The 144,179-nt window shown below is 42.1% G+C and overlaps 2 protein-coding genes across 19 annotated transcripts; one reads left to right on the forward strand and one right to left on the reverse strand.

Moving 5' to 3' along the window:
• Positions 1–10,127: 10,127 nt before the first annotated feature.
• On the forward strand, positions 10,128–82,964 carry LOC106577027 (transcription factor COE3). 13 transcript variants are annotated; one of them, XM_014154675.2, is made up of 16 exons: positions 10,128–10,826; positions 11,082–11,238; positions 11,514–11,577; positions 11,845–11,900; positions 13,586–13,659; positions 15,327–15,395; positions 52,848–52,929; positions 54,897–55,041; positions 59,790–59,923; positions 60,125–60,251; positions 73,726–73,814; positions 78,684–78,749; positions 78,862–79,033; positions 79,157–79,342; positions 79,597–79,764; positions 81,224–82,964. In XM_014154675.2, the coding sequence occupies exons 1-16, from the start codon at positions 10,696–10,698 to the stop codon at positions 81,253–81,255; spliced, it is 1,752 nt and encodes a 583-aa protein (XP_014010150.1). In that variant the 5' UTR covers positions 10,128–10,695; the 3' UTR covers positions 81,256–82,964. The 13 variants fall into 13 exon arrangements, with proteins under 13 accessions (XP_014010150.1, XP_014010157.1, XP_014010152.1 ...); XM_014154682.2 differs by having other exon boundaries at positions 79,597–79,686; XM_014154677.2 differs by having other exon boundaries at positions 59,793–59,923.
• mgmt (O-6-methylguanine-DNA methyltransferase) lies at positions 80,971–117,522 on the reverse strand. Of its 6 annotated transcripts, none has more exons than XM_014154463.2 (7): positions 117,404–117,421; positions 117,116–117,249; positions 115,304–115,443; positions 107,593–107,759; positions 102,304–102,443; positions 99,854–100,001; positions 80,971–80,988 (listed from the first exon to the last, which is right to left on the reverse strand). In XM_014154463.2, the coding sequence occupies exons 2-6, from the start codon at positions 117,122–117,124 to the stop codon at positions 99,873–99,875; spliced, it is 585 nt and encodes a 194-aa protein (XP_014009938.2). In that variant the 5' UTR covers positions 117,125–117,249; positions 117,404–117,421; the 3' UTR covers positions 80,971–80,988; positions 99,854–99,872.
• Between the last annotated feature and the right edge of the window lie 26,657 nt (positions 117,523–144,179).

The following is a 144,179-nucleotide window of genomic DNA, read 5'->3' on the forward strand; positions in this document are numbered from 1 at the left end:
GCTAGACAATCTGGCCCCTTTCTTTCTAAAATTATCTGCCGAAATTGTTGCAACCCCTATTACTAGCCTGTTCAACCTCTCTTTCGTGTCGTCTGAGATTCCCAAAGATTGGAAAGCAGCTGCGGTCATCCCCCTCTTCCAAGGGGGGGACACTCTTTACCCAAACTGCTACAGACCTACCCTGCCTTTCTAAAGTCTTCGAAAGCCAAGTCAACAAACAGATTACCGACCATTTCGAATCCCACCGCACCTTCTCCGCTATGCAATCTGGTTTCAGAGCTGGTCATGGGTGCACCTCAGCCACGCTCAAGGTCCTAAACGATATCTTAACCGCCATCGATAAGAAACAATACTGTGCAGCCGTATTCATTCACCTGGCCAAGGCTTTCGACTCTGTCAATCACCACATCCTCATCGGCAGACTCAATAGCCTTGGTTTCTCAAATGATTGCCTCGCCTGGTTCACCAACTACTTCTCTGATAGAGTCAAGTGTGTCAAATCGGAGGGCCTGTTGTCCGGGCCTCTGGCAGTCTCTATGGGGGTGCCACAGGGTTCAATTCTTGGGCCGACTCTTTTCTCTGTATACATCAATGATGTCGCTCTTGCTGCTGGTGAGTCTCTGATCCACCTCTATGCAGACGACACCATTCTGTATACTTCTGGCCCTTCTTTGGACACTGTGTTAACTACCCTCCAGACGAGCTTCAATGCCATACAACTCTCCTTCCGTGGCCTCCAACTGCTCCTAAATACAAGTAAAACTAAATGCATGCTCTTCAACCGATCACTGCCTGCACCTGCCCGCCCGTCCAGCATCACTACTCTGGAAGGTTCTGACTTAGAATATGTGGACAACTACAAATACCTAGGTGTCTGGTTAGACTGTAAACTCTCCTTCCAGACTCACATCAAAGATCTCCAATCCAAAGTTAAATCTAGAATCGGCTTCCTATTTCGCAACAAAGCATCTTTCACTCATGCTGCCAAACATACCCTCGTAAAACTGACCATCCTACCGATCCTCGACTTCGGCGATGTCATTTACAAAATAGCCTCCAATAGCCTACTCAATAAATTGGATGCAGTCCATCACAGTGCCATCCGTTTTGTCACCAAAGCCCAATATACTACCCACCACTGCGACCTGTACGCTCTCGTTGGCTGACCCTCGCTTCATACTCGTCGCCAAACCCACTGGCTCCAGGTCATCTACAAGACCCTGCTAGGTAAAGTTCCCCCTTATCTCAGCTCGCTGATCACCATAGCAGCACCCACCTGTAGCACGCGCTCCAGCAGGCATATCTCTCACCCCCAAAGCCAATTCCTCCTTTGGCCGCCTCTCCTTCCAGTTCTCTGCTGCCAATGACTGGAACAAACTACACAAATTTCTAAAACTGGAAACACTTATCTCCCTCACTAGCTTTAAGCACCAGATGTCAGAGCAGCTCACAGATTACTGCACCTGTACATAGCCCATCTATAATTTAGCCCAAACAACTACCTCTTCCCCTACTGTATTTATTTATTTTGCTCCTTTGCACCCCATTATTTCTATTTCTACTTTACACTTTCTTCCACTGCAAATCTACCATTCCAGTGTTTTACTTGCTATATTGTATTTACTTCGCCACCATAGCCTTTTTGCCTTTACCTCCCTTATCTCACCTCATTTGCTCACTTTGTATATAGACTTATTTTTCTACTATATTATTGACTGTATGTTTGTTTTACTCCATGTGTAACTCTGTGTTGTTGTATGTGTCAAACTGCTTGCTTTATCTTGGCCAGGTCGCAATTGTAAATGACAACTTGTTCTCAACTTGCCTACCTGGTTAAATAAAGGTGAAATAAATAAATAAAATAAAACTGGTTCTTAAAAAGCTTTGCACATCTATGAGTGATCCAGACCACTTGTAGAGCAGACAAAGTGTGTAGTTAGCTGCTTTTTTGCCCTTCCGAGTCACTTTATTCACAGAAGATATCGCTAAACATAGAATCAATATATTGATTCTATCTGTCTGACTGACTGCCAAAAACTTCAGGAAGAAGTTGACTACAAATATAAAGTTGCCAAAGTATTTGCAATTGTTACAAACAAGTGAAGGAAAAATTATGCTTCAAATGAAAACTGAGATGACTGCATTAAAAGATACATGCATACATATTGAATACAATTTCATGTTAATTGAATTGCGTTCTATTTTATGACTAGGCTGCCAGTGGCTTAATTAGGCCTGGTCTTCCGGGGCCACAGTCCAGAATTGTTTTGGTTCAGCCTTGAACCTTTTGATGGTCGAATTTTGAAATTGCATGCTGTATATGATATGATAATATAAACAGAAAAGATCTTGCCAATGTATTGTAAGATGACAAGTATCTGCAACTAGTCAGACTCAACAACCTTTATATTTTTCTTGAAGGTGGGGTGACTTCGAGAAACGAATTGTCATAGAATGAACATTTTCAAACCCCCTGCACTTGAGAAGAATACAGGATGGCTGCATGATTTTCTTCAAGCTGTAACGGCTGTCGTGAGAGAGAGTGGACCAAAACGCAGCGGAGTTAGTGTTCATCATATTTAATTATTAAACGGAACACTATACAACTACAAAAATAAGAAACGGACAGCCAAACAGTCCTGTCAGGTGAAACACAATGACAGAAACAATTACCCACAAAACCCCAACGGAAAAACATGCACTTATGTGTGACTCCCAATCAACAACAACGAACTTCAGCTGTGCCTGATTGGGAGCCACACACACGGCCCAAAACAAAGAAATACAAAAACATAGAAACAGAACATAGAACGCCCACCCAATGTAACACCCTGGCGAACAAAAATAAAGAACAAAAACCCCTCTCTATGGCCAGGGCGTTACACAAGCCTTGTTTTAAAAGGATAGTTCACCCACATGAATCAAGGAATTTTTTAATTTTACAAAATTCTTAGATCTAATCTCTGTTTTCATCATGAAGTGCACCAGATTGATGTACTTAGCTGTTGAAATTAAAATTGTATTTTTACGGGAGAGGATCCCCCCACACACACACAATGATGTTCCCCATCTGTGAGTTAGTGCATTATTGGGTAAGTATAATAAGCTGACTCAATAGCCCATTTGCAGCCATAGGTGGCAATATCTCTCTAGGAGCTGATTCATTGTCAGTATTGTGGAATAATTATAATGTTAAGGTAAGATTTGAATGGAGCAAGCTGATCCGAGAGCAGCACTGCTTTTCTTTCTTCTTATCAGTATCGACATGACCCTGGGCCTTGTTTCCCACAGCCATCGTAACGTTAAGATCACTAGAACAATTTTAAGATGCATCTTTAGTATCTGATCTGTTTCCCAGAGCCTTAGTAACTTTGCTCTTAAAAACCTTTGCACATTTGAGTGATCCAGGGTCTCGTTTCCCAATTGCAATTTAACTTAAGCATTACGATGATTGTACCAGTTGCATCTTTATTTATATGCTAACGTTTTAACCCCTTTAAACTAACTCCTAACCTTAACACTAAACCCTAGCCTAGCTAAAGTTAGCCACCTAGATAACACTAGCTGCAACACATGAGTTCATAACTTGTTTTGCAAATTTGGAACATATTTTGTACGAATTGCAATTCGTAACATATCATACGAAATGGATGATGGAATCCACAAATTAATACATACCATACTAACTGGAGTGTCCCGGATTTACGTTAACTATGTTACCTCTACCCCTGAGTCCAGGATGCTATTCATGCTTGTTTGGGAAACACTCTTAAGGTTAGCTAACATGCTAAGTAGTTGCAAAGTAGTAAGTAGTTGCAAAGCTGTTAATTAGCTTAAATGTTAAAGTTGTCCATAATGAGATTTGAACAGCAACCTTTGGGTTGCTAGATGTTTGCAGGATACACCCACCCCAAAATTGTTTTGCCTTAAGTAACCTATTTTATGTGACATATACTAATTTGAGTGTCCCTGTCACGATCTTGGAAATGAGCGCACCAAGGCGCAGCATGAATTGAGTTCCACATCTTTAATTACAAAGTGAAACTAGAAACAAAATAACAAAACTTACAAAGACCGTGACGACGTAGTGCTCAAACACACTAACAAACAATATCCCACAAAACACAGGTGGGGAAAAAGGCTACCTAAATATGATCCCCAATTAGAGGCAACGATTACCAGCTGCCTCTAATTGGGAACCATACAACACACCAACATAGACATACAATGACTAGAACACCCCTAGTCACGCTCTGACCTAAACAGGGCGTGACAGTCCCAGATTTACTTTAAGATACTATGTTAAGTCTAGTCTATAGGGTATGGTTCCCCAAAAGCATCTTAAGGCTAAATGAATCCTTAAAATCTTCATAGGAGCATCTTTAAATCTCTGAGCTGTTTCCCAAAACCCTTGAATTTAACGTTGCTCTTGAAAACGCTCCTAACGCCTGCCTCATACCACTTGTAGAACAACTAAGGGCGTTGTTAGACGCTTCTTACCCTCCCGCGTCACTTTATACACAGAAACACAGTTTATCCATCTCAATGTAACTGCTGATAACTTCAGAACAAAGTTGACTACAAATATACAAAGTTGTCGATGTCTTTGCAAATAAAACAAACAAGCGACGTGTAAAAATAAAAACCGAGATGGCTGCATTAAAATATAAACAGCAGGCCTCGGCTATTGGCCAATTTCAATCATATTGAAATATTTCTCTTGTTCAATCAATTGAGTTCTATTTTGCTTCTTGTAGGCTACTGTCTGTAATTTGTCTCAATATAGGTAATGATGTGTAGCCTAACGTGCTCAATGATGTGCCAAATCGGTGATTTAGTGCATTCATTGGGTACGCGTTATAATAATATCTCCAGCCATATGTGGTAATATCTCTCTAGGAGCTGACCCATCGTCAGTATTGTGAAATAATTATGATGTTAAGGTAAGATTTGAGTGGAGAGGCTGATCCGAGAGCAACGTTGGTTTTCTTTCGATCCTATCAGTACATGGTCGAACAACGCACATAGCGAAAGTTTGGGAAACACTTAAAAAGTTGTCTCGTAAATAACGATGCAACTAGTACAAGCATCGTAATGTTTAAGTTACATCGCAACTAGGAAAGGAGGCCCTGGTCTGGTGATTAAGAGAGTACCCGTATAGACTCCTATTATGAGCGTTCATAGAGTGCCGTAAGAATCTTCCCTGAAAACTCTCAATTCCTTCCTAAAATCCTTGACAATTTCGCTGACTCCTGTAGGTGGGGCAATATCACCGTAGAACAGCTAGTCAATCAAGTGGCTCAATGAGCGAAACAAAGATCTCTAGATTCAAAGAGGGAACACTATCAATACATGGCAGCATCTCTTTGGCGTGAGGGCTGTAATTTTTTTGCTGGCATGCATTTTTTTCCGTGTTCTCGATTGGCAATGGCAGTTACTATTGCCATGTAAAATGGTTAAGTCTGAGTTTTTCATTGTTTATTGCAGATGATTAAAAACATATTTGAAGGAGGCTGGTACCTATAACATATTCATTACTCTTTATAAAGAAATCGAAATAACTGAAAGGACAACTTTGTTGTGTGACAATTTCAGATGTAGGGCCTAGGCATATACTTCTAGTGATGGGAATTTTACAAGACATTTTAGAACGGTGTAAATGGGGAATGGTCATGCTGGGGTTTTTTGCCTCAATTTCCAGGGGATATTTTAGATGTTAATAGCCCTGAAGTGGTCTCGGTTTCTTATTTAATTTATCTCGCCGTTTTAAAATGTGAATTGTCCGCAGACTGCGCCGCGAGGCTCTAACCGCAGCAACTCTCATCATTTCCAGCAGAATGGAAATGCAAATTGTGTGCGCGGCCAATGCCCTTGACAGAACTCACCATTGCATACAATTAACAAGACAACTCTCACTCAAGTTGGTGACGAAAATGTGAAGTCGCTGTATGCTATGTAATAATGCTATATAATAATAATAACAATAATAATAATAATAATTCATTTTACACTTAAATCGTCTCAATAAATTGCTCACATGTTAGATTCAATCAAAATCGCAGTGCACTTTTACGCTCATGAATAAAGCCCATGTTTTCGCGTTGTAAAATAAATTGTCAAATATTTTGGGGTGTTGAAATAAACTCCCCTTATAGATGCCTCCATTTTCAGTAGTAAACAGGTACGGGCAATAGTTTGTAGACTACTCAAAGAAAGACTATTAGGCCTACAAATAATGTAATCGAATCCATCTTCTTTTGCATACAATTGCCCGGGACCATTGGTTCAAACTCTTCATTCTGTTGGCGTGAAAAAAAATGAATATTCGATTAATTTCATCACTGAGGAGAACAGATGCCCCCAATCGACAGAATGTCTCTATTTTAACCAACGAGGGGCGCTGTCTATCAACTCCTTTTGCGTCTCCACATGTGACTTCAGATACACTGAGTACAAAACATTAGGAACATGACAATGACTGACCAGGTGAATCCAGGTGAAAGCTATGATCATTTATTGAGGTCACTTGTTAAATCCACTTCATTCAGTGTATATGAAGCAGAGGAAACGGATTAAATAAGGTTTTTTTAAGCTTTGAGAAATTTGAGACATTGATTGTGTGTGCCATTCAGAGGGCCGATGAGCAAGACAAAAGATTGAAGTGCCTTTAAACGGGTATGGTAGTGGGATTTGATTTGATTTGATTCAGAGGTGTCAGGCGCACTGGTTTGAGTGTGTCAAGAACTGCAACGCTGCTGGGGTTTTCACGCTCAACAGTTTCCCGTGTGTATCAACAATAGTCCAGCACCCAAAGGACATCCAGCAAACTTGAGAAAACTGTGGGAAGCATTGGAGTCAACATGGGCCAGCATCCCTGTGGAACGCTTTCGACACCTTGTGGAGTCCATGCACCGACGAATTGAGGCTGTTCTTAGGGCAAAATTGGGTGCAACTCAATATTAGGAAGATGTTCCTAATTTGTTGTACACTCAGTCTATGTTCCTCTAATTTCTCTGTAAAATGCTGCATAGCCAATACTTGTTGTTGTTATGCTAAACTAATTATTTAAAACATTTGGGGAAACGGCTCAGAATGTGGTTTTCAAATGTCTGAAATGTATGCCTAGATGTAGACCCAATGCGTTTTTCGTTATGCCATTGAGTGTATTTTGTTATGAGTACATTTTTCCTTGTCTTTCATAATATTGTACTTATGTTTTTATTATGATATCTGCCTATGTTACTCATTTGTGTCATATCAGATTGACTTTTAAACAGATGCTCTATAGGCTACATGAAGTCTACACAATCTAAGGCAAATAATTATGTTACAAGTGACATTTATATAAAGAGTTTGATTCTTATGACCTATTTAGCCAATACAGCAATAAAGAACAGGCCGATGTGTGAACTCCTTGCAACTCTGAAACGAATGTTCTATTTCACATTCAGAAACCAGTTGATAAAGACACCATTTTTTTGTAAAATTAATGCGTATTATTCATAGACTATATTTATCTTTCGAATCAAATTCATACGTGGGTTGTTTACTATATTTGACACTAGGCTTTTTGATCACAAAATAATGCATGGCTTTTGTAAATGTGCATTAGGCCTATATTCATTTTTTATAATAAAAACGCTGAAAGTTCACAAAAGTGGCTTATCCGTGAATCAATAAAGTTAAAACATGATGGCTAATCAATGAATGTGATTATAATAGTTTTCCTAAAGTCCATAGTCTTCAGGACAGCTGGGCAGCGGGCGTCTGATTGACTTTGCCTTGACATCTGGGAGGCCCTCTGGCCTGTGGCATGCGCATCGGCTGATGTCGCCATTTACATGCAAATTTACGGAGATCATGAGGGCCTGGCCCCGTATATTCGTACAAAAAAGAAGACGTCACCATCAATACTGTGGAGACTCTTTCCTTCGAGACGGGAGGTCTTAGTAACAAGGCACAAAAGAGCCACGCGCCAATGATCTGAAGAAATTCAGCCTCATCACCATGTTAGCTTTTGGTAATCTAATAATATATATTTCTTTAAATGATCATTTCAATATGATCAAAAATATAGGTCATGATGAAGATGCTTGGAGCAAACAACTTCCAGGAATCTTGTTTTCACTTACGTTCAATGTGGTAGGCCCATATATGCTACAATTAACTTTTTTCGATGCAGAAAATAGTTGTAGCCTATGTGGCAAGTTGATTAAGACCAATTGATTTGATATAAATAATAGATCAACAATACATATCAGATTCTTCATCCGTAAACGTGCAGTGTTATCAAATGGGAGATCAACAAACAACAATTTTATTTGGAACGTGTGATTGTAATATTCTCCTAATGATGGCGAGCGCATTTTCCACGCTGTATGCCCACCATGCAGATGATCCCGGAGAATGAGCCGAGACGGATTCAGGCTCCTCGCCTGTGTGTGGAGCAGCTGACTGCCTCTCGCCACGTCCAGATGGCTTCTGAACACAGATTTGCATTCATTTTCCTCTAATATCTTCTGAAATAGCGGGGCAGCTGCATTTGTTGTCAAATACGGTTTAAAGCCCCCTTTCAGGACAGCATCGTTACCTACGTGACGGGTGTGGAGATCCATTTTCCCTCTCAAGTCAACAGTATCAGATCTAAGAGGATTTGTCTCAAAGTCTCCTAATTTGATAATCAGATTTAAATCGAATTGGTGCGTGTAATTAGGGGTTAAGTTCTAATAAACGACTGAAGCCATGTTAAAAAAAACAGTATGGCTAGGCCAAAGTTCTGTAAAGAAAGATGGGTTGGCAATCTCAAATGAACAGACAAATTTGCTCCGTTCTGCTCCCCAGCCTGTTTTATATTTGTGTACATAGAAGAATGACAGTAAAAAATATATAAAAAATGTACTGCTAAATGGGCATTTACTTGCTTGTCTGATCAAAATATGTACTGTCCATACATTTTAAAACATTTCATTTTAACGCATGTATAAGGATATATATCTTCTTTTGCGGAGTGGCAATAAGGCAATAGATCTTGAAAGAGGTGAAAGCAACAGCTTATTATTCACTTATCTTTGGCAGCAGCTATTAACCCTCAACACCAGATAGATTGCTGAGGATACATCTCTTCCTCTCTCCTCCCCCATTCCCTCCCCCCTCCTTCACATATTCACCCTCAATAAGGTGAAGGGGTTTCTGAAGCCATGGCTCGGACATTGGCTCTCCCCCAATTAATCAAAACATTATACTTCTTATGACGCCTGTCACGAGATGAAAATAAGACACGATACCTTATTGTCCCCGATAGTGTTTAATACAAGGCAATCCGGATCTTGTTTACATTAGAGGTCAGGGAATATAAATGGAATGAAATTGCACTCATTATGTTTTCCTGATTCATAATATAATTTGGAACATACCCTAAATGAGTGCTGGTAATTTCCAAAACTCATTATCCACTTTCATTATTCTTGTCATTTTGTTTGATAAAAACTTTTAATATCTGCGTCGCAGTAGATTAATTAAAACACAGTCAGTTTACCTACTCGGCCTTATTCGAGATTCTTAGTCGATGTCGTTTTCGATTAAATATAGGCTACATTTGAGATTAAACAAAGATATGACACGAATTTCAATATTTTAATCTAAAACATGACTTATGTAGGCCTAACATATGGGCCTATTAAATATTTTCGTTAGCTTAGCACACATTAGTGAATTCACTGCCGGCCATGTCAATCGTATGTGTCATAATACTCCCAATTAAATAACCTAATTAAAACATGAAAATGCTTAATTACAAATCTTCTGAAAAATATAATGTACCATAATTTAAGCAAGCGTTCACAATAGACAAATGACCATTACAGGAATAGCTTTTTAATATAGTGAATGGATGTTGTGTGACGGTCACACCTCGTTGGATTCATATCATTGGAAAAAAAAATCAACTCACCACATTGCAAGAGGAAAGTAGAGCGAGTGTTCTCAGGTTGCTTCTAGGCTATACTCGTATAGTATAGCGCCAAAGCATGACAGGAACCGTCAGAGCTCCATATATGGTAAAAGCTACGCCCCATGAGCGTCATATTCTGACTGAGCCTCTCCCGTGGGTTTAGAGTTTTGGCTCCCGGGAAAGATTTCAGTCCTCGGGGAAAGAGGGCTTAGTTTTGCATGTTCCCATCCATCCTGCACGACGCGAAAGGCCCCTTATCCACCTCTCCTGCGTACCGGGAACACCTCCACGGTGATCAGCTTCTGCGTGTGTTTGTCTTTTGGTGAAGCAGCACCTTTCCATTTCAGGAGTGGTTTATTCAAGTGTCCTGAAGGTTTTGGATGTGGTGCTTCAGGGATGTCGCTACTTTGAGAGCATCATCCACACACAAACAACAACTATCGATTTTTTTGTCAATAAGCATAACAAAAAGAAGGAACAATAGCCTAAAAAAATCATAGTCTGTTGAACAAGTCACTTTTCCGGTCTGTGGATACCACACCAACTAAGTAGAGTACTTTGAGAATTGTTCACATCGCTGCAACCCAGGACGGACTGAAGAGGGAGGCGAGACCTGAGGACCGGGTTTTTTCACCTTGCAAGGCTGATACCGCACTTACGACATCCCGTAAACCCTCAAGGATAACACTTTTGGACGTTTATTTACCCAATTTCACAGGAGGCTCATTGCACGTAAATTGTTCTAAATGTTCGGGATTCAGGAAACTATATCGCGGGGTGGGACAACGATGAAGGAGGAACCGCTGGGTGGGCTGAATTCAGTCCGCTCATGGATGCACACAGCTGGGGTGGTTGATGCGAACACAGCCGCCCAAAGGTACGCATGCCAAATCATCTGATTTTCTCACGCATTTTTCATATCGACCCTCACTACCCTGTATCAATTACGGTCTCCCAATGCCCCCCTTCGACTCTCCTCTCTTTCATTACATCATATTACCCTTATTGTAACAAATCAAGAAATCTCTCGTACTCTAACGTGCTTCTACGTATTCACTGTTTTCATCAGCTCCATCATCTATCCCCCGTGTGTGATACTTAACCGATATGGTCTCTTGTTTTCTCCCCGCAGCGGTGTTGGCTTGGCGCGGGCACACTATGAAAAGCAGCCGCCTTCCAACCTCAGAAAATCCAATTTTTTCCATTTCGTCCTGGCACTGTACGACAGACAGGGTCAACCCGTTGAGATTGAAAGGACAGCTTATGTGGACTTTGTGGAGAAAGATAAAGTAAGCGCTTCATGAGAATATAATTTATTGAATTTCATAATCTGTACTTTGAAATTAACTTGATGTATTTAGAGATGTGTGTGGGTCAGTAAGGCAGGTCACGTGCAATATCGACGTTTTTAACCCCATTCGTCGATGACAGAAGAGTGGTTGTCAGAGCTAAATCTTGTTTTTGACAAATTATACATTTTAAATGATGAAATATCAGACAGTTAGATATATAGATAGATGCTTTATTTTCAACTCACCATCATCTCATTGTTGATTGTTTTCAGGAACCAAACGGTGAAAAAACGAACAATGGGATCATTTACAAAGTACAGTTGTTGTACAGCAATGGTGAGTGAAACAATTATTTTCATCAATTCAGTATCACCCAAAAGATCAAGGCTATAAATAATAACAATAAGCATAATAATAATTTACAATTAATGTATTTGCTAAATAATTATTTATATTTACAGTAAAATTATATATTATGAAAATTATAGTTTTAGAAATTGTCTCGGTTAAAAACAAACAAATATTTTTTTTGGTCATCAAATGTACATCTCATAGCCTATACAGCCCTACCTCTGTCTTAACTTGGTATATTTGTTCCCCCAGGCGTCAGAACAGAACAGGATATTTTCATACGGTTAATCGATTCCATGACGAAGCAGGTATAAGCTACTGTTACTCATATATTCATACAGCTTGCTTACGCTAGAGACATTGCTTCTAAACTTCACCTGCATTCTTCACGCATGCATACTATAGGCTAGGCCTATTCACGAGAGCGTTTTCTTTATGCAATCATGCATTGACTGAAATTGCATTATAGACAGCGTGTAGACATATAGCATGTTTTTGCGCAACTCTTAAGTAAGAATTAATCAAGCACTAAGTTACCATAAGCTTAGCCTACAATTGTGTGCCTATACAATATAAATTGATGGTTTGTAATGCAGGTGCTTTCTGCCTATACGGATAAAGTGTATCAATTGAATAATACATAAACGTTTTATGTTTACATATGAGATATCATAGGCTATTGTGTAATAAAGTAGGCTATTTTATTGTTTTGGAGTTACAAGTAGTGCCCAAGTCATGTTTACTTGTTGAGTCCCTTATTCTAATCTGTGACCTTTAGGCATGTTGCTAGGCTTGACCCATATTAGGCTAAACATAACTAGGCCTAATGTTTGGAAAGAGATTCTGAAATAGCTCGTATAGCTAAAGCATTTCCATTCTTATAAGAATTCTCGAAATTACACCCCTAATCTCCTTACATTAAGGTAACTACACATCTGTAAGAGGCCTTATCTGATATTTTTCAACCATGATGGTTGTTATTACTACTAATTTACCGAGGGTTACAGCAGATCATCTGAATAGAGCCGTTAAAGCTTCCACCACTCAGAGGGAAAATTCCTCTGCGAATGATCCGAATCAATGACGCCGAACAAGCAGTTTATGGATTTCTCTGTTTCTGCAGCTGCAAATAGCGACATAAATCAAATCAATATAGATAATCGCACAGTGCTCAACAAATAAAAACAGAGCCATCAAAAAAGTAAAGTGGGGTTCAATCCCAGTAAGAATATGACGTTAACATTTCAGAGTGTAATTGTGTATTTTTTTCCTCCTAATCATATAGGCCCCACTTTTAATTAAAAATGTCTTCATTTAATAAGTAAGTGCTATACTGAAAATATGGCAAGTTACAGTGCCGTATAATATGCCAGGTAGCCTAGTTCACTAAAGGGGAGCAAAGTGCCTCTCTTCAGAATAGAGGGAGGGAGGAACCGAGGGAGGAAGCGAGGGAGCGAGAGCGGCTCAACTGATAGCTGCACACCATCTGTTTCAGCCAATGCTTAAAAATTACTCAACCGCACCGCCAGACACCGCTTTTTATCCACGGAAAGATCATTGTTAGCAGCTCAAAATAAACAACAGATTGCCCATTAACACTTTCCCCCAAATATCCACAGATTATAACCATATTGATGACACTTCATTGAAACTTCCCATAAAAAGCTTATTCACATAGGCTAATGTGTTATTAGAAAAATATAATAATATAATACTTACAATAATAATACGTATTATTATCTGCTATTATCATTTGACAGACATTGTAACATGTTATCATTTTCGTGCCTTTGCAACATTACACTTGTTTTTTTTCCCACCAATAACAATATAGCCTAGTTGTTTTTTGGACTCCATTTTTTATTATTATTCCGTTTTATTAAACATAATGCCGTTTATATTTAGGCTACTGTAAAGTTGATTATATACAGTGGCTCATGTATTCAGATATTTAATGTAGACTACACATTTGTGTCTTAATTTTTTTCCAAAGGCGATTATATATGAGGGTCAAGACAAAAACCCTGAAATGTGCAGATGTCTTCTTACACACGAAATTATGTGCAGGTAAGTGTTGCTTTTGTTCTCCACAAACAGTTATACATTTATATATTTTATTCCCATACTTGTTTATTGTATTGGCATATGACACGGAGTAGGCCTACAAGGAGTGGAATACAAACAGACTGGTACCCGGCTAGTTGTAGCCTACAGGGCCTCTTAGTGAATCTATTAGTCTGATGCCAGTGAGTCTGCGCCTCAAAACATGGAGTCAAATCTTGGTTGATCCCACCTATCATCAGTGACCAGCGAGCTTTTTAGCGTCATTTAACCACGCAAATCTCAAGGTCTCACGTGTCATGTTCCTCTGCTATTCAACGGTGTCATTGATACTAAAAGGAAAAACGTATTTTGTTGTTATTGTTGAGCTCAGCGTGAGCTTTGTGAGAAGTTACTGAATTCGGATACTCTCGGTTAACCTTTCTTTTGTTGCACCGGCGCATTGTTAAATTTTTTTGACAGCAAGTGCACGGACCGAGAACTGAGAATGGTTATCCTTAAAACATTTTACTTTTTTAAACTCGTCACTCATACAACATTTTATACACGCATCTATCACTTATTTGTGACGCGTGGTGCGCTCTAGATATCATTTTACTGTCAGTGTCAAAGAGAAAGTGCATTCTGTAGTGGGACGCAGGTAGCCCACAGCGTTGAGCCAATAACCGAAAGGTCGCTGGTTCAAATCCCGGAGACGACTAGGTGAAACATCTGTGGATGTGCCCTTGAGCAAGGCACTTAACCCTAATTGCTCCTGTAATTCGCTGTGCATAAGTGTGTCTGTAAAACGTAATAAGACTTACTGAAGGCTATCATCATTAAAGAGGCCATGAGGTTATAAGTAGCCTATAGGCCTGCTCCATGAGACTATTCTTCTGATCTTTTTTGCTCTGGTAAAACATTAAGTAGATTGTTGCACTAATATGCAGTATTAGAGTGAAATACACTCAACCCATCCCTGTCTGCATGTTGTGGAAAATACACATCATGTGATTTGAATGATAGAATGGACTCAATGGACTCACAGTAGCTTTTAAAATGCATTATCTTTCTTCCCTTGCCATATGGTGTTAATCAATCTCATTTAGACCTGTGGCCATTATGCAAGTATACATTTTCATTTCAAATGGTAAGCAGCAGTATATTTGTGTTTGATTTCAGGTTTAATTAAATCTCCAATCAAAGAACTGGAGGTATACTATAGGTTTAGAGAAAAGATGGTGGAAACATGTGGTGGAGGATAGATTAGTGCTTTTGAGTCCATAATTGATAAATGCCCCGCAGAAATATTGGTTGAGGGTGGCATCTTGCATCTCCCCCAGAAATAGCAGCTTGGCAATTAGAGGTAAACAAAAGCTGAAGCTGTGAAAAGTGACTCCCCTGCCTCCTGGCCCAATCCCCCTTCTACTTTCCTTTCCCTCTTTTCCAGCGCTAAGTCAAACGCTGTACCACAAAATGTGTTTTTTTGCCATTTTAATTATCCATCAGAATCCATGACAGGATAGATTTAGTGTACTCTACTCCTCTATTCTTTTTTTTGTGTTTGAATTTAACACAATGACGTTTTGCCTCAGAAGGCGGCATACATTTTGAAGGATCTAATATTTACTCTATGGTCTTATAAACAGTAACAACCACTGTGGTGATCTCAAACACACTCTTTCTTCCCCTAGTCGGTGTTGTGATAAGAAGAGCTGTGGCAACAGGAACGAGACTCCGTCAGACCCTGTGATCATCGACAGGTAGGCCCTGCTCCATGTCTCCTTCATACTGCTGTGATTGTGATCTGTGTTAGATTCAGCTCTGTTGGGAAGTGAGTGAGAACTCCCCAGTGTTTGGGTGCCCAGGTGGGTTGACTCTAACCTTCTGGTCAACTCTACGGGAACTGTGGCTGATTGCTCTGTGAGTAGGTGAGGGAGGTCTTTCCTTTGCGTTCAGAGGGGCGGTCACCACCTGGAGAGGGGCGTTCAATCACAGGTGCATCACGCCTGGTATTCGTCTAATTAGCGAGGGGTTTATCATAATTTTTGAATCTCATCCATTTTCTTGTCTATTGAAGTGGCCATTATCCAGTGCTACAGTTGTGAGTAAAGGTGGTTATGGCTCTGTTGTGATATAATAGGAGTTTGTGGCAGTGATTTTTATCGTAACCTTTAGGTTTACAGTATGTCAAAATATATTACCGATTTTGGATATTCAGATAACATATTCAGTGAACATAAACTGCATGTTGGCTACTTACATTCCTTCCATCAAGTATTTCTGTTATTCAGACTCCTCTATCTCACGGCTGAAAAAGGAATATGCGTGCGTATGTGCGTGCCCCGGTGTCTTTAGGAGGGAATGTCCTCAGCATTGAGCCCGTGTAACTCTCACCATGGAGTGCGGAGAGACAGCAATGCTAATGTTTGACTAGCCGGAATCACTGTTTGTTTAGCGGAGAATGCCTGGTATCTGACAGAGGGGACAACTCTCTTATTAGTAATCAAATAGGGCTGAGCAGCTGTTGCCGCCACTCCAGAAGCTTCTCATGTATCAGGAAGTAGGGGCTGCCCAGGATGCCTGCCTGGCTGGATTACCACAGCTACTGCTTCTCTAGACACCTCTCTCTCTCTACTAGGAGAGCTGGTGTTCCTCTATTATGTAGGACTGGATGTAACATTACGTTGCGGCCATTATGTATGTGATTTATATCGAGCAGCTCAAGGCAACACTTATAATTCAAATAAATATATAAAGGGCTCTCATCATGTCCTTTATGAAGCTGATTGTGTAATCTATTAGTATTTATTGGATGAAATATTCACACAAAAACCTAAAGTATGACAGATAAACATCTCACTTATTTCCACTTCTTTTAAGTTTGCTTTGTAGTACTGCCTCGCCGCCAGGGTTGGCGAGTAACTGATTAGATGAAACCAGTTACATGTAGTCTGATTACAATTTCTTTGTTGACTGTAATCAGTTACGTTACCATCAAAAATATTGTAATCAGATTACAGATACTTTTGAAAAACTAGATGATTACTTCTAGGATTCATTTTAAATTCAGAAAGGATGTTTGCTGAACAAAATACATTAAAACAACTTTTTGTTTTTTTAACGACATTCAATTTAGCACTGAAACAAGGTACAAGTTTAAGTTTATTCTCCCTGATTGAGTCTGACCACAAGTCAGAGACCACTATGATGACACACCAAATGCGTCTGATGGATCCTTTTTGTCTTCTTCTAATGCCTCTTAAGGAGAATGTAATCCAAAAGTAACTGAAAGTAATCAGATTACGTTACTGAGTTTGGCTAATCCAAAAGTTATGTTACGCATGAAAATTTTGGACAAGTAACTAGTACCTGTAACGGATTACATTTCGAAAGAAACCTTTCCAACCCTGCTCGCCACTTTCATTGCGTTGAGTTTCACACTCTATTATTCTTAATTCTGTGCAATAAAACATGTAACATAAGTACAATAGCCAAAATGAAAGCATGGAGAATTACCGTCAAAGAGGAAAAAAGGAGAAGCGGATGGATATTGTAAACTCAACCAGCTCAGAAAAAAGGCTCAGATTTTCATTGTGGCAGGAGTGAATGGGACTAGAGTATCCTTTTCCTCACACAATGAGCCGGTCTGTTGAATCACAAAAGCATATGTTCCTCATTAGACCCTCCCATTGTCTCCATTCCATAACTATGAGCAGATCAGTTCACCCTCCCGGACCCACACTACTTCCCATTGACTTCACACTGACTAAAGGGGGGAGGCAGAAAGGCTAGTTCTGGAGTTTTGGATGTTTACACAAAATTACTGAAGTGTACTGTGCTGCATGCACGTCACCCAGTTTACCATCCTGACATAGTAATTTTCAGTGAACATATAAGTGAGATTTTATGACGCCTCATTGTGTTAAACTCTCTTGTTACATCTCTTAGTTTCTCATGCAAATTGTGAGTAGCACCTGTGCTGCAGTTGCTTCTGGCTAAAAGTGATTACTTTCAATTGAAGAGACCTGAGAGTTTAGTGTGTGAAAATCAGGAGAGAGGTCTGATTGTTAAATCAGTCATGTCTTAGGTGTCTGCCTACGTTACAGTATAAAACGTCTAGTTCAGCTCAGACACATTTCCTAGAGAAACAGTAGCATTGCCCAACCGTTAAGAAACAGATTTGGAGTGAATCATGGACGGTGTTGCCTTGCTGTTACATTTTCCCAGATGGTAAGAGGGGAAAGCATACACAGCTAGCTGGCATGTAGCAAGATATTAACTGGCGTTCCCATGGATCTGGCATATCCGACTGAGTTTGGGAAACTTATCATTCCAAATGTGTCCTATTTTCCTGTGGTCAAGCCAGACATCTGTTTACCCCATTTTCTCTCCCAGTTCGATGCAGATTTTCAGTAATTTTTTTGAAAGGAAAGAATTCTTTAAAAAAAGTTTGTTAGATTTAAGCCTAACAGCTGTCACAGAGTTTCAATGCTGGTGGATCTTTAAAGCTGCAATATGTAACTTTTTGGGCGACCTGACCAAATTCACATAGAAATGTGTGGTATAGATCTGTCATTTTCATTGAAAGCAAGTCTAAGAAGCAGTAGATCGGTTCTATGTGCGCTGTTTCAATGCATCCCGTTTTTTTTGTTTCGGTTTTGTACACCAGCTTCAAACAGCTGAAAATACAATATTTTTGGTTTTGGAAAATATATTTCAAGTGACTTTTGATGTCATTGCATTATTCATATTTGTTTTATGGGGAAAGAAAGTAACTATTGTGTGTGTGTGAAGGGAAACTCTAAACTGCTGGGTAAAGGCTGGCCGTTTTCTGCTCAGACTGTACATTCAAAGTCTATTGTGTTCTGTGTGTCTTTGCATACATAATTTTTTTCTCTTCTAATCAGGAAATGAGAATGTTGCAAACTATGTTGGCCCTTGCAGAAAGAAAAAGACGCTGACTGAATTTGGTCAATAATTGTATCACTATTGCTATGACTACAGTACTTCGCAGTTGGTGATAATCCATATCTTCCCGTTAGGAAGTCAGTGGTGGAACGGATGTCACATCTATAAGCTAGTGGCGCCTTAAAGTGAGTGAGGGGGTGGGCTCATCCAGGCAGTAATTTGAGTATCGAGAGTTATAGTGATGAGGTGCCCAATATCTGATTAGCTGGTTTCCCCATTTAAAGTATGTGTAGAGCTGCGTGTGCCAAACATAACTCAATTTGTGATGACTCTCCTGCCCTGGTATCGGTCTTCACTCTCCTGCATATTGACTTTGTCTTCTCCTGTGTGAAAGATTATGTACATGGTCCAGGCTTACGCACGGATTTTGTAATAAGAAAGAGGAACATGCTGTTGGAAAAAAAGAGAGAAAATGACTCATTCTCTCTGTCAAAGTTCAAAGGTTGTGTGTATCACAGAGGAGATGCAGCAGATTAGGTGAGGATAGCAGAGGAGGGAGTGTGTTTTCAGAGCTCTGGCTGCCCATACATGAATTTTGAATCTAATGTATGTTCACACAGCTTAACATCCGTGTCAATTTACGCTCCCATCCAGAAAGGAGGACTGTGGACCAGACCAAATCATGTCAGCTCCGCTTATTCCAGCTTCAACCGCACTCCCTTTCACTTCCTGTCACAAAGGTCAAAGAGCGCTGACCTCTGGAGGCCGCTCAGCCACTGAATAATTCATGACATTGACTTATTATTTTTATTTTTTCAGTCATCAGCACACATGGTTGTGCTGTGGAAGGGTTTTATTAATTTAGCTCATTTATAAAGGCCTCCACACCTGTTCACATGTTAATGCAATTACTTTTTTGGCCTAATGCAAATTTTGCACTATGTCGCTCATTAGTGCGCTGTATTTTCTAAATTACTGTGCGTTATTGTTCATTTGTGGAACACCTACGAGGTCATATCCCAGAGTGCAGTGCACTTTTGTGGAGTTGTTTGTCAGCAACAAAAGACTCCCGGGTCGGACCATCTCATATGTGGTTTCTCTTCTCTCTACCAACAAATACGAAAATTGGTGTGGTGGTGTGTTCCCATCTGGGTTTTGCAAAACCGTGATTAACTCCCAAGCTGAACAAATGCCAGTATTTATAAGGTCAGCTTTTTGCGTTGGAAATGCTATGTAAATGAGAATCAGCGAAAGGGGACATTAAGCAAAATTAAATTCATTGTCTCCTTTAATGTCATTTAAATTTTTGGCTAAGCCCTGGACTGTCAAAGAGGATTTCAGAGACCATTTTAATTACACATGAAAAAAAGGGGGGTGTTCTCATAGAGGCAGTGTTTTGATAACCTGTAAAGAGAGGTCTGTTTATGATTGATTGATTGATTGATGAACCACCTACAGTAAATTACGTCTTCACTGCATCTGCCAAAGTTTATTGCACCATAAACTGTATGTAGTGTTAATTCACCATCCATCCACAAGTGAGAATTATGCAATGCAGAGGTGCAGAGCAATGCACAGGTTGTGTTGTTGTGTTCAATACTGGAGGTGTTTCTCATGGACTCTTTGTATAATTCAGTAGAGGAATTGGATTTGATTCGGGGATGGTGAACATACAGTTTAGACTTACTAAACAGTGCAGTCGATTAAAGTAGCTGCCTTTGGGGAAACACACACACGCACGCACGCACGCACGCACGCACGCACGCACGCACGCACGCACGCACACACACACACACACACACACACACACACACACACACACACACACACACACACACACACAAACTTTTCATGTTCATGCCTCAACAATATTTCCATCTCCATGTTTTATTTACGGCTGTTTTCAGTTTAATTTATTTGACAGATGTGAGTTTTTTCACACCCTGTGAGAAAGGAGAGAAGAAACTGGCCACTGCACCCTGGACTGGAGTGATGCTTGAGTGAAAGTGTCTCCTCTTGAGCCAGATTAGGAAATGCAGGAAGTGTTGAGAGTGAAACCTGTACTTGGCAGCTCTCTGTTGGCTTGCACTTGCCGAAAAATGAAACCCAGACCCTCTTTGCTGCCTTGGAGCCAGAAACTCCTTCCCACTGTTCCAACATCCAGGATTGGGTAATACTGTTCACTAAGCAAAACATGACCTCAAATTATTCTGTTCTGTTTTTTATTCCCTCCTCCCTCATGTCGGTTTTATCACAGTTTGTAAATGTCAAGACATGTACAAAGACGCACAGTATAAATTATATTTTCCAAATGACGCTCTCATGTTTGGGTTCACATGAGTGGCGTCTGAAGGTAACATGGTGCCTGGTGTACACGGGGGAGACCCACCTCACTTGTGTAGGATTCCCCAGGGGCATCAGCTAATGGCAAGACTTGACATCAGCACAGAAGATGGGGGTGTTGTGTTTTACTAGTGCTGAGCAGGGGTGATGACTTTAACATGTGTGCAGAGAGAGCAGGAGATGTGTGTGTTTGTTAAAGAGAGAGCGAGAGAGAGAGAGAGAGAGAGAGAGAGAGGTGTGTGCTATACAAGAAATAAGTCTGGACCAACAAAATGAGGGATTCGGCTCCAGCTTGACTGCACTGAAAGACGAAACATGGTTCCACATGTGTTGAGAAAGAGCAGTCCATCTGTCCATGGAGACAAGCCCTCTCCCCCTCTCCTTCTCTCCCCCTCTCTTCCCCCATTTTACTCCCTTGGTTCACTGCGTTGACAGAAAAAAAGGCCAGAGCTGGGACGATGGGATGAAGACATGGGCAAAGAGCAACACTGGACCTCACTCACACACACACATGCATGTGTACATATGCACCCCTGTGCACGCACACACATATTTTTGATTTATAAAATGAGTGATATGTTTTGTAACAATTTTGATAGTTTATATTTTCCAGCTTCGGTCAAGTTTCATTATCTCCTATTACATCCAATAACTCTGTGTATCGTGGTAACACTGCACATTAAATTGCCCTAAAAGACGATTACAATCAAGCATAATATTTGGAAATGACTAAATATTGTGATGCTGTAGAAATATAATTTCTAAGTGTAATACAGTACACAATGAAAATTGTACTTTATTGAAAATGAAATCAAACCTAAATAAAATGTCGCTCTAGCTCCAATATGTAACAGCCGTCCTTTATAATTAGACTCTGTAGCTGTTTAGTATTTGTTTGGTTTCTTAATGCGTTAATGCTTTTTCAAATATCCTCGGATCCTATGAATCAAATTTAGGTCACCCGTCGCTCTGTTTTTACATGCTTTTTTCCCTTTTGAAAAAATATTTCCTTTCTTTCTTTTGGCATGTTCTCACTCCCATTAAATCCTTATTAGGTTCCCCCTAATTGTCAAACTAACTGTTGGGTCAACCTCAGTCGTATCTGGCTGTAAAACAGCACATTAGGCCCTGGTGAGGGATATATGTGGTATTTCATCGGAGACGGAGTAATGCTGGGGTTTTATGGTTAAGTACCAGTTCACGCCCACGCCATTTGTTCCGCATTAGGCTGGAGGTTTTGTAAATCAGATCAATATGTTTGCCGTGATGTGATTCCTCGCCGGGATCTCCCGAGTCGTTCTTTCCTCCACTACTTTTCTTATGGGACCGGTTGTCGATGCACACTCATTCCACCCACCCCTCCCATCCATCTCTCTCTCTCTCTCTCTCCATCCCTCCCTCCATCTCCACCTCAATCTATTTCCATTTTCTGAATGTAGCAATTTTGTAGTGTGACATGGCTGAGATTAGGATGGGATGCAGTCAGAGGAGGATTGCATTGGACATGGTCCTGCTCCCATGGCGTGGGGTCACATGACAAAGATGGGGAATTGTGGGATGGGGTCATCAGTTACCTCGAGGAAACGAGCGGGTCTTCTGGTCGCTCCGATGGCCCCCAGGGGTGCCTGGGATGGATCCGAGGGAAAGCCCCAGAGAAAGTCCTGAACCAGTGTCATTTATTAAAAGTGACAAGTTATTTCTAAGTATGGCTCTTTTTCTTTTGCCCTCTGTCCACAAATCACGTAGATATGATAAATGTAAGGATGACCCCCTCTTTTTACATATACACATCTTCCATTCAGTCTGGGAACATTTGTATTCTGTTTAAGGAGCTAGTTCTTATTGTTTGAAAGGAAACAATCCAGGAATGATTTGACCACAGCTATGAAAACATTTCAATGTGCGTTCAAAAGTTTGTTGTAAAACGTTTGTCTTTGTAAATGTAAACCATCTTGTTGCGTTTAAAACAATCCACTTCCACATCTATTTTGGTGGCGTCGTCAGATTCTCATCATTCTTATATTACTGTAAAGCGTAACATTAGATTTTCTTAAACGATATTATTGTATGCTACAATGAGCCTCCTTTCCTCTGTGGAGTGGTGTGGTCCTTTTGACCCCCTCCCCGTCCCCCATTACAGCCGGCCCCAACTGCGTTAATGATATATGACAGAAATTTCCTTGTGCTGGTTCAGTGGCAAGAAAGGTCCTGGCTAGTCTATATCAATCCATCTGTCTTATGTCCCCATGTCTTGAATTACCGCTTGATGGAAACCTGCTGCTGGCTCCTCTTGCCAATTGAAATCAGATCTCCTCTACAGCCCGGTGTAATATTGATCCATATTCAACACCCAAGCTGCCGATCAATCACTATTGATTTACAATAAAAAACACTCCTATGCTTGTTCAGCACCACATTCGATGCGGTGGAAGAAAAAACAGCATTGTGCCTTTACCATGCAGGGACCAGAGCAATATAAATATGTGAGGAAAATGTATTCTTGGTTTGAAACCATGACAACATGGTTAGTGTACACCATCAAGTGCTACAACAGAAACAATGTTTCACTCCAGTCATGTGAAACGACAATCCATTCCAGTCATGTGAAACGACGATCCACTCTAGTCATGTGAAACAAACCAATAACAATTGTTTAATGGGACAACACTTCTATTAGGAGTCATGTATTGAAGAAGTCCTGCCCTGTTTCTGAATTAGCATACATCTCTATTGCAGTGGGGAAGTATAACTGTCATGTCAAATCTGTGTGAAATTGAAATGGAAGGCTTTAAACGTGGGTTCAGCCATGTGCACTTCAGATTGATTTCTACATGTTAATACAATGACAAGACTTCCTGTGGCTTGATATGAATTGGCCTCTCGTTATCCCACCCTCACACACAGACATGCTCCCTCCCACACCCTCACTATTAGAGCCCAGTGTTGAGTATAGAGCAGCCTCAGTAGCTCCTGATCATGTCTTAGTCCTCCCCCCGACCCTCGACCCTCGACCCTCTGTAAAATAACTGTTCCCATCCAGCGGCTCCGCGTCCCGGCGCAGGCCCATGGACATCTGAAATAAATTATCCCCAATCTCTGACATCCAGGAGTTTACAGTTTTATAATGACGGGGAAAACCACATGTCCCTGGAGGGAACGCACATTTTTGGGATACCTCCCCATCTGTTTGGGTCTAAACTCAGGCCGGACCAACAGGACAGCATGGCACATTTTACCAGCCCTGGTCCAGCCAGTCTGGAACTCATTACATTGTGTGATAAAGCAAATTCAATAGAGTTCCCTCCTCAGTGATTGTGGCACCGTCTCTCGTCTGGTTGTCCCTGTGTATGTGCTGGTTGTTTGTTTGTCCTGGAGAGGCTGCCTGAGGGTTAATGCAGGGACCGGGCCAGCCAGGTTGGAGGCGACGCTAAACCCGAGCTGCTTGGCATTGCTCGGCTCCCTCACCGCTGGCCTTGTTTGGACTGCAGCTCCGGTTTGCTTTCTTAGAGGGAAGCTGAGCCCTCATAATCACTGGCCCTTCCTTTGGATGGGGAGCGTTGCACAGACCGGAGGGAGTGATGACATAGTCCAAGAGGCATTGCCAGTCCACCGTCGTGCTCTTAGCATATTTATTTTCTCTGCTCATTGTATGGTTTAAGTCACATCGTATTATGTTCGGCCCTTATGCACGTGCAGATCACTCTGATGGGATGAGGTATATGCTATAGACCTGTGGGCTTTGTCTTCACAAATCATTGTGGGGATTACTGACTGGCTGACCTGAGTGTAATCTTTATCAGTCTAAATGACCATTTCCTCCGCTTTTGGCGCCTTCATACGTGAACTGATAGACCCTGACAGACAGAGGAAACCTGACCATTTTCAGATGATACTTGTAAGATCTAAACCTATTCAATATAAGAACAAGTGTTCTTGAGACCTCCCTATTGTTTTAGACTACCGAGCGGGGCCGCCGGAAAACGTGTGGTGAGACGGCATTTGCCACAGCACTTTTCAACCAGGTGTGGCAGTGCCACACCACTTTTGATTTAGTTTAATAACATATATCTACATAAAATAAAATATATTGAGACAAAGCATTAAAAAGAGGGGCAAAGTGCTGTTTCTTAGACCAATTGGCCTCATGATTTGTCAACTCACACACACGTTCTCTGTCCTTCACATCGGAGTGCTGCTGCAGGCTCTTTGCATGTCTTGACCAATCAGATTAATGGAAATCACAGATCGTGCATGCCGGGCACCCCGCTCTCCACTTTCCTCCAGTATTTATTTAGCAAGCGTGATAACACATCACTCCCGACAGACACAAGCAAGAACTCTTCCATAAATGTAGCAGCCTATACATCTAAACACTAGAGATCTGACATGCTGTATTGCATGGAAATGAGACAAATATTTAATTCTGATCATCTGTAGGCTGCTATCAACAGCAGCTGCATAGTCTAGCCTACTATGCGCCCTGTCCCTCTGGCCAGGGTAAACGAAGCGGTAACGCTGTGTATTTATAGTCCATTTGATTGTGAGAAAATGTGAATGGGATCACATTTGGTTTAAATTCAAACTTGGGCTGACTAGGCAACTTAGACTTTTTCAATCCAAAATGATTAACTGGAATTAATCAATAAACACAATAGCTGACAGACTGTGAGGAAATGTTTTATTAGACCTACAGTTGCATAGGGAAGGACTACACAATGTAAACCTGGATAAAGCAAGCTCAGCCCAGTGAGTTTCATTGTCCAATCATGTTGCTTTCTCTGTGTCTGTGTATAGGAACCCCCCTAGTCCTTCTTTATTAAAATAGAATTCATATGAACAAGTACAAGGTTGCTGCAGTTTGACAGGCTTTTCATCCCAAGTTCAGGAGTTTTTCCAATATTTGTTTTTAAAGGATGTGACCATGATTAGAAAAACTCTGGTCCCATCACAGCCTATGTTATAACTTTTTTTTACAACAGATGAACCACGTAATACTCTATTAGGTACAAAGTTTTACCTGGTTAGGTTACCAGATCAGGAAAAACTATGGGACTCCGAATTGTTTTCCCGCCACACCACTCTGAGACCTGTTGTGCCACGTCTGCTACCGAGAATGTTTTATTCAAATGCCACTGTTGTGTTTTGTTATTGAAATGGCTTGCCGATTCGAATAGGGTCAACCTGGCCTGACAATACAATCTCATTGTATCCAGTGGAGAGTGAAAGACATAGCAGTAGTGTAGTTTCACCAGAACACACAGTGAGATTGAAGGAGGGGGGCAGAGTGAATGGCTCCTCCAGATGGAGATCCAGGATAACAACCCTTTTCCAGAGATTCCATAATAGGAATCTACCCAGGCTCGCCTATTCAGTTGTGCAAACAACGTGGAATGAGCAGAGAGAGAGAGAGAGAGAGAGAGAGAGAGAGATAGGGGTAGAGGAGATTATGTGGAGTGAAATGGACAATCCACATGGCTTCACCTCTCTTGTGCAAGTGCCAAATAGACACTGTCGGGAAAGTCTCAGGTCACGTGGTCTACAATAGTCAAAGAACAGCATTGCAAAAAGGGCTCTTTTTTTCAGTCACAGAGGTGCATGACAAGATTTGTTTTTGTTTTCTGTTGGGAAAGGGGAAAGTATGACATGCAGTTCAGGAAGGTCAGTGTTGGGGTTAAGAGGTCGCAACCTCTTTGGTACCTGAGCAACCTCATATGGCTTAGCCTTTTCTCAGGCTCCTCTAAAACGGGGTTGAAAGATGTGTGTGGGTGTGTGTTTGTGTGTGTGTGTGTTTGGTTGAAGGGTAGGTTCCGCAGTGATCTATCATCAGCAGCAGAAACACAGATAGGATGGCAGCTACTGCAGCTAATCAGCGTAAGACAGATTGACAGGACTTTCTCAGTTAAGATGCATAACACCAGGAGTAGAAGGAGTCAGAAAGACTGAGTACAGTGGTTGTTGAACTTTGACCTCTCATACAAATAAAGAGTATGTAGAACAACTGTATAATCATCCAATGAAAATGCTTTTTTCTAACCAAAGTGTTTTCTTCTTGTCATACATAACAATTGGCTATTATTTTTCTTGTGTCAGTTCTACCAAACATAACGTAGTCCCCCAATGTCTCTAAAGCTGCATTTTTTCTCAAAGATAGTCTATTTGTGTACAGATTGGCCTGTCACTTTGTGAAACAACATTCCTGATGTTTTATTGTTGCTCTGCCATCACCCTCTCTTCCTGTTTACAAAGTGGCTTTTTGTCGTTTGAGGGAAGTAAACTTCATCAGGTCGACATTGAGGTGTGCTTCTCATGTCACTCAGTGGAGCTTTCCCCTAATGAAATGCTGCATACAGATTTTTGCCTGCGGGCTCAGGGGGATAAGACCGTGGAAACAGAATGAAAAGAGCCCCTTTCCACATTCTCACTCACTCACTCACTCACACACACACACACACACACACACACACACACACACACACACACACACACACACACACACACACACACACACACACACACACACACACACACACACACACACACACACACACACACACACACACACTTGCTTGAGTGCATCCATGTGAAGAGATCCAAATCTGCAATTTATTCAAATATTGATATTTCTACTTGTCAGGAGAAAGGTGCCTTGAAATTTCCTCTGAGTACTCCTGTCAGAAAAATTGCAAAAAATATGTCAGATCATTCATAAATGGAGTTCAGCACTCTGAAGTCAGTAGGGAACAGCAAAATATATATATATGTGCGTCAATGAAGAATAGGAGCAATATTAAAGAGACTAACGCTTCCTCTTCCATCATGTCAAGCAATCAGCCATTGCAGGCCCATAGTGTAAACTTGTGTAGCGGTGTGTGTTTGTGTGTGTATGTGCATAATGTATTTGAATGTGTACAAATGTATGTATATTTATCTTCATGTGAATGAGTGTGTGCAGGCCATGTTGTGACTCCTGCTTAGATCTGTTTGTTGTCTCCTCTATCGAGACACACCATTTCCCATCCTGCATCAGCCTATGGGAGCGTGGCCCTCCTGCAGAGGTCCGTAACCGGACGCTGCCCTCCATGTGGTTTGAATTAGGGCCCCTGAAGCTGTGAAGGACGCCTCGAATGACGTGAGGCACTCACACACAAATTCCAATCTGCTGAACGGTGGAGGAAAATAGCTTTTTCGGGAAACCTCCACGATTTTTTGGCTCGGGCCCGGAGCGATTAAAACAGGGTGGAAACCAATAACTCAATGAATCATGACCATTTGTCCCATGAAGTCTGCCTCACTCAGTCACACCCACATGCACGTCCAAATCAGCTCTCTCAGATTAGAGCTTTTCAAACTAAACCAGAGAAAAGCCTTGTTCAGTATTCCCTTGGCTGAATGGAACTCTCAACACTGGGAGCAGATTAGGCAGACAAGGTTCAGATGATGCATGGGGCAGCGAGGCTCCATTGTGCCAAGGCGATACAGAAAAGGACCCAGTATCTCTCTCCGTTGGTCATGTGACACTATAGTTCATAGCTGTTGACGAGGAGCGGTTTGGCACAGCTTGGGACCCATCTGGGTGGTGCAGATACCCAGACAGAGGAGCTATTTTACAGCTAGGCATCTGTGTGGCTGAAGAGATATTTAGCATATGCTGCTATACCGGAGAATGTGCTTCCACATTGCCAGTCATAGATTAGTGCTTATTTCCTAAAGCCCCATGGAAACTCTGATAGATGCAGTACAATCCAAAGTTGGCTACGTGAATAACAATTTTTGTATCTTTGTTGCTTTAGAAGAAAACACATCCTATTCGACTTTGTAATAACTCCATAGATTTTTTTAAATATATATATAAAAATAAATTAAACAATACAATTTTTATTATTTATTTCACTGTACCCTGCAATCACTCCTGCAACCCTGTACATGTGACTAATCAACACTGAATCTGAATCTCTGGATCTGAATCTGAATGGCTAATGTTAAGGCTAGGACCATGGCTGGCAGGTTGAGACAATGCCTGTCCATCTACCTGCATGCCACCTTTCATACAGTGTGTCCACAGTGGGGGGACATGCTCAGTCGTCTGGGCTGCAACACGGACCAGTGCTCTGCTGACAGGGAGAGGGTAAACGTTTACCGCCTCAATCCTCCGTTAACTCCGTGAAGGCGCTTGGAAATAATGATATGGATTGGGTTGGTTTTGGCAATGGCTTCCACAAAGGAAGGATTACTTGTTGATACAGTAATAATATAGTTAGGGGCTATCGGAGTATGTGTGCGTTTCCGAGTAGTCAAACTGGTCTGTATAGAAGAACTTTATCTGTCCATATATGTGTACGTGAAATGTATGGGTCTCATGAGATTACACACCTCTTCCCACAATCAAACAGCGACATCTTCCTCAAACTATTCAGATGAAGGCATACAAAACTGGTGGTAACAACATTGTCTGATAACGACGGCCTTATAGATCCTTTTGGCTTCCATATCTCTTTCTCTCCCTTTCCTCTCTCCACAAGGCTGTCACACATTCACCCCCTCACAGAGCGCTCTTCCTCAGCGGTGCTTTGTCACGTAGCAGAGTTGCGTGGAACTCACCCAGAGCTGTTGAACAAACACCAGCCCAGCCTGTCAATAGCACCTCCGCAAACTAATTGCCTGTTAAATTAACCATGCCCAAAGCTGCCCACACACACTTTGACTCTAAGCGCACCTTGTTAGAGGACAAGAGATACTCTTCTGTTTGACACCTTGTTTTTATTTTCACCATTTTTGTAGCTGTGCACAGTCCAGTGACCGTGAGATGGCTTTTTTGTAATTCATAAAGAAAACGTAGTGTACAATTAGGTTGGTGTGATTTTACTTCACAAAGCAAGGGTTACAGTATGTATCATTTTATTGTTCTTGTTTCACTCATTGCATGGTCATAGACAGTTCACCTTGGACCATCTGTTATTGTTGTGTTTTTTTCTGTAGTCATTAGACGGTAGTAGTGTAGTAGCCGTTGGTTTGTCTGTAAGCCTGTATTAACAGTGCAGTGGGATTGACACAGCTGGGGAGAGCAGCTTGAGGCTCTACGCACAGGTATACACAGCGGGGTTCAAAGCTTCTTCCTGAATCCTGATCAGAGCGCTACCATGGCCAACCGATGGCCTATTAAATATACATGGGCAGGGGTCAGATCTGCAGGTCCCCGCTTCCTCCCAGTCATGTGCACTTAAGCGGAAGGGCTGGGCAACAATAAAAACCTCCTCTTGCTCCAGTGAGCTCTCCCCTGACACCTCCACCTCCAGTGTGTACGTCAAGGACAGCGCTCACCTAGCGCTGCATTACAACGCTGCCTTTATGAATAGGCCAAATGGTGGATTTTCTTTACACTTGTCATGATATATTTATATTCAGTAACACCCAAGACCACTCTGTCTCTCCTTCCTCTAGACATTGATACAAAGAGAAAGCATTTTAACTGTAGTTTTACTGTAGTTTTACTGTGGTGTAATGGTTGGACGTGTGATAAAGTAGGCTAGGAAGCAGAAACAGCGAGGAATGCTGCAGTGGTCCTTCATGCCCAGGCGTGATTAACATATTCAGAGTGACAGTCACTCTGTGTTGTTCGTTAAGCCTGCTCTGTCGGCCTAATGAAGTGGAGCAGCAGTTTATCAATTCACCCAGAGGTGAGCCGCTTGTGTCGGGGGGGGGGGAACCCTTTTACCAGGCGTCACAGTGATCAGGATGGTGCCCCTTTCACCTCCAGCGAGTGTCCAACGAGACAGCGACTTTGACAACGACAGCGGGACACACAAGCTTCCAACGGGAGATCCACTAAACAGGATCGGTGGGCATTGTTGTAATCCTATAAAAGAAGCAGATAGAAGAGGAAGGACGTTGACTGAATTGGAAAGAGGATCATGAAAGGAGATGAAAAAAACTGCCTATGTGGTTGTTCATCTATAGAATCAGCACACATGCACAGTGTACATCATAACACACAACTTAGGGGTGCCCCCCCCCACCCCCCCACCCGCAACTACGTCCCATCCCCCCCACTGTTACTTCCTCCATTCCACATTGCTTGTGTTCATTTAGACAGCAGTGACCTGCCTTATACACACATCAGCCCTTTCTCTCATGAGTAATTGCGATGGTCTACTGGAGGATAATGTGGTTTAAACTCCACGTCGCCTGTCTATTAGGAGAGACATGATGGCAACCACAAATAATAAAATACATATTTATTCCTCTATATGTGACGCTAACTAGGCAACATATCAAGCGGCTGCTGCTGCTAATGGTCTCTCTCTGTCTGATATGGTACCCTCTATTCCATTTCCCAAGGGCCTCGCCTCCACATATCTTCTTCATTTTCCACGGGAGCCCGGTCGTAAATGCACATACACCTCATATATATTTGATAGTTAATATTTATCCTCGCTAGGGAAGTGCACTTTACATGTGGTAACATACGATTACCTGTGATTCGTATGGCAAAGAAACAAAAAAAATCGATGTGGATATATAATTCATGACAGAGGGGCTATCAGTTTTTATGGCTCTCTATCCAGGCTCATTAAATTTTTATCGTAATTGACTGGAAGCAGGAGTTTATAAAGCATGTTTCATTCCCTCACTTTCTACCTTTAATAATTAAGTCAAGTTTAATTGGTTGTATTTTGAAGCACCTAGATGATAGCACTTTCCATATTCAGAATCATTAATTATAGATGATGATATGTTATGCATTAGTGTGTGAATTTATTTATTCAGTAAGGCAGAGAAGGTATGTCATTGCCTAAAAATCATAAGAAAAAAAACAACTATTATCTCACCCGCTTCAAACACCCCTTTTGGCTGTTTAATGCTATGATATGGCGCTGTCTCTCAAAACTCCCTCAAGAACTATGAACCCTGAATCGACTCCACTGATTGGTGGTCAAGTTGCTCTCTTGACGGTAGATTGACAGAAGAAAAATTGCTCTTTCAAATTTCACCCTTCATTCGCTGCAGTTGTTCTTCCACACATCAACTCTCTCCTCCGTGTCTGAGACAGACAGAGGCTTTATCCATTAGATGGTAGCAGGGCGGACGACTGGACAGATTGAGGTGGGATGGAGGACACAGGGCTGGAAGACAATCCTACATTTGAGCACTCTGAAGGAAAATCAATCATGTCATCATAAGTGAGAAGTATGGATGAATTTCATCAGCTGGTTTCTGTCCCGTTCACGCCACTGGCTCCCTGACTGGTCTGTCCTGCTGACTGGCTGCCTCAGTGACCCCTGGATTTAAGAAGGGGAGGATTCTGAGATCTGTTGTAATAAGAGAGATGGGTCGGTAGTCTCAGTGCAATTCTCTAGTAGTGTGTTAAGTGCGCTACTGCTGGGAACCTCTGGTGGTTTCCCCTGACAATGTGGTAATGGTTTAACCATCTGATTTTAAACTAAACATATTGAATGATTTCGTAAGAGGATGTTTCGCAAAAATCTCCAGATATGAGGAAGTGTTTTAAAGGGCACCAGGACTCTGCCTCTTGACATCTTTACCCAATTGTTTCATGAGGTCACATATGAGCACTAAAAGCACTATGGGTATAAGATGTGAAACGATCCAAAATGGATGAAAGTGATGACATGGAAAGCAGCGAGGAGAAATCGACAGCTAGTTTACAGCCTTGTTGTTGATTCGAGCGACAGAGAGAGAGAGAGAGAGAGAGAGAGAGAGAGAGAGAGTGAGAGAGAGAGTGAGAGAGAGAGTGGGAGAGAGAGCGAGAGAGAGAGAGAGAGAGAGCTTGAGAGAGAGAGAGAGAGCGCGAGAGAGAGAGAGAGAGAGAGAGAGAGAAGGGGTGGGTTAAAGTGGTGATAAATTTAATGGAAAAATCAAATACAAAACAAATTCATTCCTCTCCACTTGATGCTTGAGTCGTTCCTTTCTTGGCCTGTCTTAAGCCTTTAAAATAAACTGTCACTCCTTATCGATTGCATCTGAATTGTTACTGAGATTTCTGAAAAGTAGTCTTGACACACACCGTGCAAATGGTAATCTTGGGAGATGAGAACATGCAGACTGAACAGCTAACACTTCAGCCTTCAAATAAAAGGGCTTTTCTTCTCGCCTTTCAAATCTAACTTAATGCACTTTGTAGGATTGCACATTTCATTGATTAATGTGTTGTACTACAGGATATACATATAAAGTATATCAACAGCACTGCTAATAAGGTGTCAAGTTTAACCCTTGCTTGCTGTTAGACAGAAGGAAGCCATGCCCTCCATCATTGGAATTGTTCATACGCAACAACAATACCAACAACAACAGAACATGAAACGGTTGTGTCACAGTTTGTTTACCATTTGCGTCATATCAGTGATGGAGATGCCATGATCAAATTCAACTGATATCATATTAAATGTTCAATGGCCAGATAAATTAACATTGTAAGTGACAGATAGTGAAATCAGCATGCCATGGTATGGTTCATTTTACAGTATGTGTAGAGTACGGTGTGTTAATTGAAGATAGAGAGGTTTGTGTTCAGCAGTGTAGCTGTGTGCCAGGCAGAGCTGGGAGAGACAGAGCTCTGCTTGTATCAACTCATCCTCTAGCTGACAGGCCTGCAGCAGGAGAAAAGGATTTCTCCAGATTGAGTGCCATTTTCTCTTCTTTAACAAGGAACTTAGTGTGTAAAGGAGATCTGTCAGGATGAAGTGCAGCTTGACTGCTGCCACCCTCCCTCTCTGTCTCTCTTCCACCCCTCCTCCACTCTGTCTCGCTCCCTCTCTCCGCCCGTACCTCTCTCCCACTCCCTCACTATCTCTCTCTTTCTTGCTCTCTCGCTCTCTCTCTCCACTCAATGGTTCCCTCAGGGGATCTTCCTTGAGCATTAGCAGAACACATCCAATGTCCCAGCTACATGATTTCATGATATGATTTGTACCGGGGATTGACAATAATCCCCAAATAAAGTTGAAAGTGAAAGACTCTCAATAAGAGACACAGACAAGCAAAACCAAACCTTTTAGAGATTTTCGTTGTCTTCCAGAGCATGGAAAAGGAATTGGCTTTGCATTAGATAATGGCATTTTAGCAACAAATCCAGCATGATGTTTTGTCTTTTATGCTCATAATTAATTCCTACACAGGAACCTCATTGATATACATAATGCATCACACGCTCATTTAAATGTTCAGTTCCTCTGTTTTTGTAGTAGTTTCTCATTACTCTTTACCTCTGCGTGTTTGGAAGAGTATGTTACTCACTTGGAGACAAAGATATCTGCTGGAGTTGCAGGATGTCATAAATTGACAATGCAGTTATAGTTACTTCTTACCCCTCTCTCCACTTTCACCGTCCTTATGTTAATCCTTTTGGCTGAGCATTAGTAACTTTTTAGCATTACTAACTTTTTACCTCAAGTGGACAGGGATGAGATTCACCCGCATGTTTTAATCAGTCTGCTAGCTTCAGAAGTTTGGGTTAAGAAGAAAAACACATCCAGGGCTAATTTAAAATGTACTCTTGCATCCGTGATTGAAAACAGCCTCACAGGTGAGCAAGAGAAAGACAATTAGTGCATTTCCGCCAGAGAAGGAGCTGCATACTAAAACACACTGAGTACTATTTCTCCATCTGGCCCCTAGTGTGCAGGGAGCAGCAGCTGAGGTCTGGTTTCAGCCGTCAATCACCGCAGCCTCGCTGTGGGGTGTGTATCCTGGTGAGATAGCCTAGCGCCAGTCATTAGCCAGCGCTGCCAAACTGTACTGGGAACTGCCCTGCCCCACTCTTCACGGCGGTTTAAATATCCCCAGCACTGTGACAGGATCAGTTTAGCGATGTGTTGGATTGATCTCCTCTTTAAAGTTTGGCCTGAGGCGACTCTAATTGGGAACGAGGCAGGCTCCCACTTCCCTCTCTCCCTCAACTGTCAGTCAGTGCTTTGTTTACTGAGGACATGCCCAGACCTATTTACTGAATAAAGAGGAGACGTGGTGAGGATGCTGCTGATCACACCGAGGCCCACAGCGGGATCTCACCACTCTGGGGAGGGAACTCCGTTTTGGACTTTTTGGGCTACTGACAGTTAGCTTCTACAGTAACCATCACATGGAAGAGAGGTTTGTTTTTTCTCTGTTTATCCTATGTACCCTACAAGGCATTGAGTGCAGACAAGGTGCTTGTATACCTCAGGGGAATTATTCTGACACCTTCCAACAGTATGCAACATATGAAGGGATGTTTACAAGGAAAAACAGAGGAGGAAATGTGTTTCACTTCCACCATCTTACATATGCTGCTTGTGGAAAATGAAAACCCAATTTGACAATCCTCCTGAGATATCTGGAGATTTCCTGATACACAGCAGCTTATTGTATTTGTTCAGCTTGCTGTAGGGCAGAAATCCTGAAATCTATAAGCCCCTAAAACCTTATAACCAAACCATCTGCAGGTGTCTTGGCTACTGCCTTCCAGTGGACCATTCTGGAGGAGAGTGCTTTCGACCAATAGACCACTTCCTAGTCCCTTTGAATGAATGCCTCCTCAGATTAACATTCTCGTTTAGGATGTTTTCAGTGGCGGTGAATGACAGAGCCTTTGGTTGCGCTGGAGAGGCAGGTCCATTGATGCCCATAGGGATTTATGAATGATGAAGTGCAGGGCCAGCCACTATCAGAGGAACACAACACTGCTCTTAATAGAAAAGCATTTAACAGGGAGAGGGGAGGGGGGCTGGGGGGGGGGCTTTCTGACACTCTGCTGATAAGAGGCAGCTCTTCAGAGGTGATGGCGGTTACAATGAAAGACGATGGGGTGATGGGAATACAATGACACACATGTTGCGTCTGACAGCCGGTGATTTAGACGTGGGGGAATAGCTGGGCCGGGAACACAGTTTCTCTACGAGCCCCCATTTAGCGCAATAGCATAGCATCGCCATAGTATCAACGAAGCTACGTGTATATGTAGATTCTACAGATATATATTTGGGCATTAAACTCTGGGCTCAAACAAAAAAATGCTTGTCATATGTACCTACTGTGCTGTACAATGTAGTATAAGCAAGATGAGGAGGAGACGAAGAGGGATAGAGAGGACTGAGAGCAGTGTCTCAGAGAGAGAGAGAGAGAGAGAGAGAGAGAGAGAGAGAGAAAGAGAGAGAGAGAAAGAGAGAGCTGTCAGTTTGAGGAATGAGTAGGATAAGAGGAAGGGAACGACTTGGCAGATGGGCAGAAGAAACCGGGAGCACACTTATCAATTAAACATGTAAACAGCGAAAGCAGGCAGAGACAGAGACAGTTAAATAAACATTACACCACACTGGAATTACGGTACACTCTGAAAACGCCACCATTTTAAACTGTCTCCTCTCTCTATGCCTTCAAGATGAAGCCATTGGACTTGGCCTAAAGGCTTGTTTAGTTAACCCAGCCTTAGTTATCCATCCTTAACCCAGCCCTAGTTATCCATCCTTAACCCAGCCTTAGTTATCCATCCTTAACCCAGCCTTAGTTATCCATCCTTAACCCAGCCTTAGTTATCCATCCTTAACCCAGCCTTAGTTCCCCATCCTTAACCCAGCCTTAGTTATCCATCCTTAACCCAGCCTTAGTTATCCATCCTTAACCCAGCCTTAGTTATCCATCCTTAACCCAGCCTTAGTTATCCATCCTTAACCCAGCCTTAGTTATCCATCCTTAACCCAGCCTTAGTTATCCATCCTTAACCCAGCCTTAGTTACCCATCCTTAACCCAGCCTTAGTTATCCATCCTTAACCCAGCCTTAGTTATCCATCCTTAACCCAGCCTTAGTTATCCATCCTTAACCCAGCCTTAGTTCCCCATCCTTAACCCAGCCTTAGTTATCCATCCTTAACCCAGCCTTAGTTATCCATCCTTAACCCAGCCTTAGTTCCCCATCCTTAACCCAGCCTTAGTTCCCCATCCTTAACCCAGCCTTAGTTCCCCATCCTTAACCCAGCCTTAGTTCCCATCCTTAACCCAGACTTAGTTCCCCATCCTTAACCCAGCCTTAGTTCCCCATCCTTAAGGTAATGAAACAGATTATTGTTTCAGGGCAGAACTAACAGTCTCCTACTGGAACAGACCTCCCTCGATGAAAAACTTTAAATCATGAATGAGAATCACAATCCTGTTGACATTGTCATCTTTTTGTTGTTGTTGTTAGGTCTTTGAAACATGATTGGTTAATTATGGACTCCTACTGTGGCAGGGTTGATGCACGCAGAGTTGGAGCTCACCAGGAGATCTGAGATGTATCTGTAGGAGAAGAAATGAGTAAAGGGAAATTGAATTAACATTCTGTCTCTTTTTCTTTCTGTCTTATCTCTCTCTACGTTGAGTGCATTTGTGGTAAAATGGGGGGCGAATATCCCCACTTTGACATTCAGCGCAGATGCTATCACGTAGCTTTAGTATTTAAGAACACAGAGAAGGCAGACAGACATCTGTCACTTGTTGTGTTTGAAGTGAATGTGAGTCGGCCGCTGAAAAACACACTGGACACCAGCCCATTCAGTCCACGACGTCTCAGGTGTTTACAAACGGAAGAGAGAGTGACAGCAGAAACCAGAGATGAATGGATGACTGGGGTTGATCTCCAGTCCTCATCCTGTGTGTTAAGTTATTCCTTAGCTGCTCCCCCAGTGGGGTGCAGGGGATCAGGAAGTGCTATCCAGGCAGCAGACAGACAGCCCCTGATAGACTCCATATGAACACTATAGTATGCACAGAGAATTTGGGCTTGTCCCCGCCTATACATAACTTCTGCCTGTATGTAGCAGCGTGAAGTAATATCATGCAAATGAGTGGATGACAACATTAACAGTGATTGCCAGTAATTATGATTCTCTGTAGTTGTTTAGTAGTATAGCAGTGGCAGCAATAGTAAGGATAGGAGTTACACTGTAGCGGTGGTTGTTTAACAGTGTATTTTGATATCATTGTCAGAGGAGTGGCCATAGTCATGTATCTTCTGTCAGCGCTCCTCAGACCTGTATCTATTTCAGACCTGTATCTATTTCAGACCTGTATCTCTTTCAGATCTGTATCTCTTTCAGACCTGTATCTCTTTCAGACCTGTATCTCTTTCAGATCTGTATCTATTTCAGATCTGTATCTCTTTCAGACCTGTATCTCTTTCAGATCTGTATCTCTTTCAGACCTGTATCTCTTTCAGATCTGTATCTATTTCAGATCTGTATCTCTTTCAGACCTGTATCTCTTTCAGATCTGTATCTCTTTCAGACCTGTATCTCTTTCAGATCTGTATCTCTTTCAGACCTGTATCTCTTTCAGATCTGTATCTATTTCAGATCTGTATCTCTTTCAGATCTGTATCTCTTTCAGACCTGTATCTCTTTCATATCTGTATCTCTTTCAGACCTGTATCTCTTTCAGATCTGTATCTCTTTCAGATCTGTATCTATTTCAGATCTGTATCTCTTTCAGACCTGTATCTCTTTCAGATCTGTATCTCTTTCAGACCTGTATCTCTTTCAGATCTGTATCTATTTCAGACCTGTATCTCTTTCAGACCTGTATCTCTTTCAGATCTGTATCTCTTTCAGATCTGTATCTCTTTCAGATCTGTATCTCTTTCAGACCTGTATCTCTTTCAGATCTGTATCTCTTTCAGACCTGTATCTCTTTCAGACCTGTATCTATTTCAGACGTGTATCTATTTCATACCTGTATCTCTTTCAGACGTGTATCTATTTCAGACCTGTATCTATTTCAGACCTGTATTTATTTCAGACGTGTATCTATTTCAGACCTGTATCTATTTCAGACGTGTATCTATTTCAGACGTGTATCTATTTCAGACCTGTATTTATTTCAGGTGGCGTGTCAAGTGAGAGCAGCTATATCTGGCTGGCAATTAAGCTGGCCCTGCCTCCCCTTGATGCTTGATTAGTCCGATTGATGGAGGAGGCCATATGTGGTAGAGTCAAAACTTGGCAGCCAGGCTCCATCCTCCCAAATGAGAGGCTGGCAATAAAGAGGCAGGCTGCCCAGGGATGCTGCACGTATGTGGGCCGACAGCGCCGTGATGTGGGCCCCCTCTCTGGGGCCTTTCTCTGGAGGCCTAATGGCCGCTGTACTGTCCGGCCAAGTTCCAGTAAGGGCCAGAGGTGGAAACTGGTTGGGGGTGTCACTGTCACTGGACGACCCCTCTGGTGTGCGAGCTGCAGGCTAGAGGGGGGAGTGGGGTTGGTGGTGGAGAAGTGGAGAGAGCCGAAAGCCATGGCCTCCTTCCCAGTCTGGCTCGGAGACAACAAAAAGAGAATGCTTGAGAAGGGGGAAGCAGCGGGAGGAGAGCACAAAGACAAAGGCGCAGGCAAGGTCAGCCCAGCTAATGGGCCTGAGCTGTAGGCTGCCTGGGGCGAGGCACACTTCTGTTCTCTCTCCCACACCACATCAGGCCTTCAAACACCCCCAAGTCTACTCCTCTCCTCTCCTCTCCTCTCCTCTCCTCTCCTCTCCTCTCCTCTCCTCTCCTCTCCTCTCCTCTCCTCTCCTCTCCTCTCCTCTCCTCTCCTCTCCTCTCCTCTCCTCTCCTCTCCTCTCCTCAGGTGATGCACCCCAAAGATCCCATGTTGGTTCCTTGAACACACACCTATTTTAAAATACCCACAAACACCTACATGGTATTGCCACGATGATGTGTGGGGGTATTGACGAGCACTGCTCTCCTTTCCACAACCCCCAACCCCCATAACATAACCTAGTCCCCCCCCCCCCATATAATTCTGTCAATCACCAAGGAGCTGAACTCTTCAGCTTGGTCTGCTATCCCCTATAGGGCATATTCTCAGTGAGCGCAGGCAGGCAGAGAGGCAGGCAGGCTGGCAGGGGGTGGACTTGTTCAAGGAGGCACAGTGTTGTCAGGTTGGCTGCCGCTGCTTGGCTCCACTCACAGACTACTTTAATGTGCAGCGGAGTAGAATAAGTGAGTGGTTGTGGGCACCAGCTGAGCTCAGCCTCGTCTCTGCCTGGTCGCAGTGGGGCGAACTGCTGCCACCTGACACTGGGCACCCCGCTCAGGGCTCCTCTTGGCAACGTGGCACAGCACACATGTCCCCTCATTTGGATGAAGATTCAGACGCACAGCACACAAAAGCTTTGCTCCATCCCCCCCTTGCCCCCTGCACCCCTCACTCCCTGTCTCCCTCAGTTTCTTTTTCTCTTTCAGTTTTGACAGCATCATAATAATCTGGGTATCTTCTTGATCATGCCCGGTATTTTTTATTCTTTTATCCCCCCATCTTCTTGGAGATGAGTTGGAAATTGCCTGCGTCAGGACTTTGCTAATTAAAGTCATACTTTCAAAAATGCCATAATAACTGTTAATTAGCTTGATGCTATTTTCAGCATAATTTGCTAATTAGTGGAAAACCTGTACAGCGTTTCTCTCTAATTACAGTATGGCTCCGCACGGCACATCTGTGCCTTGACTCCAAATGATACCATTACAAAGTCCCATATTACGCATTCTCTCAAAACAGATAATTGCCTCCACAGATACTGAGAAACTTCAGTCAGCTGATTTGATGGTAATAAATGGACAGACACAGACACAAGCCTCCCCTAGTTCATGTTTACTCAATATGGAAAGGAAAACATCTTCTGGAAGAGATGCAGTGATTTGGGAATATAATCTAACTGGTAGAGTGATTTGGGTTGGGTGGGTAAAGCACATTTTACAGGAAACTGCCAAAATCAGATAATAGTTTCAACATGAAAACAATAGAGAAACAAATTGCCTACCGATCAACCACCTGCCTAGTATAATCTAGCAAGTAGAGAATCACATAGAATCTCTACATGACCGAAGAATGACCCTAGAACATGTGTATACCGGAGACAAATTAGGACTCGTTAAGTGTGGGGACGAGCATGATTGGCATGACCTTTGACCCCTCTCAGCTGTGTCCATCCTCCTCCGTGCCCTGTGTCTGACAGCCACCAGCAGCCTGACAGTGGTAGCATCGGCATTAGCTAATTAATGCACCACTCCAGAGCCCCTTTCATTTATGGCTTCTGAAAGGCATTATTAAATTAATTAAAGTACCAAGAGTTAGTCATTATGAAATCAGGAGGTTTACATGGATGATAGCGTTTATGAATTAAACATCCCAAAGTTCCTCGCTGGAGATACCCGGGGATGAGTGTGGGTACCTAGTGCGACAGATGTTTGCCCCCCCCCCCCCCAAGCTAACCTGTATCACAAGCAATTTAGGTCTCGTTTGGGGGTTTCAAAACTGAGAAGGGGAGAAGGGAAGGTTCAGGGTAGCTAATGAGCAGAGAAAGAGAGGGGAAAAGGAGGTCACAGGCTCTGTTCATCTGTAGATTGTACAGATGGTACTTTTTCATACAATGCAACAATGAAATATATTAATTCTAAATATATTTTCAACACTGACACAAACAACAGTGGTTTCTTGAACCTGATCAGTTGAAAGAGGTACAGCTAGATTGTTGTTAGATCATTATGGCCATGTGATCTTAAAGCTACAAACGCTTTGAGAAATAAGGTCCTTAAACTCTGGCTTAGTTGAAGTGCACAGAGCAGAGTTGAGTGGCTCACTCAAGAGCTTGGACGATACACTTCTTTTCATCTGTCGACTGGAATTCACAGAGAATCTCAAGAGGCTCTCTATCTCTGTCCTCTCTCTCTCCTTTTCTCTTCCCTCCCTCTCTCACCCCTCTCTATCTCTGTCGTCTCTCTCTCCTTTTCTCTTCCCTCTCTTTCTCACCCCTCTATTCAGGAAGTTTGCCAGCAAGTGTCTTTGTTTACAATGCCAAGGGAAAATGTCAGAGATGTTGAAAAAATATTCTTAGACTCTTTTCTTTTTTCCTTTTTCATCTTCCTAATCTAACAGTTTACTGAATTTGATAAGTGTCCTGTCAACATGCTAATCAAATTACTTCGGAACCAAAATTGACAGTTTTCATTAATTATACAAGATTATTCTAATTGCAATTCAAATTTATTCATTCCGAACAGAAGGTATTCAGTAATATTTTACAAAATTTGCATATTAAATGGAGGGAGTAGTGCATTATGTATGGTAATGTATGCACAGTTTCTTATTTTTAACTTCACGGCCATATGTGGTGTCGTTGTAGGAGCAGGTGAAAAGTCTAAGTGTGTTTAATTTGCTTGACAAACATTGGGCTGGAGCTTGTCAAGGGGATTATTGTGAATGCCAATCTTTATTCCCTCTTTATTGATTACCCCAAACTCTAAACATCTGGATGTAAATGGCACTGAGAGAGATTAATTGAATCTTGGGATTAGTCAACAGCTGTATCACTATAAATTAATCTAATAGCATAATTGAAGTGTGCTGTATAAATAAATAATCTTACCTGGTTTCATCTGGGCTTATTGGCACATTTAAAATGGTTTGTAGAATTAAAGCATGGGGATTATAAGTAATGCAACCTACCATGTAACCTTCATTTAAATAATATACCACTATCTCAAAGTTTCTTCCTTTTGTCCATTATTTACAGCTTTAGTTGAAATGCTCAAAGCGTGAGAAGCATTATGTTTGAAAAAAGAATGGGGTCCTGGTGTAAAACAGCCATATTTACGCAAAACCTTCCAATTTGCTCCTTGTTTTTATTTCCTAGAGTGGCCACTGAAGTGCAAACAGCTTACTGGGACGCTGTCTGCTATGTAAGGCGGTGTGTGTGTGTGTCAGCTCCGCGGGCAGAGACTTGTACTGTAATGTAGGCGTAATAATTATCAAACAGCATCGGGGGCTCAGAGTATGGGCTTAACAGTGGGAAAGCATGTTTGATGTGTAGAGGCAGCCCATTGTGCATCCATACAGGGTGACTAAATCTCACGGTTCAGGGAGCACATTAGTATGGCGCTACAGTACATCCACCCGCGTTCTAAAGGTGATTTCCATTTAGACGCACATTTCCTCATGAAGATAAATATGACTTGAATTGTAATTTCCCTGAAGTAAATATAATACAAATACAACATAACACAGAGTCAGATCAAGCATCCTAATAGATTACTGGCATTTTCCATTTGCATGGTAAGTGGTGAACCTTGTGGTGGTCTAGCAAGTAACAAATTGAATGTTTAATCCATCTCAGGGCAGATTGAGGATCTCAACAGACTGGTGCGTAGCTGCTGTGAGTTTTCCAGTGACTGCTGGTACATTAGATATTTTTTTTTGACATTTCAGCTCTTTAGGGGCTTTTGGAATGTCTTGGCATAGCTAGAAGTGCCATGTGGCAGATAAGTGTAATTTCTTATCGTTTCTAAGGGTGTCTGTTATTTCTCAAATAGGCATTTGGACTTGACATCATTTCTAGTCATGCATGACTCTCTCTCTAAATGCTACTAAACAGCTTCTAAATACATATTTAGTTTTAGTTTATTCAATACTTGCCCTGGCACTCGGTGTAAGCAAGATTAACTCAAACTCTCTCAACATCTCTTCTAAAGTGTGACAAATTGATATTTTTATATGGCTTAATCTGTTAACTATGATGTTTATATGATACATTATTACAAACTAATTAAAGAAATCACTTCGATATAATTAGTCAGGTTTCAGGAAGCTCATTAGTAGTAATTTGCATGAGAAATAAGCGCTGTATTGGTGCTTCTAGACGGAGGCCAGAACAGTGTTTTAGTTCCACATCAACCCCCATTGTTGGTTGTCTCGGCTGTCTGAAGCGCCCTGAGATGTTTTCAGTCATTGCCCCTAGAAGCAGCAGGGTGTCTTTCAACCGATTCCTCCCCTTAAGCAAGTCAACCTGTATAGGGAAGCAGACTAGTACACAAGCCAGGAAGAGTGAGAGGCAAAACATGATCTGTTTATCTGTCAGTGTTCCTGACAAAGAACTGAGCTGACAAGTCAGGGTTTCCCTCTGTGGAGAAGGTGGGAGGGGGGCTTCTGCACACTTACATGCCCACTCTATGCCCAGCTTCATGTTATTTGCAAATCACACTCTTTTGAAACTCACACAAACGGGTTAGACGTGGAACGCTAGGAGTTTGTCAGCTGCCTTCACAACAGCTAGTGATCGCTAACAGTGTGCGGTTCAGTAGGAAGCAGCTTTCTCTTAGCATTTGCCTCGCTGTCACTTTCCCAACACACACGATGCGTCTTGTTCATGCTGGGCTCAGCTAGCCTACTACTCTGGGAGGCATCTCTCCTCCCTCAGAGACTTCTCATCCCCCTTTGGACTGAAGGAATCAGAATCTTACAACGACATAAACTCCCCCAAGAAATCATACTCCAAATGGGAGCTAAATTAATAATGTAGAAACATCCATAAAAGGAATCCAGATTTTATGATTAGCCCTCTCACCATGCACTGAGGACAAATGGATGTAAAAAAGAAAATAAATGAAAAAGGTTTGTTTATCCTCTATACTATTTTCCCACCACGGACAAAATCCTCTCCTAAACATCCCGACAGAGAAGCACTTGTGTAGCACTGATGTCGCAGAGCTAGCTGGCCTCTCTCTCACAAAGGTTAAGGTATCATTAGCTTGCTCCATACAATGGCCATTCAAGCAGCTCACTGCACTCCTCAGGACCCCTGAACAATGTTATTATTTGTCTCAGAATTATAAAGACAGGGTTTTGCAGGAAACCCGACAGGCAAAACCCTTTAGAGGTAAATGCTTCGGGCGGCTTGTGGGGTTTAATCTCGTTCCATTAGTATTAGCTTCTTTCTCTTGGACACAAAGACCATAATACATGTTCAAAAGTAAAGACTTTGGTTCAAAGTAAAGACTTTGTGTCTCAGGAGCCATTGACTATGTGAATTGGTATAGAGGCTAATTATTTTATTTCCCATAGTTGACTCCTCAATATCCAGATTTGATACTATGAAATGTACACTGGGAGATGTGAAAAGAGGACAATCACAAACGCCTACAGATCTTTTAATGTTGTTCTATAGAAGCTTCTATTGTGCAGAATGGTAGAAAATGAACATATTTCAAGCATGACCTGAAACACCCTTAAATATGGAGTACGCGGTGGGGGGAACAGCGCCACTGGCCGCCCCACCACCGTTGATATTGCTTTTGTTGTTGAGATGATGAGCTGCATGGTCAAAAAAATTGCAGTACATATTGTGCTCTTCTATTGCGTGTGCCATGATGTCTGAGGGGAAAAACCGGGTTGGTTGTTTTCAGTGACTGCTTTGTTGTTGTAATATCGCAAACGGACGTGGCTGTTTCACCATTAAGGATTCCAGATTTAACCAAAGAATATTATAAATCACACATGTAAGTAGGAGCAAATATTTTCCCTTTATTATTTTCTGGGTTTATAGTCATATTGTCAACAGTACAACAGCTGTGTGAAGTGTTCTTATGTACTAACTGTGTGTGTGTGACTCCATGTGTGTGATTCATTCCAGGGCGGTTTTAGTCCTTATAAAATATTCATTTTGGTTGTGCAGGGCCCTGTAATTGCCATCTCTCACCCTGAATTATTTATACCTCGCACAGACTGACAAAGCTTTGCCATACGGCCCCAGATGAATCAGAAAGCAGTCATCTCTGCTGCCAACAGCACTAGGCTTGCACACAAATATGGCAGCTACGTCTCTCAGCCTGGCCCGTCTTAATTTGACATTTTCTTTCCCCCCTGCTTTTTTCCTCGGAGCACAGAAAGGTTACCTGTTAACTTTAAGCACACCAACCTGCTCCCTCTCTTCCTCCATCTCTCTCTCTCTCTCTCTCTCTCTCTCTCTCTCTCTCTCTCTCTCTCTCTCTCTCTCTCTCTCTCTCTCTCTCTCTCTCTCTCTCTGTGCCTTGCCTACATGACAGTCCACTGTGGCTGTGTTTTGAGACAGACTTAATGTGGCAGCAGTAGCAGAGTGTCTGCCTCATGCTTTATGATGACTGACCAGTCCTGACAGTCACTTTAGATACATGTATTATACATTAGTAATAATACCATGTAGAAGTATACACACAGAAATATGCATACGAACAGAACAAAGGCAATGCGTGCACGAAGACACACACACACACACACACACACACACACACACACACACACACACACACACACACACACACACACACACACACACACACACACACGGTCAAAGCTGCCCACGCTTGGCCCCTCTGTACAGCTTCTGGGTTCTACTGCGTCTTTCTGCAGCCTGATCACTCCAAGGTGCCTGTGGAGGAGAGGGCAGGGGGAGCCTTCCAGGCCCTTCCAGGCACCCCAACAGTACGTCCAACACCCTAAATACTGCTATTCACTCCAGCATCTGCTTATCTTCCATCTCGCCAGTGCAGGGAGGTGTTGACTGGTATTTCCTCAGGCCCCAAGCCCTGAATGCTAAGCAGTAATCAAAGCACAATATTCCCCCTAGAAATACCCCTTTTCACGCTGCTAGACCAGCTGGCTAGCAGTTTACACATTTAGGATAAATAGAAACTCTATTGTTGATGTGCGTGATTATTTTATAATGTCAGCACCATCCTCACCTCTATTGTGGAAAAGGTGTAAGTAACAGTAATCTATTCATAATAGTTATACATATAGATCAATAGAACTGGAATGTATCGAAATCCCAGTAAGTGTAGAAATAGTACTGGTTGTATCACTCAAACTTGCTGTTGATTCATTTTAAAAGTAAAGCCACACTTGACAGAAATGATTATTATTTGTACTTTTTCTTTTATCCGTTTATACAGATTTCCCAGATTCACTGTAAAACAAAGAGTAGCAGACCCACTATACAGCTTCAATAGCTTGTTGTGTGGTGACGGCAGAGAGCTTTGGGCTAATCATGTAGTGTTTGCTGAGTTAGACCTAAAGAATAGCCCTAGTCCACCGATACCCAGTGATGGATAGTTAGCAGGGCCACTGAATCTCTATCTAACTTGTTACAGTAGACCCGGGACTGGAACCTGAAGGGAATCAGCTGAAGATGGTTAGGGGTGTGTTTGATGTGAACCATTTGTGAGACAAGCATTTCTCTTGCTTGAACAAGAAACTGACAGAGTTCAGAGAGGGATAGACGGAGAGGTAGGAAAGAAGAGGGAGAGCGAGAGAAAGAGAAAGAGTTCTCTTCTGTAATGAGTCCTGCAGCCATGAACTAAATGAAGAGGGATTGACAGATCTGGGGATCCTCAAGTAAAATATTGTCAATGCCACTCTGGCCATTAGAGAACAGGGGGATGGTGGAGGAAATGGTCTAGTTGATAAAGGGATGAATGGGGTGGTTTTATTGTTTGTATGTCTCAACAGCCCACCTCCCCAGTTATGGGGAATTGTATATGTTGAACAGGAAAACAATGATTGTGAAATGTTGCAGCAATAGCAGTCTCGGAGGAACAGCCCCGAGAGTGGAAAGGGTTAATTTTCGCCAACCCCATAACATTAGATCGTAAGGAACTTGTTCCATGATAAAGAAGTGATAGGATATGTGGAGCTGGTCCCTGGGCACTTATTGTTGTACAGGGGTAGGGCAAATATTGTTCATGTGGGGAAGGGGAGGATAAACAGCTGTAGCTGATGAGAGAAGACAGCAAGCAACCAGCGTACGACAGCAATGTACAGATTACTCAAAATCACTCTGGAATTTTAGAGTCTCTCTCATCAGCAGGGTAAATGAAGATGTGTCAGTACAGAACAACCCACAGGTAGACCAAAAAGCTTTCTCCCTTTTTATACAGGAATATTTGTATAATAACAAGCCAGTGTAATGGAGCCTGGCCTGTCCGAACAGGGACTTGAGTGAGTACACTTCATAGTAGAGTGCCTTACATACTGGAGCTGGAAGGGATGCAGAAGGCTTGACATTAAGAGCCTGGCGTTTTGGAAAGCCAATACGTTATTGACCTGTGTACTACCATCTCAGTGAGGAGCAGCTGTCAGCAGATCGTTGTGGGGCATTGTGAGATGCTGGTTCCAGGTCTCCTCCGTCCTCACTGAGGCCCATCGCGAGGCTCATACTGGGGTCTGATTGGCTGTGGCTGGGTGGTGGTCGATACGCACCTCCCTGCAACAATGACTTCACTGTCATGGCCGCCGGCCGTGGACACTCCTTGGTAGTCATTATTGCTGGGGCGCCAATCGGGATCTACGGACTGTCAATACCTGACACACATGGATGTTTCAGTCTATCTCTCAGTGGTGAATTTCTGAAATAGGTGGTGTATAAAACACTGTGAAATAAATACTGTATGATACCCTGTTAATATTGTAAAAGTGCTGTAATAATACAATGGAGTCAATACTTCCCATTTGTCCCTGAATCAAAGGCAGAGATGTCAAGGAGTGGGTGACATCTCCCCCCTCCCAATAAGCTTAGCTCCTTAAATCAGGAAGCCTCTCCTCACTTCGTCTGCTTGTTTTCTCCATTTCTCCTCTATTTGATGGTGGGAGAGGGGCGAGCTAGAATTAGGCCGAATTAGGTCTCCCTTTGAGTGTCATCCTAAAATGATCACAGTCAAAGTACCAAAGTCTGCCTTTTTCTCTTCAATTACCAGGCATGTGAAGCACACAGAGTGGAAACCTGCCGAGCCCGCTGCATTACTAAAGAGACAATCTATTTCCTATTTGACCAGAGGGAGAGAAGCCATTATGGCATGATTAGTAGCTAGCCTCGGCAGTGTGGCGAGCATGGAGGTACAGGCTACAGAAGAATCCTATTAATTGCCCTAGTCTCTGTTAGAAGGGGATTGTTTTAACGTTGATTTGTGGGCTCCAACTCGGGGTGTCGGAAGATTAAAGCTGATGTCAGGTCGTGGTTATACTGGCAGAAATCAGACAGGGAGAGGGTTGTGTCAAAATGAGCATTTCTCTCCAGTCTATCTCTTTAGGCTTTCTTCCCACTTCATAGTTTTCTCCTCCCTTCCTCTCTCCTACTCTTTTCTCTCCCTCTCCCACCACCACTCTCTCTCTTTTCTCTCTCTCCCGTTCTCTGATGAACTACAGCCCCTTTCTCTCCCTCTCCCACCACCACTCTCTCTCTTTTCTCTCTCTCCCTCTCTCTGATGAACTACAGCCCCTTTCTCTCCCTCTCCCACCGCCACTCTCTCTCTTTTCTCTCTCTCCCTTTCTCTGATGAACTACAGCCCCTTTCTCTCCCTCTCCCACCACCACTCTCTCTCTTTTCTCTCTCTCCCTCTCTCTGATGAACTACAGCCCCTTTCTCTCCCTCTCCCACCACCACTCTCTCTCTTTTCTCTCCCTCTCCCACCGCCACTCTCTCTCTTTTCTCTCTCTCCTTTTCTCTGATGAACTACAGCCCATTTCTCTCCCTCTCCCTCCTCCACTCTCTCTCTTTTCTCTCCCTCTCCCACTGCCACTCTCTCTCTTTTCTCTCCCTCTCCCACCACCACTCTCTCTCTTTTCTCCCTCTCCCACCACCACTCTCTCTCTTTTCTCTCTCTCCCACCACCACTCTCTCTCTTTTCTCTCTCTCCCACCACCACTCTCTCTCTTTTCTCTCCCTCTCCCACCACCACTCTCTCTCTTTTCTCCCTCTCCCACCACCACTCTCTCTCTTTTCTCTCTCTCCCACCACCACTCTCTCTCTTTTCTCTCCCTCTCCCACCACCACTTTCTCTCTTTTCTCTCCCTCTCCCACCACCACTCTCTCTCTTTTCTCTCCCTCTCCCACCACCACTCTCTCTCTTTTCTCTCTCTCTCCCTCCTCCAACTGATAGCTGGCTGGGCCAATGATTTCCTCCATGGCGGTCCGCTGAGAGCCTCGCTCGTCTCTCGGCTTTGGAGGAGTTGCTTTAATTAGCCACGTTAATATCCCCTTCATTGGCCTTAATATCACTCTACACCTTCCTCCATCTCCACGGCCACCAGGGTCCTCCTGTCCTGTCTCTAGCTCTGATTATTGAGAAGGATAGCTTTAATCAAACCTAATTGCAGTTCATTCTTTCTCTCGATCCCCCCTTTGCCCTCCGTTGCCAACATCTAATGGCGTCGTCGCCTTGATTTCCCATTAAAAAACAATTAAACAACCTCGTTTTGGTCTCTGAGCGTGCCAAAACACCAGCACAAAGTTCTGTAGATATTTAAGAAGTAAAAGAGAGAGGCTGGTCTTAATTGCTTGCCTTTTCACCAAGGACCAATTTACAGTGTGCTCATGTAGAATGTTAACCAACTCTAATGTAATGATGCTATACTGTTGCCACTAACATGGACTACTGTTAAAATGAAGCTTATCTGTTAGCTGGGAAATTGTGGTTAATCGTCTTCATAACAGTAAACATAGGTAGTTCACGATAGTACGGCTGATATCTATTCCCAAGTACCCTTTTCTGTTTATTGCTTACTTTTTGTTTTACTGCAGTTTTACAGTTTGTAATTGTACTACAACACAACAGAAGAAAGTACAGGAAAGCCCCCATGTTAAAAATAACATGTGGCTTCAATAACTTCTACGTTTTGGGCAAGAAAATGTATATTTATATATTTATTTTTTTTCGCACAAGGTGCTAAACATTCAGAGCACATCAATCTTGGACACACACACACACACACACACACACACACACACACACACACACACACACACACACACACACACACACACACACACACACACACACACACACACACACACACACACACAGGCGCTTACCCACATACACACTCACACACTCACTAGTCTAACCCAATCTATATGAGAGGCGACAGACAAATAAAAGTCGTATTTCAGGTCTGCTTTCCGCAGATGTCTACTGCTCTACATTACGACTCTTTGGGGAAATAAAAACAGGGTCAGGGAATTAGAGTAGATAATGGTCATTTTGATGATTGGCCAACAGATGCAACCAAAAACACACTGAACACAATCAGGCAAAATGCACTAACGACAAGTCAGGTTTTTAATGGTCTCGCCGCACACCAACAGGCAATCAGCATTTTGGCGTGGCTTAAAACGTTTTGTTTATTGATGTCGGGGCCAAAGCTCCTTGGATGGTGAGTGAAAATATTTTCTCACCTCTCATGTTCTTTGGGGCTGGCAGTGGTGCTGAGGGTTATTGGAGTCTATTGGAGAACGCTTCTAAATGACCAGTGCATGTATTAATGTGGCCAGGGTTAGGGGGGGCGTTTCAAGCCACTGATTTATTGCATTGGCCCAGATCCCACTGTGGAGTGAGAAGGAGGAGGCTAAGTGTTGAGAAAGGACCCTCTTAAGCAGCAAGCTCTACACGAAGCATTCAATACATGGTAATAAAATAACTGGCAAAAGTGCCAATTTTGCTTTTCAATGGAAACCATGAAGTTGTACATAAAACCAATGAATGGTGGTGACATATTAGCATTACTGTTAACATCAAACTTGGCGGGAGCCCAGTAGCAGGAATCTGTATGATTATGTATATACTGTACATGATAAGGAAGTCAATTAAGGTGTGTTGCAGTACATTCTGCTGATATAATCATTGATCCCACTGTCAGGTTTAGGACATGTTGTTGTCATCACTTGCAGTGGTAATAGGGAAGACATTTGTAGTAGGAGACAGTAAACCAAGTCAGGGACCGTTAAGCGTCCTCCACCTGTCTCCTTTGTCATGTTATCTACTGGAACACGGAAAGGTTATGTTTAAAAGGAGAGCTCACGATAGGAGGCTTTTTCAATAAAATCACAGGGACCTGACGTTCATTTGACGTTCACAGGCAAACACTTGGCAGCTGAAGCGCAGCGAGAGAGAGAGAGAGAGAGAGAGAGAGAGAGCGAGAGAGAGAGAGACAGACAGAGAAAGAGAGAGAGAGACAGAGACTCAAAGACTGAACAACCCTAGATCTCTCTCTCACACATGACATTTGTTCGGAGACAATTAGCCAGGTTGTAATTTGTGGCATAATTGCCTCACCCACCCATGAATGTGTGTGTGCATGTGTGCATGCGCGTGTGTGTGCTTGTGTGTGTGGCGTGAAGCGAAGGTCCCAGGAGTGGCCGCCTAATTGTCTGACAGGACTATAAGTTTTGTGGCACGCTCTCACCTTGTTAGGTCCTTTATCCCTGATGCTCATCAAACAAGACCTGGTCACAGGTGGGCCTCATTTGCCTCCCTATTGAACAGCACAACTTTAATTGCACAGGGGGTGTTCTGGGATTAAATAGGTGGGTGGAATATCAAGTGACTTCCTGTATTCTAGTAGCAGATGGGAGTAGGAACAGGCTGTGAACTCAGGTGAGAGGATGGTATGTTGCTAAGGGATAAGGGATATTAGAAGCAACAGAAGATATCTACATTATTTGAAACAGATGAGTAATATCTATTGGTTTGATACTGGTGTAATAGAGTTGTAGTTAACAGGTTGAATGGCATGGACCTGTATTGGCTTTTTTGGAATTACATTCCATATGAATTCTTGAATGGCACTATGCTTCAAGTATTATTATTTGTTTTACTATTTTGTAAAACATAAAATCACACCTTTCTACCTCCGCTTGCCATTTCTCGTCACATCTCTCCTGCTCACTTCCTCTAAATCTTCCTTTCTCTTTCCTCCTTTTCTGTCTATGGTGTTGAATGTACTGTACTGACTGACTGACTGACTGTACTGACTGACTGACTGTACTGACTGACTGACTGACTGACTGTACTGACTACACTGACTGACTACACTGACTGACTGACTGTACTGACTGACTGACTGACTGACTGACTGTAGTGACTGACTGACTGTACTGACTGACTGTAGTGACTGACTGACTGTACTGACTGACTGTAGTGACTGACTGGCTGTAGTGACTGACTGACTGTACTGACTGACTGACTGACTGACTGACTGACTGACTACACTGACTGACTGACTTTACTTACCGACTGATTGTACTGTCCCCCATGCAAGACTGGCAATACTTCTGTTCCGTTCTAGTCTATTTAATTCTATTCCGTTCCATTCTAGTACTGTGTACTTAAATTCAATTTTTATTTTGTGCTCTTTTTCAGATTTTTCCTGAAGTTTTTCTTGAAGTGCAATCAGAACTGCCTGAAGAATGCAGGGAATCCAAGAGACATGCGCAGGTTCCAGGTAACTGAAATTTACACAAAATGACACACACGCGCACACACACGCACACACACACACTCCCAGGTTTCATGCACATTTACACGCACATACCCTTGCAGAGGGTGTCAGTGTGCTGCTGAACACATGTAAGGAATATTTATTGGAGAACACCATCTGATACAAATAAGGATATGGGATTTCAGACCTGACAGCTTTCTGAACCACAGCACAGAAGGGAGGATGATCCCACCACATGTAACAACACTGTTAACTCAGGGTTAGCCCACACACACACATGCACACACACACACACACACACACACACACACACACACACACACACACACACACACACACACACACACACACACACACACACACACACACACACACACACACACACACACACACACACACTAGGGTTGTCACGATACCACGATTATTCACTGTGCAGCCAACAAGAACCAGCTGAGAGGTGTTTTCCATTACACTGCGGCCAGTATGAGCAAAGAAACGTCTATCTGGAGGTCTGGAATACTCCCATGTCTAAGAGGCTACTAAAGCTAAAATACATGCTCTATTAAATGTGGAGGAGTGCCATTGAAGTTAGTGATCGACATATCCACCAACCACAGACCCATATACCTCAGGAAGGAGGTCAGGCCTGAATAAAGTGGAGGTATCCTATCTGCCTTGCCACAAACTCCAGGGGCCATCAGTCACTGCCAATCATGGGCCATGACAGACACACCAACCTAGCTTCCTCCAGCAACCCTCAGACATGAAACAGACAGACTGTTTCTGATGTCACCACTAGACCTCCCTGTTCTCCTTTTCCCTCAGGGGGGTAACTGGACTTAACAGAGTCAATGTCTTCACAAACAGCTCAGGTGTTCACTCTACCATTGCATTACTCCTAGATTCACAAGAGACTGGGACATACTGCCCCAGCTATGACAGCTACTGAGCTATCTTTAAAAACCATCTCCCCCAGGCATATGTAACAGGAGGTGTATGAGTTAGTGTTATATAAAACTTCTACCCCATTTGTATCTTTAAACAAATCTAGATTCACTGTATTTATAGGGAATCAACTGGCAATTATTGTTGGAGTATTTTGGGATGGGAAATGGGTATTGTAGGCCAAGGCTTACAATATTTTGGCTATCTTTTCTGGTCTCCGTTCTGGTGGCCAAAATGCCGTTTTTCCCAGATAGATTTACCAGATGCTCCACTGTAGGTGTTTCTCCAGCCAAGGTTGTGTATTCTGCCTTTCACTCTTATTACCCCGCCCCCCCTCCCAAAACCAGCTTGAGGCCAGAGAGGGCCACATCCATCATGTGCAGCTTGGCCCAGCTCTGAACCTGTGAGCAAGAATGGAGCTCTTTCACCTCCCTACTCTGCCCCCCTACCTCTTTCCCAACTCCCCCTCTTTCCCCCCAAAACGAACCAAAAAAGCACCCCCCAAATTCCACAGCTACACCGAGGTCACTCACCGGCAAAGAGAACCTGAGAGGGGCTCTCTATTTCCTGCTCGGAAACACTTTCTCCATTCATGGCCTAGTCCACTGTTTGGAGATGTGGCCAAGAGAAAGCAGAACAACAAAAACAAGCTCTATGATATATTGAGGCTTTAAGAGCCGCAATGCCTTCAACCCACAATCGGATTGAATCTCGGCCTGAGTTAGACTTTGATCCAGGGGAAATGTTTGTTGAACAAAGAAGAGGTTCGTTCCAGTTGTTTGTGAGTTCGTCTAGTTTGTCCACCATGCGGAACTAGATAGATGAGTCGATCAATGTGTTCTGTGAATCGATGAAGTCAAGACAACAATCGTCAGAGTGGAGTCAACAAAAGTGATTACAGAGAGAGCTAAATGTTGATGTGGAAATCTGAAAATAGCCAAGTGTGATTACGCTGATGTTTTGTACGTGATTGTGCCCCTTTCTTACAGATTGCTAAATGACACGCTCTACCTTCACTCTTGTTGCAGGTTGTTGTCTCGACGACCGTCAATGTGGATGGCCATGTCTTGGCTGTCTCAGACAACATGTTTGTCCACAACAACTCCAAGCATGGGCGAAGGGCTCGCAGACTCGACCCTTCAGAAGGTACGCCTCCTTATCTGGAGAATGGTAGGCACATTTTACATCCTGTTCTTTGTCATTCCTTCCATTTGCCCTCTGTTCATACACTCTTCTAAGTCTGTGCTGTAAGTCACTATTTGCCTCTCTCATGCATACTATTTGAAGTGGATTGGAAATAGTATACAATAATCATTCTAAGAATGCTAGTAATTCTGGTAATTTGAATGATTTTAAAACGATATACTATTTCCAATCTTGTCCAAGTGTTTAATTGCACATAAAAGTTTTTAACCTATGCGAAACAGGATCAAATTGGCAAATAAGTCACAGTGAGGTCGATTTCCTGTTGCTGGGCACTACAGTTTCAGCTGAGAGGAGAAATGAGGGGATGAAGAAGAGGGCAGGAGGAGGGAGGGGGGGGGAACTAGGAGAAAAAAGGAACTTACTGTTTTTCTTCCAACTGATTCCATATGATAGACTGATTGCCTGCTCGGCCAAAAGAGAGGCAAGCAGGACCTCCAAACCATGGGAAATCCAAAAAGTAAAATGCACTGAACATAACCTTCTGACCCCTCCTGGCCTCCTCTCGCAGATGAGAGCACACACAGCTCAGAGATTATGGAAAAAACAGAGCAGACCAATTGTGCAAATTGCTTATCTTCAGATTTCAAGAGGCAATTATGGCTAGGCAAACAGTCTATATACACACACCACTGCCTGAAACGGCCTTCTCTCCACTTTAATAACCATTAATGGTCCTATCACCAAAAGCAAATGTAACGTTTAACACAACAACAGTTCTAAAAAAAAAACTGACAAGACAATTAATATATCTTATGTAGTCCAGTCCTAGTGGGGGATAAGCTAATCTATTTGTTTTAGTCTTTATTAATGACTCCTCTACTAGAGGACAAAATCAAATAATTAAAGTCCTGCCTCAAGCATCGAAGTCATTATGCTCAGTGACGTTCTGTTGTGTTGGTGTCTGTGTCTCACGTTTATGACACGGTAGGTGTGGATCGCCTAGCAACCTGCGTCTTAATGAGGCGAGCAATTAAAGAGGTTGAGCCCTCTCCTCCATGTTCCCCCCATCCCACGGGATAGTGTGTGTGTGTGTGTGTGTGTGTGTGTGTGTGTGTGTGTGTGTGTGTGTGTGTGTGTGTGTGTGTGTGTGTGTGTGTGTATGTGCGTGTGTTATGAGGGTTCCACACAGATTTCCCCTGCCCACCCCTTTCTTCTCCTACTCATTCTTCAAAGCGCAAGAGCAGTAGGCTTGCCTCGCATAGCCATCTTCTTTCAATAACACAATCTATCTTAGTATCTTTTGAGTGCCCAAATCACCAGATAACTTCTAATTATGGAGTTTGAGGAAATGGCACCTAACTATAATACACCAAATTTCACTTTCCAATATATCTCAATCTATTTTTCATCCCAACCTATTGTACTTGAGTGTAGAAAACAAACACTTTGTGTGTATTAGCAATGTACCGTAGCTCTTTAGCTAAAATGTTGCTTGTTTGCCTTCCCCACCCCCGACACTCATACACGTGACACATGAGAACAGGATACTTGGTCGTAAAACGTATTCGCATCCATGTCTTCCATAGAGTTCTGACACCAGGCAGGCAGACTGACAGCACGCTTTAAATTAGAAACACATTCTTCAATAGGTGTTCACTGGGTGAGAGCCTCAGACATGGCTTGACTGTCTGTCTGTGTCTGCGAAAGCAAGGCATACGCTCAGTTCATTGTCTCAACGCTGGGGTGACAGTGTCAGGCTGCTCAACAGGTGCTGCCCCCTATTGGTGCTGAATGGGAATTTATTTTACTGACACAACTGAACTGTGCATGTTTGAACAGTCAAACAAGCATATGCATTTAGACATGAATATAAAGAAAATCCTTCACTAATACACACACACTTTCAGACTCACACACACTCCCCCATACACACTCACTCCATCTGTTCCTTAGCCATGTTCCACCTCCACCATAGAGACTTGGAGAATATGGAAGACTCAACATAGAGCCTGCAACGCCCCAGTCATTTGCATGCTGTACGTGGCTGTAATGCTGTTATGGTTTATGCAATAAAGACAAGTGAATCCAGTCTGCTCCATCTGAAAGATTGAGTGGGAGAGAGTGTGAGAGAGTGTGAGAGAGAGAGAGAGAGAGAGAGAGAGAGAGAGAGAGAGAGAGAGAGAGAGAGAGAGAGAGAGAGAGAGAGATGGAGAGAGATGGAGAGAGATGGAGGGAGAGAGAGAAAGAGGGAGAGGGAGAGAGAGAAAGAGGGAGAGAGATGGAGGGAGAGGGAGAGAGAGAGAGATGGAGGGAGAGGGAGAGAGAGAAAGAGGGAGAGAGAGAGAGAGAGAGGGGTAACAGATGGCCCAGGGAGAGTTAAAAGGTATAATCCCATCAGCTGCACTATCATCCGACCATCTGGACATCCCACAGCACAATTACAACGCATTTCAGCAGGCAGAACAAAGGACGCAACATCGACGGACACATCAGACCTGTTTGAGTGGCTCAGTAGGCCTACTAGAGCTTCAGACGGAAGTTGGCTTTTAGCTCAGATCTAAGATCAGTTTTCTGTACTCCAGTGCTAACTTGAACCATTAGGAAGTAAAGGAACCGAAATGTATGTTGAATCTGCACTTAAAGCCATTTGACAACAGTAACATTATTTAAAAGAATGCTCACAGATAAACCAATATTGTTTTAAACTACTTAAAGATGCATTATGTAGAAATCGCTCTGCCATTTCCTGATTGCTAAAGTTCTAACAGTTCGCCTAATTTCAGTTTATGTGACAAAACAAGAAAGTATAGTGTAGAGAATTATTGTACCATATAAAAACCGCTGTGAAAAATATTTTCCATAACCAAAAATATTGTATTTTTAGCTGTTTGAAGCTGGTGTAATAAACCAAAAGTAAAATAAGCAAAAATTTGACTAAAGAACGGGAAGTATCGAAATAGTGCACATAGAACAGATCTACCGCTTCTTAGACTTGCTTTCAATGACAATGACAGATCTATAACACACATTTCTATGTGAATGTGGTCAGGTCACCCAAAAAGTTACATATTGCAGCTTTAAAAGTACAAAGTTTAGTGATGCACAGACAGGCCTTGTTTTAGCCATCCTCATTCCCTCCCTGCAATGTCTATCATCTGCTGCGGGGAATTGTGAGTGTCTATCATCAGATCGCCTGCGCTGCCTGTGTAATCCACTTGGCCACGGTTCCCATTCAGCACATGCTCCCCTCTCTGTCTGTGCATTGAGACATATGCAAATTTTCAGGCAGAAGGGTGGACGGCTTAGGGCCCCGGTCGCTCCCTCTCCATGGGTCCTTTCTGTGTGTGGGAGGGGGGCGTTGGGATTTCCGAGGTGGTGTGTGTGTGTGTGTGTAGGTTTCTGGCTGCAGCTGCCCCCCAACAACCACCATAAACAATCCCCCTCTCTCTCTCTCTCTCTCTCTCTCTCTCTCTCTCTCTCTCTCTCTCTCGCCCTCTCCCTCTCTCCCAGGTCCAAAGTCAATTTGTGTACAGTCATTTTGAAGGGGGAATTATTTGCCGTAATCGGCACTGATGAAGGTCACCTCCTTTGAGGGGACACGGCGATCCCACAGAGAGATGGTCTTCTTTCAGATGCTCTGCTTAGCAATTAAGCAAAGCAAATGTCACTCGTCCAGACCTCAGAGATGAAATTCTGTAAGGGGTGATTAGCATGAAGTCAACAGCGCCTGTTAAAGTCCGATTTCCCGTAGTGTTTGTGTGTGTGTGTGTGTGCGCGCTTATGCGTGTGTGCATGTGCGCTTCATGGGGAGAAAGCAAACATAACCTGCACAGCCCCAACAGCAAAGCAAACAAAGGGAGATGTCTTGTCTGTAGTGATCCATACAACAAAGGCAGATGGGGATTTACTTACTGAACTGGAGTGATAATAGAAGTTCAGCAATGTGCTCATATAAATAGTTGAACACGTTAAAAGAACAAGAATGTGTGCAGGTCACATTGTATTCTCAAAATATAGATGTAAAAAGATTGCATGTAATATTGCTGTTTTATGGTTAGCTTTCATGCTATGCCTGATGTAAACGTGGTGTCAGAGGGAGCACCATATTAAGGTAATGCATCAAATGACAGGAAGAGTTTGATTAGATTATAATAACTCACAGCCCTCTGATGAATGGCAAAGCTATGTAGCAAAAGTCATGGCAGATGAAAAGCATTGTAATAAACAATGTGAAATGGATTGAATCGATCACAAAAAGCAAAACTGAGCCTGAATAATTCATGAATTTATTCATGTTGTGAAACTGCATTCTGAACAACATGCCAGAACGCAGGGAACAAAGACAATGGAATGACATGAAACCAACAACATAGCTTTGGCTTGTCATTTACATTCTACAGCTTTATTCTGGACTCATATGTTGTTGGTTTCATGTCTCATATGTGTTTAACTTTCAAATTCTACTGTACATGCAGGGCTACGCCTAATCAATTTTGATAGCTACATATGCAGTGACACATAATTTGCAACACCAAATCATTTCCCCTCACGAGCCCAGCGCTTAGCCTTTGTGAAGCGGACCATTTGAAGGGTCTGCTTACATCACTCCAACATGCTGATGAATGATTTTTATTCTCGTGCCTAAAAGGACAAATCCATCATTCTTTCTCTCTCCAGGCTTATTTCCATGATATGTCTTTCTATTGGGATAAAGACATCAGGCTATGTCGAAGTGTAGGTACTGAATAGGCTCTTCTTTCCTCTATGTTAAGCAGCCACCCCTTGCATCAAGGCCATCAGCCCCAGTGAGGGATGGACCACAGGAGGGGCCACTGTCATCATCATTGGGGACAACTTCTTTGACGGCCTGCAGGTCGTCTTCGGGACCATGCTTGTCTGGAGTGAGGTACAGTATTTTTTGTCACACCATTGATTTGATTGAATTCCAGCCTAGGTTTAAGTATCTTACCGTTTTTACTAAACATATCCTATTAGAAACTGAAGCCTTTACTATAAAAACTAGTAACGATAGCCATTCTTTTGTATGTTTGTACGAGACCTTAGTAGGTATGGTCAGACTCAATGGTTCCTGTGCCCTGTCATCCAGCTCATCACCCCCCACGCCATCCGCGTCCAGACCCCTCCCAGGCACATTCCTGGTGTGGTGGAGGTCACGCTGTCCTACAAGTCCAAGCAGTTCTGCAAAGGGGCTCCTGGAAGATTTGTCTACACCGGTGAGTCAGGATGCTTAATGCTTCTTTCAGTCTCACATCCCTGGGTTTAGTGCCCTGACTATGCATCCTCTCTGGATGAAACACAAACTCTGTTCAAAATCGTGCACACTTACTTCCTCACTCCCTTAAAGTAGTCACTGATCTGATACATTTGGATAAAAAAAACAAGGGTTCCCTGACATACATAACTTTTACCCCTCCAGTCATTTTGCATCTATGGTTAGACTGGAAGTGAGGATGCATTTTCACAGTATTGGAACAGGGTCCCAGTATCAAGGCAGTAATGATGGACTAACCAGACCCCTGCTTTCTGGGTCTGGAATGTTCAATGTGTGAGAACTGCACCGCTAGCTAAAGGTGTTTGGTGGAAGGACTTCTATGAGTGCAACCTGATCTCTCCCTGAACTGCCATTAGAAGTCGGCGCTGCCAAGCTCTGTTAAATTCAATCTGTCAGGATAATTCACTCTGCCAATTATATTTCTCTCCTCGCTTGTCAGATATGCATCTAATAATTTGCAGATTTTTTCAATATATTGTAATTTTAATGAAAGTAGTGACTGAACTAGAGAGAAATAGAAGGATGCAGTTAAGGGTATTTGTGAGCGTATGTGTGTGTGTGTGTGTGTGTGTGTGTGTGTGTGTGTGTGTGTGTGTGTGTGAGTCTTGTGTGAGTGTCACACCATAAGTATAGGTGGATTATCTTGGCTAACAGAGGGATGTGGTGGTCTTATCTGTCATCATTGGTGAGGAGGCAGAGGTCATGAGGGTCAGGGGCTGTCTGACCTGGAAGCCTCCGTCTGTTCTAACACCGATGGCTAGAATGAGACGAGGCGCGTCAAAGCACTCTCCCTCAAAAAAGTGGAGGGTGTGGGTGAAGGGGGGGGGGTGGACCCCCTTAACCCCCCCCCCCTACCCAGACCCCTTCCATCCTGGGCAGCTGTTTCTCATCAAGCCCCCCCCAAGCCACCCGTTCCCTTCCCCTCCAACCGTGCAGTCTGGCCTAGCACTCCTGCGTTTAACCTCCCTAGCAGAAGCAGAGCAGAGGCCAACAAGGCACTGGGATAATGAAACAAAAGTGCAGTGTGCTGAGTGTGTGAGCGTATGTGCATATGTGTGAAGCCTGGGAAGGTGTATAAGTTAAGAGACATTATTGGCTTCTATAGCACCCCGGTAAATGTGCCAGGTCTCTTAAGAACAGACCCCATTAGTCACACGGACTAAGCGGATTGGGATGATTACCATCAGGTTTTACTGGGGGAACCTGTCCCCTTCTCGATCTATGTTGATTTCGTTCCTTTTTCCTTCTCTGGTTCCTGCTCTGTTCCAGTTAGTAGAAAGATACAATTAACCTGGGAGGCAACGGCAGTACAATTGATTAGTGTGGTGAATTAAAAGAGAGGGCCCACCAATAAGACAAGTCTAGCTCCTCAGACTACTGCTATTCCCAGATTGGATCACCCTGATTGTACCAGGGTCGACATGAAACTGTTAACGAGCTCCGGGAACTTAACGACAGAATTAACACGGACTCCAGATGTACAGTAATTGTGAGTTGATAGGGGGACATTACCTCTCGGACAGTTAAGTACAACGTGGACTGGCAACAAAAAGAGGACATTCTCTTGTCATTTCAGTGGCCAGGCAACGTGTGCATATCAAAGGTCCATTTATCAAAGCTACCCTTCAAGCGTGACTTTGCATCATGTCGTTGAGAGAAGCGCTTTTAGACCTTTTCATGTTGACTCTTCTCGCCCGACAGGCCCTAATTGTGGAGATTTAGCTCGCTCAATTTAATAAATGATCACAAATTACCAAGAGTCAACATAGAGTAGACTGCAGTCAATTCTAACGGCAGAGAGTGGTGTCTTGTTGGATTAGTATTCTGGACCACCTCCAAAACTAACAATTCAGTCAGAGGATGTGAGCACCCTGTAATGTACATCAATAATCCTGTATGCATTGAGTATGTTCAATCATGGAAACACCAGCTACAGAGACACATAATTCTGCAAAATTTGAGAGTGTGCTTTATTAAGCTATGTACTCTAGTTAGCAATGTATATTTCACTGTGGCCACAGGCTTATTATCAGTAATACAACAATTGCTTCATAATCCACACATGCTTAATTATTGTATCAATGTTTACCGAATTGTTCTACTTTAGGAAAAGTACATAGTGTACCCCAAAAACGGGTTTAATCAATGTTGTTTCCACAAAATTTCAACCCCAAAAATCTATGTGATGAGGATGAATCAACGCGGAAAACTGATTGGATTTGCAAAAAGTCATCAACATAATGGCATTTCGGGTTTTTTTGTTGCACCCAACCTTTAACTGAACTCGAATGACACGGTGACAGTTTTTGTTGATTTCACGTTGAATTCACATTAGTTGACAACTGAACCAAATGTAAATCAAAACTAGACGTTGAAGTGCCATCTGTTCCCAGTGGGTTGTTGTGGTTTGTCCTGTATCTGATCCATGTATTGGTTATCAATTGATCAGGGTGACTGGAGGATCAAACTAGGTTAGCAAGGTTAGCAAAAAGGGACAGGTCCAGCTGTCCTCTAGTCAATACTTCACACTTTATTAACTACTGCATAGAGGATCTGTGTTTGTTCTTAAAGGGCTTTTATAAAGGGCCATATGTGACTTCAATTGGGTAAAACTTATGTGATTGCTTTTTACCATAAAGTTACTATAGGCCGACACCAGTGCAAAAGAGTAAACTATCAGTAAAAACATTGACTTTGAAACCCTAATTGCATGAGAGCTTTTGGTTTCTAGCTAGACTTGATTTCTATAAGAGCTACCCTCCCAGGACCACTCCCTATGGAGACCCTTAGTAATATGAAGTGCTGGCACTGCTGCTAACACACTCAGCTACTATTTATCCTAATCAGTGACATCCCTATACCCGGGAATTGTGTTCAAATGAACCCCTAGCTCGCCCCAGAAATAGCACATTAACCGAGACCCCATTTGTCATGGGTAAATTGAGGGTCAGTAAACGTCGCCTGTATATTCTATTGGGGATCCGGGACATGCATCATAACGTTAGGAGAGAATGATAGATGAAGGGTAGCTGTCATACATTTGTCAGCGGGAAAGGAACATTATTTGCTAATTTCCCAAGCTGGGATATGACAGAGTGCTTCGTTTTCAGACCTTTGGTGAGCAGTTTGGTTTCTGTGTTATTAGTACAAGTCAAGTGTTTTATTTTTTTCTCCCTATAAGGCTGACTGTAACGAGTGCCATTTATCTGATCTCACAGAAGGCTGCTATGCAACACACTGGGTCTGGGTGAAGGGTTTTGGATGATGCTGATGATGCCCCATACAGTGAGCATCTCTTGCCAGGTATGAGTTGAGGCTAGACAGCCTTGAAGGCTGATGAATCACAAAGTTTTCTTGTCAAGGTGACAGTATCGACTCCACTGCACCAGAATCTGACAAAATGGCTATACGGCAGTCATTCATCAACATAAGGACAAAGGGGTCATGGGTGATTCACTGAATACTGTTGGAGATCAAGACATGTCAGTCTGGTAGGGGATGGAAAATAAAGGCGTTAATACTGTATGTACCTTCAAAAAGTATTCATACCCCTTGACTTTTTCCACATTTTGTTGTGTTATAGCCTGAACACAAAATTAATAAAAACATATATAATTCTCACCAACTACACATACAGTGGGAAGAAAAAGTATGTGAACCCTTTAGAATTACCTAGATTTCTGCATAACTTGGTCATAAAATGTTATCTGATCTTAATCTCAGTCACAACAATAGACAAACACTGCCTGCTTAAACTAATAACACACAAACAATTATAATTGTTCATGTCTTTATTGAACACACCATGTAAACATTCACAGTGCAGGTTGGAAAAAGTATGTGTACCCTTGTATTTAATAACTGGTTGACCCTCCTTTGGCAGCAATAACCTCAACCAAACGTTTTCTGTAGTTGCGGATCAGACCTGCACAACGGTCAGGAGGAATTTTGGACCATTCCTCTATACAAAACAGTTTCAGTTCCACAGTATTCTTGTGATGTCTGGTGTGAACCGCTCTCTTGAGATCATGCCACAGCATCTCAATCATGTTGAGGTCAGGACTGACTGGGCCACTCCAGAAGGCATATTTTCTTCTGTTAAAGTCATTCTGTTGTTGATTTACTTCTGTCTTTTGGGTTGTTGTCCTGTTGCATCACCTAACTTCTGTTGAGCTTCAATTGGAGGACAGATAGCCCTACATTCTCCAGCAAAATGTCTTGATAAACTTGGGAATTAATTTTTCCGGCGATGATAGCAAGCTGTCCAGGCCCTGAGGCAACAAAGCAGCCCCAAACCATGATGCTCCCTCCACCATAGTTTACAGTTGGGATGAGGTTTTGATGTTGGTGTGCTGTGCCTTTTTTTCTCCACACATAGTGTTGTATGTTCCTTCCAAACAACACAACTTAAGTTTAATCTGTCCACAGAATATTTTGCCAGAAGCGCTGTGGAACATCCAGGTGCTTTTTAAGGGAACTCCAGATGTGCAGGAATGTTTTTTTGGACAGCATTGGCTTCTTCAATGGTGTCCTCCCATGAACACCATTCTTGTTTAGTGTTTTACGTATTGTAGACTCGTCGACAGAGATGTTAGCATCTTTAGCTGACAGAGGTTTCTTCTTAACCTCATTGAGCATTCTGTGCTGTGCTCTTGCAGTCATCTTTGCAGAATGGCCACTCCTAGGGAGAGTAGCAACAGTGCTGAAATGTCTACATTTATAGACAAATTGTCTTACCAAGAAAGGACTTTTAGAGATACTTTTGTAACCCTTTCCAGCTTTATGCAAGGCAACAACTCTTAATCTTAGGTCTTTCTGAGATCTCTTTTGTTCAAGGCATGGTTCACATCAGGCAATGCTTCTTGTGAATAGCAAACTCAAATTTTGTGAGTTTTTTTATGGGGCAGGACAGCTCTAACCCAAATCTCCAATCTCGTCTCATTGATTCGACTCCAGGTTAGTTGACTCCTGACTCTAATTAGCTTTTGGAGAAGTCATCAGCCTAGGGGTTCACATACTTTTTCCAACCTACACTGTGAATGTTTAAATGATGTATTCAATATAGACAAGAAAAATACAATAATTTATGTTATTAGTTTATGCACATTGTGTTTGTTTATTGTTGTGACTTAGATGAAGATCAGATCAAATATTATGTCAAATGTATGCAGAAATCCAGGTAATTCCAAAGGGTTCACATACTTGTTCTTGCCACTGTAATACCCCATCATGACAATGTGAAAACATGTTTTTAGACATTTCTGCTAATTTATTGAAAATGAAATACAGAAATATCTAATTTACATAAGTATTCACACTCCTGAGTCAATACTTTGCAGAAGCACCTTTGGCAGCAATTACAGCTGTGAGTCTTTCTGGGTACGTCTCTAAGAGCTTTCCACATCTGGATTGTGCAACATTTGCCCTTTATTCTTTTCAAAATTCTTCAAGCTCTGTTAAATTGGTTGATTGGTTGAGCATTGCTAGACAACCATTTTCAGGTCTTGCAATAGATTTCCAAGTAGATCTGTAACTCAGCCACTCAGGAACATTCACTGTTTTCTTGGTGACCAACTCCAGTGTAGGGTCTTGTGTTTTAGGTTATTGTCCTGCTGAAAGGTGAATTCATCTCCCAGTGTCTAGTGGAAAGCAGACTGAACCAGGTTTTCTTCTAGAATTTTGCCTATGCTTAGCTCCATTCCGTTTATTTTTTTATCCTGAAAAACTCCCCAGTCCTTAATGATTTCAAGCATACCCATAACATGATGCAGCCACCACTATGCTTGAAAATATGGAGAATGGTACTCAGTAATGTGTTGTATTGGATTTGTCCCAAACATAACACTTTGTATTCAAGACAAAAAGTTAATTGCTTTGCCACATTTTTTGCAGTATTACTTTAGTGCCTTGTTGCAGGATGCATGTGTTGGAATATTGTTATTCTGTAAAGGCTTCTTTCTTTTCACTCTGTCAATTAGGTTTTGTGGAGTAACCACAGTGTTGTTGCTCCAGCCTCAGTTTTCTCCTATCACAGCCATTAAACTTTGTAACTGTTTTAAAGTCACCATTGGCCTCATGGTTAAATCCCTGAGCAGTTTCCTTCCACTTCGGCAACTGAGTTAGGAAGGACGCCTGTATCTTTGTAGTGACTGGGTGTATTGATACACCATCCAAAGTGTAATTAATAACTTCACCATGCTCAAAGGGATATGGTCTTTGTGGTTGAATCTGTGTTTACTTTACAGATAATTGTATGTGTGGGGTACAAAGATGTGGTAGTCATAGAAAAATGACGTTAAACACTATTATTGCGCACAGAGTGAGTCCATGAAACTTATTATGTTACTTGTTAAACAAGTTTTACTCCTGAACTTATTTAGGCTTGCCATTAAAATGGGGTTGAATACTTATTGACTCAACCTTTCAGCTTTTCATTTTTTATTAATTTGTAAAAATGTCTAAAAACGTAATTCCACTTTGACATTATGGGGTATTGTGTGTAGGCAACTGACCAAAATAATTTATGTAATCCATGTTAAATCCAGGCTGTAACACAACTATATGTGGAAAAAATCAAGGGGTGTGAATACTTTCTGAAGGCACTGTATATTGTTAAAAGTAATGCTATCCTACACCGCAAAACTCACAATTATGAACATTTATGTTGTGTTCATATTTACTGTACTGCTCGTCAATCAATCAAATGTATTTATAAAGCCCTTTTTACATCAGCCGATGTCACAAAGTGCTGTACAGAAACCCAGCCTAAAACCCCACACAGAAAGCAATGCAGATCAAGATGCTATGCATTGCACATGTAATGCAATGAATATTGATGTGTACCTTGACTGACCTCTTTATCCTCACTCAGTTGGACAGAGATCCAAAGTGATATAGTCTTCAAATCTAAAATTAAGCCCTTTGCCGCACTCCAAGCAGAAATGGTTGGCTCTTGACAAAAAAACTGCAGTTCAGTAAACATGGACTCCTTTATCAAAGCACATCAGTCCGGGCCTTGTGCTGTTCAGTCTGTGTATCGGGTCTAACCCTACAGCTCCCCTCCGCCCTTCAGCCCAGACTCTCTTTGAAGTCCCGGATTTGGAGCAGATCAGATACAGAGCCTCCTCACGGTTTCCTCCCCTGCAGGGCAGGGTTTGGTAGCAGCTAGTCAGGGATGGGGTGTGGCCTAGACACACTGTAAGATACACTGTAATCAAAGGCATTCACAGAGGTATGTAAACAATGTAAACAGATCTGTGTAAGAGGGGCTTTCAATGGCATCTCTTTTAACCTACGAGTGTAGTGTAGTAATATGAGCAATGTATAGATAGCTGATGTTGCCATCACTGTTACTCAGTTTCCCTGTCTGTCTCATTACAAGCCTGGTATTTAGCTGTAGCTCCTCGTGAGTGACTGAGACACTCGTCACCTAGTTACACAGTCTCAGCCAGAGAGCCTTTGTGAACGTGTGCAATGTTTCAGGAGAGGAAGGTCCTTTCGTCCAATTAGAGGGCTGACTTGACACATACTCTCCCACTCCTTCGTTTTCAAGCAGTTTGTCAGGTAGACTTTGAGGAGCACACTGTGACATTATTTCACACAGTGGAATCATTAACAGTCCTGGGAAATCCTGCGCTGGAAAATGTATCGAAATAAGTGGCGGCAGATGAGCATGTCTTTTACCGCATTGCATCCCTCTGTAGAGTGTATTGCAAGGAGTGGCTTTACAGTTTAAAGGATAGTATCGGTACAGGGGTGTTTCTCTATAAGGATGATAGGCCTATTCATTGATTTGGATTTAATTGGCACCTCTATAAATTGTACTGCATTGTTAGATACAAGGTTGGCAGGTAGATTAGCGGTCAGAGAGGCGAGCCAGTAACTGGAGGGTTACCAGTTCCAATCCTGGGTCTGACGGGAAAAATCTGGTGGGAAGTGAGCTGGTATCAAATCCTAGATGCCATTGCGTGTCCTTGAGCAAGGCACTTTACTCTACAGAACAACTACTCCACGCGTGCCCAGTGTGGCAACCCTCTGCTCCAGCCTGTATATGTAGAGGGGGTTGGAATAAAAGCAGAAGTCAAACACCAGTTGGACCTTGTGTACAATTGATGAATAAAGTGATGTTAATCTTAGATGATGTCTGTTTGGTAACTGTTCTCCATTTTGATATTCCTCAATGCACAGTATTAGTCCTGTGCAGCAAGATAGATGAGGTTTCTCTCCTCTCTCCCCTCTGTGTCCATTTTCACTATGTTCCACACCCAACGGGCTTTAAAAGAACTCCATCCCCATCCCCCTATTCCCCATCCCCCCCACACCCACCTCCACCACTGCCTTTGATTGAAATTCATCTCAAGTTTATTGAGAAATGAATGAGAGATGCTGCACGGTATTGACTTTGAGAGGAAAACACAACTCATCTTGAATGAGGGGGAAAACGCAGCGGTAATTTAGCCGTCATCGATTTGGCCCCGTCCATGTATTGATCTTCATTTTACAATATTAATTTGCGGCTGCAATCAGCTGTGAAGGGAGGCCATTTGATTTCTGTTGGACGGGAATGTGTGAAAGTCCCCCTCTATGTCCTTTGAGGAGGGTACCACTCACTTTAGATGTCATCGAAGGGGAGCCATCAGGTGTCTCCACTAATTTCCAATACAGAGATTAAGGGAATTTTGAGAGTATGGAATTGTGAACTGATACAGTACATCCCCTCCATTTAACCTGTGTTAATTACATTTGATCTGTTGCAGAAGCAATATCTGGTGGAATTGTAACTGTCGTTTTATCTCGCTGTATGTATCAGCTCAAAGTTCATGAAATTTCAATGAACATTGATTTCTCTCTATTGATTCATCTTACCGGCAGATCTTTGAAATGTTAATTTCCTGCTCAACCTGAGACTCCTGGAGATGGAATAACTCCCTGTTAGCTTGGCTTGGATGGAGAGCATAATGGTCAGTGTTAAATGCACTGGTTTGGTTTGCTTGGGTTTGCCATGAGTTAAGATTGGTTGGTTTGGTTTGAAGTTGGGTTCTGACTGTATGCTTCTTTTAGATCTCTCTCCACAGTGGAAATCTACAGTATAATTCTGAACAGCATGACCTCTAAATGTCTCATGTTATCCCTGCAGCTGTATCACCTGTTTAAGTTCACCTATTTACCTTCAATAACACTGAGTGATATTGGCCTTTTTCATCCCTGTTTGATCCTATTCATGTCAGTAAAATTAGGTAATTTCCTGTTGTGATTGTGATACTATCTGTGACCCATATCTGTGTTGCAGCTTTAAGATGATCTCAGGTGCCCATGAGGCTTCAGGTGGACACTATCACAAGTTACAAACTCACTAACACTTCGTTCACCTCGTTCTGTTTATCTGCTCCCCTTCCAACTCTCTCTCCACCTCAGTATAATCTGTGATAGAGGGAAAGAAAATAAAGACGTGTAGGACGAGTGGAGATAGGCTCCAAGCAGTTAAGTATAATTAGTAATAGCTGGCAAATGGCAACAAGGCTAGTATTTATCTCCGGGAAAGATAGAGTTGTCGTAATAACCAATAATGGCTGGCAAGAATGCTAGCGCTCTTTGCAAACTTCCATTCCAAGAGCACAGACTTAACAAGGAACCATTTCCATTAAATGTACTGCTTTGCTCAAACATTTTCCCCTGTTACTGACTGTTACTGCAAGCCAATACAGTACATGACTTCAGTACACTGCCACATACTGAGAGCATGCAGGCGTATTGCCATATAAGCATTTTCATCTGCCAACGACGGCCATGTTACATTGCTCCTCTAGAGCGGTTACTCATGTCCTATTTCTAGAGTACATGGAGAAGGAGCAGTAGACCGTGCTCAGACGCATGTTTGGCCATCCACTCTGCATTTTAAGCAAAGACACTGGGCTCGGAGCCTTCTGGAGTGAATGTGTTAGGAGCATGAACGGATGACAGAGTAGATTAAGGGCATTAGATCAAAATAAGATCGGGAAGTACACATGCCAGGGAGAGGAATTCCATTGAAATCCTGCCATAGATTGTGTATGTGTGTGTGTGTGTAGTGCTTGAAATTAGATTTGATATGGTCACAGCTGCACACCAACTCATGCATTCCATTTTTTTCATTCTGAAACATGACCATTCACTCACTAGAGTGAGGAAATGACTGAAATATTCATAAAGTTTCCACTCAGCTTTCGCATCCAAAGAATGAACTCTGCTGGGCATTTCTCTTTTTAATCATGTGCATCCTATTCAAAAGTGACAGTAATTTTGCTTCTTCAGCTGTAATCAAATAAAACGCTAAAATGATTGGCATGACTTTATTGTTAAGTGCTAAACATTTTATTATGAACACAAAACAATTATAGCTTCTCATAAGTGATGAGGAAAAGATTAAGTTGAACTAAACAAGGTGTTTCAAGCTGAATTGCTAGTACAGAAGACGAGAACATTTTATCAGTCTATTTCATTCACTCTTTTTTTCACACTCTTTCTTTATTCTCGCTCTTTATAACTGGCAAAGTATTGAAATGCAGCCCTTGCCTTACCTCGCTGTGTCTCTTTCTCTCTAATTATCCGTGAGGTCAGTAGGCAAAATGGGGAAGAAGCCAGGAGATCAATACAAATTATCCCTGAGCAAACCAGTGCTGACAGTTTGAATTGCAGCATATGTTTACCCAAAATCAGGCAATTTATCTTAATATCAGCCGAGTAATGCAGCAGGGGTGAGAGGTCAGACAATCTCTCCACCTCATAATTACCCGCCTCTAAAACAGGAAAGTGGTATTGATTGGCCGCGGGCCGGGAAGCGGTCGTGACTGGAACGTGCCAGCCCCCCCACCCCCACCACCACCACACACTCCCCAGCCAGACTTCCACCCAGAGCAGGATTTATGGGATGTGTGTGGAGGGTTTCATGTTTCCTCACCATGGCTGAGAACCCTCGCAGGGGGGCCTGCTCCCCTCCCTAGTCTACTCCAGCGCTCTTCGCCTCCTTAGCTTACCTCTCACAACACTGCACTGGGCTGGTAGAATGATGGAGATGAAGCTCATGCTGGCATGCATGCTGGCGGTCCAAGGGCATCCTAGAGTTCAGAGCTACAATATACAAAAGGGTTAGAAGAAGGTGGTAGGAAGTAGGTAAGTTGGGGGTGTTTGAGAGAGTATAGTGGTGTATGTATAGTAAAATGGAACTCAAGTTTGATTGTTAAGAAATCAACCTAAATTAGATGGAATTTATTCAGCTCAAATATGATACATACTATAATACAATATATTTAATGTACAGAATGAATACAAGTGCTCAGTATATGTCGTCATCAGTCCTTATAGGATTATTGACAGTTTTTGTCTCTGTGTGTACACGGTCGACTACAGAACTGTCAACTCATCAACTGACAGCACCGTTTAGCGCTAATGCAAGTCTCCATCAGCTGTCAACGTCATTTGCATGAAATCGATAGCAGATGGGGGTCTGTGTCACCAATTTCATTACGCGGGGTTGTTACAAAGATCATCTCCATGATAGATGAGATTGCGACACGTCGACATGCGCTGCTCATGGCCCAGAGTTGCACCCCAATCACAGAACCTTGAGACATGCTTTAATCCATATCTTAAAGAGCAAGAGAGAAGAGACATCTTGTTTACTATCTGTGGTACGTGATGCTCATGTTCTAGGCCCCCTTTCCCCCTAGACGCCATAGTAGTTCAAGTAATTTAGTGTTTTCAAACAGAAATGATAGAGAATTAAACGTTAACTATGTTTAAATGTGTATGACATATCAAGATGTTCAAAAAGGTTTTTCAAACTACATCAGGCTGCATTACTTCAGGATTACTGTAATTGTAAATACTTCCAAAATACGCATACTTCTCCTTTATTACCCAGGTCTTGTGGTGTAGCTAGCTACTGTATCTGTACCCAGCATGCCCGGCTGCAGTGTTGAGTGTAGTGTGTTGTGCAGTGTAGGCCCCAGCTGAGGCAGAGGACAGGAGAGCATGATGCATCACCCAGCGAGAGCCTACTGACAGCCGGGGATGATTGATGGCCTGATTATGGAGTGTTTTTTACAGATACACAATTTACATCACACTGGGCAGCGGGGTCTGGCAGGGCTACAACACACACACACACACACACACATGCATGCGCCTTGCGGTGTGTAGAAAAATAACAAAAGAAAGAGGGCAAAATCCCAGCTAGGGCCTTGTCATGTGAGATCAATACCACGGATCAATCCTTTATCAGGGAGAAAATGGCGTTCCCTCACGTTCTAAAGCGGACCTTTGTTGTTCATCTGCATGATGAGATGTCAAATCAGATTTCCAGGAGTGTATGTTGTGACGTGCGGTGTGTGGTGCGTTTGGTTGTTGGGAGCTCACTTTATGTGGTGAACAGCCCTGTACCTGTCTAGCAACGATTTGGTAGGTTGTGTGTGCGTGTGTGTGTGTGGCTCCCTGGTCTGTGTGTCAGTGGCCCTGGCTGTACGCTTGGCGTTTGCGTTTATGTTCTCTCGTGTTCAGCAGGTTCTGCGAGCATTATTCCGTTAATGCTGAAATTACATGCTGAGTAATGAGTGATGGGCCAAATTACAGGCTGAACAATGAATAGAGGCAGGCAGCTCTTATTAGTCTCCACAGAAAGCCATTGATTTATGATGCACCGCCGCACTCGTCTGAGTTACTCTGCCGAAAATTATATCTACATTGAGAAGTGATGTTCTCTATTAAGTTGTTCCTTCCCCCGTTACCCCTCCTCCCCCTTCCCTCTCTCCCTCCTCTCTCCTTCCTCCCCCCTGGCCTACGGGTGTACATGATTGTTTAGAATCAGCGAGCGCTGTAAGGAAGCCTTAAATTTCCCATTATGACTGTCAGACATAAAACGCCTTAGTCTTACCAAAGTCTGGCTTATGATTCATTTACTTTGTGCCTCTGATTCATAGCCCAATACGGCTCGCTGCTCCAGATTACTATTTGAGAGGTGGGTGAGATTGATCGCTCTGTGTGATCTGCTGTAGTATTTCAGTAGAGCAGCGGGGTGGTACAGTAGGTGCAGCGTTGGAGTGACAGCAACTCACGCTAGATCAATTTGTGGACATGCCTTTCACAGATTATTAAAGCTTGGTTTGATTAACACACCCCACTATGTCGTTTGCACTCAATATTCCCTAGAAGATAAAAAGAAGAGCGCCCTGTGAGAGATATGAGACCTGCTCTAGACTGATGTACTGCATCATGTCATCATGGCTATTTTGCTAAATTAAAATGTAACTGGATGCAGGGGATTTGTGACACTTGTGACAGAGTATTCCTACTAGTTGCTGTGCATTGCAGACATTGGTTTACAGAGTAGTTATTTACTTCACTACACATTGTCTAACCATTGGATGTAATTTTTTTTTTAGCCCTCAATGAGCCAACCATCGACTATGGATTCCAGAGGCTGCAGAAGGTCATCCCCAGGCACCCGGGTGACCCTGAGAGGTTACCAAAGGTCAGTGTTACATCTCATCTTCACAAAAAACAGACAAAACAACACCACAGACACAACAAACCACACCATACACACACCAAAGCTGCTAACCCAACAACATCATCAAAGACCAAGAAACAAAACAACATCAAAAGAAGTTCAAACCTTTTAACCAAATAGAAATACAATACACAAACACTCTGGTGCCTCCATCTAGCATTGATTTGGGATCGTATTGGTTTAGTGAGAAGCGAGAGAGGGAGGCATGCGTGTGGTAAAATAGCTCAATCAGACATCTTTCCTCTCCAGTAGTCTGTGGAGATGATAATCAACTGGTCGTCTGGGCCATCATTACCCCACTCATGTTTTCCTTTCATTCTACACAGCTCCATTTGGTTTAATCTGTTGTTTACATGACTACGCTCGTAAACCCCCCCCCCCCCCGTCCCCCGTCCCGTCCCCCGTCCCCGTCTTAGTGTGGCTAATAAGGCCAGGGACACATTATAATGCGTTAGGTCTCACTGCTTTCTTTAGAACTCAGTAAAGGTGTTGAAAGACTCTTTATTTCCAAACGCTCGTGACACTTTTTGGCATATTTCAAAATGAAAACAAAACTACATATTTCAGACATTCTTTGATTCCTTAGCATTTCGATTTACTCTGATAAATCTATTACTGGGCTCATCTGATTGTGACCCTTCTAATTCCCATTGGGTATAACTGGCATTCCAGTTGCGTCAAGTGTAATATTATGACTGATTAGTTTGCACAGACTCCCTTGGCATGTAGTAAAGTGGTGACCACCTCAGAGTTTTAATATTACCATAAAGCCTTTTAAGACCTTATCTATTAAAGCCCAGCATGCAACACTGCAATATCATTAACGTCCAACAGACAATTTAATAAAGACCAGGCTGTGTGGTGTAGTATGGACACTGGGCTAAGTCAATGGGAAGATATACGACATCGCAGCCAGCAGTCTCTGGTGCACAATATGAAGTGTTTCAATTAGACTTTGGTCCCCGTGGAAAAACAACACCTGGACATGAAATGCAACTCTAATTTCAACAGAACATTTGTAAGACCAAAGGAAAGGTTCACTTAGTTTTTATGGCTGTGAGTTTCTCTCCAAGTCTCCCTGCCCTGGGTATCTGTCTGCACACTCAATTTAGTCAGTACATTTCTGTATAATCTACAATTTGAATATAACAAGGAATACAGTGATGTATACTTGTTTTACAGCATCCATTTTTTCTTCTTGGAGAACAAAATGCCTTTTGGCGATAAAACAATCTTTCACTCTGAATCTGAGATGAGTTTCCTCAGTGTGCTTACTTACTTAATATAGCAGGGTCTCCCCCCAGCCCTCACATGGCCCAAGCTCAGAGTGAAATGAAACCCTGCACTTCTAATAAACAATATACATATTTGATTTGCTCTCTAATGGACCCAAGTATGGGGTTCAGGGGGCCAAGTAAATGATCCTACAGAGTGATTCATCATTGTTAAGCTTGCCATCTGAGGGTCGCCTCTCGGGTTCAACAGCAAATTCTCAATATAAGAGCCTCAGGCTAGCTAGCATGTACATTGTGAACGAGAAGAGATACGGCATGAAGAGAACAGCCATTATGGGCTGCAGGTGAAGCGAAGAGACTCTATAAAAAGGAGATAAAGCTGGAGGAGGTGAAGTATGCATTAGCAGAAAGGCAAATCGACACCGGCCCCCCTCCCTCAATGACTTCACCCTCCAGTTGATAATATTATGGCGCTATTGATTTCCACCAGCCTTTTCCCCAGGACCAGTAAGACACGTGGTAATTGTGAGGAGACAGAAAGCCAATATGGGAGTGCTCATGGATTGCAAGGGATGCACGCTAATATTGTTGCTACACCGAGAAAAAAGGGGGGAAGTGTGCTCTGATTGAAGTTTACCTTGTAATTTTAAGACAACATTGCAGATGACAGACTGACCCTAAGGGACAAGCAGCGATATAAAAATCCAATGCAGAGTCCAGAGTGAATATGAAAGTAACAAGTGTGAACAGTCAAGCGATGTGAAAGGAGATTAGTTTGTGGGCATGGCGTTAAGTGAACAGCGACTTAGGAATTCACCCTCCTTTTTAAGATCTTGTTATAAAACAATTTTAGATTCCTCCCATAAAAAAATACAATTTATAATACCATTTTGTGCCCTGTGGCAGTAATGGACAAATAGACTGGATATCGCATTATAACACACTCAATTTCTCCTTTCTTCTGTAACAAATTAGATTCATTACAAAATTAAAAGCAGAAACCCAATATTGTTTTATTATTACATTGATTGCATTCGCTTCTCTCTTTTTTTCCCAAAATGAACACAAACCTATTCTTTTCCAATTCTTTGTGAAATCCACAAGGAGAAAATAAATATTACAAATGTGTTCATGTCAAGCAATTATCCATGTATTTAAATGAATGTCTATTCTTGTGCTCTTTGAAGTACCTACATCTAATGGCCCTATCCTTCTGAATGTATTCATTACCTCAGGCTAGAGCTAACACAGTAATTGCCTTACAGTTTTATAATGGCATTACCACTCCAAGCTACATAACCTGGGCCCCCTTTTATTAACTGTGATAACATAAATACACAATCCTAGCTAATCTACCATGTGGAGAATCACATTTAGACGGGTTTTAGGCTACCGTGTAAAACATGCAATACCTCAACATTTCTCAAGCCTTTGTCAGTTAACAACAGAGTTCATTTGGTGGTTTTAATGGTGTCTAGTTCTTGGCTGATCTGTGATCAGTTGTTGAGCATGTGTAAAACGTGTAGAACAAGGAATACCAGAAAAGCTGTCATGCCTTTGTCACAAAACAAGAGATCATCTACGGCTTTAATTGTTTTCAATTTAACATGGTGTTCTGATATGTCTGTCTCCATGACAAGAAAGCCAATTACATTTTATGCTGAAGCAGTATCCAGATTTACATGGAAATGCCCTCAGAACGCCATTCGGTGCTAATCGTATTCACAGCGTGAGCCGATACGCGTGAAAGTGTCTCGTCGGAAACAAAACAAACTCCTTGGTTGATTGGGTATCACACTTCCCATCATCCTCGGATATGACTAGGCTACCACTTAAGCATAGCCCTGCGAGTGAGCTTGGTTAGTTAAGACGCCACGCGGTAAACGACAGATTAAGGATGAGAGGCAATATCGTTTTCTCTCTTTTTTCCAAGCTGTCCTTATGTTGCTGCTGCAAAGTACCATATGGACAAGGATGGAGAGGAGGTTTTCAGAGAATGAAACATGGCTTGCGAACGTGACAGTCTTAATTGCTATAATTGTTGTTTGAAATTGAGAGGCATGTAGAAGATCTTCAAATATGATAGAATAGATTATTGGTAATTATTAACTGCAGGAAAAAGGAAAGAAAAAACACTTTGTCTCACTCATCGAGCAAGAGAGGAATCTGTTCTGCCTGATGAGAACACAGCAAGACAGCTGGTCCTCTCATTTAGTGAACCTGCTTCATGACAACCATAATTCTTTATTTGTATGCAAACTAGATGCATGCAACGTTGAGCATACACACCAATTTCAGAGGTAAATGCTCATTTTAAAGAGAGCCACCCATCCGGTAACTTGGTGGATTAAGCTCTATGTTTCTATAAGAGCATGGCACATGCTAAAAGTGGCTTCTACAGCATTTCATCTTGATAAATCAAGGAATTTAGGAAGATATGGCTCTTCAGGATGAAAGGAGGCCCATACACACTCCATACACGCTCCATACGCGCTTCCTTGGAAACGCAGGCCAAGTCTTGGAGGCCGCTGTTTGAAGGCGCGATGGCTGTGTTTACATTCATTTATGGCAGCTGCCGTCTTAATCCCAGATTTCTATTGCCAAGTGATGGAACACTTCACACAAATTACTGAGGCCCGTGAAGGAAAACACGCAATGTGGGAAGAAAACAAGCGCCATCTGAGATGTTTCTAGTGACAGATTTGCATCGCTTTTAACCGGGGTTCTGACGGAAAGTCAACACACTGCTGCAATACAGCAGGTGACAGTAAAGAAGCATTCAAATAAAACACCACAGCAATAGCTCAAGCGTGTCTTTGTGAGAATAAATGCTCCTAAGTGGAGGAGATGCTTTTCCTAACATATTGCTTGGAGCATCACACTAAACAAAGCAGTGCCGTGCTCCATGAATGATTTCATTAAGTGCTCAATTCAAAGAGCAGATAAAAGCACACTAACACGCTCTATTCTGAAGTAGAGCAGGGAACAGGATCCAGGGCCAACTCCTTCTCAGTGTTAAGACCCAAAGCAACATGGCTAATCCTTATTGGTGAAGCAGGGACAAGCATGCAGACATGGATAAGAATACATCCCATGCATCCATGTCCCCGAGGCACAAGCACCCAGACTCTCGCTGGATGGGAAGTCATTTGTGAAGTCCTTTACAACAGCCAGTCAAAGAGGTTAATTGAAAAATGTCTTAATGTCATTACGGCAGAACTAGATTAACCCAAGCTAATTCACTTTATTGTTCTGAAGAAAGGAGACTCCAGTGCTGAACTCTTGTGCAAACGCGAGCCCAGAATTTGAGGGTGAGGTGTTGTTTTTAAGGCCTACGCTGGTTTAATTAAGAGATGGGACATTATTCATTGTTCCCAGTGGTTCTATGAAGAGTTGGTGGCCTAATGCAGTGTTGGTGCCTCTCAATACAGGGTCACTTTTATTTACCCACCTAACAAATACCTCCTATTGTATGTGTAAAAAAAATGACTCTTATTGTTACATTCCATGTCATGGTGTTTGTTGAACAGTGCCATTGAACATAGTCTGCCATCAGCATTTCAATAATATCTGTCTTTCCTATTTTTTTAATCAGGAGGTATTGCTGAAGAGAGCAGCTGACCTTGTTGAAGCATTGTATGGGATGCCCCACAATAACCAGGTATGCAGACTGACAGAGACACACACGTCTTACAAACAAACAAAGCTACCATAATGGATGACTGAGGGAGAGCAGCTCAATAACTCTTAACTTCTCCCTCCATGTTTCACAGGAGATCATTCTGAAGAGGGCAGCAGACATAGCGGAGGCCCTGTACAGCGTTCCCCGTAACCACAACCAGATCCCCTCCCTCGCCAACACAGCCTCCCACGGCATGATGGGAGTCAACTCCTTCAGCAGCCAGCTAGCCGTCAACGTGTCCGAGTCCCAGGGAAACGACCAGGGTAAGTGGAACTTATGCTTAGTGGTCAAGAATCCTTCACAGTCAGCGAAGTAAGTAATGAATTAAAGAATAAATGAATCCTATAGACCTCGAACCACCCCATCCTCCTCTTCTTCGTCGGTAGGCTACAGCCGGAACACTAGCAGTGTGTCTCCACGAGGGTACATCACCAGCAGCACCCCACAGCAGTCCAGCTACAACACCGTCAGTAACAGTATGAATGGCTACGGGAACTCTGGCATGTCCAACCTGGGAGTTTCCAGCTCCCCTGGGTTCCTCAACGGATCCTCTGCCAACTCTCCATATGGAAGTGAGTAGAGCTGCCATCTCAGACCTGTTCAGGAGGGAGCAAAGTTACACAATGTTCAGATGGAAATGTATTGTGTAGGGCAGTTATACTTGTCTGTCAGGTAGCGAATCAGAATCATGTTAGACTCTATTGTTTACATTTCTATAGGCAATGTTCTGAACGTTTCACCTCACTGAATACAGCCCAGTTTAGTCCGATAGCATGTTCTTACCCCCCCCCCTCCCCACACCCCGCCCCCCATATCTTGTGTGCAGTTAAACAAAAGAGCGCCTTCGCCCCTGTGGTCCGACCCCAGGCCTCCCCACCCCCTTCCTGCACCAGCGCAAATGGCAACGGACTGCAAGGTGAGCCCCCCTCACCCCCTCATCCCTTCCCTTCGGACTACTGGGCAGATACCGCGGCTCATGCCTCTGTCCGGTTTGGTGAGGGACTAATCATTACAAATATGCATTTTAACAGGCTACAATTTATTATTTACACCTTTGAGGTTACATTCAAATACACAAGCAAGCATGAGGGCACACACACACACACACGCACATAAGCAGACATGCAAACACACCACACACACAACCCATCCAGTATAGCAAATTATATATTCCAAGGTCTAAGGACAACACCTTCCCAGAATTGTTTTAGTAATTATGTTTATTAGGTTTTGTGTGTGTCATGACCAACATGATTGCTTTGAAAACAAGCTTAGCCGTAGTGTGCGCCCCAAGATGAATAACATTGAGCTTAATGAAGTGGGAAATTAAAGTTCATCTTGCTACACGATCATACTTATTAATACATGTTGTGCAGAAATTAATGAGCAATGCCTTGCCATCATCTGTGCTGGCAAACTTAAAAGCATTCCAACCATGACACTACAAATACTCAATGATTTTTCATCCTGGCACTTTACTAGCCCCCTAATTGTTCAAAATGTGTGAAATACTGAGTATATTAACTCTCTGTATAAGCTAGAGTTGCTAATGATATCCTAGCAGATGGTCTGGGTAAAATAATGGAAACTACCTTTGATCTCTGTCTAAGCTTGTGGATAATGATTTTGAAATAGGAGTAGTGTAGAGACTGTGGAAATAGGAGTGTAATGCAGTGGCTCCATCTTCAGTATGGAGAATGGTTGAGTCTGAGGGGAGTCAGATCAGTCTTAGGGGAGTCAGATCAGTCTGAGGGGAGTCAGCTGAGTCTGAGGGGAGTCAGTTGAATCTGAGGGGAGTCAGCTGAGTCTGAGGGGAGTCAGATCAGTCTGAGGGGAGTCAGCTGAATTTGAGCGGAGTCAGCTGAGTCTGAGGGGAGAGATCAGTCTGAGGGGAGTCACCTGAGTCAGATCAGTCTGAGGGGAGTCAGCTGAGTCTGAGGGGAGTCAGCTGAGTCTGAGGGGAGTCAGATCTGTCTGAGGGGAGTCAGCTGAATTTGAGGGGAGTCAGCTGAGTCTGAGGGGAGTCAGATCAGCCTGAGGGGAGTCAGTTGAGTCCTTAAGTGACGAGGGTGGGGGTTGTAGCACAGCATTGTGGGTAGTGGCCGTGTTGTTATTCCATGGTCGGCAGGGCCGTCTCTCCTAGGAGTCTGGTTCACTGTTTGCCATTACCTCAACACCAGGAGGAATATCACACGTAGCCACGCTGCCCTGCTGGGGCCTGAAATGTCAGAGCAAGAGGGAGGCTTTTAAAACTGTCCTGTTAGAGAGGTGTGCACTCAGACATATGCACGCATCACACAGGCACACATACACACAGTCTCACTTACAACATCATAAATTAACATCTGTTTTAAAGTTCCAAGATGTAAATAGCTAAATGTTTTGCTTATCCAATTGAATACATTGGAAAGGGTGAATTTGCTAAATACAATTTCTCTCTCTCTCTTTTCCAGCTATGTCCGGTCTGGTTGTACCTCCAATGTAAATGCACTTTCATCGTCTCAAACACCAATCTTCTCACCACGATACAGGACACACCTTTATCACACAGCAAAGACACTGGCGTAATCTAAAATACTGAGGATATAGTCAACATCTTATTCTGTTTTTAATGAAGATAAAAACAGGATTTTCTTTTAAAAGACTATTTCAAGAGTTAAGATTTGGACATTTGGACAAAGCATTTCATTAGGAACTCAACAATTGTAGCTTTTTTTTTGCTCATTTCTTTTCCATTTGATCAACCTGGAAGAAGACGAAGGACGATGGAGTGTACGTTTTGCATACCTATCGCGTTGAACTTGGGCTTTGTCCAGTGAACCATATACTGGAAGAAACTCTGTGGACTCATCATTTGGTTTTAATGTAAACACTGATGTACATTTACCTATGAACTTGTTTGCCTCAGAAAATGTTTTTTTGTTTTAACTCTCTTTCAATAGATTCACAATTGTGTGTCTTTATAATGTGACTTTTTTGTATTTTTATGTGTGAAAAAATACAGTGGGGCCAAGAAGGTTTAAGATTTTCAACTGGAAAATATATGAGATATATAATGTAGAAATCAATCATAAAATACAGCAAATGCAAGTAAATGGGTGGGGCTGGGTGGGTGGGTAAGATTGTGTCATGTTTCATTCATACATCTTAAATTAAATGAGTAATTTATTGTAGCTAGAAATTCATCTTCGAAAGTGAAAATGATCTTGGATTCAACAAGTACACTGGCGTACGTAGAACGCCTGGCTAGAGCTTCCTTTTAAGCAAGTGTGTTTTGCCACGTTTATTTTGACTTTTTGCTAGCACTGTATATTAATGCATTCCTAGGCTACTGTGAAGTCTGTTTCTTGTTGAAGAGGGCCATCCTCTTCCTTCTAGCTCCAAATCCCCTTATGTGTTTTATATGTGGTTATAAACTTGTAGACTATTGTGATATTGCCAAAATTGTGCTAAATATTTATGCATCTGTCTTTTTTTCCATGTTATTTTAGATCAACAACATTTAAAGCAACATTAAACTCCATCTAAAATGGAAAGTAGTTCATTGTCATATTTCCGTTCCAATACACACTTGCGCTCACTTGAGGGAAATTTTGTAACATATCAACTATAAATATTGTATTTATCTCTGATATTTTGTATATTGCTTTTCATTATGTATGTATTAATTGTCATGCCCTTAATAGTGATGCAGCACAGAATTTCAGCCAAGAACTGTTGCCTTCATGTTTTTTTTGTATTTGATAAAATGCAATGTCCATATATTTCACATGTATCTTCAAAGTTTTGTTACTCTGTCAAGACTCTCTGTCCATTTTTTAAAAGGGAAGTCAAACTTCATTGTTTATTTTTATATTGATTTTAAATTATCTATACAGACCATTTTTGGAGAAAACTTTGTTGGTTGTATTGTCAAATAAATAGTTTGTGACCCATATGATAGTTGTTAAGATACAATAGAAACAATGTGCATGAGGGACAACCTTGGAGGAAGGGACTCCATTTGTGGTAGTATTTTCTTTCTGTTTTGTAGAATGTATACAAGTCACTTTTACTCACCACTTATGACTCTGCCACATAGCTTAAATGTGTTTACAGGGAACAAAAATTCAAAATGTCAAAATTTGGAATGGAAACAGAAATGAACAAGTCATGTTTTATTAAAATTTTCAGTAAAAAAAAAAAAATTGCTAATGCCTGTGGATTTCTTCAGTTGTTATCTTTACCTGAAATACGACAGCAAAAGACAATGATAAAATAATACAGAACACTTTTGTACATGAAAGCTTGGATTGCCCCTGTAAGAACCAGGGATGTCCACTCTCTCCATGGTAGTTTCTAGCCTTTTAGATTCAGAAACAGGTTGTAACAGGAAGCTGGGCCAATAGAACAGAACTGCACACAGATTTGTTTTGACCATTTTTGGGAAAGATTAGAAATACGTTTTATAAGAAACTTAAAACGTATTTCTAATCTTCCCTAAATAGTCAACAACAAATCTCTGTGCAGTTCTGTTTTATTCTATTGACACAGCAATTTGACTTTGAGGCACATTCATATTGATCTTTATATCGGCATCGCTCTCTACTGCCATGCTTTAAAATAGCCTGTTAAATGCATTGTAGCCTTTCATAAATGGCGTGAGCTTTTTTATTCAAAGCACCCTAAAGAGCTCCATTAAAATCCCTCATTTCATTGCATTAGGCCGCCTAGTTAATAAAGAATCAATACATTGAAAGAGCAAGGTTATCCTTTGTCTATAAGGGGTTGGTATTGTTTTGAAACTCATAGTTTGAACGCTGAAAGGGGGCCCTGTGAAATCTATACTCATCAAGTGGGTCAAACAGAGATAGAGAAGCGACGGGGAAGAATAGCGCCTCTCCTGTAAAACAACTAAACATCTTATCTGGTTTTCTGAGTGGTCCTGGAGACCAGGTCACAAAATGTCAATTTCTCATCAAGGCAACAGTGTCCATGACCATCTCACCCTATAATCACGTTTAAGTGAATGCAAGTTGAGCAGGAATCAGCGAATCACAGCTTATTATGCCAGCGGAAATGCATAGATGTCATGGCACATAAGATAATGCAGGTGATGCTGATAGTATGAGGTCAGATACGCCAGAGAATGATACAATTTTCAACTGCAATCGCTGTGTGCGTCAAAAGATTCCCTTGTTAATCTGACGTGTCTGATAACAATAGTCACATACCTGCTTCCTGATGTAGTATTATCTGTTTCTGGCCTTTTTTTTCCCTTCAAAAATGTAAAAACCTAGTTAAAGGAAAAACTGAATCCATCTATTCCATATAAACATTTGCTTTCATTTCTAGTCTTAGCATACATTAAGTGTTATATTTACAGTATGTCTGGGATGGGCAACTTTGATGGGGGTGGGGCCTCAAAAAAACGGAACTCATCATAGGGGCCGCAGTAGCTCATGGGTCAAAATTGCACCTTGTGTATTCTATTATTCTAAGTCTCAACAGTAAGTTGAGACCCCGACTGGCCTACAAAAGGGGGGCCGCGGGCTGCCAGTTGCCCATCCCTTACCTATGTCTATCAATGAACATTGATTTAATGTGCATCTGAGACCTTTAATAGTAGGATAACAAACATAGTAAGCAAGCATTTTGGTGCATGCCCAGTAATGCCAAGCAGGAATATACTAATGCTTGGAAATTAAACCAGGCTCTCTCTGTACCAAAAGCCAGTCCATAGCCACAACACTCAATCATAGTGAGAGCCTTTTTATTGGAGAACTCTAATGGCCTGGCCGCCCTCCACCATGCTCTTAATGTGTGCATTCAATATTTATAAATCCTGAGTCAATAACGCCCTATAACCAGGGCCTGACAGACACCCACACTCTCCAACACAGGCTGGGGTCAAGAGGTCATGCAATCAAAGGAGGCCAAGGCTCACCACATCCATACAGTATGTTGCTACTCTTATCAAGACTTTCCTCAGTAGTGGTTATCTGTCAAAGGAGAGAAATCTTAACAGCTCACATATTGTTACCTTTTAAAATACCCCCTCTTCATTACACAAATAAGAAGGTAACGTTGAATATATCTATCCAATGTTTATGAACTGACTATTTTATTTGCTACTACTGACACAGCTCCTGTTGTTCAAGATATTTTGTCTCTACCATTCCTCTCAGATGCGGTTGCCTCAGATGCTATACCTGGCCATATCACTGCAATGTTCCTATAGTGTTCAGGTGAAAGATTGCACTCCAGTGATAGTGCCACACAAAAGCCTGCCTGGACAATGAGCCAGTCAATGGAGAGATCCAGTTGAAAGAGTCACAATGGCTGTGCATGCTGGGAATTGGGCTGGACGATATAAAGGAATGAAACCTTCATTGAGGCCATGGAGGACAAGCATTCAGAAAAGGGGTTTTGTTCGGTCTTTATCAATCCACAGTTTCCCATGAGGAAAAACAATTCAAACTGACCTTAAAAGAGAATATTACCTTACACATATTCAGGTGCTTATATGTTCACTTTCAGGGGTACTGATGTAATGGCTTTGTAGCCTCATGTGTACAATATCAAGATGTTCATTTATACAGTAATTATTATTCAACCTGGGATTTGAACTCACAACCTCTTGGTTCATGGAATTCCAGCATTCTTCCTGCTACGCCACCATGTATATGTCAATGACTGATTTCACCTGTATTCCTACACTTTGATTTCAAACTAAATCTCAGTTTTGTAAAAAAAATACACTCAAGAAAAACTAGTATTTATCATTGTGATTCAGAAGTAAAATTAAAAGGTCCAATGCAGCTGTTTTTATCTTACTGTGATTGTTTTCAATTAATATGGTCAAAAAGAAACAAAAACAGCTTCTTAGCAAAGATACATTTCTCAAGCAAGAATTTTCCTGGGAGTGGTTGGAGTTGGGCGGGGAAAACTGTTATTGGTCTATTCATTAATTTACCACCTGGTGATGTCACCAGGCAGGCCAAAAAACTCCATCATACCAAAACAGGCTGAAATTTCAGGCGGCCTTTTCAAACAGCTCTTACACTAAAAGGGCATTATCATCATTTTCACAAGTTCACAGTATTATTCTATCAATCAATCAATTAAATTGTATTTGTCACATGCTTCGTAAACAACAGGTGTAGACTAACAGTGAAATGCTTACTTACAGGCTCTTCCCAAAAACGCAGAGAACAATTGAAAAATTCTTGAAAGATAATAACATGAGGAATAAATACACAATGAGTAACAGTACCTTGGCTATATACACAGGGTACCAGTACCGAGTCCATGTGCAGGGGTACTAGGTAATTGAGGTAGATATGTACATTTAGGTCGGGGTAAAGTGACTAGGCAACATGATAGATAATAAACAGCAGCAGCGTATGTAATGAGCAAAAAGGGTCAATGCAGATAGTCTGGGTAGCTATTTGGTTAACTATTTAGCAGTTTATGGCTTGAGGGTAGAAGCTGTTAAAGGTCCTGTTGGTTCCAGACTTGGTGCATCGGTACTGCTTGCCATTCAACAGCAGAGAGAACAGTCTATGACTTGGGTGGCTGGAGTCTTTAGACAATTTTTCTTTTACACCGCCTGGTATAGAGGTCTTGGATGGCAGGGAGCTCGGCCCCAGTGATGTACCGGGCCATACGCACTACCCTCTGTAGCGTCTTGTGGTCAGATGCCAAGCAGTTGCCATACCAACCATTGATGCAGCCAGTCAAGATGCTCTCAATGGTGCAGCCAAATATTTTCAGCCTCCTAAGGCATTGTCGTACCTTTTTCATGACTGTGTTGGTGTGTGTGGACTGGTACTCTATACCCTATGTCAGTGGTATTCAAAGGAGCTGATTGTGGACTACAGGAAACAGAGTGTGGCGAGCACGCCTCCCATCCACGTCGATGGGGCCACAGCGGAGCGGATTGAGAGCTTCAAGTTCGTCGGTGTCCACATCACTAAGGGATTAACATGGCCCACACATACAGTTGTGAAGAGGGCACATCAGTGCCTCTTCCCCCTCAGGAGGCTGAAAAGATTTGGCATTGGCCCTCAGAGCCTCAAAAAGTTGTACAGCTGCACCATTGAGAGCATATTGACTGGTTGCATCACCACTTGGTACAGCAACTGCAAAGCATGCGACTGCAAGGTGTTACAGAGGGCGGTGAGTACGGCCCAGTACATCACTGGAGCCAAGCTCCCTGCCATCCAAGACCTCTATACCAGGCGGTGTCAGACGATATTGTCAAAGACTCCAGCTACCCAAGCCATAGACTATTCTCTCTGCTACCGCAAGGCAAGCGGTACCAGTGCACCAAGTCTGGAACCAACAGAACCCTGAACAGCTTCTACCCTCAAGCCATGACTACTAAACAAGACTGCTAAATAGCTAATCAAATTACTACCTGAGTTGACCCTTTTTTGCATTAAGTCTCTTCCACTGACCCTGCATACACACATGCAGTACTTTCACTGACATCCCAACACACACCTACGCACACACCACAATGCCACATAGGCTGCTGCTTCTGTCTATTATCGATTCTGTTGTCTAGTCACTGTCGGAAGACCTGCTGTAACAGTGCCTCAGCGACCTGGAGAACGGTAGGGAGACCAGAGAGGGGGATAAAATTCGGAAAATCTGTCCACAACAACCATAACAGTGGTGAAACCATCAGACAGGGGAAGATCAGTAACAAAATCTATGGACAGATGGGACCGAGGCTGCTGAGGCACGGGAAGGAGTTTCCCTGCTGGAGCATGCCGGGGAGATTTTGATTAGGTACATATGGAGCATGAGTTGACATAGTGGGCGACGTGCTGCGCCAAGCTGGGCCACCAGTAATTCTTGGAGAGGGATTGGATGGTGCGGGTGATACCTGGGTGTCCAGCGGCAAGGGATGTATGTGCCCAGGTCAACAGCCGATCTCTCACCCCCGTGGGGACGTAGATGCGTTCTGGAGGGCAGGTGGCAGGAGCGGGTTCAATCTCCAGAGCCTGGTGGATGTCCATATCTATGTCCCAAAACACGGGGCCAACGATACGGGAGGACCGATTGATGGGCTGGTGGGCACTTACAGGACTCTCAACCGGCGTGGAACCACAGGGTATGGGGAAGCAGGTCCTCCGAAAGCCCGGTTCCAGGTGGTGATTTTCATGCTCGACCATGATATGGTGGCGTTGTGACGCTGGAGCCATGGAAGTTGGAGGATTACCTTGTGTACGGGTATGGTGGTGATGAAGGGGAGGCTTTCCTGGTGTATGGGTCCCACAGTGAGGGTGAGTGGTGCGGTGATGCTCGTAATTGTGCCAATGGTCGCATATCTAAGTCATGGACAGGAAAAGGAGAGAAGAGCAGGGTATGAAGTTAAGTTCAAGGAGGAGGCGAGGGCCTGGTCGATTAAGTTCCCAGCGGCACCAGAGTCCACTAGAGCTGTAGAGACCACACTTGAGGGACAGCCAGCCAGTGAAATAGGAACCATAAAGGGTTTGGCGGAAAACGATGATAATGGAATACTCACGCCTACCCTTGGAGATGTAAGGTCACTGGGCTGTCCCTCTGCTCTAGTGGACCCTGGGTTAGGGCGCACCGGACACCGCTGAAGCTGGTGCTCCTCCTGGCCGCAATAGAGACAGAGCCCCAGCTGTCTCTGGCGACGTTGCTCTGTCACGGAGAGGTGTGTGGCCCCTACCTCCATGGGTTCAGGCTCTGCCTCGGGACAGCCAAAGGAGGGAGGCGAGTGGCGAGGTGGACACCGGCGCTCCCAAAGAAGGTTATCCAGATGGATGGTCATCGAGATGAGAGCCTCCAAGGATACGTTGTCATCCCGTCATGCCAACTCCATCTGGACCTCCTCGCGCACACCACTGTGGAATAGAGTACAGAGCGCCGGCTCAATCCATCCACCTCAGGCTGCCAGTGTGAAAGGTGAGGGCGCACTGAGCAGCAGTTTGGCCATCCTGCCGGAGCTGGAAAAGTAGCTCTCCTCCCTTTCTACCCTCTGGAGGATGATCGAAGACTGTCCTGAACAATGCCAGGAACCTCTCATACAAACCCAGCTCCTCTTCTCTTCTCTCCCAGGTGGTTGTACCCCACTCCGATGCCCGTCCGGTCAGCAGGGAAATGACCGTGGCAACCTTGGAGCTCTCTGTGAAGTTTGCCAGGTATGCGTAATGATGGGTTGCCAGGACCGGTGGTTAGTAGACCGGCGATGTCGAGAGCCGGAGAGCGGGAGTGGGAGTAGACGTGACAGGTCCCCGCTGAAAAAGTTTGAATACCACTGCTCATCAAGTGTCTTTGAGCACTGTTAGTTTTACGTTGGTGTTACGCTGGTGGTGATAATTGTACAATTATTTACTTGATTCTGGGCAGCTTTCAGCATAGTGCAGAAATGCATTCTTGCCAATAACTCTGTGGCCATATCTCTTTTACAATCTGTTACTATAGCAGGGAATTTCAGGTTGATAAGAGGTTGTGAGTTCAAATCCCAGGTAAGGCTGAGTCCCAAGTGTGGTCACAGCGCAACATTTTAGAAGATTGTACAGTAATTGAAATCAGAATACAGCAGCATACTGTCATTCTATAAAAATAACACCTTCAAGTTATCGTATATATTTACTTTATTTTTACTGTAGCTTTCGGGCAAAGTGCAGAAACATATTCTTGGCAATAAATGTACAGACATGGGGGCGCAGGAGGAACTTCAGGTAGCTAACAACCAAGAGATTGTGAGTTAAAATCCTAAGTGAGGCTGAGTCGCGACTAATCAACATACAGCAGCATACTCTCCTTTAACATTAACACCTTCATTTAGGTGTTAAAACACAGTAACTGGTTGTAGATTTATTGTATTTTCACCGCAACTAGACACAAACCTCCAGTGTACCATGGCACAACATTCTGAGAAACGTTGAAATGTTGCATCCCCATGGTGTAAAAAAATTCACAAGATCATGTTTTCACATGTTGTTTTTACATGTTGCTTCACATGTTGTCATGTTATCACATTAACTTTACATAAAATCATGTGTTCACATGGGTGACCATTGGTCTGTCTATCTGCAATCCAGTCTACTTGAAAAAATAGATAAAGTTAGGTCAGCAGAAATATATCTACTTCATTCAGTGTGGAATAGCAAAGTATCCTAATGGTAAAAAATCCATTAAACTTGTATTTGGGTGTCATTTGATACTATATTAATGATCTAGTGTATTACAGACCCACATATGCAGGATTTACTATATTTGTCTTCCATAAAGCACACTCAACCAAGAACAGTCATAGTACAGAAACCCAGGTCAGAAAGTGAGAGACGACAGTGATAAAATAATATCACTTCAACTGCATTTTTATGCCATACTCTGACACATAGAACTCCCTTCATAGTACCCCTCAGTAGTGCTTTGTCCACTAGTTCTGGATATGATATCATCTATTAATAATGTATTGGCAATGGATTACATAAAAAGAGACCAGAAATAACATCCAATATTCATGCCCCCTGAGCTTGACTGTGTCCATTCCTTTTGGCCCATAAAACCTTACCCCCATTTCCATATCCGCTGAGGGTCGCGACAGGTTTGCCACACAAAGACTCACAGAACAGCTCAACTCAGGAAAAGAGCTGTAAAAATTGGGTGGATTTCTGAACCCTTATGAAACAGCACTCATAGAAAAAAAAACCCACATTTCAGCGCCTGTGAAAAACCTGGTACAGTATTTCTCCCTTTAATTGTGCCACTTCAGAAATTGACGTGCCTCTGAAACATTGTATGAATCACACAGTTCTTGTAGTCCCCTTGTCTGGGAATGTTGTTACAACATCTGCATATTATAGAAAGTAATGGAAGTAGCAGAACTGGCAGCTGCAAAGCAACAGGAAGCGTGCCATTTTCAGTCAGAACCGCTGTACAAACCACTAACTGTCTGCCAGCCATGGTCTTACAGTCGACACTGAGTGGGAGACACTGTGATAAACAGGCAGGGTCTGAGAGCTGTACATCCTAGGGGGGTGACAGCACCAGTTTGACTGTCAATGAGGATCATTAACAGTGTGTTTTAAAGAAACCTGAACAGTGATTAGGAAGCTTGAGACAGGGTCCTCTATCAACCGATATGAAGTTCCAAAATTGTTAAAATACTCTTACCCTATATCCCTGAACTCCCCAGAGGATGTGCCTGGACCCTTACCTGTATCGTACTGTTCAGCCTTAAAACCTTTCTCAGCACCCAGTATGTAATCCCCCCCCCCATTCACCCAAGAAAACTAGGGCACTGTAAAAACATTATAATTTACATCCTCTAAAAGAACATGTCTCATAAATTGTCTACACGCTACAGAAAAAACGATCCTTCATGGCCTTATGAAGACGTCTCCCTCTAGCCTCCACCTAACGGAGCGATGGCCAACAAAAGCCTGCGTTGTAAGGGCCTTTCCTGAAGAGTCCTTGTCACATGCAGGTTAGCGTTTTTCATCATGAATCTTGTTCTGGAGGCTTTCGTGGTCACCAGCTAGCGTAAAATCTGATTTTAAACCTAACCTGAAAAAAGCAGCAACAAAAAAAATCCATACATTTTTACACTATAGCCAATTTTCCCTTCGCAGCTGGCCTATCTAAGGAGAAATTCCTCAGTTTTGCCTCCAGGACAAGATTCATGACAATAAACGTCAACACCGCGCCAAACCTCTGTGATTATCGTTGCTTTTTAGCAGAGTGTCCAGGCCTGCCAATACTGCTGTTCCATAAATGAATTTGGCCCTTCGTCAACAAATGACCTAACACGCAGAGCTGTGTATGTGTCAGATCCAATTCCAACCCACAGGCTTTTGTAGTGCCATGGCAGGTTGACTTAATTATAAATCATCAATCATAATAAAATAATCACATCTATATTATTTTAAATAAAATATCTCAAACATTTTCAAGATACTGAGTTGTCACATGCTGTCATGTTTGATTGGGCCCGGTGTATTTCTTATCAATGGATAATAATTAATCATGACTAGTCAGTGAAAGCTTTCCTGGAAGAGGAAACACCAGCTCCACCAATCAAACACATATAACTGATCAACAATTATCTCTGGATGAGTCCAGAGCTTGAGACATACAGTAGACCTGCATGAGTATTTGTATGAACATGGAATCCAATTTGTAACACACTTTACAACACAGTATAAATACTGTATACACTAATGTTATTGACTACCTCTACATTCAGACAGACGTGTATACTACATCCAGACGCCATAGATACCCCCACTCCAATTTAAAATATAATTAAACTGATAGAATTACAGAAAAACAAGACACTAGACATTGGTCAATATCTACAGTGCATCTTCTTGAGTCATACAGAACTTCTAATAGGTAAAGTGTATTTCTCACAAGACTGCAGACAGTATTTGGCACCAAGGCTCTTATTTTCCCTCCCCCTGATCCAGTCCACTCCTGTCCCAGACTCGTCATATAGATCGAAAGTCTGCGGGGGCCAGAGGTGCTGACGGAGCCCAGATGCTCCCAGTCTGTCTGGGGGACTGGGGAGACTGGTGCCAGGGGGTCCTGGAGCCTCTGAAGTGCGCCCCTTCGTCAACAGAACAAGGCTAGACCTGCACTTTCTAAGACACTCTGGTTCCCACTCTCTAAAAACTAGGCTGTAGTCATAGGTTAATAATACGTGAAGGAATACACACACTCAGTCACACTCAGCCCATGTCTCTCCCTGCAGTGCATACAGCACCACACACGTTCACAAGTTCACACGGACACTCACACACAAACACAAGTCTGAGTGTTCTGGACTATATGCTACCTTTTGGAGATTCCCTTATGGACATTTTTTTGTGATCTTATGTGAAGTTAATGATAACATGAAACTACACGTGAAAACATTTGAGCCCATGTGACAACATGATCTCCTGTGAAATAAATGTGACAACATGGGGATGCAACATTTCAGCATGTGATACACTATATATACAAAAGTATGTGGACACCCCTTCAAATTAGTGGATTTGGCTATTTCAGCCACACCCGTTGCTGGCAGCACACAGCCATGTAATCTCCATAGACATACATTGGCAGTAGAATAGCCTTATTGAAGAAGTCAGTGATTTTCAACGTGGCACCGTCATTGGATGCCACCTTTCCAACAACTCAGTTCGTAAAATTCTGGCCCTGCTAGAGCTGCCCCGGTCAACTGTAAGTGCTGTTATTGTGAAGTGGCAAAAGTTTAGGAGCAACAACGGCTCAGCCGCGAAGTGGTAGGTCACGCAAGCTCACAGATCGGAACAACCGAGTGCTGAAGCGCGTAAAAATTGTCTGTCCTCGGTCGCAATACTCATTACCGAGTTCCAAACTGCCTCTGCAAGCAACGTCCGCACAAGAACTGTTTGTCGGGAGTGTCATTAAATGGGTTTCAATGGCCGAGATCAGTGTGGAAGAACTTGACTGGCCTGCACAGAGCCCTGACCTCAACCCCATCGAACACCTTTGGGATGAATTGGAACTAGGTCTGCTGCGTATTACCACCACACCGGTGGTTACGAGTCATGAAGGCAGTCAAATTCCACGTGACCGTTTAGTCATGTAATTACGCTTCTCCAAGTTCTGATGATGCAGATGGTCATTAGTGGCCTACCAAACTTGCTAACTGCCTGGTACTCAGCACTCTATTGTCCCTCTAATCACTCTGACATCAATGCAAATGTTTCGAATATCTAATCAAACACTTCATGAGTGCCCAGGAGCTCATGTTGCGCAACATTTCTATAGGCTATGGAATTGCGCGAGAAAACAGAGTGATGGTCTCCACTAAAAAGAGGATCCCATCAGCTTTCTATAGACTAGGCCTACTATATTTATTTCTCAACTTTCATAATATTAAGTACATTGTTTATCTTTACAACAGGAGTATAGCCTACCTGGCTGGCATGACAGGAAAAGCGTCCTCCATTCGTTACTTAAGTACATAGATGACATGTATGTTTTCCGCTGCCTCGTATCGAGACAGGTGCATGATAATGGTCCATTCTAAATCAAAACAAATGTCACACATATATTATTTAGTATATGTAAAGACAAGATTAAATCAAGAATAGTCTGATGGGTGACAATAGTAGCCTATCACTTGTGAATGATGTATTATTACTTGTGAATAATGTCCAGCTTAAGAAACTGCTTTTTTTCCCTTCGACTTTTTCAAATCATAGTGGCACACCTCATGTAGTCTAGCCCATGGGCCTATAGGTTTTGATAAGGTTTGTATCACAACTAAAGTGGCCAAATAACTACTTAAAATTAAGGACATTAATCCACTTTATAACGGGTGTAGAGCCTAACTGACATACATAAGCAGCATGTGAGGTTCAAGTTTGGGGAAGATAACTTTCACCATAAAATGCACCTTTATAATAAAAGCATTACATGAGTAATCACATTTGCGGTCACTTTTGATAATGGTGTTTTCCAGCTAATGCAACATTTGCGATTATAGCCTACTGCCATGTGTGTATTGCTGCGCTTATAATGTGAAGAAATAGCCTAACAGTTTGTCAACATTTTAAGCTAAACGTTCAGATAGGTTGTCAGCCACATTGTGCAAAAAAGTGTTTTTTTGATGCTAGTGGCTGTATTAACTTGGGATCTATTGCATCCCACAACTGTCCCAGACTATGTTTGGAATATTTATTTACTGCAGAGAATAGAATAGATAGACCTTTGTACTATGGTGATAATAGATTTACATAGGCTAGTGCTTTTGCTGTTCGTTAGGCCTACTCATCTTGTTGGCTGACAAAAAGTAAATGTGGACAGCTCTTCCAATATCTTCGATATGCACCTCAAAATTGGATAAGGACGCATGCAGTTGTTTCCCTGATGTGTCTGTCTTCACTTGTAGCCTGTGAGAAAGACCCGATCATGTGATGGAGAGCCAGGTGAGTGAGAGGCGCTTCGGGCCGCAAAAGGCATGCATTTTTTTAGGGTGCATTATCGACACAAATGGGATGCTGCTGTGAAATTCGAGCAATTATCAAGTGCTTGTCAAATTGTGAATGAGAGACTATTGAAATGTGTACAGCCTGCGCAAAAAAAACAAAGCAGAGCTCATGCCTTTTAAGCAACTATTTTAAAATCATCATCAGAGTCTCATCATGCAGCCTTACAATCTATTAAAAATCAAAACAAAACATAGTCCAAAGTTTGTAGAACAACTAAAGTTACATTAATAACTCTAAATTAACTTTATAGGGGGTACCTATGTCTTTGTTAACCGCTCAACACAGAATAGAATGTGCAAATCGTTTGGAGAAAATGTTTATATTTTATTCAGCTTTGTTCAATTGTTTTCTTCATACTATAAAATAATATAGAATAATGCCACGGAATACTAAGCAAATCTTGTCTGCTAAATGAACTAGTGTAGCCCACAGCCATTTGATATAGCCACTTCAGGAGCTAACATATTTCTTCTGAAATAGACTACATTTTCTTCATATCATGCTTCTTTAGACTTGTCTAAAATAAATAATGGATTTATTGTGAATGTGTAGGCTATACAACATAGATATATTAGACTTTTTAAAATGTAGATGTTACAAAGGTCTGCATCAGTGGCTTGTAGGCTGTGGAAGCCAGGACATGCTAAATGTGTTTATGTTAATTAACGGTCAAATACCGTGAGAACGGCAGTTATTTGCTTCACAATCACCGGCTGACGAAATTTCGTGACCGCCACAGCCCTAATTGTAACACCGACTGCGAACCAGGCCTAATCGCCCAACCTTACTAATGCTCTTGCGGCTGAAAGGAAGCATGTCACCACAGCAATGTTCCAACATCTAATGGAAAGCCTTCCCAGAAGAGTGGAGGCTGTTATAGCAGCAAAGGCGGACCAACTCCATTTTAATATCCATGATTTTGGAATGAGATGTTCGACGAGCAGGTGTCCATATACTACACGTGACAATATTTGAGTGTTTTCACATGTGAAACTGCAATTCCACGTGAGTTAGGTTTTCACATGAAAGTTTTTCACATGTAAATCTGCAATTCACATGAGAGGTAAAAACCTTTTATCCTACTCACATGTGAACAGGTTGTGAGCTCAACATTTCATACATGTGAACATATGGTTTCACATGAGAACAACTGACCTCACATGTGTCTCTTGTTTTCACATGAACATTTCAGCACAACATGTGAAAACAGCTATTTCACATAATATGTGAAAATGCGAAAATCACATTTTCACATGTGAAATAGCTGTTTTCACAAACAAGAGACACGTGAGGTCAGTTGTTCTCATGAAACTTTTGTAAGGGAAGTAAGTAAATGGTACGGGTGTTTTAAGGTAAGTGGTACACTGTTAAGCTAAAATAGTGTAAATATCTTTATTCAACATGATCACTTAGTGCTGACTTTTCAATATGATCCGACCTGGGACTTGAACTCACAACCTCTGGATTTAAGGTATGCTGATCTTTCTGCTGCGCCACAAAGTATGTAGCGCTCACTGAAGTCCCCTACAGATTCAATACCTATAATACATATCTGCCCTTAGCAACAGGTTGCCCTCTGCACTGCAATTTCAGTTATCAGCTAATCTAACTATTCTCCCATCATTGCTTTAATTTACTTATTTCAGTAATGTGAGGGTTTTCTGTAAAGTTGTCTAATGTTGGTGGGGCATATTGTTTTGTTTTAATGTTACTCCTGAATCACTATGATAAATATAATTGTTTTTCTTGAGTGTATTTTTTAACAAAGCTGAGATTTACTTTAACAGTGTACAGTGTAGGAATACAGATGAAGAGGGCATCACCTGTGAAATCTCGTGAAATATCATCACATGTTAAGTGTTCCAAAACCACATGATTTCACATGCGAAGTAAAACTTTACATGTGCAAAACATGGACATTTTCACATGTGAAATCATGTGGTTGTTCCGTAAGGGTTAACATTATGTGTGACATTGCAGATGATACAATGTGCCCACTGCCAAACTCAGACCACATCTGCATGGCCTTGCCCCAGCCTAGCTACGTCCGCAGTGTATTAGACTGCTGTAGCAGCAGCTGTGGAAGCTGGTCTGGCTGCATGGTGCCTTGGTGTCAGGGCCTCAGAGAAGCATTATGACAGAGGGGGAGGGAACATGATAGGGCAGTGGAGCCCAGTATAATATCGGTCTGTTGGTCAATGCTTATCTGCATGTGTAATACTCTGGAATCACAAAGGCATTATACTGCCTCTTGCTGGGTGCTGGGTTCTAGTTCTACTAACATGTTGAGGCACTAGAATACACAACCAAACGATATGTGTAAGCCTACATTACCGTATAAAATGAGGCTGCTGGACTGATGTACATATTGCATGATAGGTAAGCAGAGAAGGACTTTAATAGAAATTGCCGACGTGAGTTGTGACTGCACTGGTATGTGATGGATTAGTATAGGGAGTAACTATGGTCGACTGTGTGAGGTTGGAGCACAGAGTGTCTGTATTTGATGTGGGGGCAGACAATTACTGTGTTATGAGGAGGGATGGCAGGATATGAGATGGGAAGTAGGGAGTTACATTAGAGACAGCATATAACTTATGAAATGGAAATGGTGCGAAATATTGTTACAGAAGCCAAAATACATCTTAACAGTATCAGCAATGATTAATTCAGCCTGACTTGGTCACATCCTTGTAATAACGATGTGAATGCCACCGACCCTTTCCTCGGTCCTCCAGAAGCTCTTTTGAGTGTGTGTGTGTGTGCACGTGTGTGTGTGAGGGCGTTAATAAATGTTGAATCAAACGCTGCACGAGACACCCACACTCCTTAAGGGTTGCCCATTAGCGGTGTGTGGGTGTATGGGGAGTTTATCAGTGTCTGGGTGATTTATGAAGTCAGACTCAATATCATCCACTTTACCCCCACACACATGCCTGCACACACGCACACACACACACACAAGCAAATATTAGGACAAAATGTGCGGTTTCACAGAGATTAACAGATCGGATAATAAAATACTAGTCTCAAACGCTTTTAATGGTGTCCATAATTCCATTATAATTCCATTGAATCACATGGCTAGGATGATACTAAAACAGAGTACTAGCACATGCATGATACTAATAAGTTATCAAAGTGCATACTGCATTTTTCTCTGATCCCTGAACTGTATCGGCCAAACTACTCACACATCTGCTAATCTGTCAGCCTGTCTCTCTGACTAAATACATAGAACGTATCGTTTACCTTTTACTCCCCTCTGTTGTGTGGTGTAGCCTGTTACATAGACTTGACTTAGCCACAAGCAAAGAGGGCGCTTACAGTGCACTTCAGAGTGTGCTCCTTTTAAATATGATCCCCTGGTGGCTGTGTCACAGCAGCCTTGGTTACGGGCTGACTGTAGCCTGTAGCCACCACAGGCATCATTAGTCCTGTGTGAAACCACACACTGAAACTCATTCTTCATCTGCCGGTCTACAGCCTTCTGCCTGCCTGCTTCAACATCGAGGCTGGAATTGTGCTCTGATGGCAGAGTGCTGTAAGTGAGTCCAACAGTACGGCAGAGATGCATTCAAAGCTACTTCAAAATGTACTACAGTTCAGTAGACATTGATTAATCAGTAAAAGTCAGTGAGATACTGGTTTTCAAAAATAGAAAAGCAGAAATGATATTATGCATAGACTAAAATGACTGTCAATCTAATCCTCACAGAAAAATGTCCATGCACTCTTTACCAGGCTGCTTTCATATACCTCGCTGTCAGGAAAAATATATAATTTATCTCAATGGCATCAAATTGGAAATTGATCCCATTGTTCAACTGAAGAATTGAAAGCTGAATTTGTATGCCTGTTTCCCGTTCTACACTGCCCTCTAATGGAAATCATCATTTTTACAAGAAAGAAGCTCTAATATTATTCTCTGAATGGTGCTTCAAATTTCAGCCATATTTGAGATGGCTAACTGAACACAATAACATCTATTGCAAACTCTATCTCCAGTTTGTTCCGGTATAACTACAACATTTCAAATAATTGGTTATGCAAGATGAAGCTTTTGAAACAAATGTATTTATGAAAAATAAAAATAAATTTCAACACTGTCGTTGTAGGTGAATCTTAAATAAAGAAAAACTAATGAATCACAAACAATTTCAAGCCTTTTTCCTGGATGTTGAACAAAGCATTCGCTTGGCAGGAAATACAATAACCAATGAAAAGGTACAAAGAGTGATTTAGCATAGGGAGGAAAACGATTCAAGTGACATATTTTTGGGGAAATAATTATTTAGAGAAACCATTCCAACAATAACTGGCAACCCAAACTGGCACCCATGGGAACATATGTTTGTAATTCCTAATGTTCAATGTTAAAGTTATTTTAGTGCCTTCTAATTTCAGACCAACATTAACTATACAGTATGATTAGTAGAACATAAGAGCAGTAGTATTGGCATAAACATAGTTGTTCTTTATGGGTGTGATTGTCTTATCTTGTCCCGCTGCAGTATAGTTAGAATCTATTTCACTGTGCTGCCGGAATGCAGAAAGCGTTGTTACCGCCGTTCTAAAACTGAGGGCCCACTAGGGGGGGTAGACTGAGGCCTCTAAACTAACCCCCCGAACACCGCCACTCCCTTAAACCTCCACTTTATTCTTTCACATGAATTCAATTAGAACACAGACTGGACAGTCGGACAAAGCAGAACAGAAGCAGATATAAAATGAAAACATGAAAGCTCTCCCTTGGGTTATAGACAGCATTTTCTAAATAAGGCACAGCTGACACACATTTCAATTGTGAAGCCGCCCCATGTGCACATGTCACGCAACTATGCACAGGTTTCCTCAGCTGTGGTTCATTGTTGACATCGCATCTCGCTTCCTGTTGTATTTCACAAAGCAGGATAAAGGAGTTAGCTTGCTTACGGTGATAAACAGTCAGAAATAACAGTTGGTGTTCTCTCATATAACACAAAGAAAGCTGTTTCAGGAAGTACAGTGGTTTCAGAATGGTTATAGAAGTTGTCTGGATAACACGTCAACCCTGCTTTGTAAAATATAATCCCACACTGGTCTTACTATATCACTTCATTGTGCTTCAGTCTTCCTCTTTGACCTTCTCGTGGGTGAGCAGCCATTGTTTGAGATGGTTACCTTTGCCGCCCATGTACATCCCACTCTGACCACTGCTGGAGATGACGCGGTGGCAGGGGATGAGAAGAGGCACCTGAGGTGGAGAGATGAATAAAATTGCATGTTTTGGCAATATTGGGGGTACAATTGGTTGAACAAGCCTCTCCTTATGTTTCACACCACTAGTTATGAAGATAATATATCCACGTCATAACAATGTTTAGTCAAGTGACGTGACAATTCAGGGACTGCATTCTCATGTTGACACAGACAGACACTGTGAATGTAGCATAATTGTTGATGCTTTGATAACACAGAACCACTGAAGCATCCCTGATTTGCTATATATGAAAACATGAATCTACATCATTTTCCCTTCATTTGATCATGTAAAAAAGCCACGTCAAAAGTGTCTGGTTTGATCCTGAACGGATCCACATTGAACGTGAACTCTCCGTCTTTGGTTATAAATGATTTTTGACTCTTTAATAGTATAAAGCAAAGCAGCAATCAAAAATTAATGGGCAAAAACACCAGCAGGATGAATATTCAATGGAGAGGGTGTCAACATTAAGATCTGATAACCCTGTGATCATTAAAAAGAGGAAGTCGATGGTGCGTTTACTCTTGTTGCAGATGACTGCCAGGGGGTCTGGAGTTCTTTGTAAACTAAATGACTGGTGAAGGATAAAACAAGCGAGATTACACAAGTTCATTCATTGTGGAATCCCAACAAGAATAGTGGCAATAGGGCGGGAACTTTATAACAGTTGTTTGCATTTTCAAACGTTAGCCTAGCTTACATCGAGTTGCTCTTACTCCGCCTGTATATTGCCTGCATATTATCTGGATTTTGCTGTCATGATCAAATATTAAAAGCATGTTATTAGTAATTACATATTAGCTGGCATAGCCCTGTAATTTAACTAGATTTCACTAGTTCAGGGTTGGTTGTCACGGTTTGATGGCTGTACCTTCAGCCCTTCTCTTACTGTAGGAAATCCTATGTGTTTTAAATCGATCATTAAAACCACTCTTATGTCAACAGCAATAAAACTTTCAGACCCCAGATTAACCTTACTGACAGAGGGAAGCTTCAACGCTATGTGGATCGATACTGGGTTCCCCAGGTTTGAAGAGCAGTCTAGGTAGGGTACTCTCAAGGCCTTTGGATATCAGCCTCTTCACTCGGGGAAAGAACACTAAAGCTTATCAATACTCAAATCCTGGTAAAGAAGTGCCACAGAGAGGCAAAAATCAATACTTTGCAGAGCTTTTCACAGCTGAAGCCCAAGTGTATCAGCAGTACTGACAAGTAATTGACATTGAGAGGATCTGATTCTAGATCATGAGCCAAAAGGCTAGACTCTTTATTGTTTAACTGGAAGGTATTACTCTAGAATGTAATCGTGAGTAAGAGTACTTTTAGTGCATATTACAGAGTGACATAACACATAATATTGTACTTATTTTTCCATACATTTAGACTTTAAAACATACATTGGTTACTTTGTAAAAACACAATGTGTGTGTCTTCACAAAACTACTATTACTACGACTGCTGTGCAGTGCCTCCAACACATGCCCACAGCTAGCCGATTAAACTCAACTCCACGATTTACGATGGAGTTGACTGGCGACTAGTGTGGGCCGACTGGAGCTCCGATGTCACATAAAATGAACGACATTGTTCTGTGTAATTGCGGCTATTCTTTGGGTGTTGAAATCAGTAGTTTTTGATTAAAAAAAGTTATCTTATGTGAAGTCGGAGCACCAGTCGGCCTACACTAGTCTCCGCCCAACTCCATCGCAAATTGTGGAGTTTAGTTTAGTCGACTAGCCCACAGCACTACATGGGCAGAGCTAAACGGGCTTTGATCAAAGGTTCTGATCAAAAGCAGACACAGCGTTTTCCCTCCAGCTTTTCATTTTGTACAGACTGAATAAAATCACCAGTAAAAAAGATAGAGGATATGACTGGTTTCCTACAAGAGCCATACATTTGAACATAGCCTTTACAATAATGCATGATTGAGTTAAATTATTATTTTGAATAAATCATATATATTTTTTAATGTAACCTTTATTTAACTAGGCAAGTCCGTTAAGAACAAAAATAACAAATTCTTATTTACAATGACGGCCTACACCGGCCAAACGACGCTGGGCCAATTGTGAGCCGCCCCATGGGACTCCCAATCACGGCCGGATGCTAAAGCTGTCTGTGCCTTACTGAAGTTGTAACAGGTATGTACTTGTACTTCATACCCATGCACTTGATACCCACTACTAAAAGAGGTATACCTTTGGTAAAACTAAAGCCAACTGTGGTGTCCTGACTACGTATGGCTAATCTCAGAGGAGTGTACGTGTCAATCAAAGAGAGCCCAACTGACCGGGTTCCTCCTCATGGCCCCTCCCACAGCTCTCACGGCCCTGGGGTTTCCTGCCATCTCAGCCAGCCGCTTATACGACACCGTCTCTCCCACCTTCACGTCCCGCACAAGAGTCTGCAGAACCCGGCTGGTGAAGGCATCTGCAAGATAAAAGAGAAAGAGAGAAAAATAGAGGGAGTGAGTCGGAGGCATAAAGGTAGAGACTGACGCCTAATCAGTCACAGTGCAGTAAAATAAAGTGATTTTCCTGTATTTTATATACAGAATATTTCACACTATGATGTTGGAATAATACAGTGAAATTGTGAAAATTATAATAATGCCCTTTTAGCTGATTGAAAAGAACACCTGAAATTTCAGCCTGTTTTGGTGACATCACCAAGCAGTAAATTAGTTAAAACTGCAATATGGTAGTGAGTACAGCCCAGTCCATCACTGGGGCCAAGCTTCCTGCCATCCAGGACATCTATACCAGGTGGTGTCAGAGGAAGGCCCTAAAATGTGTCAAAAAGACTCCATCCACCCTAGTCATAGACTGTTCTCTCTGCTACCGCACGGCAAGCGGTACCGGAGCGCCATGTCTGTGTCCAAAAGACTTCTTAACAGCGTCTATCCACAAGCCATGTGACTCCTGAACAGCTAATCAAATGGCTACCCAGACTATTTGCATCGCCCCTCCCTTTTAAGCTGCTGGTACTCTCTGTTTATTATCTATGCATAGTCACTTTACCTCTACCTACACGTACATATTACCTCAATTCCCTCGACTAACCTGTGGCCCCGCACATTGACTCTGTTCCGATACCCCTTATATATAGCCTCACTACTGTTATTTTATTTTTGCTCTTAATTTTTGTATTTTTTTTCTACTTGATTTATTTATTTTTTACTTCAGTTTATTTTAGTAAATACTTTCTTAACACTTATTTTTCTTAAAATAAGTGTTGTTGGTTAAGGGCTTGTAGGTACACAAGTCACTGTAAGGTCTACGCATGTTGTATTCCACACATGTGACAAATAAAATGTGGTTTTATGCAACTTTTTGGGTGACCTGACCAAATTCAACCAGAAATGTGATTTACAGATCTGTCATTCTCAATGAAAGCAAGTCTAAGCAGTAGATCTGTTCCATGTGCTCAATGTCTATGCTTCCTGTGCTTAAGTTTTGTTTTTGTGTCTTTTACTTTCAGTTTTGTACACCAGCTTCAAACAGCTAAAATTACTTTATTTTGGGGTATGGAAAAAAATACTTCAGAGGTTTAGATGGTACAATGATTCTCTACACTATTTTTGCTTGTTTTGTAACAAACTGAATTATGCAAACTAATAGATTTTAGCAACCAGCAAATGGCAGAGCGATTTCTGAATGGTGCATCTTTAATAGACAGCTAAGAAAGAGCTTTCCAAACCTCTCTGCCAATAACAGCTACAATAGAGAAAGAGTTTTACATGAAGGAAATTATTTCTGAAGAAGGACAATCTAGGTTATATTAGATAAGGTCACAGCTACAATTATAAGGTCGCTCTTCCATTTAAAAGGATTAAGAGAGGCCAAATAGACACCAAATCTGTTCTAATTTTTGGAATAAAAATAATTTGAATGTTGCACACCATTTGTGGCAGTGGGATGACTTCGAGGTTAATAAGACTAATTTGTCCTTTTAATTGCTTTCTATTGAGAGTAGATTCATTATATCAGGCTCTCTTAAATGGTGGAATTCAGAAATTATTTGCAGTTTAAGAAGCCACATTAACAGCTTTGATTTCATTAACGCTTTAGCGGTAGCATTATCTTTAGCTGTACTACCAGACTACTCTGATTACTTACAGTAGAAATGCAATATATTCAAATCTGATCTATTTTTACTCTGAACATTGACTAGCTATGTACAATTGAACCGTACCTTTGTAAAGTGAAATAGTGAACAGCTTAAGCTTGTTGGTCTTTTAATTCATGCATCCTACACAGTCAATTAGCCATCTAGCATTCCATCTCATTCTGGTCTAAGAGAGCACATGACAAGTGATCTACAGTATGTGAAATCACTCTAAATTGGCATTGTGTGAAAACATGTAACCCCCCAGTATCTCTTCTACAGAGCGAACATCCTTCACTCCCTAGGCTCTCACCTTATAGTCACTCTCCGCTACACAAAGCCACGCCAACAAGGCAATTTGCCTAAACTGGGGGGAATAAGTGTAACACCTGAAGGGGATATATTTGATTGATGCGTACCCATGTGAGTTCTTTGTCTTCAACGAGGCCCGTAGGTACTGTTTAATAATTTTTCAGGTAATAATCACGCTGTCAACGAGCTGATGGGTTCTTACGAAGGCAGACTTCATGTAAAGAGGAGAGAGGAAGCTTTATCCTCAATTTTTAAATAGATTACTCTTGCTTGTAAATTATGGATTCGCGTGCATGGCGTGTGTGTTACATATTGATACCGCTGTGACTCTGGTGGCTAAACAGCACTACTTCCTGACTACAGATACAAATCAGTGTTTATGTACACATTATCGACAAACAACTAATCAATGTCAAATTGACAGACTACATCATGACCAAGGCTATGTTAACTTGCACTATATGTCTTAAGTGAGTCTACCCCCCAGTTTCTTGGTCAAACAAGAAAAGGTTTATACTGGTTCCACAGACATAAACCTACACATCTAGAGGTTAAACAACTCCGGCCTCAACAGTGTTGGAGAGAGAGTTTCATGAGGGTCACCTCAGGTGACCAGCAATGATTTGAGAGCGGTCCCTTAGCCCCATACTTCATAAAGGGCTTAATATGGTGTGTCTGGGGTCAAGACCCTGTTTAGATAGGGTCACACCGATGTCAATTGTTTAAATAAAAGTTGAGGGGCACCACTTACACCTTTACAGACTTCCCATAATGATGTCACAGGTCATTACCTACCATAAGCACAGGTGACAGGGACATTGGAGAGGCCAGATTGGCTGGGACTAAAATCGATGGGTAGGAATGGATTAAATGATTTTAAATCTATTGACGTAATTGTTCTTTTTAGATGTAATACTGTACATAAAATAATAAATCCAGTAGTTTATTAGCCGTTCATAATGTTGTGTAGGTGGCTGTGTGGAACATTTGCACACTACATGAGCCTAGCTAACTAACAATGAGATTTGGAGAGATCATTTTCCAGTTGCTACCCAACCCTCTGTAGTTGTGAGAATAAAGTATAATAGTGGAAATGCGGCCCCCTCATTATCCTTTGTGTCTAATGGCAGGGAGGAGAGAATTTGGCTCCTAGTCAAAGTGTCTCCTGAGTCTTAGGGGATCCATACTTTTGAAGGCTGACGGGGTGTTCATGATTCTCTGATTATTCGATATTCTGAAAACGTTCATTTCCCTAATTCCTCTCCACATCACAGGGGCGGGTCCTGGAGAGTCTCATCTCGCACTGCGCTGTGCACAGAGGGAGGTTCAGACTCCTGCAGGAACCCAGTCATATGGGCTTTGAAGAGCGCCCTTCCCCCCTCCCCACACGTTCCCCGTGCCGCTTACCCAGACTAAGATCCTCTCGTCTTTTACATATGGATGTATAATTAATGAAAGAATATGCATCATTCTGAGAACCTGTGGTGTCTGTGTTTGAGGAGACACACTCACTTTCTCCATCTCTTCTCGACCAACCAAAGTTTGTGTGTGATGTGGTACATGACAGCGAGTGAAGGAAAACAAGTTCCACATCTTGTTTCATGTCACCTCAACCGGGTTGCTACTTTACGCAAAGAAGCTTAATATTAAAAGTGGTTCCATTTTATACGAACAGAGCAAATGAATGTGACAACATTGAAAAAGTAGAGGCAATGATTCCTATGTGAAGCTGTAAGTTCTGTGACATTCAGCTTTTCTCACCCCAAAAAAACAAAGCCTTTATGTTGGACATGAATTGTTCTAATTACTCTATGCATTTCATTAATCTCCTGGAGGGCACTTAACAGGTTAGTATAACTAGCAATTCATTCAAACTGTAAACACATCCTCATAACCAGAAGAAAATGTAAAAATTCTGATGATCATCAAAAATATAGAAAGTGCATTTTCTTCCCTCAATAGACAAATACTCATGCTGCCTGCATTTAACATGTCTTCACTGACAACCGTTACAGCTATTGGACCACTGAGAGCAATTCACTCCTAGGCTACCATCTATTTACCCAACCTCAGAACAACAGAGATGTGTGTGTGTGTGTGGGGGGGGGGGGGTTAACAGAGCACAATCATTTATTCAGATCAGGTACTAATGAAGAATTCCATCTATCCAGAAATTTAATTAAAACCCCAAAGACTTCAGATGAGATGCGATTTGAAAGAGCCCGGGGCGGGTACACAAGCACTTGGTGGTGGAGGGAATCACGCTGGAAGTTGATATCGTAATTGCTCCTGATGTATTTCTGCATTGCCTTTGCGGGAGCGTGGGACTCGTTGCAGTGTACAGAGTCTCAATGGAGTACCTACTCATTGAAAATGCCATCACTCAAGCACTGTGTGGATCTGCATGAAATTAGACTGCAACTAAAACCTAATAGCAGGGGAAGAGTAGCACGGTTGTTGAGTACATGCAATGGAGTGGATTTGAGTGCTGTCATATTTTTTGGGTGTAGGTGCGCTTTATTTCCTCCTAAATTAAACCTCTTTGGAAAATTATCAGCTTCAATACAATAAGCATTCAGACTTGAAAGTATAACTGACTTAGATTTAAATTTTCTTGGTAATGATTTTCGCCTCCAAAGTGTATCATTTTAACAATTATGACATTATGACACTCATTTATTCTTGCAGAAAATGCTCTAATAATTGCCTACCTATCTTCGGTGAAATGTACTGCTGCCTATAAACTATGAAATCACAGCGATTTCTTGAAAGCACACTAACTGTCCATTGTGAAGGCTCTCTTGTCTCCTGCTGTGGGTGACTGGTCAAGCCAACAATGCCCTCATTGAAACTTTACTAACATTCACATGTTCTCATTAAAAAAAGCTTCCTGTCTGAACATGTCAAGAGTGGAATTTGATCAGTTTTCAAGAATGTGCCAAGAATCATGGGAACAGCGGCCAAGACTAACACGCATGGTAAGGGCTGCCACAGATTACTGAACCAAGTTACAGCTCCGGGTTCTGTTCTCTCTCTCTGCCATAAAATACTTCATTATAACACAGTGAGCCAGAGAGTGTAAGTGAGGTAACTGACAATTAAGAGTGAAAGCCTGATTCCAGTCATGGCTCTGAAAAAGTATTTATCCATGGCGACAGACCTCCATGCAGGGTGGGGTGGTGAAAGACTGGGAGTGGGAGCCTCCCCACGGCCCACGGCTCGCTGAAGTAGGCCCGAAGCCATTCCACGCAGTGCTGCAACTCTGGGCCCATTTCCTCTTGGCTATTGCTAGCAGTGACCACACAGCTTAGGGAGGCGTCGTCACTTCTGTGAGAGATATGAAAAGCAAAAACAAAGAAGATTAATAAGAGACCATTCTCGGTTAGACAGTATCATAGCATAGCATGTCATCTGTGTAATAAAAGTCCTGAATGAAAGGGCATGAATGATAGAGTAATGACAAAAGTGTTTCATTGTATGCAAACTGACAGAGGTTGTTGATGTGAAGGAAACAGCTGAATAGTTTGGCATTACATCAAAAGCTAAGTATTTCATGCAACAGTGTTATTGCATGTCAGTTGTCGAAAATAACAGGATTTACAATTATTCTTATGGCAGCAAGGCTCTAAAACTAGTTTAGTCCCAGTAAAAAAAAGGCAACATATCAATATAAAGGGGTGCCTACAAGCAACAGACAAAACTTGGACTTGCATCTGGGAAAGCACTTTGCCTATGGTTGAGCTAGCATCACTTAACGAAGATGAGGTTGCTCTGTGATGCTGACCAGCCTCTAGGTCCGTGCAAGTGGACTGACCCATATTGGACATGTAAAGACCCTACTGGGATAGCCATTTCTTAACATGTGCATTTCGGTAAAGTAGACCCCAAGCTGTGTTGCAGCTCAACACCGCCAATTCCATTAACTGGTGTACGGACGTGTAAATAAATAATGACACCATTTAAGTGCCTTTTTGGAAGATTGGTTTATCCTGTATAGTATTAATAATACACATTTAGTTTGTTAAACACAAAGAGCATATTTTTTTGAACCCACAATACGTAAGTCAACATGGTGTACTTTTTAACACTGCTGCAGGAAACAGTTTGTGCAAAAAAAAAAAAAAAAAAAAAAAACAATTTCAACATTCTTGGCTGAGGTTTACTAGGTAGTGTGTTATGGTGCAGTTCAGTTTTCAGAAAGCAGCATAGCCTAGGTGTTTGTGGTTGTAATGAAACTCTCAGGGGCGCTATTTTACAGTAGGTGTGAACACTGTAAAAGGTGTAAATACTCATATCAAAATACACCAAACCACAGTTGAGTTTATAGTCAAGTGCTGACAACTCAGACACCTAGCCCAAGCCGAAACCCAGTCAAACAATGGCTCTGGCTCATAGCAATCTCTTTCGGCATGGGTGAGCGCCCAGCCAGCCCCTACTTTTCATTGTCTCTCCCTCACCCCCTTCTCCCCCTCCCCAATCGCCGCTCCCTCCTTCTCTCCTCATTTCTCCCTTCTCTGAATTTCTCTATTCCCTCTCCAGATCCCCCCCATCCCCATCCCTCTCTTTCTCTCAGTGAGGATGTTCCAGCCACTGCACACTGACAGCTCAGGGATATTGTTTGTGGAAATGTTCCTGTTGGACCCGCAGGCCTTACAATCTACTGGACAGAGGCTAGAGCACCTTTGCTTAAGGCATGGGACCTTTAACCTCCACTCACACTTTAGACCTGTCACTATGGCTGTTATCCCACAGGTCTCTGCTATAGACCCTCACAATGAGGGTGTATGAGTGATCCTACATTGAAATTTACATTTAGTACAAGTCAATATAATACAGTCAGCAAACATACATGTTATTGTGTAAATGTTACAAAGTTAGTTTAGCTGAAGACATATTGAGAGAGGCTGGGCGTTTGTACTCTATCGTCATATGCAATTTGTAAACTCAGATTAAGCACGAGAGCATCTCTTTCACCAGAAAAAAAGCAAATCATTTATTTTTTAGAAACTTTATGAGAGGAAGATTAGAAACCATGACCTTGAAATGTGAGATCAGAGATATCCAATCAATGTCTTCAATGTTCTTCCAATTACAATAACACTCTCCCAGGAGAAATACTTGTGTCTTGAGATAAACAAAAAGAAAGCCAAATTGCATACAGCTTTTGTATACCGACCAACCCACAAATGAAGTGTTCAATTCCTGAAGGCCCTTTAGAAATCGCACAATTTTAATGTTACTTTTCCATAGTTTAGAACGGAATATTTTTTACATCCTGTGACCTGTGTTTTCCATCGGTTATTCGTTTCCAGGGTTTCCGTCAGAGGACAACATATTTCCCTTGATAGTGGATTGTGAGTTGAAAGAATTTCTAATATTGTGCTCCTGTCACAATCGATTTGCAATTACCATAAATCATTGCTGTGCAGTGTGAGAGTCGTTTAGCACTCTACCTATTTTATTTGAGCTAATACAAATAATGAATTGAGCATGTATATAGTTATTAGGATGGCTATTTAATTTACCCTAGGATGAACGTTAAAAAAATAAATCAGGGAGCGATACCGCATCAACAGAAATATTGTTGCCATGTTTTGTCAAAACTTGTTATAGGTCTTCTACAGTATGACTTATGCCATCTACTGCACAGTGTGTATCAGGGACATACTTTGGTGGGAGTATCTACCGTCATTAAAAGGAATTGCTTTCATCTAATTGTCGACATTGTTGTCAGAGTATTTTAGAAGGAGGAAAAACCTTCAGCTTTCATTCCTCCATCCTGTGAAGTGTGATCTTGCTCATCCTGTCTCGATTGGCAGCCACGTTTGGCACCACTTACCAGAGTTCTCCTTCACCAATCATGGCTAACATGGCGGGCCAGAGGATGAAACAGAAAAGGGCAAGACCGGTCCATATTTTCCTTAGCCTTACAGTAGCAGATACTTAACTCTTGAGATGTTAGGACTCGATAGAGCATGAAAACAGCCTGAAATGACTATCTAAAATAGGAAGATCTTGATAGGCTTCAAGGCAAAGGGTGTGTTACAATTGTATGCCACTTGCTCAATGAAGCTTACTCAAGCAGTTGAAATTCCGCTGGTAGCCCACTACAGTATCTAGCTACAATAGCCACAGAGACAGTGAGGTACTTCAAGCTGGCTGTAGCACACGGCTTAGTAACCATGGACTCTAAGTAGACACACATTACCAGTGGCTTATTTCTTACTCTATCATCCATATACAACCCACTCAGCAATATGTATCTACATGGGACTAGTGAGCAGTTTTAAATAGTGTTTTCAGGCTCTAGTCTCCAGTGTCTTCCAAGGAGATTCTAATTACCAGAGTGGTACAGTAACAAGGCAGTGAGGGAGTAAATGTATTAAGGATCCCCTGGAATGAGGACCTCTGGAGCCACAACTGTCTATCCTGGGCTGAGAGAGAGGGACAGTGACCCTGCATGGATAGCCTCTGTCGAAATTTGACCATGTCAAGCACAAAGGCATTATGGGAATCCAGTGTCACCAAGTCCTAATTGCCGTCTGTGTTCAGAGCAAATGACTGCCTTGTTCCTCTGATTAGTGAGGAGGGTAATCTTCACCTGTGTATGCCAGCCCTGCTGAGGGCCCTTGAGTGTTAGCGCTTCGTCTTCTGTAATTTATTTTTAAATCAGTGCCCGTTCCCAGGAGTTTTGAGTGTTTTGTTGTGAACCGCTTACCATGATCCCCACCACCGCCCCCCTCACCCCTAAATCCTTGACTAAATCCTTGTTTGGTGCCGCAGTAAGATAAGCAAGAACAACACTTGGCCATAATTGACTCGTACTTCTCTTCAAGATGTCAGAACACAACCATCTTCCTGCCTCAGTACACCATACACTGTTAAATAGCACAAATGTAGAATACGTTCAGTCTCAAAAACAAGCCACATGGCATCATGCTACCATCAAAAGTTTTCAGATAATAATACAACATTCTGATCTAGAACGCTTTAAAAAAATACTGACTCCCTGGGTGAAATAAATCCAATATGAATCCAAACCGGCCTAACTTGAGATCTCTGCTCCCATTTTCACACAGATCTCAAGTTAGGATTCAGCCCTGGGTGAATCTACATTCACAAATGAATGGCTGTATTGGGTTGTTTACAGGTAGTGTGTCAACACAGGTGTTGGTTTCCACAGGAAATGACACAGGCAGCCTGATTGGGGAAAGAGTCCCAGGAGACAGAGCTATAGGCACAGAGCACAGATGGGTCCAAGGGCCACGGGGAACTGCACCTTAATGAACCTGCAGCTGAGCACTAGGCCAGATAAACAAAATACATCTACAGTACCTAAGGCCATTATAAAATCTAAATGCAAAATGATGACATAGTTTAACCAGCGTTTCCCAAACTCGGTCCTCGGGACCCCAAGGGGTGGAAGTTTTGTTTTTTGCCCTAACACTACACAGCTGATTCAAAAGCTTGATGATTAGTTGATTATTTAAATCAGCTGTGTAGCGCTAGGGCAAAAACCAAAACATGCACCCCTTGAGGTCCCGAGGACCGAGTTTGGGAACTAGTGTTAGTAGTGTGTTAAAACTGCTGTGACAGCTGGGGTATTAGACAGAATATAGCAGGCATGCTTAGACAGTTTGACAGTGAAAATTGAGGGAGAACAGTTACGAATCAAACACTCGGCCTCATGTGGTCAATGACAATGGAGAGTATAGGTTATACTAACTGGGGCTAAATAGACTAAAACACTGACAATATCCATTCCTCTTGTGTGTAACACAGTCTTCCTCTCTTATGCCTTACTATAACAAGTATGGTGAGCACATTCGTACAAAATACTAATTACTCGTGTACTGTAAGGTTTTCTTGTCTCTTTCTCCTCTCAATGGGTATTTCTTTTACAAGCAGGCCTGATGCTGAACAAAAGCATTTAAAAATCAGTGATTGCTTTCATCCATTTTAATTACATTCAGAAATGGCATTTCTGCCACATAATACACCCCTATTGTTTCAGAATTATCTGGCTCGGAAAGGAAAATCAAATTTTTTTGATGATATTCCCGAGTTATATCGCCTCTTGAAATTGAAATATGCTGTTGAAATATAAAATCTAGACAGCCTTTCCTGCTGATATACCACAAGCTCCTTGGTTTTTTGCAGAGTGCTGCTATTATTATGCATATCCAGGTAGAAAGTTAATTAACCCAAAGCTTAAGCTAATTATGGTAGCAGAATGCTATCAACCAAATGCTTTCAGTCAGACAGCTGTCCAGAATTTCATTTGCTAATCATTTGTCTTTTGGAAGAGCATATGGTAGATTTCCCTGCTATCAGAGGCAACACAAACAGATGAAAACAATTAACTAAAAACAATGTGCACTGTTGAAAAATCAGACAAAGATTTATACAGCTTTGTGAGAGAGGAAAAAAAGCTGGATTTATGGCATAGGGAAGTATAATGACAATTTTGGTTTGAGCCACTTAGGATTTCCGGCGCATCACATGATCCATGTGTGATGGGAATTCAGATGCACAAATATATTGTTTATATCTATATGCAAATGAGACCGAGTGTTCATTGTTTATCCGTGTACTATTAATGAGAATATCTATGGAACCATACGCGGGCCGGCTGACAGTATTTCTAACAGTTTCTGTTAGAGCACCACATTTTCTGTTTGTCCTACTGTATGTTTTTTTTTTGTTAAAGCAGGAATATATCACTTTAATACTTTACCTTTGAATTAAATCAATTATTGTATGCATTATTTTTGTTACAAAATTGCAGCATACTGGTAGCTGTTAAAGAATGATTGATATCAGTATCGCCTTGCAACATTATCAGGCAATAAAGACTACTCAAGAACTAATGCAACATGTCACACACAGGCATCTGCACTACATTTCTATTGAGGACCTCACAAGCTAAATTGCTTTTTCCAGCTCTCCCACATCTCAGTAAGGTTGACAGAAAAATTGATCAAAGCATTGTAAAATAATATGCCCACAAAATGTCTTGGGGCCAAAAGTCCAGCCTTTTTCCATTTTTCACCCTAATAAAAAAAGTAGTTTGTGTTTTTCCTCTGTATAACATGTCTCTGTTTGGGGTGAGAAGCATCATATTTCAGATAATAGTAATCTCCTGTAAACAAAATGTGTATCATTTTTCAGTGAACAATGTTATGGCCATGTTAAAAAGGCAATGCTGGTTAACAGTGTGTTGGGTGGCTTAGTCCCCAACAGGGGTTGTTGAGATATAATGAATTTGTACATCTGACGCTGCCTTCAGGGCTGTCGTTAGACTGGTGGAGGTTTATTTCAGCAAATGTTGCCTAGCCATATCAGTTAGGAAGCAAAAGGGGCTTGAGACGTTTCTATTAGAAAAGCTGACGGTCATGGTGTGTAAGCAATGCTTCAAGTGCATTTGTGTAACTATAATGTCATTTATCAATCACACTTTTTCAATATGGCAAATGCTTTGTTACCACTGCTGTTGTTTTGCACTGAACAATGCTACCCTAGGCTTCAACCAAGCACACATCATTGGCTGCCAACTGTTCTAGTGCAAAACACTCCTGGACCAAAACCAAAAAATGATACACTTTTTGGAGAATTATAAATCTTGAGGAAGACTGGCTTAGGCAATTGGATTCTTGTTGCTTTGTTTTGCCATTTTGATGCTAATTGTATAGGCTACTTTACAATGAAGTTGTTGCTGACATACTCAGATAATTGATCAATGCCAGTATCTAACTGATCGTGATAACATTCAAACATTATCCAAATTAAATCCTTACTTGTTCTTACATTTGGGAAGATACATTGCAGCCTAATAGAAACTACTCTGATGACCGACATAGCAAATTATATTAAACGCAGCATCTACTGATGCAAATCATTAAATTCATTTGCATATTCTCACTGAACCTGAACACACAAATTAAACCACATCCAGAACGAGGGGCAGAAAAGGTGCTTGTGCATGGTTACAGGACAAATTCGATAATCACATTCCATATTATTAATTTCTACACTTCTGCTGATTAAAAAGTAGAATGTTTTTACTGCTTGATGAATTTTAGGGGATGGGAGACAGCTAGGTAGCAGACATATTGCTTTAAAATATACTAGAGCATTAATGTTTCCATAAATTACAGTTTTCCATACATTACTAAAAGGGTGACTCCCTTTTTGGTGAATGTGAAAAAGCTTTAATTTCCCAAACCAATCAAGTTGATCAAATTTGAATCTGTGATACAGGGATATTTAATTTCCATCTAATCAAAACCAATTTGAAATGTAGGGCATGGACCTGAAAATTGGAATTTCTTGAAAATGAAAGAGTACATACTTATTTATGAAGATTTTAATCAGTTCCAATCATTCAAGATTGCAAATAGTCAATATTATTGAGCAATGATTGCTCTGAAATCCCACTGTACCTGTTTGAGGAGTGTAAAATGGTTTTCTAGAACTGACCAATATCAGTTCTAACTAGGAAGCAAAATACATACCGGTATACAGTACAGAAAAGGCCATGTTCCCTATGCCCTTAGCGGAGCCTAGCCTTCCACTCTAATACTCACCCCTGTTGGTAATAAACAGTTCGATTTCAGAAGATCTCAAATATACTGCAGGAATAATGTGCCATCAGAAATCAAATTTCAAGCTCAACTGTATTCTAGTGCCCCTCATATTTCTAGTGTCTCCTATATTTTGCCCAACTTTCTTTGGGATATTTCTTTGGGGATCAACAAAAATGCCCCTGCTTCCAATGAGGAATAGGGAGCACTCGATCACACGGGTGGATGCTGTCTGCCTGTAAATTGCACACCTTTGTTTAGAATGTCGGTGGCTGTACAGTACAGTACCTTACTGCAGGTGGAACATCCATTAGGATCTGGATGGTGTGCACACCATTTTCACATCCGCTGACTTGGATCTTTCCCAGGGGACTTTGCAACGAGATGGTCCTCTGTCTGCACTGACTCGGACTCTTCATGTCATTGCCCTGGTAGGGAAACATATGCAATGTTGTATTCATGTAGGTGGCTAAATTTCAGAATTTTTCACACATTCTATATTGAAGGAATTGTTGAAAAGCAAGCAAGCCACGTAAGAGTCAAATGTTAATGATTTGTACACCTACCCTTGAAACAATGTCATGATGTGACATGATCCTTACATTAAAATCCTGTATTTCTTTGTTTATGGAGAAGGAAAAAAAAACGATCTGCCCATCTAACCAATAAATCGCTCGTTTTTTCCCCCGCATTTCTTTTCTATATATCATATAAATGAGAAAAACAATGCAGTATGTTCCCTTGTCTGGTGAGGGATTCCCTAGATAGCTCAACATTATTTTCAATCCATCATTTTTGGTTGATGGCCGGGATGTTTTCCTAGCATTAAATGTGTTCCTTAGGGTGCAACTCCAAGGGGATTCCGGTTTCCAGCCCTTAACAACAGTGAAAACGTGCAGCTTTTCTGACGACTGAGATGGATTTTGGCAATAACCAGACAGCACTTTATTTTTACTTTGAGGGAAGGAGAGATGATTGACTATGTTATATTGCGACTTTTTGAGGTATGGGGGTTATAATACATAAAGGTCACATTGATTCCAAGAAATCTCTATTTTCTATACAGGCCTGCACATCAGTTATAAAGTCTAGAAATAACAATGGGTTTACATTTCCCCATTATCATCATGCACTTGTTAAAGTAAACAGGAGGTACAGACAAAAACACAACCATGATACAATAATTTGTTGCTGTCATAATAATTTAAGTGATTTAGATCTGTTTAACTGGACCTATAGTTCAATTCCCTTCCTCTCTATCTACAGTAACCACATAATAGCTTCCAGGAAAAAGGAGAGCTCGTAAACTCCTCCTAACTATTCCAGCAACTCCCAGGTTGGGGGGAGGGGAGAGGGGGGGTGGGGGGAAGGGGTGGAGGAGAGAGGGTGGTGGGGGGAAGGGGTGGGGTGGGCTATGAACTAAGACAATCAAGCTGCAATGTTGCAGAGCAGCGCCTACAATGGCAAACCAAGCAATAAAACAGCTTTGACACTGGGGTACTTTACACATATGACACACGTACACTATTTTAATCCTAAACAAACTAGATAAGGGTATCGTAACCAAAAAATGCAAACGATAAGGAGGAGTATAGAGTTCAGCTGTTTGATGTGCTGATTAGGCCTAATAGACATTTTATACATTTGGTGCAAATAACCGTGTATGCATTTAAGTATAGCTTACAGTATACTATGTTTATTTAGCCTATTTGTACACATAATGAACAGACAAAGCGATACAACTATTCTAACAGTCTGTCAGTGGTCAGCGAGACGTGATATAGATGGCCTCGCGAGACTAAATAATGCGCAAACTACTCATGAATTCGCGCGCATACTGCCCCAAACCAGAACATGACCCTAACCATTTTAAATCTCAACGTCAATGTGATAGGGAAGTCACAAGGACCATGCAGATATTAGCGAGTAAATGAGGCGCGCAGCACACGTTGATATCTTCTAACAACAAAAACATTTGCAAACATGTATGGCATGTGTTGGTGTAGTAATATTGACAGTAGCCTAATATTGTCAGGAAAATAACAAACAAGAACGTAGCCTACAACTTTATATAATGCCCAACTGCTTCCAAATACTTGCCTGCTCCATGTAACAATGTGTAGTTGTTTCTTTTCCTGGTTTCTTCCACAACGTGTATGAGGCAGCCAATCAAAAGAGGCAAACGGCTGCATCTACTTTATCTTTACTCCGTATCTGGACAGACATGCTTCCCCCTATGCCCCACAGCAAATAATGCAGCTATACTTATAAAGTCACACATGCACTATAGTATTCAGTTAATATACCATTTGTCATCCTTATGAAGGCTGTATGCCTAATCAAACTTTTAAAAGCAGGTAGGAAAAAATATAGTTAAACAAATCTCACCCACTAGAATACTTCAATGACAATATTTGTAACACCCACAACTTTCCTGGTGCTTCTTTGATCCACTCATAAATCATGTATCTTCATGAGCTTGCAGCAGCTAGGTAGCCTACTCTCTACACTTTCTCTGTACTACATTTCCATGCAAGTTTCCAATTGAGCTTCTGTGGGTGGCAAGCCAGGCAAGGCCCACACCCCACTCAGTGGTAAGGGTGGGAGCGGGGAGAAAACGCCACCCCTGCAGAGAACATTTTCAAATCTTTGAGGATTTCCGTGCCATCTGGACCCTCTGCCAGTCTGCCCCAGATAGCAAGGGTTGGCAGCGCTACCCGACGGTGCAATATGGCTCTCTCTAATGAACTACTAACTGTCCCCCGTTTTAATTGATGTGACATTTGAGCCATTTATCTCTGACATTTCAATGAAAGATGATTCTCAGCCTTGCCATTTACTTTTTTGTGCAATTTCTAAGTCATTTGCATTTTGCTGCTCTAAACCTGCTTTTTGTCTCTCGTTAGCTAATTAGAGGAACATGCACAATTAGACCTAATAAAAATGAACATAACCTGGTTTGATATTAGCTTGCATGAGTGATAATATAAATTACACTTTTCTTAATTTTGCATGTGATTCTGATGTAGGCTATAAGTAAGTGAGTTAGGGATTATTAGAGGCATTGCGACCTTTATTCACATAACTTCATGTAGGACAGCTTATGTTCACAGCATGGTGAGAATCAAGCTCAATTAATCACCATATGATTGCAGTAAGCAGCCCCCTCTGCTGGAAATGCTGGGCCATGATGCCATGACTTCTGGTTTAATGATAATGTGCCAACAAATATATAGGCCTACCTTGCTCTTTCAGTAGTTTACATTGGAGTTTTCCACTTTTAGCAAACAAAGATGTTGTAGTAACTAAAATTAGCTTTAAGAAGTTTTGTTTTTTATCTGTTATATTTACTCCTGCTTTTGCCCTCACCCATTGTATTGGCTCAATGCTGTATTGAAACATCCAAGTCACATACATTATGTATTGGTTTAAGCATCACCGCAGTGGTATTCATTCAAGTCAAATGAGTGGAAATATTTAACAAAACAGGAAAAACTCTGACCATGGTGGGACCAAATGAATAATGTGTGTGTGTGTGTGTGTGTGTGTGTGTGTGTGTGTGTGTGTGTGTGTGTGTGTGTGTGTGTGTGTGTGTGTGTGTGTGTGTGTGTGTGTGTGTGTGTGTGTGTGTGTGTGTGTGTGTGTGTGTGTGTGAATGACCTGTACAGTAAAGCTTCCAGTCCCAATTGTTTTCCATCAGTGGCACACAATTTAATCTTTTTAAGATATCCTTTAAAAACACAGTTCCACTGGTGACGGCTGTTCCTTTGATTGTGAGCAGCATCAGAGTAAAGGTGTGGTGCCCTGTCTGTGTTGGCAGCAAGGCTGATCTCTTTTGTTTGAAACTCAAAGAGCTCCTTTTCCTGTTCAGTTTCCCTCACTATATTTGTTTGTGTGAGGTGTTGATGGACTTAAAGTACAGCTTCCTTTTAGTGTAGCCTATGGCACCAGATGTTTGTGAGAATAACAGGACCTTCTTCATGAACACAGAAATTGTTTATGAGCAATTTCTTCCATCCACTCCTGTACGTATGATTGTCATGGCTCCGTCCTATACTGTCTGTCTCTGTCTCGCCCTTTTCCTTTGTTCGCAGACTTCTCCTGATATTGACGTGGGAGGAGCTGCCGTTTATAATACCCAGCATGCTTGAGGAGTAGAGGAAAGTCCTGGGAGATATGAACACCATCATTCTTTCACAGGTATGTGAGTGAATTTTCATCAGGAAGAAATGCTTCCCGGGCCTCACACTGGAGTTCCTGGGCTCTGTATTGTTCGTAATTTACAGTACGTGTGAACTGTTTGTATTAAACCCATTATAGTTGAAGTACTGTATGAGAGACATATATTTTTTTGTTAGTTGTATGCTTATTTCTAATTTATTGTTTACATCCTTCTACCAAATAAGCTTGACAACTACATTACACCCCCCCCCCACACACACACACACACAATTCTTCATACCCACTGGTGTACACATATTCAGTGCCTCTGTACTGCTATCCCCTTTTTCTGGTATGATGTGGGTTTTCCTATTTTACTGTTGACAGTGTTAACAATGTCTGAGCACTTTGCAAATGAAGAGGCTTGAACTCCTGACAGGCTCTGTCGCCGGCGCTGTGATACACTGGTCCGCACATGCTGCGCGGCATAATGATGGCATTAGGATCCAGTGATAATATCAGGACACTTCAGATAAATGACTGATAAACCAGGGGTTGTACCTCTCATATTACACGCTTGACAGAGCAGCTAATCATTGTCCAAGTGACTGCTATTACATAAATCATGAGCTCGACTTTGATGCATATTCCATCAGTGTTCCCTATTCATCACGTCATCTGGAGAAGACTGACTGGCTGCACAGGGGAACAGACATTTTAAGAGAATGTTATGTTTTCATTAGAATGTGATATGATCTATTTTACTGTTGAATTGATTAGATTTTCTGTGTCAGGCCATTTGATATGAAATTTAAAGGACATTTCCAAAATGTTCAACATCTCCAGCACCACCGTCAACATCAACATATGTGAAAATGGTGCGTTTCTATGTTTTGTAGTAAAAAATATATAGGAAGATAAGTGTTTCCAATGACATCATTAACCACTTAGTAGACCGTTATTAGGTAATACCTACTCATAATTAGTTAAAATCACACGATGCACACCGATGATATCAATGGAAACACTTATCTTCCTATCTTTTTTTCTATAAAACATAGAAACACAATGTTCACATATATTGATGTTGGGTTTGGGCTGCAGAATATGAAGATTTTAGAAATGTCCCTTTAAATAGTACTGCTGCATTATGTAAAGTTTGTGGCAGTGGGTGTACTTTACCACTAATTTACAGTACCTATATGAAAGATGTGTGTTGATTTTACAACATTATGAGTGGTACATAATGAATGGTTATATCAACTGTTTCATGGTGTTTTTTTGCAGTAAAGTTTCAAATGTGTCTGAAGATGACATATCCAAATATGTCAGATAGGGAAATATCGCACGTTCTAGAATGCCCTTCAATCAGAAACAAGTATTCAACAATGCCATAGTATTAGTCGGTTATATTATACGATATTGTTTAGTATCATTCAATAAGAATTTGTTCTTAACTGACTTGCCTAGTTAAATAAAAGAAAAATATTACAACATGTAGAAAACAAAACAAAACCCCATCTTTTTAGAAGACCAAGTCCATAAAATGAGGTCTGAAGCATGAAGTAGTCTTTGATTCAGTCATGGTGTATGTTTTATTCTGCGCTATTGGGATCACAAGAGGTGGGGGTGTTAATGGAATCCCCATTCTTACCCAGAGCATGGCCACACTCTCTAAGGAGCTTTATATCTGACAACTGTGTCAAATTAGAGAGACCACGACTCTCTTATAAAGAATATATCTGTCAGAGCACATTGTTCCTGGCTCTTCAAATTGTATATGAGGCTAGAAACAAAAACAATCAGTAACACCATAGTTGGACTTCAACATGATACAATCATTTTAGGCCATGTAGGCCTGTCACAGAGACAAACCACTAATCCAACAAATCTTATACATTTTTGTAGGTTTGGCTACTTTGAGGGTCCAATGCATCATTGTTTTTAGTTAACCACAAGTAACAGTATAATATGCTGCAGCAATGCAGTTCCAATTCACTTGAGCGTCAATTTATAACTATCATTTTCCAATGGTCGTGGTGTCTAAACCCGGATTAGTCCAGTATGATAAGTACCCATCATGTATCGCTCTGGTATCATTGCTGTCCTGCAGTCAAACATGTTAAACAAGTCTTAATGTTCTCTCCAGTCCCCCATAGGTATTTCCTGTTGTCATTGTTGGTCCTATTCTAATGGGACTTCCACTAGAGACAACGTTCCCACCGACCTCTGAACAAAACAATATTTTCCATTCAAATGGTTTGACTAGTGAATATTTACAAGCATGTTTAATGTATAATAGATTTCATCTATGGATATCAGGGGCCATTTTCTGCTCAGTCAGCCTTAGACTGATGCCCTGAGGTAATGGGTGACCCGAGCCTCATTTAGACCAAATAGCATGCACACGTATTTTAACAGTCCTTAGGGTATAGGCTACATGTTCATAACAAGTAAAGCTGCCTGTCTCTCAAATGTAAACATCTTAGCACTGTAATATGATTATATCGCTAAAGTCCCAGAAGGTGAAAGATTTAATAAAGGGGGTGGATTATATTAGAGAAAATAAAGTAATAATTTGAAATTGTTAAGAGACCCTTTGTGTCAATGGGTATATAGAGACTAGGGGACAATTTCAGTCCCTTAGGCCCGTGTTAAAAAGCAATAGCTTTCCTTTCCGTACATGCACAGCATTTTGAAATCAACATGCATTGCTACCACCAAAGGCTATAATTGTGATTAGTTATCATGTTAAGGAGAATGAATTACGGTTGTGGAAATAATACATTTTATGTATTGAAAACAGAACTGCAGTTTGAATATATGCGTATTACGGAAAAAGTCATGGTTTGCAACTCTGGTGCTTATACAACCACAAGGGTTTTTAATCTCTTTTCTTGCCGTTGAAAGTCCCAGTAATTGCTATATTTCCCTTTTTTGTTTCAAGGACCTTTGCCGATCCCTTGGCTTGCATCAGGGGGCAAAGTCATTAGTGGCGAAATGAGCTCAAGTGAAGAGAACGAGATTGCTGGGCTCCCAGCGTGGTTTGAAACTTTACCATACAGTGCATTCTAATTCGAATTTAATTCCCAATGTACAGTATGTGTGTGTCATAAAGACAATTATAGAAACATATATTTAGGCCTATACAATGCTATTTTTTATTGTCTTTATTATCCTTGCCAGTAATATTGAACTCTTGACAGCCCTGTTCATGTTCTCCATGAATTTGTGTTGCAGTTGCTAACGTGACCAATTTTAATTGTATCCCTGCAATTACAATGTCGGCCTGATTGTGCTATCACCCCAATTCCTTGTTTACTTATTGTCATGAATATTGTTCTAAAGCCTATTCAGTTGTCAATTTTGATTCTCATTTTGATTTTATATCTAACTTTGATTATATGTTTCTTTGATTTAGCAGCTATAATAATAGTTTGGAAGAAAACTACAGCTGCATCTGTTTTCTTTAAGCATCTTAGGTTCATTAAGACATAATGCTGTTCAATCACATAAAAATATGCACACTTTTCTTGTGAATGTGTTATAGGGATTCTTTGACATCATTGATATTCCAATTAAAAGATAGCCCTGTTGAACAGTTGTACATGCACTGTGTGAGTCGATAGCCTAGCATGTGTTGCTCTCTTCGTAGTCGCTCTCTTGTGTGGAGTCACTGTCCCCTGAGTCCTACCACCGGTCCCCAGGGTGCACTGCATATAATTACCCACAATCCACCCTGAAACAGCTCTCATTTACAGTAATCAACAGTCTGCACCTCAAAGGATCCATGTGGCATCCGACACAGCGAGTCAGCGTGTGTTATAACAAATTATTATTACAGATTCACAATTACCTTTGTGCTGAGGGTGAACACTTTGTTTAATATGTAGACTATGAAATCTCTGCATGGATATTATCCATTATGAGGCTAATGATTGTACACTGTATGGTGCTAACAACTTCAAAAGACCCAACATAGGTTCAGTATTATAGGTTTGAATAGTGATAACATAGAAATCTAGATAACATCACAACCACATGACTAAAAATTAAGTCACATAGTAGCAAGTAAGAAATGCATGGTAATTTGGCAGATAGGGTAGTCACTTTGATAACGGTCATTAACATAAAACTTTGCAATCATTACGGTTGATTTCAGATAATGGTCAGCATAGAAACCCTTTTAAATAGTTGTACCCCTTTCCCCATTAAAGACGTATTAAGAAAATGACCACATTCTGAAATGGGAATCACTATGGTGCAGTGCCTGGTAGGTAATGTGGTTATAATGTCAGGTGATTTCTCCAGACTGAAAACACACTGTTTGCATTCACAATGCTTATGTTTATTATATTGTATTCATTTTGGAATAGAGCGTTCTCTTTACATTAAGCTAGTATTGTACAGGTATACCATGTTTTGATAATGGTTCACTTTTAATTCATCTTCCATTCACCCCTAATAGTGGCAAAATATCTTCTACATCCAAAGAGACCATCTTCACACAATGCATAGTCTGTATCCCAGCGTGTGCTGTGTAGTGTCCTCCGCTGAAGCTGCCTTTGACCCTCTGGCACTGCTGGGTCTCATCATTGCCGGTCCATTAGGGATGCTAGAGTAGGTCTCCAAACGGGCATGCTTCTGCTGCACCACATTACTCCTCCCCATCACTGTTGGCCTGCATGGTCCCCTAGTGGCCAGGTCATGTCATGGCATGGGTGCCCTGTGAGTGAGCTTGTACCGGGGCTGCCCTTGACATGCCCCCCCCCCTTCGGCAGAGAGGAGAGAGCAGACCGTCCGGATAGGGCATCAGGGGTGCCAGCTGGTGCCAGCTGCGTGGGGAGGTTTCCAAGGTGGCAGACACCTGTCCTAACTTGCGCCCCCCAGCTCCCAGAATGCATCAGCTGCTGCCCGGCAGACCCATCGTGGGGAAATGAGGCGCTAACCTTGAGGAGAAATGTTCCCAGCGTCACATTAAGAGAGAGTCTAATTGCCCAGTGCTACCACTGCCAAACGACATTAGGAAGTGCTGTCGTTTACTTTAACATAATGGCTCAGTGTGTTCTTTGGCCGAAGCTACTTTGCCTCTCTTAGATGCATCAACATGACATCCATTTTGTCCCATCCTGACCAATTGACATGGAACTTGAGGACAATACTACAACTACAGTTTTCTGAAAACTTTTAGGAGTAGATCTAAAGGAACCAGTGGGACTAAAGTCAGAATAAGAGAACATTCCACAGTAAAAAATAACTTCCAGTAACAGCATAGGTCTATGGGACTGCCATTCTTAAACTACTAACATCATTCGTATGCACATCCGATTTAGTAATTGTATTATTTATTTCCCTTTATCAGACCACATGGCGATACGACTGGGTCGGTAAATGACACATTAATACAGAATGCACTCAGTGTGATTAAATTAAACAAGCACACTCATTACATTATGCATACAGTAATAAGAATAGCCCTGACCGCTCTGCAGAGGTACAGTAGGCTCCGCCGAGACTGATCACATGTCTCGCTGCTGCATCAGAGTTTGGGGCGCCCATTAGCAGAACAAAAATCACCTTTGATTTAATGAAAGGTCCTCATTTGCTTACCGGCTCCCCTCACTTATGGGCACATGGCTGAATTAAGCCCTCCCCCATCGTATAAGGGGGTGGAGACCTTCAGCGTCCTCACTCCTGCAGTATAATGTTGTGATAATTCTATGATCTGGTGTTTCAAGTCTGCAGGAGTGTCAGGAATCCACTGCAAGGTGCTTCTAATTGCAGATACACCTCAGCACTTGAAAGTAATGAATGTGAGCACGGTGAAACCTCCAAGGATCTAACGCTAGTAATATATCATCAGTTCTGAAAAGGGTAATTCGTTTCCCTTCGCCAAGCAAAATATTAGAAGTTCACATAGGGGGTTTATTATTAATTTATTCCTTCCCTCAATGCATGATTTTGTAATTGAAGTGCTATGAATAAAGTGACCCATATATCTTAGTGAGCTCCTTGCCTTGACTAGACGTGGGATTTGAGCGTGTAAATATTGGTTGTAATGAGGAGCAACAAGGATGCTTGTTCTTCAAACAGACAGATGAAATGTTTGATTTGGAATGAAATATCTCCTAAGACATTTACAAACCATTTACAACTGTGTCTCAACTTCAAATCAGAGTTCTATCCTGAAGGTGCATGTGGAAACCATAAAATATTAAGTAAAAAAATAATTAAGTAATAAACATTGTTACGATAACAATCTTCATGTACAATATGTTTCAAATCCAAGCTTACATGCACCATTCATTGGGCCCTTTACAGTATGTGTGCCTTGGCTATATCTATGCATCTATTCCTAAATCCCACTACACCAGATACCTCCTCAATACTTCACATCCAGCCCCTAGGAGGTAATTGTGCTATAGGGACTTTGTGAAAACAGTCCAGCAGTTCACTTGAAGACCGCCTCTTACAGCAGGTCGACCTTTGCGGCCACCAAGCTGTTGACCCCAGCAACGTCGGGGTAACAAGTTCAAAGCCCAGCTGTCTGTCCGTGATCTCCTCGTATATGCCATGGTCGTTCACCATGGGGCTACTTCCCCGCTGCTTGAGACTGAAGTAAAAAAAAAAGAAATGGGATATGCCATGCTCTCCAAATGGTGCTTTAAATTGCTGGAGTGCAGTTGAGTGAAGAGTGTGTTTGTGTGTTCACTAGATGTAATTTACAGCCTTGTGTTGAATGCTATAACTTCCAACCTTGCGCTGAGTGTGGCGACTGCACATGTCTTATGTGCTCTAACCTCCGCTGTAGAGTGAGCTTAACAATGTGCCTTTCACGGGCCAGATGATATCCTACTGTGAAGAAGAGCTGGGACAGGAAGGTTAAGAGAAGGGCAAAAGAGAGGTATTTTAGATAGCCTTTTACGAGGTTCAAATAAAACAGAAAGAGTTAAACCATCAAGTCAAAAGAAGTAGGAGAGATTCATAAAATGGTAATTGTTCAAAATACATATGGAAACATAACATTTTTTCATTGTATGTCATACTTCTACTTTTTGATCTAATTAAATCATCAAACAGTAGCTCTATTTCTCACATCCACTCCTCTCTCATGTCATTTACAAAGAGAGCAGTGAGAACCAGGGCCTCGGCAACCTGTCATCTGCACCGACCGGTGAGGAGGTGAGTTCCTTCTGGGGGAGTGATAGGGGGATGGAGGGGTACGAGGGGCTGATAAATGAGTCTCTCCCTAACTCCATATGGTATGTGTTTTAAACTGTCTCCCCCTTGGCCGCTCCTCGTAGCAAGCCATCCTTCATGGAGAGTTGAGGGGAATTCTGCCTTACGTGGGGCCCCCTTTGTTGCCAGACCAGGCCCCCTGCATAGGCTCCATATGGATCTCTGTGTGTGCAGGTTGGCTGCTTTTCATAGATCGTTATGGCAGTCTTTGTTTTGGCTTTACGACAGGCAATATCAGGGGTTACACTGTGGCAATTTACCATTGCTGCATTATTTTGCTATTTATGTGTACGGTGGTGTCAGCCCTACATTGTAAACAAGTCACTCTGGTCAACCTTCTGTTCCAGGAGGACAAAAAAACATAGTTATACACACCCCAGTGCTTAAATCCATTTTCAGAAACAAATTCCAATAAATTCCACTCCTTTACCAAACACCCTCTCTCGAAATCTCCTTTCTGTAGGAGTCAGTGCAGTGAGATTTCATATAATCACGCAATACATTGAAGCAAATACACGCAGAGCATCACACCTGCAATGCTAGTAAACCTCATAGTGACAATACAGGGATGTGACCTTTGACACAAGCAGGAGCATCTATAGCTCATTCTTCCATCTTATAGCCCATAATGCCATGGTGGGTGCTCAGCTCACCAAGCTACTCAGCACTCTTTAACCATCCAGCCGGACACATATGCCCTGCGGTTATTCCACTGGACCCTCACCTCCTCCTTATAATACCCTCCCCCCCAGCCTCTCACTCTTTCCAATGTATTCTACTCATTGTTTACAGTACATGTGGGTCTAGAGTAATAATAAATAAGGAACGTGTGTGCCGTGCCAACATGATTGATTACGACAGGGAGGCAAGGTCAGGATGGAGGAACAGGCTAGGGCTGTCCGACTCATTGAGTTAACACTGTATCTGTGTTGTATGAATGTCACCAGCGATCCAGTGATTTATTACTACAACCACTGCTCAATTCTCTTTCTATCCCCAGTTTTATTTTTTTGGGGTGTCTGACCAAGATGCATGATTTTAGTAAAAATTAAGACAATAGAATATAGACGTAATACATTTGTATACATTCATATTCTGTAGATTTTCTATAAAATGTGAAAGAGATTGCAAATATATGAATGGAGGAGAAAGTAAATTGTTTCACCCATTGTCTTCGTGGTAACATATTACATTTGATATGAAGTAAATTATACACTCTAAGTATTCATTCATTTGACTTATTTAACCAGGTTTGTCCTCTTAGTAACAGGAATAACAGACAGGCGTAGGATCCAGAAAAAATCAGCAAACAATGGCATTACAAAGTTTGAAAAAGATAATTGATTTGAATATCCAATCAATCCTATTATGAACTTCAACAGCAGTCCTTCAATAAAAAAATCTCTCTCTTGTATTCCTATTTATGCATTTTCATAGGATATAACCTTAAGTCTGTGGCTGGAAAACAATGGCCCTTAGGACCTCTGGACGGCTCACTGTTTAGTGCATGTCAAGATGCCACCAGTCTGGACTGTTTCCTCTGGGAAGAGTGTAAGCAAGCTCCACGCTCTGTCAGTCATCCTAAAATGTTTCAGGCTGAAGATGGATGGTGACGACGTGTCACTGTTGCCTAACCGGACTTTCACTGCCGTGCCCATGTCCTGTTCCTATCAACCCAGCAACTGAATCGCTAGGCATTGTCCATTTCGAGTTCAACAGCAGAATGACACAATAGAATTGTTTTACTGGAGTAGCTCGTACTTGTTACAACATTGATCCATAGCGACATTATTGGTTCTCCAAATACTTACATTTATTTCATATTATGGATGAATATGGTAGCTTAAAGGCTGCATCATTTGGAAATGCTAAATATCAAGAAGCACATGTAAATTCAAATAGTCTAAGGATGACTCAAAGGACCTGACTCAAGAGGACTTTGACATGTAAAGTCTTAGGGACTGACCTTTCTGTCTGACCTCCTCCAATATGTTTCCACAGGCAATTCCGTAATTCTCCAGCCAACATTTAAAGGCTTCCTGTTTAACAGGAAGTTCCCCATCACTCTGTGGGACCAGGAGCTGCGCTCAACAGCGCGAAACAAATGGCAGTATGCAGGAACCTGATATAATTTATACCACGTCTCATCACCTCATCTCTCACATACCATGTGGATACACTCACGAACATGTCCACATGTGCATACAAATGTGCTCACAAATACGTACACATGTATGAACGCACAAATAAAATGAACTTGTATTTGTCATATGTGCAAAATACAACAGGTGTAGACTTTACCATGAAATGCTTACTTACGAGCCCTTTCCCCACAATGCAGAGCTAAAAAGTAAGTATAATTTGCTAAATATAAAAAATAAATAGTAACACAATAACAATGCTACATTTTTATTTAACTAGGCAAGTCAGTTAAGAACAAATTCTTATTTACAATGACGGCCTAGAAACAGTGGGTTTAACTTCCTTGTTCAGGGACAGAACGACAGCTTTTTAACTTTTCAACTCAGGGATTCGATCTAGCAACCTTTCGGTTACAGGCCCAATGCTCTAACCACTAGACTACCTGCCATCCCGTACGCCCTACTCTATACAAGGAGTAACGGTACCGTTTAAATGTGCAGTGGTATAAGGTAGTTGAGGTGAGGTAATAAACTCAGCAAAAAAAGAAACGTCCTCTCACTGTCAACTGCGTTTATTTTCAGCAAACTTAACATGTGTAAATATTTGTATTAACATAAGAAGATTCAACAACTGACATAAACTGAACAAGTTCCACAGATATGTGACTAACAGAAATGGAATAATGTGTCCCTGAACAAAGGTGGGGTCAAAATCAAAAGTAATAGTCAGTATCTGGTGTGGCCACCAGATGCATTAAGTACTGTAGTGCATCTCCTCCTCATGGACTGCACCAGATTTGCCAGTTCTTGCTGTGAGATGTTACCCCACTCTTCCACCAAAGCACCTGCAAGTTCCCAGACATTTCTGGGGGAATGGCCCTAGCCCTCACCCTCTGAACAAACAGGTCCCAGAGGTGCTCAATGGGATTGAGATCCGGGCTCTTCGCTGGCCATCGCAGAGCACTGACATTCCTGTCTTGCAGGAAATCATGCACAGAACGAACAGTATGGCTGGTGGCATTGTTATGCTGGAGGGTCATGTCAGGATGAGCCTGCAGGAAGGGTACCACATGAGGGAGGAGGATGTCTTCCCTGTAATGCACTGCATTGAGATTGCCTGCAATGACAACAAGCCCCAGACCATGACGGATCCTCCACCTCCAAATCTATCCCGCTCCAGAGTACAGGCCTCGGTGTAACGCTCATTCCTTCGACGATAAACGCGAATCTGACCATCACCCTTGGTGAGACAAAACCGCGACTCGTCAGTGAAGAGCACTTTTTGCCAGTCCTGTCTGGTCCAGCAACGGTGGGTTTGTGCCCATAGGTGACGTTGTTGCCGGTGATGTCTGGTGAGGACCTGCCTTACAACAGGCCTACAAGCCCTCAGTCCAGCCTCTCCCAGCCTATTGCGGACAGTCTGATCACTGATGGAGTGATTGTGCATTCCTGGTGTAACTTGGGCAGTTGTTGTTGCCATCCTGTACCTGTCCCGCAGGTGTGATGTTCGGATGTATCGATCCTGTGCAGGTGTTGTTACACGTGGTCTGCCACTGTGTGGACGATCAGCTGTCCGTCCTGTCTCCCTGTAGTGCTGTCTTAGGCATCTCACAGTACGGACATTGCAATTTATTGCCCTGGCCACATCTGCAGTCCTCATGCCAGCTTGCAGCATGCCTAAGGCACGTTCACACAGATGAGCAGGGACCCTGGGCATCTTTCTTTTGGTGTTCTTCAGGGTCAGTAGAAATGCCTCTTTAGTGTCCTAAGTTTCCATAACTGTGACCTTAATTGCCAACCGTCTGTAAGCTGTTAGTGTCTTAACGACCGCTGCATGTTCATTAATTGTTTATGGTTCATTGAACAAGCATGGGAAACAGTGTTTAAACCCGTTACAATGAGGATCTGTGAAGTTATTTGGAAAGACAGGGTCCTGAAAAAGAGACGTTTCTTTTTTTGCTGAGTTTAAGTACATGTAGGTAGGGGTAAAAATGACTTAGCAATCAGGATACACAATAAACATGGTAGCTGTGTGTGTGTGTGTGTGTGTGTGTGTGTGTGTGTGTGTGTGTGTGTGTGTGTGTGTGTGTGTGTGTGTGTGTGTGTGTGTGTGTGTGTGTGTGTGTGTGTGGGTGTGTGTGTGTGTGTGTGTGTCAGTGGCGGCTCCTCGGAGGAGGAAGAGGAGGATCATCCTCCTCAGTGAATTTCATAACAATAAAAATAGTGAAACATTAAAGTTATCCATTTTATATAAAACGATAGTAAATATATTCACATCACCAAATCATTTATTTAAACCCATTGTTTTGCAATGGTCTACAGTACCCTCAACAGCACTCTGTAGGGTAGCACTTTCACTTAGCTAGCAAATGCAGCTAGCTAGTTTAGTCTTCTCAAACACCTGGCTCAAACAGAGAGGGATGCTATGTAAGCTAGCTGGCTATGGCTATCCAACACTGGATTTCTTTCAAGTCAACGTAAGCTTTTGGTTTTATTAAATTGTTGCCTCCGGGGCCCGCCAGTGTAACTGCTAAACTGCTTGCTGACTGTACACTGTACTGCATGATTGTAGCGTGTTTACTAATGTGTTAGTTCTAGTAGTTATGTTGACTATGATGTTAGCTAATATGGTGACAACGATGTAAGCTGTATTTAGCGGTTATGATAGGTTTGGCTTGGAAAGTTTTTTTGGCTTGGACACAGACAGCTGATGTGTTGTGCACTGAAGTCCACAAGGGAAGGAAAAAGGTGAGAGGAGAGTGCGTAGATGAGAGAAGTAATTATACAACGATCAAAGGGATCATGCTGTTTGTATGTGGCTGGTATGAAAGTGAACTGTGTTTGTGTGTAATCATGGGTGTATTCATTCCACCGATTCTGTTGAAAAAAGTTTCTTAAAGGGAAGGAAACGGAATGAAATGGGGATAAACATACACGAATTTGTCCAATAGAAACTTTCCTTTGCAACTGTTGGACTAATGATTACACACTAGATCAGCTAGATGCAGGCAAGAGTGTGCAAGGCGGTATTGAATATGTCAATGTCTGTCACCTTGATTACTCACATTTCTCTCGACTACGTTGTAAACTTTCATTCATAGGCTAGGTGGTAGCAACCTCATGATGGGTATATGGAACATTTGAGTATCATGTAGTATCCTAAACCTATCAATGTTACATTGAGCTGGGTGAATGGAATATGATTGACAGTCATCCAATTTGGTGTAATAAAGAATCGTCCTCCCTCATCTTAAATGGCACCGACCACCATGTGTGTGTGTGTTTGTGTTGAAGTGTCAGTGTAGTATGTGTGAGTCCAGTGAGTGTGCATAGAGCCAGTGCAAGAGAGTCAGTGCGAGAAAAAAAGGGGGTCAATGCAAATAGTCTGGGATAGCCATTTGATTAACTGTTCAGCATTCTTATGGCTTGGGGGTAGAAGCTGTTCTTGAGCCTTTTGGTCCCAGACTTGGTGCTCTGGTACTTTGTGCTGTGCGGTAGCAGAGAGAACAGTCTATGACTTGGGTGCTGGAGTCTTTGTCAGTGCTTAGGGCCTTACCTCTGACACCGCCTAGGATATAGGTCCTGGATGGCAGGGAGCTCGGCCCCAGGAATGTACTGGGCCGTACGCACTACCGTCTTTAGCGCTTTAGGGTCAGATGCCAAGCAGTTGCCATACCAAGTGGTGATGCAGCCAGTCAAGATGATCTCAGTGGTGCAGCTGTGGAACTTTTTGAGGGTGGAGCTGTGGAACTTTTGCATTGCCGATCCCTCTTCACAATTTTGTTGGTGTGTTTGGACAATGATAGTTCCTTAGTGATGTGGACACCTAGAAACGTGAAGCTCTCGACCCGCTCCACTACAGCCCCATCGATGTGAATGGGGGTGTGCTCGGCCCTCCATTTCATGTAGTCTACAATCATCTCCTTTGTCTTGCTGACATTGAGGGAGAGGTTGTTCTCCTGGCACCTGACCTCCTTCATCGTCGGTGGTCAGGCCTATCACCGTGGTGTTGTCAGCAATCTTAATAATGGTGTTGGAGTCGTGCATGGTCACGCAGTCGTGGGTGAACAGTGAGTACAGCAGGGAACTAAGCACGCACCCCTAAAGAGCCCCCATGTTGAGGGTCAGCGGGGCAGACGGGTTGTTGCCCACCATCACCACCTGGGGGCGTTCTGTCAGGAAGTCCAGGATCCAGTTGCAGAGGAAGGTGTTCAGTCCCAGGATCCTTTGCTTAGTGACGAGCTTGGAGGTCACTATGGTGTTGAACTCTTAGCTCTGGTCAATGAACAGCATTCTCACATACGTAGGTGTACCTTTTGTTCAGGTGGGAAAGGGCAGTGTGGAGTGCAATTGAGATTGCGTCATCTGTGGATCTGTTGGAGCGGTATGCAAGTTGGAGTGGGTCCAGGGTGTCTATTTTGATGGTTTTGATGAGCCATGACCAGCCTTTCAAAGCATTTCATTGCTACAGATGTGAGTGCTACTGGGCAATAGACATTTAGACAGGTTACCTTGGCGTTCTTGGTCACAGGGACTATGGTGGTCTGCTTGAAATATGTAGGTATTACAGACTGGGTCAGGGAGAGGTTGAAAATGTCAGTGAAAACACTTGCCAGCTGGTCAGTGCATGCTCTGAGTTCGCATCCTGGTAATCCGTCTGGCCCTGTGGCCTTGTGAATGTTAACCTGTTTAAAGATCTTACTCACACTCGTCCGGAACAACTGGTGCTCTCATGCATGGTTCAGTGTTGCTTGCCTCGAAGCGAGCATATAAGGCTACAGCATTTAGCTCCTCTGGTAGGCTCGCTTCACTGGGCAGTTTGCAGCTGGGATTCCTTTTTGTTATCTGTTATAGTGTGCAAGCCCTGCCACATGCTACGAGCATCAGAGCCAGTGTAGTAGGATTCGATCTTGGTCCTGTATTGATGTTTTGTCTGTTTGATGGTTCGTCGGTGGCCGTACCGCAATATTTTATAAGTGTCCGGATTAGTGTCCCGTTCCTTGAAAGCGGCAGCTCTAGCCTTTAGCTCAGTGCAGATGTTGTCTGTAATCCATGGTTTTTGGTTGGGATACAGTATGTACGTACGGTCACTGTGGGGACGACGTCTTTGGCGCTATTATTAATGAACCCGTGACTGATGTGGTAAACTCTTCAATGCCATCGGATGAATCCCGGAACATATTCCAGTCTGTGCTTACGAAACAGTCCTGTAGCTTAACATTATTCAGACCACTTACGTATTGAGCGCGTCACTGGTACTTCCTTTTTGAGTTTTTGCTTGTAAGCAGGAATCAGGAGTTTAGAGTTATGGTCAGATTTACCAAATGGAGGGCGAGGAAGAGCTTTGTATGCATCTCTGTGTGGATTAAAGGTGATCTAGAGTTTTTTCACCTCTAGTTGCACAGGTGACATGCTTTTAGAAATGACGTAGAATGGATTTCAGTTTTCCTGCATTAAAATCACCGGCCACAAACACCCGCATTTACACACCGACACCGCAGTCTCTCATTGACCGATAACTGCCATCTAGTTATATAGTGGCCATAGACCACTCGTTAAAGTAAAGTCTCTATGACAATGTTTTTTTCTCACACTTCTTCTTTTTCTCTCTCCTTTTCTCACTCACTCACTCACTATTTCACTGTGTTGTTATTGGAATGTGTGTGTGTGCTGGTGCGGACTGTGACACTGATGAATGACCAGCCGTGGCAGATTCATAGTCCGGATCCTGGTGCAGCTGGAGAGGAAACTAATGGCAAGCTGGGACTGCGGAGGTCTCAGAGCTAATACCTGTCTCTTCCATCAGGAGACCTGGGGGCATTTCTTCTCTCACCCAGCCAAATAAGAGCCACCCCCCATGCCGCCCCTACTTTTAACACCATTCTCCCCTCCAATACAACCCCCACCACACATGCATGTACACACACGTACGAATGCACGCACACACACACGCACAAACGAACGCACACACATGCATGCATGCTGTGGGCTGCTGGTGGCAGACTTTCAGACTGGTGTGGGTACTGTAGCATCTGCTGTTCGTGGGTGTCAATGTGTGGGACAAGGATGGCAACTATACTTAGGGTTGCCAAATTCCTGGAATGTTCAATAAATTCCCTGGTTTCCCTGAAATCCCAGTTGGAGAGTTCCTGGAATGAGCAGGAAATCCGGAATCCTCCAGCCAGGAATTCTGGAAAACCAGGGAATTTATTAAAAGTTCCAGGAATCTTTCAACCCTAATTGCACCACATTTTGGCTTTAGCCCCCCGCTGCTCTACCTCAGTGCTATAGCAGCTTCTCTCTCTTTCTGTACTCCAAAGATGTAGTTAGAGATCTGCCTAATGTATTAGTAAATATATTACAGTAGTAACTTCCTATACATTTCTCTCATTAGGTTAACATACTCATCCAGAGAGAGGAGCTACAGGAAGTCATTAGTCAGTTTGGAGTGTGCATATGCTCCATTGACCTACACTATGTAAATTCCTGCATGCAATGCTGGGCCTGCATATGGCCAGAGTCCCCCACTGCACTGGAAGCCCGTCCGGCATGGTGCCTCATTATACACCAGACTTCCCAGAGTCCTCTCTGTTCATTAGAGCGTTTCGTGTGCCATGTGACTTCAGTGGTCTGACGACCTGCGGTCAGGGTAAGGACGTAAAGATCTGGCGGTGTGTCCGTTTGTCTGTCCATTCGCTCGTTCACCCATCTGTCTATTTATCTGTTTGTCTGGCTACTGTATTGGACTCGGTCCATCTGATTGTTATTTATCTATCTGTCTGGCAAATCATGGCTGTGTACAATGTATATTTTTGTGACTGTATAATCACTAGGAACAAGTTTTAAAAAATTGCCTTTTCAGCTGCTTTTCAGAATGAAGATACAGTCAATGAGTTTACCTCCACGGCGACGACACAGTACTGTCAGCTCGCCACCATTCTCCGGTTTAATTGCTATTAATCTAGAGGAATTAAAATGTGTTTCACTGTCAGTTTTGTTTTCATGCTTTGACAAGCATGGATATTGTGTACATGCAAAGAGAAACTGTTGAAGAACATTTCCAAGCAATGTCAATGCCTATGCATCGCTCTAAGCAATTCTGGAGCACATCGCGATAAAGCCCATATTTGAATAGGAGTGTCATATCAAACACATTCATTAGGTTACAAGCTTCACTTGATTAATTATATCTGAAGAAAATTGTGGGCATTTCGGATCTTAGTCTGGTAGTATCGCCATGTGCCACGGATCCCTAATTTCCAAAAGAAAAGGGGGGCTAGGGGATTTTTTTCTCCCAGACTATCCAGGACAGCCTGCCCCTCTCCCAAAGGAAATGAACGTATTCAAATGTATCTCCATCAATGAGCACAGTAATTATGAATTCAGCACTAATTAGTAGATACACTACTTTCCTTGCATATTTGATTTCCACTGTGAGATGGTAATAAGGGAAGTGCCCATTTTTGTCCTATCTCGTAAAATTCCAGAATGTTGGAGAGGGGGAGGAGGAGGAGGAGAAGAAGGAGGGGAGGGGGCAGATGGCGAGGGGGGAACAGGGGATGCATTAAGTATGCATGGAAGTCGAAAAAATAAGTTTACAGATAATTGGTGTGGTTACTGCTGGGGCTAAAACAACACTGCTTACCTTAGTTAACATTCTGCTGGCTAAACATGCCTTTTAAAAGACACACATTGTATCACTATAGCAGTTCTCTTTGGGCCCCATTTTTCTCCTTGTTCAATACAAATACATATTTTTCCCCAGAAAAGGCACATCAAATTACTAATGTGAGTCTTTATTCATGGTGCATGTACATGATTAATAATCTATATTATTGAAAATGTGAACTTTTCTCTCCTTTCGCATGTTGTGAAAGAATATCTGTAAATGCAATGTTTTCTTACAGTGCCGAGTGGTATGTGTTTTCCTGCAAGGGAAAGTGAGTACATACTGTATACATACTGTATATCAAAAGTTTGGACACACCTACTCATTCATGGGTTTTTCTTAACTGTACTATTTTCTACATTGTAAAATAATAGTGAAGACTTCAAACCTATGGAATAAAAATAAAAAAGTGTTAAACAAATCAAAATATATTTTATATTTGAGATTCTTCAAAGTAGCCATCCTTTGCCTTGATGACATCTTTGCACACTCTTGTCATTCTCTCAACCAGCTTCACCTGGAATGCTTTTTCAACAGTCTTGAAGGAGTTCCCACATATGCTGAGCACTTGTTGGCTGCTTTTCCTTCACTCTGCTGTCCAACTCATCCCAAACCATTTCAATTGGGTTGAGGTCAGGTGATTGTGGAGGCCATGTCATTTGATGCAGCACTCTATCATTCTCCTTCTTGGTCAAATAGCCCTTACACAGCCTGGAGGTGTGTTGGGTGATTGTCCTGTTAAAATACAAATGATAGTCCCACTAAGCGCAAACCAGAAAGCATGGTGTATTGCTGCAGAATGCTGTGGTAGCCATGCTGGTTAAGTGTGCCTTGAATTCTAAATAAATCACTGAGAGTGTCACCAGCAAAGCACCCCCACAACATCACACCTCCTCCTCCATGCTTCACGGTGAGAACCACGCATGCGGAGATCATCCGTTCACCTACTCTGCGTCTCACAAAGACACGGCGGTTGCAACCAAAAATCTCAGACCAAAGGACAGATTTCCACCAGTCTAATGTCCATTGTTCGTGTTTATTGTCCCAAGAAAGTCTCTTCTTCTTATTGGTGTCCTTTAGTAGTGGTTTCTTTGCAGCGATTCGACTATGAAGGCCTGATTCACGCAGTCTCCTCTGAACAGTTGATGTTGAGATGTGTCTATTACTTGAACTCTGTGAAGCATTTATTTGGGCTGCAATCTGAGGTGCAGTTAACTCTAATGAACGTATCCTCTGCAGCAGAGGTAACTCTGGGTCTTCCTTTCCTGTGGTGGTCCTCATGAGAGCCAGTTTCATTTTAGCGCTTGAGGGTTTTTGCGACTGCACTTGAAGAAATGTTCAAAGTTCTTGAAATGTTCCGTTTTGACTGACCTTCATGTCTTAAAGTAATGATGGACTGTCGTTTCTCTTTGCTTATTTGAGCTGTTCTTGCCATAATATGGACTTGGTCTTACAAAATAGGGCTGTCTTCTGTATACTACCCCTACCATGTCACAACACAACTGATTGGCTCAAATGCATTAAAAAGGAAAGAAATTCCACAAATTATCTTTTAACAAGGCACACCTATTAATTGAAATACATTCCAGGTGACTACCTCATGAAGCTGGTTGTGAGAATGCCAAGAGTGTGCAAAGCTGTCATCAAGGCAAAGGGTGGCTACTTTGAAGAATTTCAAATATAAAATATATTTGTATTTGTTTAACACTTTTTTGGTTACTAAATGATTTCATGTGTTATTTCATAGTTTTGATATCTTCACTATTATTCTACAATGTAGAAAATAGTAAAAAATAAAGAAAACCCCTTGAATGAGTAGGTGTGTCCAAACTTTTGACTGGTACTGTATATATATATATATTTCAAGTCAGATATTGATATCTATAAAAAAATATGTTTAGGTCAACAATTTGGTTTATTAATCTAGGAGACGTTATCACTTTGACAGCTGCCTGTTTCTTAATCTTCTCACCATGGTCAGTCATGAACTAAAACGACAACAACCAAATAAATGAAAACATTGATGAAGACAATACTGTAACATACAGTAACATACTGTTACTCACAGGAACATACTGTAAAGTGGATGTGTAAAACATTCAGAGTACTTATGTTGGGGATGTACAAGACAGGGAAGGGAGGGGTAAAAATCTATAGGCTGTCCTTTTTTCTTCTTCATGGGTTTGGATGTCTAATGTTATGTCTATAGGCTGTTCTTTTTTCTTCTTCATGAGTTTGGATGTCTAATGTTATGTCTGTAGGCTGTTCTTTTTTCTTCTTCATGAGTTTGGATGTCTAATGTTATGTCTATAGGCTGTTCTTTTTTCTTCTTCATGAGTTTGGATGTCTAATGTTATCTCTATACCATGTCAGTGTTTTGGTTGTGGATTTTCTTTTGACGCAGTGCATTTTCTGTACGTTTCTCACATTTCTGGGACTAACAGACAATGAAGGCTAAATATATCCGAACAATTTTGATGTCAGAAGTGAAAGATGTCATATTGCCATCCCTCTCTGATTATGTCCCAGATAGTCGTCCTTTTATCAGGGTCACTGTGCGGAAGGTTGTACCTTTACCAATACCATTGTCATATTTCTTGAGCACACAGAATTACAAGAGATACAGTGGATTTATATAATGTATCTAATCATCGCTCTGGAATGGAGATTTTATGCCCATTTGATCTCCTCCTTCTTGACAGGATTGGGCTTTTTGGTGCCAGCCTGCCAACCTAAGAGGCTGGTCCCCTTCTCAAGGACCTGCTATCGCCATGTGGCGTGTGCGCCAACCTCTCCCTGTACCAGGGAGATAGCGAGCTCACACAAAAAAAGCATTCACGCAGGCACACACTCACACGCACCCAACCACCCACACGCACATACAGGATGGGGTATAGACAAACATCGGGTGTCACTGCGGGTCTTACTCTATGTAAAGATCCCTGCTGCAGTAATGAAAGAAGAGGCTACTGAGGAGAGTGGCTTAATGACTCTTCTCTTTCTCTCTTTCTCTCTCTCTCACACACACACACACACACACACACACACACACACACACACACACACACACACACACACACACACACACACACACACACACACACACACACACGCACACACAGCCCCCTCACACACAGAGGCGGCCCCCTCACACTCTTATTTGACTTTGTGTGCTTCGCCGGGTTTATTATGACAGGCTGAGCGGCGGGGAGGGAATTAAACTGTTAAGCAGACATCACAGGCTGTCTAATGTTTAATGCAGGAGCCGGGGCGTGTGCTGACTGATAATGAATACAAACAGGGCAACGTCTTATTTGTTGTGCTTTTCATTGGGAACGACTGGAGTGCTTGACATCCTCAGCTAATGTACTGTATGGTCTATTGTTGCACCCCCCCCTCATCTTTTCCCCTCGCTTTCTATTCTTTCACTTGTCTTTTTTCATTGTGCGGATTCTCAGGGATATGCTGGCTTTATCTTCAGACACATGCTCACATGAGTTGAATGCATCTCACCCTAATGTTGTAATTCTTAGGAATTACGGCCCTATAACGATAATGTGTGGATAGGATGTGGTAATGGTTGTTAAAAGGTTGCCCTGTTGAGCTGTAATTGGTTCTTTCACACCTCCCTACAATTACCAGGACGGAGGCATGACCTCAAGGGCAGTCTCAGTAAATATGCCATCTTGAGAGGTGTAATTATACAAGCCAAACTTCTTGACTCTATTTCCTACAGAATAAGGTACTACTGGTGACAATATTGACCATTCCCATTGTAATGACGTTGTCATAGTAGTGTTATAGCATGTATCAACACTGTTCTGAATGTTGAGATATTTCAGTAAAATATTTAAATGAATTTCTTTGTGCTTTGAGATGGTGTTATATGGCTTGTCATCTGCGGTTATGAAAACCACTCTTCTGTGCTGACTTCCCCCATAATACCAACACTCGTGTTATCAAAAAAGGCGAAGGAGCATGCAATGGAACACAATACTGCAAGAAAGCACTAGAGTGGAGAGTAATGGAGAGAGTTCATTCTTGTTGTCACTGCCTTCTCCTTGGACAGGTACTGTACGTCTCAGGGCAGGCAGGCCCATACCACCTTCCTGCCGTATTGTATGTCCCACTGTACTGTTCTTCTTGTATCTCGTGCACTAAGTCGTCCATAACGCTTGGGCTTGGGTGGGGGGAAGCTGAGTTTAGCAGTCCTCTGACAGTAATATCGGCAGATATCTTTCCCTTGTACAGAAACTCACTGAGATACATATCAAAGGAGTCAGTGGGGCTTTATGAAGTGCATTCATTTGGCCATTTGCCATGTTTCCTCACTAGAGGACGGTTGTGATGAATGAAGCAGATTTCCTCTCCCACCTCTCAGCTCTCCCCTGTGATTAGTAATCCAGAACCTAACCTCCCACACTAGATGAGAATTGTGGGCTTGTACCACACACACGTCTAGGATCGTCTTCAGGTACCCTGTTTCATTAACCTGGGACTAAGCTTTCTGACTTGCTTGATACATTGTTATCACGTGAGTACTTTTGATGTCGACATGTTGAGGGCAACATTTTTATCAAAAGTATCAAAACTTTTGCATTACATGTTTCCCGCCCCTGCAATTCATCTTAGGGACATTTATGATTGTTGTTCAATTTCACAAAGTTTATGCTTTTTTTCACCTCTCAATGGAGCGATGGAGGCATCCAGGCTAGGTCTTATGCTGTAACTAACCTAAGGTCACTACTCCCCAACCATGTATCTAAACTACTCACCATGGGTCGTGCTTTAACAACACTTAAACTTTCAGATATGTTATTTACTGTATATATAAATGTACAGTTCCAACTATAAATGCTACCCTTAGGTCAGGGGGATGAAGTCAATATATTCTAAATGCTGAATCCAGTGAATTAAAGTGGGCTGTTTCAGTGTTGGGGGATATACTGCTGTGGAAGGGTGGACCGGGGAAATGTATGTGGGAGAAAAATGTACATGCTCAGCAGAACAGCTCCAAACCAAACATATTATCTTTCCTAAAGCCCTCCTCTTCATAGCTCTGATGTGTTGTTCACAGGGTGTCATTTTCTGGCATGTTCACACATATTGGAGACTTCGAGGTGAAGCTTCTAACAAAACACATTGCTTTATGAAAGAAAAATGTTTTTTGACCAATACTTAACATCGCATCTTTGTCCAGTCCAAGTTCATATACTTTAAATCAAGTGAAATATTGAAACACAAGTAAAGTGAAATGACCTCTTATTTTATGTTTTGGGCCAGACATGAGCAGTTTTAGGGTAGCCTGTAACTCTAGACCTACAGTATATAGAGCATGGGGAAAGCAGCTATGTTTACTGGCCAAATAATGACATTAGCAACCCATTCATTGAAATTGGGCATGAAAACAAGGAGACACTGCAGTCCTTGAGGATTACAGAGGTACACTCCTGCTCCATCCTATGCACCAGGTCTCAGTGACAATACTTTGGGAGGATGGGTCAGATGAAAGACCGGAGAGGGGAAGCAGGATCAAAAGCCACATGCGTTCCTGCATGCCTGCTTGTTCTAAGGGCCATACATAGTGCATTGGATTCATATCTCAAGGTCTTTGTACAGGCAGAGACCGCCAACTAGCAGTGGCCTTATTATTCTTTACTTCAATAACAAACCCACGTCTGTCCTCCTTTCCATCAAAGGCACAGAGCTCTCCAGAAGTGAAAATACACCTCTTCCATGAAATGTAAATAACTTCTTTGAACATCGTCTTTGGTACCATACTACCCGGTATATGTCAGCATGTTTAAAGACATAGCAGCCCTCCCCTTCACTTCTTTTCATTTTAAACATGGTATAAGAAATGTGGTTTTCTTTATCACACTGAGAGAAACTACAGCACATAACTTCTCATAGCTCTCACGCCAACTCTATTGCCAGCCAGTAAACACGTCCACTCCCCCGCTCTGAGTGACAATGACTAAGTTGGCCACATCCATCCAGAGCAGTTATCCGAGCGTAACCTATAAAACAGAAATAACGCGGAGGTTTACTCACAGTGAGGGGTGATCCGCAGACCGGACCTGGGCAGCCATTTGTAGTGACAGGACCGCCCATCATGCTACTCTAACGGGGTCAGGAGGCTGCATGGGGACTTGATCCAGAGCGAGGCCAAGGGGAGAGGGACCACAGAGAGGATGGATGGAGCCGGGGAAGGAGGGAAGGACAGGCTGATTACATCATTTTTCAGCACCTCCAAAAGCCCTGTAATGACCACTGGGCGACTGGATTGACAGCTGGCCTCTCTGCTAATATATTTTGGAGTGATTTGTCAAAAATGAGGAAATTGTGCTTGCTGACCCATCTCACTGAGGCACGAGTGACTCAATTGCCCAGTCTTGACAACAAGAGCAACATATAGCTTCTGTAGCTCATGTTGAATGGGCGATACGAAAAGTCATAACAAAACAATCACGAACATACCTGGAAATGCTTTTTTTAAATAGTAGGTCTGTAGATATGGTTAATATATCAAGTGAAATCTGACAGTGTGTGGCACAGATTAAATCACTTGCATAATGTAATGCTGTGCTGTATCATTTGTTTTGTTGGAGGGAAATGTTTTGTTTTTGTGCATTTCCTGAGTATCTACAAATATTCCCTCCAGGCACGCTGTGGTACTACCTGTTTTCAAAGGAAACTCAATCCCTAGGGCCCCTCAACAAATCGTCTTCTCTGTCTCTCCTGCAGGGTAAGAGACACAATCACTCTAGGGTTTTGGGTGTCACATCAGGCTGAAAGATGCTATGTTCAACACTTTCATTTTTCCAACAGGTAAAGGAAAAACCTCCCTGGGCTATAATGGAAAACTAAGCAATTATCAAATTAGTCAAAGGATCTAAAATCTAAAGGAAGATTCTTCCTCTTGTCATTAATCCATCTGTTTATTCAATTGGTTATTATCAGTTTCTTGCCTCCAGTAATAAAGATTAAATCCTGTAAATTCATTTTTGCTCCCTGCCGTCATTACTCCATTCAAAACAGAACATTTGCTTCAGTGCAGTCAGATTAATTTTGTCTCATTGTTTCAGAATTGAAGGCGTAATGACTGACCTGGATTCATACTCCAGTTTTCAATCCCCACCTCTCTCTCCAAGGTTAATGGCCAAAATCCAAAGGTTGTTCTGGCATTCTACTTCACCAGCCGAGGAGGCCGAACTTCATGCAGAGTAAATAATAATCTGGTCTGCGGTTTACAGATGCTACACATTGAACACAGTGCTAACCCCACACAACGCGGAGGCCTTAGAGGTTGTTGTTGTAGACCCAGATCTGTCTCGGAGTCCCGCTATGACAGATGAGCACGAGAAGGATGGCACCGAAGTTAATAGAGGAGACTTGCTAGGTGTTGAACTCAGATCCAGCCACTTGATTGTCTGCTGGTGTTGCCAAGGTCAATCATTTCCACCATAGCCGTGAATAAAGTTTCTCATCTTCATGTTTAAACCTTCAGACTATTTTTTATTTTTTTTAATCTTTAGAACATTCACCATTAATTGTATGTGTTCTGTGGCATGAGAGAGAGGGAGGATAGTTTGGAGGGTTGGTGCCATGTCAAACATATGTTCTTTCTGTTAGCGGTAAAAGAGGAGGATGCACTACGAGCAATAACCTTCACTGTAACACACTGCAACATTTATTACCAGACTTCTCATCTCAAGGGCAAAGCTACATCATGTCTCATGTTGTGACAGTCTAGAATAGTTACACTGTGATAACTATGATTAGAAAGCACAGCGAAAGCTCGGATTTATCTAGCAAACAAACATGGTTAAAAATTGAAAGCTGAAGTTTTCTAACCTCAACCCTTTTCCTTAGAAAACAAAATCAGAGGAAACAAAGTTTACTTATTTACTGTCTGCCATACTTATCTACTAATGATGAAACTGACGTCTGT

The sequence above is a fragment of the Salmo salar genome, chromosome ssa18 (assembly GCF_905237065.1).
Source record: "Salmo salar chromosome ssa18, Ssal_v3.1, whole genome shotgun sequence".
Taxonomy (NCBI): domain Eukaryota; kingdom Metazoa; phylum Chordata; class Actinopteri; order Salmoniformes; family Salmonidae; genus Salmo; species Salmo salar.

Coding starts and splice junctions, on each gene's coding strand:
- LOC106577027 (XM_014154675.2), top strand. CDS start 10,696: ATGTTCGGGATTCAGGAAACTATATCGCGGGGTGGGACAACGATGAAG. Junction 55,042..59,789: donor GCCTCCTTATCTGGAGAATG/GTAGGCACATTT, acceptor CTCTATGTTAAG/CAGCCACCCCTTGCATCAAG. Junction 79,765..81,223: donor TCATGCCTCTGTCCGGTTTG/GTGAGGGACTAA, acceptor TCTCTTTTCCAG/CTATGTCCGGTCTGGTTGTA.
- mgmt (XM_014154463.2), bottom strand. Junction 107,760..115,303: donor GATGTTCCACCTGCAGTAAG/GTACTGTACTGT, acceptor TATCTCTCACAG/AAGTGACGACGCCTCCCTAA. Junction 102,444..107,592: donor CCACCCCACCCTGCATGGAG/GTCTGTCGCCAT, acceptor TTTATCTTGCAG/ATGCCTTCACCAGCCGGGTT.